This window comes from Cryptosporidium ubiquitum, assembly GCF_001865345.1.
Source record: "Cryptosporidium ubiquitum isolate 39726 chromosome Unknown contig_4, whole genome shotgun sequence".
In the NCBI taxonomy this organism is placed as follows: Eukaryota; Apicomplexa; class Conoidasida; order Eucoccidiorida; family Cryptosporidiidae; genus Cryptosporidium; species Cryptosporidium ubiquitum.
Window position 1 is genome coordinate 1 of NW_021639820.1, and position 142,191 is coordinate 142,191.

At 26.1% G+C, this 142,191-nt stretch overlaps 58 protein-coding genes across 58 annotated transcripts in view; 27 read left to right on the forward strand and 31 right to left on the reverse strand.

Annotated features, from left to right (window-relative positions):
• Positions 1–192: 192 nt before the first annotated feature.
• cubi_02137 (uncharacterized protein) lies at positions 193–1,491 on the reverse strand (the record flags this gene model as incomplete). Its single annotated transcript, XM_029019149.1, has 1 exon — positions 193–1,491. The coding sequence occupies one exon, from the start codon at positions 1,489–1,491 to the stop codon at positions 193–195; it is 1,299 nt and encodes a 432-aa protein (XP_028874270.1).
• Positions 1,492–1,815: 324 nt separating this feature from the next.
• cubi_02138 (RPD3 HD1 histone deacetylase) lies at positions 1,816–3,150 on the reverse strand (the record flags this gene model as incomplete). The annotated part of the gene is made up of 1 exon (XM_029019150.1): positions 1,816–3,150. The coding sequence occupies one exon, from the start codon at positions 3,148–3,150 to the stop codon at positions 1,816–1,818; it is 1,335 nt and encodes a 444-aa protein (XP_028874271.1).
• Positions 3,151–3,844: 694 nt separating this feature from the next.
• Positions 3,845–6,181, reverse strand: cubi_02139 (uncharacterized protein; the record flags this gene model as incomplete). Its single annotated transcript, XM_029019151.1, has 1 exon — positions 3,845–6,181. The coding sequence occupies one exon, from the start codon at positions 6,179–6,181 to the stop codon at positions 3,845–3,847; it is 2,337 nt and encodes a 778-aa protein (XP_028874272.1).
• A 546-nt stretch (positions 6,182–6,727) lies between these two features.
• cubi_02140 (leucine rich repeat-containing protein) lies at positions 6,728–7,657 on the forward strand (the record flags this gene model as incomplete). The annotated part of the gene is made up of 1 exon (XM_029019152.1): positions 6,728–7,657. The coding sequence occupies one exon, from the start codon at positions 6,728–6,730 to the stop codon at positions 7,655–7,657; it is 930 nt and encodes a 309-aa protein (XP_028874273.1).
• Positions 7,658–7,764: 107 nt separating this feature from the next.
• cubi_02141 (uncharacterized protein) lies at positions 7,765–8,622 on the reverse strand (the record flags this gene model as incomplete). The annotated part of the gene is made up of 1 exon (XM_029019153.1): positions 7,765–8,622. One exon carries the CDS (start codon positions 8,620–8,622, stop codon positions 7,765–7,767), a length of 858 nt encoding a protein of 285 aa, XP_028874274.1.
• Positions 8,623–9,383: 761 nt separating this feature from the next.
• On the forward strand, positions 9,384–10,829 carry cubi_02142 (uncharacterized protein; the record flags this gene model as incomplete). The annotated part of the gene is made up of 1 exon (XM_029019154.1): positions 9,384–10,829. The coding sequence occupies one exon, from the start codon at positions 9,384–9,386 to the stop codon at positions 10,827–10,829; it is 1,446 nt and encodes a 481-aa protein (XP_028874275.1).
• Positions 10,830–11,213: 384 nt separating this feature from the next.
• Positions 11,214–13,826, reverse strand: cubi_02143 (Na+ H+ and K+ H+ antiporter; the record flags this gene model as incomplete). The annotated part of the gene is made up of 1 exon (XM_029019155.1): positions 11,214–13,826. One exon carries the CDS (start codon positions 13,824–13,826, stop codon positions 11,214–11,216), a length of 2,613 nt encoding a protein of 870 aa, XP_028874276.1.
• Positions 13,827–14,836: 1,010 nt separating this feature from the next.
• Positions 14,837–17,626, forward strand: cubi_02144 (Na+ H+ and K+ H+ antiporter; the record flags this gene model as incomplete). The annotated part of the gene is made up of 1 exon (XM_029019156.1): positions 14,837–17,626. The coding sequence occupies one exon, from the start codon at positions 14,837–14,839 to the stop codon at positions 17,624–17,626; it is 2,790 nt and encodes a 929-aa protein (XP_028874277.1).
• Positions 17,627–18,361: 735 nt separating this feature from the next.
• Positions 18,362–19,246, forward strand: cubi_02145 (uncharacterized protein; the record flags this gene model as incomplete). The annotated part of the gene is made up of 1 exon (XM_029019157.1): positions 18,362–19,246. One exon carries the CDS (start codon positions 18,362–18,364, stop codon positions 19,244–19,246), a length of 885 nt encoding a protein of 294 aa, XP_028874278.1.
• A 606-nt stretch (positions 19,247–19,852) lies between these two features.
• cubi_02146 (uncharacterized protein) lies at positions 19,853–21,916 on the forward strand (the record flags this gene model as incomplete). Its single annotated transcript, XM_029019158.1, has 1 exon — positions 19,853–21,916. One exon carries the CDS (start codon positions 19,853–19,855, stop codon positions 21,914–21,916), a length of 2,064 nt encoding a protein of 687 aa, XP_028874279.1.
• Positions 21,917–22,050: 134 nt separating this feature from the next.
• Positions 22,051–22,715, reverse strand: cubi_02147 (synaptobrevin-like protein; the record flags this gene model as incomplete). The annotated part of the gene is made up of 2 exons (XM_029019159.1): positions 22,051–22,512; positions 22,569–22,715. The coding sequence occupies 2 exons, from the start codon at positions 22,713–22,715 to the stop codon at positions 22,051–22,053; spliced, it is 609 nt and encodes a 202-aa protein (XP_028874280.1).
• An 836-nt stretch (positions 22,716–23,551) lies between these two features.
• On the reverse strand, positions 23,552–24,571 carry cubi_02148 (uncharacterized protein; the record flags this gene model as incomplete). Its single annotated transcript, XM_029019160.1, has 1 exon — positions 23,552–24,571. The coding sequence occupies one exon, from the start codon at positions 24,569–24,571 to the stop codon at positions 23,552–23,554; it is 1,020 nt and encodes a 339-aa protein (XP_028874281.1).
• Positions 24,572–25,711: 1,140 nt separating this feature from the next.
• On the forward strand, positions 25,712–27,610 carry cubi_02149 (PH domain-containing protein; the record flags this gene model as incomplete). Its single annotated transcript, XM_029019161.1, has 1 exon — positions 25,712–27,610. The coding sequence occupies one exon, from the start codon at positions 25,712–25,714 to the stop codon at positions 27,608–27,610; it is 1,899 nt and encodes a 632-aa protein (XP_028874282.1).
• Positions 27,611–27,764: 154 nt separating this feature from the next.
• Positions 27,765–29,144, reverse strand: cubi_02150 (oocyst wall protein; the record flags this gene model as incomplete). Its single annotated transcript, XM_029019162.1, has 1 exon — positions 27,765–29,144. The coding sequence occupies one exon, from the start codon at positions 29,142–29,144 to the stop codon at positions 27,765–27,767; it is 1,380 nt and encodes a 459-aa protein (XP_028874283.1).
• Positions 29,145–29,725: 581 nt separating this feature from the next.
• On the reverse strand, positions 29,726–33,301 carry cubi_02151 (oocyst wall protein 9; the record flags this gene model as incomplete). The annotated part of the gene is made up of 1 exon (XM_029019163.1): positions 29,726–33,301. One exon carries the CDS (start codon positions 33,299–33,301, stop codon positions 29,726–29,728), a length of 3,576 nt encoding a protein of 1,191 aa, XP_028874284.1.
• Positions 33,302–33,677: 376 nt separating this feature from the next.
• On the reverse strand, positions 33,678–34,211 carry cubi_02152 (uncharacterized protein; the record flags this gene model as incomplete). The annotated part of the gene is made up of 1 exon (XM_029019164.1): positions 33,678–34,211. One exon carries the CDS (start codon positions 34,209–34,211, stop codon positions 33,678–33,680), a length of 534 nt encoding a protein of 177 aa, XP_028874285.1.
• A 456-nt stretch (positions 34,212–34,667) lies between these two features.
• Positions 34,668–36,026, forward strand: cubi_02153 (uncharacterized protein; the record flags this gene model as incomplete). Its single annotated transcript, XM_029019165.1, has 1 exon — positions 34,668–36,026. One exon carries the CDS (start codon positions 34,668–34,670, stop codon positions 36,024–36,026), a length of 1,359 nt encoding a protein of 452 aa, XP_028874286.1.
• Positions 36,027–36,202: 176 nt separating this feature from the next.
• cubi_02154 (DNA replication licensing factor MCM6-like AAA ATPase) lies at positions 36,203–39,301 on the reverse strand (the record flags this gene model as incomplete). The annotated part of the gene is made up of 1 exon (XM_029019166.1): positions 36,203–39,301. The coding sequence occupies one exon, from the start codon at positions 39,299–39,301 to the stop codon at positions 36,203–36,205; it is 3,099 nt and encodes a 1,032-aa protein (XP_028874287.1).
• A 662-nt stretch (positions 39,302–39,963) lies between these two features.
• cubi_02155 (uncharacterized protein) lies at positions 39,964–40,928 on the forward strand (the record flags this gene model as incomplete). The annotated part of the gene is made up of 3 exons (XM_029019167.1): positions 39,964–40,064; positions 40,171–40,315; positions 40,392–40,928. 3 exons carry the CDS (start codon positions 39,964–39,966, stop codon positions 40,926–40,928), a joined length of 783 nt encoding a protein of 260 aa, XP_028874288.1.
• An 889-nt stretch (positions 40,929–41,817) lies between these two features.
• Positions 41,818–42,969, forward strand: cubi_02156 (uncharacterized protein; the record flags this gene model as incomplete). Its single annotated transcript, XM_029019168.1, has 2 exons — positions 41,818–42,139; positions 42,200–42,969. 2 exons carry the CDS (start codon positions 41,818–41,820, stop codon positions 42,967–42,969), a joined length of 1,092 nt encoding a protein of 363 aa, XP_028874289.1.
• A 120-nt stretch (positions 42,970–43,089) lies between these two features.
• Positions 43,090–47,088, reverse strand: cubi_02157 (uncharacterized protein; the record flags this gene model as incomplete). The annotated part of the gene is made up of 1 exon (XM_029019169.1): positions 43,090–47,088. The coding sequence occupies one exon, from the start codon at positions 47,086–47,088 to the stop codon at positions 43,090–43,092; it is 3,999 nt and encodes a 1,332-aa protein (XP_028874290.1).
• Positions 47,089–47,685: 597 nt separating this feature from the next.
• On the reverse strand, positions 47,686–49,614 carry cubi_02158 (uncharacterized protein; the record flags this gene model as incomplete). The annotated part of the gene is made up of 1 exon (XM_029019170.1): positions 47,686–49,614. The coding sequence occupies one exon, from the start codon at positions 49,612–49,614 to the stop codon at positions 47,686–47,688; it is 1,929 nt and encodes a 642-aa protein (XP_028874291.1).
• A 503-nt stretch (positions 49,615–50,117) lies between these two features.
• cubi_02159 (uncharacterized protein) lies at positions 50,118–51,600 on the reverse strand (the record flags this gene model as incomplete). The annotated part of the gene is made up of 3 exons (XM_029019171.1): positions 50,118–50,866; positions 50,928–51,401; positions 51,459–51,600. 3 exons carry the CDS (start codon positions 51,598–51,600, stop codon positions 50,118–50,120), a joined length of 1,365 nt encoding a protein of 454 aa, XP_028874292.1.
• A 759-nt stretch (positions 51,601–52,359) lies between these two features.
• On the forward strand, positions 52,360–54,162 carry cubi_02160 (uncharacterized protein; the record flags this gene model as incomplete). The annotated part of the gene is made up of 1 exon (XM_029019172.1): positions 52,360–54,162. One exon carries the CDS (start codon positions 52,360–52,362, stop codon positions 54,160–54,162), a length of 1,803 nt encoding a protein of 600 aa, XP_028874293.1.
• Positions 54,163–54,636: 474 nt separating this feature from the next.
• Positions 54,637–55,682, forward strand: cubi_02161 (uncharacterized protein; the record flags this gene model as incomplete). The annotated part of the gene is made up of 5 exons (XM_029019173.1): positions 54,637–54,819; positions 54,892–55,062; positions 55,142–55,205; positions 55,290–55,423; positions 55,503–55,682. 5 exons carry the CDS (start codon positions 54,637–54,639, stop codon positions 55,680–55,682), a joined length of 732 nt encoding a protein of 243 aa, XP_028874294.1.
• A 990-nt stretch (positions 55,683–56,672) lies between these two features.
• Positions 56,673–59,123, forward strand: cubi_02162 (uncharacterized protein; the record flags this gene model as incomplete). The annotated part of the gene is made up of 1 exon (XM_029019174.1): positions 56,673–59,123. One exon carries the CDS (start codon positions 56,673–56,675, stop codon positions 59,121–59,123), a length of 2,451 nt encoding a protein of 816 aa, XP_028874295.1.
• A 77-nt stretch (positions 59,124–59,200) lies between these two features.
• Positions 59,201–59,860, reverse strand: cubi_02163 (uncharacterized protein; the record flags this gene model as incomplete). Its single annotated transcript, XM_029019175.1, has 3 exons — positions 59,201–59,277; positions 59,358–59,768; positions 59,821–59,860. The coding sequence occupies 3 exons, from the start codon at positions 59,858–59,860 to the stop codon at positions 59,201–59,203; spliced, it is 528 nt and encodes a 175-aa protein (XP_028874296.1).
• A 1,076-nt stretch (positions 59,861–60,936) lies between these two features.
• Positions 60,937–61,641, forward strand: cubi_02164 (uncharacterized protein; the record flags this gene model as incomplete). Its single annotated transcript, XM_029019176.1, has 3 exons — positions 60,937–61,123; positions 61,173–61,262; positions 61,328–61,641. The coding sequence occupies 3 exons, from the start codon at positions 60,937–60,939 to the stop codon at positions 61,639–61,641; spliced, it is 591 nt and encodes a 196-aa protein (XP_028874297.1).
• Positions 61,642–61,693: 52 nt separating this feature from the next.
• cubi_02165 (uncharacterized protein) lies at positions 61,694–63,597 on the reverse strand (the record flags this gene model as incomplete). The annotated part of the gene is made up of 3 exons (XM_029019177.1): positions 61,694–63,199; positions 63,250–63,395; positions 63,507–63,597. The coding sequence occupies 3 exons, from the start codon at positions 63,595–63,597 to the stop codon at positions 61,694–61,696; spliced, it is 1,743 nt and encodes a 580-aa protein (XP_028874298.1).
• Positions 63,598–63,757: 160 nt separating this feature from the next.
• On the reverse strand, positions 63,758–64,564 carry cubi_02166 (uncharacterized protein; the record flags this gene model as incomplete). Its single annotated transcript, XM_029019178.1, has 1 exon — positions 63,758–64,564. One exon carries the CDS (start codon positions 64,562–64,564, stop codon positions 63,758–63,760), a length of 807 nt encoding a protein of 268 aa, XP_028874299.1.
• A 214-nt stretch (positions 64,565–64,778) lies between these two features.
• On the reverse strand, positions 64,779–67,553 carry cubi_02167 (uncharacterized protein; the record flags this gene model as incomplete). The annotated part of the gene is made up of 1 exon (XM_029019179.1): positions 64,779–67,553. One exon carries the CDS (start codon positions 67,551–67,553, stop codon positions 64,779–64,781), a length of 2,775 nt encoding a protein of 924 aa, XP_028874300.1.
• Positions 67,554–68,463: 910 nt separating this feature from the next.
• cubi_02168 (CCAAT-box DNA binding protein subunit B) lies at positions 68,464–69,441 on the reverse strand (the record flags this gene model as incomplete). Its single annotated transcript, XM_029019180.1, has 1 exon — positions 68,464–69,441. The coding sequence occupies one exon, from the start codon at positions 69,439–69,441 to the stop codon at positions 68,464–68,466; it is 978 nt and encodes a 325-aa protein (XP_028874301.1).
• Positions 69,442–70,678: 1,237 nt separating this feature from the next.
• Positions 70,679–71,437, forward strand: cubi_02169 (Sgn1p-like RRM domain-containing protein; the record flags this gene model as incomplete). Its single annotated transcript, XM_029019181.1, has 1 exon — positions 70,679–71,437. One exon carries the CDS (start codon positions 70,679–70,681, stop codon positions 71,435–71,437), a length of 759 nt encoding a protein of 252 aa, XP_028874302.1.
• Positions 71,438–72,450: 1,013 nt separating this feature from the next.
• cubi_02170 (uncharacterized protein) lies at positions 72,451–73,584 on the reverse strand (the record flags this gene model as incomplete). The annotated part of the gene is made up of 1 exon (XM_029019182.1): positions 72,451–73,584. One exon carries the CDS (start codon positions 73,582–73,584, stop codon positions 72,451–72,453), a length of 1,134 nt encoding a protein of 377 aa, XP_028874303.1.
• An 846-nt stretch (positions 73,585–74,430) lies between these two features.
• Positions 74,431–74,940, forward strand: cubi_02171 (uncharacterized protein; the record flags this gene model as incomplete). Its single annotated transcript, XM_029019183.1, has 2 exons — positions 74,431–74,667; positions 74,728–74,940. The coding sequence occupies 2 exons, from the start codon at positions 74,431–74,433 to the stop codon at positions 74,938–74,940; spliced, it is 450 nt and encodes a 149-aa protein (XP_028874304.1).
• Positions 74,941–75,103: 163 nt separating this feature from the next.
• Positions 75,104–76,807, forward strand: cubi_02172 (PP2C like protein phosphatase; the record flags this gene model as incomplete). The annotated part of the gene is made up of 1 exon (XM_029019184.1): positions 75,104–76,807. One exon carries the CDS (start codon positions 75,104–75,106, stop codon positions 76,805–76,807), a length of 1,704 nt encoding a protein of 567 aa, XP_028874305.1.
• A 28-nt stretch (positions 76,808–76,835) lies between these two features.
• cubi_02173 (uncharacterized protein) lies at positions 76,836–78,893 on the reverse strand (the record flags this gene model as incomplete). The annotated part of the gene is made up of 1 exon (XM_029019185.1): positions 76,836–78,893. The coding sequence occupies one exon, from the start codon at positions 78,891–78,893 to the stop codon at positions 76,836–76,838; it is 2,058 nt and encodes a 685-aa protein (XP_028874306.1).
• Positions 78,894–79,216: 323 nt separating this feature from the next.
• cubi_02174 (uncharacterized protein) lies at positions 79,217–80,803 on the reverse strand (the record flags this gene model as incomplete). Its single annotated transcript, XM_029019186.1, has 1 exon — positions 79,217–80,803. One exon carries the CDS (start codon positions 80,801–80,803, stop codon positions 79,217–79,219), a length of 1,587 nt encoding a protein of 528 aa, XP_028874307.1.
• Positions 80,804–81,342: 539 nt separating this feature from the next.
• On the forward strand, positions 81,343–82,608 carry cubi_02175 (uncharacterized protein; the record flags this gene model as incomplete). Its single annotated transcript, XM_029019187.1, has 1 exon — positions 81,343–82,608. The coding sequence occupies one exon, from the start codon at positions 81,343–81,345 to the stop codon at positions 82,606–82,608; it is 1,266 nt and encodes a 421-aa protein (XP_028874308.1).
• A 231-nt stretch (positions 82,609–82,839) lies between these two features.
• cubi_02176 (zinc transporter protein) lies at positions 82,840–84,093 on the reverse strand (the record flags this gene model as incomplete). Its single annotated transcript, XM_029019188.1, has 1 exon — positions 82,840–84,093. The coding sequence occupies one exon, from the start codon at positions 84,091–84,093 to the stop codon at positions 82,840–82,842; it is 1,254 nt and encodes a 417-aa protein (XP_028874309.1).
• A 1,724-nt stretch (positions 84,094–85,817) lies between these two features.
• cubi_02177 (cyclic nucleotide phosphodiesterase domain-containing protein) lies at positions 85,818–91,802 on the forward strand (the record flags this gene model as incomplete). The annotated part of the gene is made up of 1 exon (XM_029019189.1): positions 85,818–91,802. The coding sequence occupies one exon, from the start codon at positions 85,818–85,820 to the stop codon at positions 91,800–91,802; it is 5,985 nt and encodes a 1,994-aa protein (XP_028874310.1).
• Positions 91,803–92,023: 221 nt separating this feature from the next.
• Positions 92,024–92,644, reverse strand: cubi_02178 (uncharacterized protein; the record flags this gene model as incomplete). The annotated part of the gene is made up of 1 exon (XM_029019190.1): positions 92,024–92,644. The coding sequence occupies one exon, from the start codon at positions 92,642–92,644 to the stop codon at positions 92,024–92,026; it is 621 nt and encodes a 206-aa protein (XP_028874311.1).
• A 1,650-nt stretch (positions 92,645–94,294) lies between these two features.
• cubi_02179 (protein kinase) lies at positions 94,295–97,771 on the forward strand (the record flags this gene model as incomplete). Its single annotated transcript, XM_029019191.1, has 1 exon — positions 94,295–97,771. One exon carries the CDS (start codon positions 94,295–94,297, stop codon positions 97,769–97,771), a length of 3,477 nt encoding a protein of 1,158 aa, XP_028874312.1.
• Positions 97,772–97,986: 215 nt separating this feature from the next.
• Positions 97,987–103,218, reverse strand: cubi_02180 (protein kinase; the record flags this gene model as incomplete). Its single annotated transcript, XM_029019192.1, has 1 exon — positions 97,987–103,218. The coding sequence occupies one exon, from the start codon at positions 103,216–103,218 to the stop codon at positions 97,987–97,989; it is 5,232 nt and encodes a 1,743-aa protein (XP_028874313.1).
• Positions 103,219–104,153: 935 nt separating this feature from the next.
• On the forward strand, positions 104,154–105,833 carry cubi_02181 (Pch2p like AAA ATPase; the record flags this gene model as incomplete). Its single annotated transcript, XM_029019193.1, has 1 exon — positions 104,154–105,833. One exon carries the CDS (start codon positions 104,154–104,156, stop codon positions 105,831–105,833), a length of 1,680 nt encoding a protein of 559 aa, XP_028874314.1.
• Positions 105,834–106,463: 630 nt separating this feature from the next.
• On the forward strand, positions 106,464–109,439 carry cubi_02182 (alanyl-tRNA synthetase; the record flags this gene model as incomplete). The annotated part of the gene is made up of 1 exon (XM_029019194.1): positions 106,464–109,439. The coding sequence occupies one exon, from the start codon at positions 106,464–106,466 to the stop codon at positions 109,437–109,439; it is 2,976 nt and encodes a 991-aa protein (XP_028874315.1).
• Positions 109,440–109,893: 454 nt separating this feature from the next.
• cubi_02183 (60s ribosomal protein L23) lies at positions 109,894–110,313 on the reverse strand (the record flags this gene model as incomplete). The annotated part of the gene is made up of 1 exon (XM_029019195.1): positions 109,894–110,313. One exon carries the CDS (start codon positions 110,311–110,313, stop codon positions 109,894–109,896), a length of 420 nt encoding a protein of 139 aa, XP_028874316.1.
• Positions 110,314–111,420: 1,107 nt separating this feature from the next.
• Positions 111,421–114,948, forward strand: cubi_02184 (inactive CPSFs Cft2p metallobeta-lactamase; the record flags this gene model as incomplete). Its single annotated transcript, XM_029019196.1, has 1 exon — positions 111,421–114,948. The coding sequence occupies one exon, from the start codon at positions 111,421–111,423 to the stop codon at positions 114,946–114,948; it is 3,528 nt and encodes a 1,175-aa protein (XP_028874317.1).
• Positions 114,949–115,255: 307 nt separating this feature from the next.
• cubi_02185 (uncharacterized protein) lies at positions 115,256–119,231 on the forward strand (the record flags this gene model as incomplete). Its single annotated transcript, XM_029019197.1, has 2 exons — positions 115,256–115,344; positions 115,445–119,231. 2 exons carry the CDS (start codon positions 115,256–115,258, stop codon positions 119,229–119,231), a joined length of 3,876 nt encoding a protein of 1,291 aa, XP_028874318.1.
• A 192-nt stretch (positions 119,232–119,423) lies between these two features.
• Positions 119,424–121,061, forward strand: cubi_02186 (uncharacterized protein; the record flags this gene model as incomplete). The annotated part of the gene is made up of 1 exon (XM_029019198.1): positions 119,424–121,061. One exon carries the CDS (start codon positions 119,424–119,426, stop codon positions 121,059–121,061), a length of 1,638 nt encoding a protein of 545 aa, XP_028874319.1.
• Positions 121,062–121,066: 5 nt separating this feature from the next.
• cubi_02187 (ATP synthase alpha chain) lies at positions 121,067–122,978 on the reverse strand (the record flags this gene model as incomplete). The annotated part of the gene is made up of 2 exons (XM_029019199.1): positions 121,067–121,926; positions 122,000–122,978. The coding sequence occupies 2 exons, from the start codon at positions 122,976–122,978 to the stop codon at positions 121,067–121,069; spliced, it is 1,839 nt and encodes a 612-aa protein (XP_028874320.1).
• Positions 122,979–123,487: 509 nt separating this feature from the next.
• cubi_02188 (casein kinase alpha subunit) lies at positions 123,488–124,507 on the reverse strand (the record flags this gene model as incomplete). The annotated part of the gene is made up of 1 exon (XM_029019200.1): positions 123,488–124,507. The coding sequence occupies one exon, from the start codon at positions 124,505–124,507 to the stop codon at positions 123,488–123,490; it is 1,020 nt and encodes a 339-aa protein (XP_028874321.1).
• Positions 124,508–126,172: 1,665 nt separating this feature from the next.
• cubi_02189 (uncharacterized protein) lies at positions 126,173–126,709 on the forward strand (the record flags this gene model as incomplete). Its single annotated transcript, XM_029019201.1, has 1 exon — positions 126,173–126,709. The coding sequence occupies one exon, from the start codon at positions 126,173–126,175 to the stop codon at positions 126,707–126,709; it is 537 nt and encodes a 178-aa protein (XP_028874322.1).
• Positions 126,710–126,863: 154 nt separating this feature from the next.
• cubi_02190 (uncharacterized protein) lies at positions 126,864–129,632 on the reverse strand (the record flags this gene model as incomplete). The annotated part of the gene is made up of 1 exon (XM_029019202.1): positions 126,864–129,632. The coding sequence occupies one exon, from the start codon at positions 129,630–129,632 to the stop codon at positions 126,864–126,866; it is 2,769 nt and encodes a 922-aa protein (XP_028874323.1).
• A 757-nt stretch (positions 129,633–130,389) lies between these two features.
• Positions 130,390–133,131, reverse strand: cubi_02191 (uncharacterized protein; the record flags this gene model as incomplete). The annotated part of the gene is made up of 1 exon (XM_029019203.1): positions 130,390–133,131. One exon carries the CDS (start codon positions 133,129–133,131, stop codon positions 130,390–130,392), a length of 2,742 nt encoding a protein of 913 aa, XP_028874324.1.
• A 969-nt stretch (positions 133,132–134,100) lies between these two features.
• cubi_02192 (secreted pepsinogen like aspartyl protease) lies at positions 134,101–135,852 on the forward strand (the record flags this gene model as incomplete). Its single annotated transcript, XM_029019204.1, has 1 exon — positions 134,101–135,852. The coding sequence occupies one exon, from the start codon at positions 134,101–134,103 to the stop codon at positions 135,850–135,852; it is 1,752 nt and encodes a 583-aa protein (XP_028874325.1).
• A 49-nt stretch (positions 135,853–135,901) lies between these two features.
• On the reverse strand, positions 135,902–140,944 carry cubi_02193 (uncharacterized protein; the record flags this gene model as incomplete). Its single annotated transcript, XM_029019205.1, has 1 exon — positions 135,902–140,944. The coding sequence occupies one exon, from the start codon at positions 140,942–140,944 to the stop codon at positions 135,902–135,904; it is 5,043 nt and encodes a 1,680-aa protein (XP_028874326.1).
• A 534-nt stretch (positions 140,945–141,478) lies between these two features.
• Positions 141,479–142,191, forward strand: part of cubi_02194 (uncharacterized protein) — a gene marked incomplete at both ends in the record, with an annotated part of 4,971 nt that continues 4,258 nt past the window's right edge. The window contains one exon of the mRNA XM_029019206.1: positions 141,479–142,191. This exon is cut by the window's right edge and continues 4,258 nt beyond it. Coding sequence (XP_028874327.1) covers positions 141,479–142,191 — 713 coding nt within the window.

Genomic DNA, 142,191 nt, shown 5'->3' on the forward strand with positions numbered 1-142,191 from the left:
CCACCTCCACCTCCACCTCCACCTCCACCTCCACCTCCACCTCCACCACCAAAATAATGAATTAGGGCCAAGAGGATTTGTAGAAAAGAAACAATTCAAATAATTAGAGTCTAGTAGCGACCTAGAATCTGGGTTATTTAGTTTTTAGTAGAAATTTATGAAATAGTAAGAAATATTAAGATATGAGTGTTGCTAGTTCTTTCTATCTTTCAATTTTTTTAGGTTGACTATTCTGTCGCAGACACTAGGATGAGATAGGTGAATAAAACTATAAATTGGGTCAAAAATCATGCAAGAACTTGATTTCTTTGAGAGTCTAAATAGTGAATTTGCAAGAAAGTCTCCAAACCCAAGATTGAATGAAAATTCATCAGCTTTGTACTCTGCATGTTGAGACATAATAGAATGGAGAATTTCAAAAATTGAGCTGAAAGGACTCAATACATAGGAGAATACAAGAAGAGATAGAATTAAATTTCTACCTCCGAGTTTTGGGTCTAAAGAAAATCCAAATGATAAGTAAAGTTCATCCCAAGAAAATGTTAGGTGGAAAATGAAAAGAGTTGCAAAAGTTTGGATGAAAGAGAAGAAAAGCAATTTGTAGTTATCCCAATTTTTCCAATGACCTATTTCATGTCCTATAATGGCAACAATTTCATCTTTAGGAAAATCGAGAATGGTGTCATACAAAATAATGGATTTTGACTTAAATGCTCCTGAAAAGAATGCATTTCCATGGTTAGATCTAAGCGAAGCATCCATTTGATATAAATTCTTCAGTGGAAACTTAACATCTTTGCAAAGAACGCCAATTTTTTCTGCAAGTTCTTTATCCTCAACGGGAGTAAGTTTATTAAAAATAGGGACAATAATAATCGGATATATTATTGAAATAATGAATATAAAAGCAAACTGTACGAGAGCTATATATACATAAAAGTATTTACCTGTATTGTTAGCAATATATATCAGTAGAGGAATCAGAACAACTCCAAATACAGTAATTAAAATTCCTGACTTTATTTGGTCCATTATATAGATTTTCAATGTAGAGTTATTAAAACCATACTTTTCTTCCAGAACAAAGGTGTAATAAAGGTGAAAGGCAAGACTGATCGGATAATCTAATAATATCACTGCTGCACAAAATAATAAAGATGAGAAATATTCATTTGAGGTAATTTTTGTGTAAATAAGTTCCCACATTAATGGGTATATGACATAAAATACGAATACCCAATTAATAAAAAAAGTGACAGCTCTGTTAATTATTCCAAATACCATTTTAGAATTGCTGTACGATTGGGATTTCTTAAATTCTTTATTGGAAAGTTCTCCACAATCTTTATAAGCCTCTAATATATATTTTGGAACCTCTTTGATTTCATAACATTTCTTTTGTCTGAAATCTACATACAAATAAAGTAAATACTTGATAAAATTAATCAGGAAAATTCCCTTAACAAGCTGATTTCCGAATATTGTTTGCATTTTAATAATAAGAAGTACAAATTTTTTTGATGCTGTTTACAAGTTAAATGACCGAATTTTCTGTTTTTTAATATAAAGAAACCCCCTCTTTATTGAGAAGAGTCTTAACTAATAGAATGATAACTATTGAAATAGCCTTTTAATTGTCACCTTCAACTTTCCACAGAAATTTCTATTTATCTGAGAATTGGATTATGTTGTTCCTATTGCCCCTCATAATAGTTTGACAGAAATTTGTACTAAAAAAACAATGACAGCCATAGCTTTGGCGCCAAAGTGACAAGAAGGTTTTAATTAAAAAAACACATGAAAGTAAAGAAAAAATTAATAAAATTCAGAAGGGTGTTCTTTTTGTAATTTTTTAGATGATTTAGGTTTTTCGTTATAGCTGCATTGATTATCCACGCTCCCCGCAGCCCTTCCTCCTCCTTGCCAGGATGAAAGTTCCTCTTCTCGCTCCTCTTCATCTTGTTTTTGGAGGTTTGAAGCTTCTCTATCAAAGAAATCCGACGGAACATAGGCAAATTCTACGCCTGGGGCGTGCTCTAGATATTTTAAGTTATCAATAACTTTTGCTTTGATTTTTTCTAGGTGTTCTTGAGAATTCATATTTTGTAGGTTAAGAGGAGGTATATGAAGCTTAAAATCTGGTCCAAAGTAGTCGTAATAATCATTCAATGGTATATCATCCGAAATTAGATCAGTTCTATCTAAAATTGTAGCAGTTTCATATGTCCATGTTCTTGCAACATTTCTTATTGTATAACCTCCACCACCAAGTATAAGCAGGGGGATATTGAATTTCTTGCAGAATTCTACACATTCTGCATGACCCTTAATTGATAGATTAAAACGACCAAGTCTGTCTCCTCTTACAGAATCAGCTCCACATTGAAGAACTATTGCACCTGGCCTGTATACTTCAACACACTTACTAATAATGGGTTTAAATAATGATAAAAATGAATGATCATCAATACCATCGTTTAGCGGTACATTAACACTGTAATATTTCCCTTGAGCAACTCCAATATCTGTGATATCACCAGTACCTGGGAAAAATTCTCCAAATTTGTGAAAGGAAACCGTAAGTACCCTATGCGAAAGGTAGAAAGCTTCTTCCACCCCGTCTCCGTGATGTACATCTATATCAATATACATAACCCTAGCATGATATTTAAGCAACTCCAAAATTCCCAAAACTATATCGTTGATGTAGCAGAATCCGCTAGCTTCAGATCTTTTTGCGTGGTGAAGTCCGCCACTCCAGTTAATACAAATGTCAGATTGTTCGTTATTTAATTTATAGGCTCCATCAATACTGCCACCGGCACAAATTTGTTGAAACTCAAAGAGACCATCAAAAACTGGGCAATCGGTTGTCTCTCCAAGATTAAATCTTTTTAGCTGAAGCCCGAAGTCTTTGGAGTTGTCAGGATTAATGCTAGAAAGAAAATTTACATAGTCTTCCTCGTGAAAATAGATCAACTCACTATGTGGAGACTTGTGCGGTTTGTAAATCTCCATATGCTTATATAGGTCGTATGAAAGGATTAGGTTGTGAGCCATTCTAATTCTTTGAGGTTTCATTGGGTGACCAGGACCATAATAATAACTTCCTATGTCTCCGTCATAAAAGTAAGAAACTCTCTTTGCCATCTTTCAAGATATTCCCACAATATTATTTGAAAGACCAATTATTTATTATTTATCAGTTTTAACACATAAATTACTATTTTTTAAATAGCAAATTCTAATTAGCATTAAGAGCAATTAGTGGGAATGCCACTTTTATAGCTTTGAAAATTTTTTATCGATAGATACTACACTCCTTGAATACAATATTACACTAATACTTTAATTCTTGTGTTTAAACCTAAGTGTTTCAGTTTTAAAGTTGGAATTTTAGTTAATTGTGACAAATTGTCAATTTTTAAGTTGGCGCCCTTTATTTTATTAAATGTAGATTACTATATAATTTTACTTTTTATAAAAAATCAATATTTTTGGAAAAAGTGACAACAAATTCATAATTGTTACATATTATTTTGTTTCCTATTTTTTTTGAAAATAACTTCAGTAGGTCCATTTTTTTTAACTAAAAATGTCGATTAGACTCAGAATGGTTTGTCTGTTCTAATTAAGTAGTGATATCTAAAAAAGTCGTAGCTACAAATATTAGAATTAGGCGAATAGAAAATAGAGAATTTCTAATAAAATGCCACTGAAAATTTAAATTTATTAAGTCATCCAAAGAAAATTGGATTTATTTCTCATGTGGATCGAATCATAAAAGCAATAATGTATATAATAAACTCTAATCTCCACATTGGGATTATGGAAATGTAGCAAACTAGTTGCTATTAGAAAGGTGATTATTGAAGTCATTTTCAATTCTGACCCTACTAACTGGTAGAGTATATTGAATCCCTAATTGTCTCAAAGTATGAAGAATAAAGAGTAGAAGTTTGCTTTTGCTTATTAAAAGCTTTCTTCTGTTATGAAACGGATCGGTATTAGTAATCCACATATAAACGGTAGCCGAATGCCCGGGCTGTATTGCATTGATACCACACCAAAAATTGGATGCAACAAATTCCGAAGGTCTAACGGATATATATTCCTGTACTGCTGAGGCTAGAGCTTCTATAGAAAATGGAGATGTAGTATCCGAAATTAAAAACTGGATTTCAGAAGAACAACATTTGCTTCTGCTCTCATTATATATCATTTGCGAAGATAACCAGGAGTGTGGAATAAGTACTGGTGCCTCAAATACAGTATGAAACTCCGTATAAAATGTTTCAATTTTTTTTACTATCATTGCACCTCCGTTATTTACTCTAATCCTGTCGCCAACATTATATGGATTAAGAAATATTACAAAAATTACTGCAGAGAAAAAATTTGAGTAAATATAAGAAAGACCAACGGAAAGGGATGATATAATAGCAGCTCCGGAAATAACCAATGTATTGACATTAATTCCAACCATAAGAAGAATAACGATTCCCGTGAAAAACCATGAAAAAATTGAAATCATTCTCCTGAATACTTGAACAATACCTTCCTGACTAGATGCAGCACGCAAGATCTTCTTTCTACTATCATAAATTCCAACGCAAAATCTAACCCATTCTTCTTCAGTAATTTGTCCACGCCTTGCTGTATCTATTTGTTTAATTAAATCTCCCAGAGGTTTGTCGTATAAAATATCAAGTACTGAATTCGGAAGAGTAGTAGGTAAAGACTGGTTTCTGTTCTTGTTATCACCTTGAGTCTGCGATCTTTCATTGCTAAAGTTATTATTAACACTGGAATGGTTGTCATAATTATGTTGCTCCTCCACATTCTTTGGTTGAATGTTATAGTTCTTATACTTTGAGCCCCTCCTACTTCCAAAAGCCCCAAAAGCACCTTTATTACTTGAATAATCTTCATTTTTGAAATCAGTACCTTTAACATCATGTCTCTCTTCGAAATCTATTAATGCATGACAAAATGTATCATCTCCTATAATTGAATAAGTATCTGATCTTAATTGGGGTTCTTTATGAGGCTTAACATGGTCAGTTCCTCCAATATAATGGTAAAGCATAATAGCATGTAAATGTTGTAGGATGTCGTAGAAGATAATCTTTGCAAAATCTCTTGCTTGTTGTTTAGTTCTAATTTCATATTTATCATCATCAATATAAATGGAAACATTGTATTGTTTAATAAACTGAAGAGCCAGCCAATTTTCAGATGAGCTTTTTGCTGTATGGTCAATGTTATTATCCAAAAGCATGGCTGGAACATTAGGTATATTATTTGTAGTGACTCTATTTGGTGATTTTGGATCATAAATTTGGGGAAAGTTGGATTTGTTAGGTAATTCCATCCCAGTTGAATATAAAAGAAAATCTTTTTTCTGAATGTAAGGTTTAATTAAGTAAAGCTTTGTATCTATCCTTCTCAAAAGTGAGTATTGCCTTAGGAATTGTGAGACTTGCGGATTTATGCTCATAATAAAATCTAACCTAAAGTAAAATGTTACAATTGCAAGTAAAAGTCTTCTTACTGTCATAATCAAAATTGCAATATGAGAACATTGAATTAAATCCCAAGGTACCTTTGGAATCTTTAGAGAAGGCAATACATTGTCAAACCATTTTAAAGTATATGTATGGACCGGTTCAATACCTAATGAAGTATCTATTATTGTATTCACTTCTCCCATTGTTAATACTAAACATAATGTCGACCAAATACAATATACTAGCTCTGGATCTAGAGATCCAGATAATGCTGCAAAAAATCTTCCTTCTCCAAATCTAGACAGAGTATATAAAGCAATAATATGCCTTGAGCACATTATCACAATGTAAGTAAACAAATCCAAAAAAAGGATAAAAAGGGGATAGGTAAATGGATTTTCATCACCAATCTTCTTCAAATATGTAATCGAAACTCCAACTGCAACAATTATTACAAAAAATCCGCCCAAAGGAGACCAATCTGGTAAAAATAGTCTTAGCCATATATTACGTGGATCTTCCTCTTCTTCTTCCTCCTCCTCTTCCTTCTTTATTTCTTGTCCAACCACTGAAGGAGATCTAAAGAACTCCTCTGAACCCTTGCTGGAAACAGAAGTCTTTTTACTTTCTTCATTACTTTCTGAATGCTTATTAGGAGCCTTTCTTAACATAAAATCTACTCTTCAACTCGAAATTAAGTTATTGCAATGTATATAATTTGAACACAACTTCTATATGAATTTGTTGTTTCTACGAGTCCTTCCTTTCCAGCCTTAATCCGTACAAAAGTTTGCACCTTTTTTCTAAAATACTCTTTTTTTTTATATCCTATTTTGCCTTATTGTCATCCTATACCCAAAAAATTCAAAGCTCGGCGTCTTGTCTACAGGTCTTTATGCATCGTAATTTGTAAGTAAAAAACGAGGTAATAAGGCAAGGATAGTAAAAATAAGGATACTTAAGGTTTGATTCTATTTCATGATTATTCAGGTTGTTTGTGTTTTTATTGGTGAGAAACCTGATACTTAAATTCTACAGAAATATTGGCATAGAGATAAAATCTAAGTATCATTGGATTTGATACTATCCCCTTTGGATACTTTTGACTAAACAAAGTAGGCATTCAGTTTAAATCTGATAGATAAAAAGGAGGGAATTTATTTAAGCAAACGTGAATATAAAGGATTTTAAAATTCGGTAATAATTTCTGTGAACTAATGAGCAAGTTCTTATCAATTATTGAGCTTTCAAAGTATGTCCCTAATGGGGATATTTTAGGTTCTCAGGAGTTAAAGTTGAGAGAACTTGAAATCACAGGTATTGAAGAACTTACACAAGCAAAGAATTTGAGGAAGATAGATGTTTCAAAAAATAATTTGGAATCGATTTCATTCCTTAAATATTGTTGGAACTTAACGGACATAAATCTGAGTAACAATAATTTAACTTCGGTAGATGATATTTGTAAACTTGAGAATGTAAGAATTTTAAATATAAGTAATAATGGTATTAAGTCTATAGAAAGTTTATGTAAGAGTCCAGGCCTTCAGAAATCTCTTAAAGTTTTAATTGCTAATCATAATAAAATTAGACATATTCCTGACCTTAGCTGTTTCAAAGAGCTTGAAACTGTAATTTTATCTCATAACGAGGCTAATGAAATTGAGGTTCCCAAGAATCACTGTCAAAAGCTCAAAAAGATGAGCCTTTCAAATAATTGTCTTAAACAATTCCCATTCAGCTTAAATTTTAATATGATTCAGGAGCTAAGACTTAATAATAACAAAATTCTTTCATTATCCCCAGACATAGCTTATATGGGTAATATAAAGATTCTTGAGCTTGGCCACAATTATATTACTGAAATAGAACCTTTATTAAGTTTAACAAAATTAAAATCATTAAATATTTCCAAAAATCCATGTATCACAACAGATGGTACCTGTGACAAGTCAAATTCATTAAATATTCTAAATTTGATTAAGGAAAAGTTGACATCTTTGGATTCATTGAATGGGAGTTTTATTGCGAAACCCAGTAAACAAAACAGAACAAATAACAAGAAAAGCAATAAGAATAAATATAGAAAAAACCCAAATAAAAGTAAATCCAATTCTTTAAACAAGACGATTAGTAAAAAAGTCTAAATATTAGATAAATATGAGTTTATATGGTTGGAGCTAGAATGCCTAACATATTTGTTTAATTTTAAATTTTAATCAGTCCATATTAGTGTTTGTTAACTTTAGAATTTTTAATCGTACAGATGGCTCGATAGTATCACACCTATTCTTAAAGTTGCCACTGAAATAATTAGAAAAATAATGATTCCAGGAATTGTTGATATTAAGTTATATAAAGAGTCAGAAATATTTAATTCTTTAACAGTGAAAAGAGGCTCGTCTATAAGGTATATGTGATTATTTGAAGCATCTGGGGTTTGACCATCTTTATTAATCTTTTGAAGAATGCTTTCTATTGAAATTTTGGCCTTTGGCCTTTGAATTTTTGGAATTTCATTTTGACCTCCTTTGTATACGACGATTGCATTAATTTTAGGATTATCTTCCTGTTTAAACATTGCCAAAATCAGTAGTTTCTCCTCTTTTGAGTATCCCTGAGTAACGTTCATTCCATGCACAGAAATATTTTCACCATCAAACATACACTCAATGTACTCCTCCATAGGTACGCCAAATCCTACTTCCTTATATATATCAAAATGTTGTTTGAATAGTACATTCCCAACAGCTATACTAAAGACTTTCATTCCTGCTTCTTTAAAGTGGACTTCACTGAACTTTAATACTATAGTAAATTTACCAGGAGTTAATTTGTCCAATTTAATCATGTATTGTAGGGTTTTCTCAGTACTATATCTTTCAGATTGATATACAAAGTCATCTTCCACATACGGAAATGGAGATAGCTGTTTCCCTGCATCTGTGCTGATGCCTCCATTATATCCATTGTCTTCTTCGTACAAAATATTCTCGGACTCTGAGAAGTGCCTTGGGCCCCCACAATTCACAGCATAAATTACTTCTGCATGTAATTTATCTAACTGATAAAAAAATAAACATAACAATAACACAAATGAAACTTGTTTCATTTGTATGAGAAAATATAAGGCTTAATTGTGACAAACCGAACTAGTACATTAATTTTATTTAAACAATTATCATAATTGTTTGCCGCCATTTAAATAATTTTTCAGAACAATAGGGGAAAAAATTGAGGGAAAGCAATTTTCTATTAAAAAAAAAATGTCCCAAATTGATTTCTTAAGCAACTTAATAAATAATGTGTATAATTTTCATATTTATTCAATGTTCTGAATCTATTTATTTTGTAGCACACACAAAAATACTAAAAACACCAAAAAGTGAGAAATAAATAGAGAATTCTACATACAACCTTACACTGATAGCAAATAGGAAATCTTATTTTAGACTCTAGTAGACTAGCTTATAAAAGAAATTCAATATACTTACAAGTAAAGATAACTTAAGAGTTGAATTTATCTTTCTAATATTGAACAAACGAGAGATATCGTTAACTTCTAATTGGTTAGAGTTTTTAGTTTAACAATTTGAAGAATTATGTATTGTCAGCCCGCCACAACAATATGCAGGGTTTTGCGGTAATATAATTACGTGGGGAAGTATTAGAGTGAGGGGGGAGCGATAAAGTGATTAAGGAGACAGAGAGACATAATAAGTTATTGATATTGATAAAATAAAAAGAAAATAATATATATCATTGGCAAGATATTAAGATTCAGGTCAAACTGTAAAGTGAGGGGAATCCATTTTTTTTAGAGGCATAAGCCCGTTGAGATATTAATTATTATTTGAATTATATAAACAAAAGATGATCGGAGTAAAAAGCTTAATTTCAGCAGCATTTTTAGGTTTTTCTTGTCTTTCTAAGGTAGTTTTGGGTGGGGATGAAGCTCACTTTATCTCAGAACACATCACTTCCTTAACTTCATCAAATTTTGAGGACTTCGTAAAGAGCAAGAGCCACGTACTTATCACTTTCTTCGCCCCATGGTGTGGCCACTGTACCGCTTTGGAGCCAGAATTCAAGGCAACTTGTGCTGAGATCTCAAAGCTATCTCCTCCAGTTTTCTGTGGTAGTGTTGATGCAACTGAGAATATGGAACTTGCACAACAACATGGTGTTAGCGGATACCCAACCATCAAGTTCTTCACCGGTATTGATAATGTTCAGAATTATTCAGGAGCAAGAAGCAAGGATGCATTTATCAAGTATATTAAGAAGTTGACTGGACCAGCAGTTCAGATTGCAGAGTCTGAAGATGCTATCAAGACTATTTTTGCCTCTTCTTCCTCAGCCTTTGTTGGAAGATTCACTTCTAAAGACTCAGCTGAGTATGCTGTATTCGAGAAGGTTGCCAATGGTCACCGTGAACACAACTATGCCTTCATTGCATTCTTCCAAGCTGGTGATCAAAAACTCGAGGTCTTACATAAGGATGAAGACCCAGTATCTCTCCCAATGCCAAAGACTGTTGAAGAGTTGGAAGCCAAGATTTCCATAATGAATGTCCCATTATTCTCTGCAATTAGCGCCGAGAACTACTCACTCTATATGTCAAGAGAAGGTTACACCGCCTGGTTCTGTGGTACCAATGAAGACTTCGCTAAATATGCTGCAAATATTAGAAAGGTTGCAGCTGATTACAGAGAGAAATATGCCTTCGTATTTCTTGATACTGAGCAGTTTGGTTCCCACGCCACTCAACATCTCTTGATTGAAAACTTCCCAGGTCTTGTTATTCAGAGCGTTAATGTTCCATCAATTAGATACATGTATGGCCCAGCTAAATTTGACTCGGTTGAACCATTGAAGGAATTTATGAAGCAAGTTTCTGAGGGTAAACATGAACTCAGCATTAAGTCTGAGCCAATCCCAGCTGAACAATCTGGTCCAGTTACCGTTGTTGTTGGAAAGACTTTCGAGGAAATCGTTTTTAGAAGTGACAAGGACGTTCTCTTGGAAATCTATGCCCAATGGTGTGGACACTGCAAAAACCTCGAGCCAATTTACAACCAGCTCGGAGAAGAGTACAAGGACAACGACAAGGTAGTGATTGCAAAGATCAACGGACCACAAAACGATATTCCATATGAAGGTTTCAGCCCAAGAGCTTTCCCGACTATCTTATTTGTCAAGGCCGGAACCAGAACTCCAATTCCTTATGACGGAAAAAGAACTGTTGAAGCCTTCAAGGAATTCATTAAGGAGCATTCCTCCTTCCCTCAGGAAAAAGAGTCTCGTGATGAGCTCTAAGTTTTTTTTTGTCCAAGTAGTTAGAAACTAGGAAGTACGAGTTATTGTCGTAATTACTATTAATTTACTTCAATTGCTATTTTCCCCTTTAATTCTAACAGTATAATTACTTCCTGTTATGCTTGAGATCTTTCAATTATCAGTTATAAGATACCTGACTTTCCTTAATTATTTAATTTTGACTATGTGGAAAATGACGTGTAAATTTGTGCCCCTTAGCATGCAAATATCTGTGCATGCCAATATAAAGACTAATGAATAAAATAATATTTATTTGTAAAAAGTCAATACATAATAAAACAAACATAAAAGAAAATTCCCCCATTTATCTACTGAAAAACTTAATTATATTTATTTCTAAATAGGTATAAAACTATGTATATATTAGTTTTCTGGAGTGTATTCATTAATAACTTCTCTTGAAAGAGAAAAACTGAAAATAAATCTTCTGTCTTCACAGAGAGCAAGAAGTTTTTCTTCATCTTCTTCTAGCAAAAGTCTGGATTTAACAAGTACCTTCATTGAGTCTCTAAGAGCATTAAAGAGCATATTAACTGAAATATGAGAAATAGCAACGTTATATTGTTCTTGAGAGTAACATAAAAGAAGATCGAGATACTGTTGTGCCTCAATTATTTGGTTCTGGAAAAGCTGAATGCTAGAAGAGCCAAGATATGATTGAAGTTCATGGAAATCATGCTCTAGTAAATCAACTCTTGCAGTAATAAAAGAAAAAAGAACTTCAATATCAAGGAAAAGATTCTTTGACTTTGCCTTATTTCTATAATAGTTAATGAAGGAAGGTAAACAAAGAGTACTTGAAATATTCTTCTGATTGTATTCGTTAAGTAACTCACTTGAAAGAGTAAGAGCCTTTCCATCAGTTAATAGATTTTCTTTGCAGATCCATAATTGATTTCTGATAGAATCCCACTCACTTGAAAATGCGAAATGAATTGGTAAATTAAGCTCCTCACAAGAATAAAAAACTTTTGAAATAGCTTTCTTAAGTATAACCAAAGCTGCACCAGAAATTACATGATTCTTAAAAAGAAGATCATATGATTGCCATACTGTGCTCAAAACCATTTGTCCAATGTATACATGCCTTCCTATTTTGCTCTTAGAAGTATCAGAAATAAGACTTTCTCTCTTTAAAGTTGATATGGAAGAACTGTCATTATTTGTATAATTTGAAATAGGAATTGAATTAATCAAAAGAATTGTTTGATTATCCTCAGTTTTAGCACCCAAGAAATTGTTTGAGCTAGTTTTGTAAGAATTACTTTCAAATTGATTATTATTAATATCCAATTCTTTGATAAACCTATCTTCAAACTCATCATCCTTAGTTAAACACGACAAAGTTCTTTGATTTAAATACTTATTTGAATCATAATCAATTGGACTTGTAGGATCCTGCATTACAAGTTGTATGGACACTGACTTAATGTTTTTAATAAATGTATGTTGAGAAAGTTGACTAGAAAGTATAATTTCTCCTGTTTCAGTCATTTTGGCATCTATTACATTGGGAATAAAAGTATCACAAAGCTCAAGAAGCCCTGGATGAGCATTAAAGAACCAATGTTTGCGGATCTGGTCATTTACTACCAATCTGTACTCCTCATTAATAGACTTCATTACTTTTTTAAAAAACATCCTATGAAATTTAGGAGTTGTATATAACTGGAGTTTTTTATATATAAACTCGACAGTTGTACCGTTAATTAATAATGTTAATAATACGGTACCTGCTACGTAAAATGCTATTTGTCCTTTTAGTTCTGAGTCAATGTAATCTTCAGACTCTAAGCTCATTGCAAGAGCCAGAGAAACTCCACCTCTAAGTCCACCCCAAATTAAAATGATCGCTTCTTTAATTGTTAGTCCATAGCCAATTCTAGTTAAAAGGGGGGATAACACAAACACCATAATTCCTCGAATTACACATAAAGCTGTGAATAGTAGGAAAAGATTTAAAAGCATATTTGTGTTTTCAATATAAGGCCTAAAAAGCCTTGCACTAACTATTCCAGCTAACAAGAAAATCATATGGTTTCCAAGCTTTCCGATAAAATGAATTATTGTATTATGTATTTCTTGTGCCTTAGGCTTAAATAATGCTGCTTTTCTTGAAGACATAAAAACTCCATAAGAGACTACTGCTAGAACTCCTGATGAGTGAATTAATTCACTAAGAAAGAACAAAGTGTAAACTATGGAAATTGCAATAAGAGCTTGAACATCATTAGTGGGTTGTGCAACCTTTAAGAATAAATATACTCCCCATCCAAAAAGAAAACCAAGTATTGGACCACCTAGTGCACATCTAATAAATATCCAGCCAGAAGTTAAAATTAATGAGGGTTCCATAATTCTGTTCAAAAGAATGTTTTTGCAAAGTTGAAAGAAAACAACGGCAGCTCCATCATTTAATAATGATTCACCATCCACCAATGATGCAAGTTTATCAGGTGCATTAAGCTGATGAAGAGATGCAATAACAGCTACAGGATCAGTAGCTGAAAGAATGGAACTGATTAAAAGTGAACATGTCCAATCAAAGATTCCTCCAACAAAATAGTACATGAAGAATGTAGTTAGAATCATTGAGACGACAACACCTGGAAGTGCTAACAGTACAGAAGAGATAAGATTACGTTTAAAAATGTGGTAATTCAGTTGTGAAGATGATTCATAAAGACATATTGGAAGTAAAATAGAGAATATAATATTAGGATGCATTGATTCCGCATGTTTTATTGCCATACTAAAAATGCCAAAATTAAAAGTTCGGAGTACATAATCCATGAGAATTCCATATCCAAATAATACAACACTAAGAGGAAGACGAATTTTCCCATTAAATATAGTTCTATGCCCAAAAAATGATTCCAAAAGTGCTGAAGACGGTGCACAAATTCCAAACAAGCAGACTATTGTCATAACTTGTTCTCCTGTAACTTCAGGAGGAAAAATACTTGTTTGCTCCATTTATTCAGGTTAAAGTGAGAATAAATATTATGGAGAAGGGAAATGAATAGGAAAAAAGTCTGGCCAAATAAAACAAAGGAAAGTTTGTAGGTATTAAGTATAAGGAACTTCTTCGTATTTGCTCTACTAATTTCTTTTAAAAAAATATACACACAAAATAGAGATTTTTTTTTCTACTATAAGGCCAAAGAATTTAATGATTTAATGTTGGATTCTTGCTACAATTATTTAACATATCAAATTTAACCAAAAAAAAAGGCAATTTTGTATAATCACAACATGCAAAGCCTTCTTCACAATTCCATTGAAGTAGCTTATATTTATCTTTGGTATTTTTGAAAGATTTATATTTCTGCCTTCAATTTTTACTTTTTTACAATCTAATTGTTCTTTTTAGACCAAAACTGAATTAATATGATTTTGGCGGGCTACTCTTTAAAACTTATAATTAATTTTTGATACTAAGAAAAGTAAACAGGGGAAGATGGGGGGGAGAAAAGAGTAAAGATGAAAGCAAGAAATGAGGTATTGAATTATAGAGATAACCACTAAACGGTGAGATTGTATTTTACAAATCCAAGCACATAAGAGGGGAATAGAAGAAAGGCTTATTTTTAGTGGTTTCAGAGTAACAACTTGAAGGCGGTCATAGTAGAAAAACAACTCTTTTAGAGGATAACCTAAGATTTTTTAAAGCTTGATTTCTATTCAAATTTGAACAAGGAGTTCTCAAAATACCAGTTACATGTAAATTTTTTATTGTGAAATATTATTATTTTTGCAAGAAATTGCGGTAACAACAAGTAAATCAGGACAGGACAAGTCTTGGCGGTGAAATGAGTACTAAAATCCCGCTATCCATTAATTGCGCGGTATTGTGTAGAATAGTTTATTAATGGAAATAAAGCAGATTTTTAGACAAAAAAAAGATTGGAACAAGTAAATTATAAGTTATAAATTACGAGAAGAATTATAAGAAGTACACATTGGTAATAGCTGATTAATTAAGAATGACGGTATTATCAGCTGTGGCAGAAGCAGTGATGTCGCATGAAGCAGGAGGAGTACCGATACTTGTTGGATTTGTGAGTACATGTTTACTTGGATCAGCATTATTGGAATGGATATTATCAGTAGTCTTTGTTCGACAGCCCCCGACAACTGTGGCTCTGTTCTGCTATGGAATGTTTTTGAGTTACATATGTGAATCATTTTCATTAGGTACATTGGCTGAAGGAGTACGTATTGTTGAGAGGACAGATCCGAACGTTATATTTTATATATTACTACCTATTTTTTTATATGAATCTTCAGCTACATTAAACTTTCATGTTTTTAGTAGAAATCTCCCATCAGCTTTACTTTTAGCTGGCCCAGGAGCGATTTTAACGATGGTATTACTGGCTTTTGCAGTTAAGTTTATCACAAGTATGAACTTTGTTTTATGTTTCCTAGTCAGTTCTGTGCTTTCAGCAACTGACCCTGTGGCAGTAATTGCTTCTCTTCATCAGCTGAATGCACCTGAAAAGCTAGCTTCCGTTGTAGATGGTGAGTCATTGCTAAATGATGGTGCGGCTGTAGTTTTCTTCGAAGTTTTTAGAGAAGTTATAATTTCTGGTATGTCGTCTTATAGTCATTATGTTTGGACATTTATTAGATTAGCAATCGGAGGACCTGCTGTTGGTGTTATATTTGGATTCCTAATTTCTGTTTGGTTAAGAGCTGCTCAAGCACTTGGTGGAGTACAGGTAATTGGCGTTACAGCTTCTGTATACTTTGTCTTCTTCATTGCTGATGAGCTCCGCACCTCTGGAGTACTTGCTACTGTAGTTTTTGGACTTTTTATGTCAGCTTGGGGTCCAACATGCTTCAGACCAAAGGCTCAAGAATCACACTTCCATTTTGTAAAAATTTTTGCTCATTTGGCAAACCATCTTATTTTTGTCTTATCAGGAGTTGTAAGTATGAGAATCTTCAGACCTTACTGGTCGGATGGAAGAATGTGGCTTAACTTAATATTGGTTTATATTGCTATGAACATTGTCAGAGGAATTATGGTTGCAACTTTATTACCTTTATTAAATAAGGTTGGATCAGATTTATCTTTTAAAGAAGCTGTGATTCTTATATATGGAGGTTTAAGAGGTGGAGTTTCTATGGCCTTAGCTATGGTTTTTGAAGGAGACTCCTCTGTAACAGACTCTATTAGATCTCAAGTAGCATTTTATGTCGCTGGCGCAGTTTCCTTATCTCTTTTAGTTAATGGGACTACTGTAGAGACACTTTATAAGAAGCTGAAGATCTATACCGTTCAGAATTTCAGAAGAGCCTTTTTGCTCAAAGTTATGGAGGGGATAGATGATGAATATATGAAAGCTTTTGAGGAGCTTAAATGTCATTGGCTTTTTGGTAATCACACAAATGCTTTAGATGCAGCAAATTTACTGGTTCCAAGACTTAAAGATGGTTATTTGGATTTTTATGGCGATTTACACATATTATTAACTCCCCCTCCGCATGTGTTTGCAAGATTGCATGTAAAAGGTATCGAGTCACAAGTGGAAGATTATTCAAAATATCGTAGTATGGCAGTAGATGATGTTGAACATGGGGATGATGAATTTAATCATTTGAATAGTATGGGTGGTAGCATAGGAAGAGAAAGGTCTAGATCAGCTTTGGTTGGTGTGGATGGTTTAGATATTGATGAGAGATGCTGGAACATTATTGCAACATCAGTAAAGATGGCAAAGAGTCAGCCATCTGTGGATTCTAGTGCAAGAGGAAGTCTTCTCCCTTCATTGGAAGAACATAACAATGCACTGGGCGAACCTGACGAAAATGCGTCCATTATTAGCTTTAAGAATAAGAGAAAGTTAGAAAGTAGCACAATTCAAGAGATTGAAAATTCTGGTTCAGGTAGTGGTGAATGTTCAGCCTTGCTTGGAGGTAGCAGTACAATTATTAAAGAGGAAAGATCGCTTTCTGAGTCTGCTCCTTTGGTCAAATCAGAACAGGAAGATGAAATTACACAGAATAAGAGACATACATACGATGACGCAACTCAAGTTAATGCAGTTCCAGAGAAAATATTGGGTTACACAGAAACTGATGAGAATAAAGGTAGAAGTCCCACATTTGCTCCTTTACTTATGGCCACAGGATCTTTACATACTTTTGCAGAACAGGAGCTTTTAGTGTGTAATATGGTTTTCAATACTTGCTGGCAAAGCTATGACTTAATGTTTCGTAAACATGTTATTTCTGGTACATCACTTTTAACTTTAAAAAAGGCAATAAACAAGGCAAATCATGCAAGTCCTGAAGAAAAGACTAGCCCATTTACTGTTGAGTGGGAATCAATTAGAAGCGACTTAAGGTCAACAAAGAGACCTAGTTTCATTTTTAACATGTGGCAGTCAGACTTTGAAAAGATTCTCCATGATATGGAGGTTTTGTTTGCTTTTATAAATGCTAACAAAGATCTTATGAAGGCAGGTGGATTTGAGGTAGAATGTCTTTTGGGTGCTTCTTTATTGGATTCATACAAAAGACGTATGATTCAGGCTAAACAGGAACTGCAAAGATTGCGCGACCAATTTACTAATTACTATGTTCTAGGTCTTGCAATTATTGCCACTAATATGCTTCTCAATGTCAAAGAACAGATTGTTTCGGTTGAAGTTTCTAGAGGTGTACTTTTAGAAGAAGACGAAGAGAAAATTACTGATATACTTGAACAACAAAGATTGGCTCTTGATGCATTTATTTCTCAAGGTGCTGAGACCCAATCAATTTAAGAGCACAATGAATGAGTAAATTATTATTATCAATAATTTTCCTAATGTTTTGTTCATGCGTTAGTTTAAATGTATACATATAGTACATTATATAATTAACAAAAATTTCAAACTAAATTTTTTAAAAATAAAATTACAACGGATTTCATCTTATTTTCTGTTTTTTTAAGCATGTGTATTTTTTTCAAAATTTTTTCTCAATATTACTTTTTAGGAGCTTGGCGCCAAAGGCGGTACCGAAAAGGCTATTAATAATGTTAATAGGCAGTCAGCGGGAAATGATACAAAATAAAAAAAGTTGATTAAAAATATATTAAATACAAAAAAAATATTAAAAAATTCGTAAATAAAAGGTAAGGTGATAAATAAAGACTGAAATAGGATCAAAGTAACAGGAGGCGAAAATTTATTGGATTAGCTTTGGCAGTGAGGTTAGAGAGACTTTGATACTTTTATCACCAAGGTTGAAAATAAATTAATATAATATTAAAGTTGTGATTGATTCTTGTGTGGGCAGTAATACTTGGATTTAAGAAGACTTTAATAGCAATCTTTGGGTATTTAATAAGGAGAGCTAGAAGTAACCGTAATTATATAATAACAAATCTGAAGTTTTAGCTGAGTAATATTTCAGAAAGTATTTTAAGTAATTAATATATATGTAAGGCAATATAAATATAAAATTATCTATGTATATTTATATGTAATATATTTAAGTAGAAGTTAAAACTATAAATGCCAATTCAATCTAATGAAGTAGAACAGGATGCACAACAATGCAATGTGTATAAGGAGTTGGAAGAATTTGAAAAGAAGCTAGCAGCAGCAAGAAAAAGGACAAGGGATGCTGATTATTTGGACAGAAAATTAGTAATTTCTGATTCCACAGAATTTGAGAGACACTTTGATAATTTGAGTGAAGCAATAGCCAGATTGCTTCCATATCACACATTTTATGTTGATGAGATAAAATCTAATAGAGTTTTGGAGGATTCTAACAAGATATTGGAAAGAAAGAGACGAATTAAGAATATTGAAGATTCTATTATGAGTATTAGTACCAATAGTCCTTCATTTATTTTTAATGCGTGCAGATATGGGTTCGTTAGGTTCATCCATTCTTCTATGTTAATGGAATTGGAAAGAAATAAAAAAGAGCTTGCTCAGCTACAAGCTTTGGAACTTACTTGGAGGTATCCAATGGAAAACAGTCCAAATTTTCCAAATGAAAAAAATATTATGAATAGTTCCTCAATATTACCAGGCTCAACATTAAGCAATTCAAACCATTTGGGTGCATCTCATTTTGATCATAGTAATGAACTATTATACCGAAATGTTATGCCTAAGAATCGATTTAACAACTCAGTACCCAACATGGTTGGAAATTATAGTATGAATAAGCACTACCTTGACACTAGTGACATTTTAGGATATGAGAAAGAGAAGGATATACTGCCGAACAACATTCCAAGCAATAACCATATTTCTCATAACTCAAACTTAGAAAGCATTCACTTACCAAAAATGAACAGTAGTGCCAACAAAAGCATGGAATTATATTCCCTGCCATCTGATATGCTAAAAAGCGAGAGGTTTTCTAATATTAACAATAACTAACCCTTCATTTCTATATTAAGGTTACATAAAGTTATTTTTTGTTACTTAAAGTCCCTTACACATCATTTTAAATCCCTCAACCTGTAGCTTTAAGTTATCAAATAGTTGTATTTATATAATTTAATTACTTGCTATAATAATACCAAAACCTTCTTTTCTCTTCAAACTATCTCTTGAATCCACTCCATCTTTTTTTCCAAAATTCTCAACCTTCTCTGAGAACTATTTTTTCATCCCCCACTCAAAAACACGTAATTTTCCTTCATAGATTAACCTCGTTCTAGATGATTTATTTTTAAAAATAAAGATGCACGCTGGCGCCGGCGCCACAACATTAAGGCAAGCCCGGACTAAGTACATCTGAAAATTCAAATTTTCCCAAAAAAGGAAAAGTAGAGAAAGGAGGAGAAAACAGGCAGGGATTGATATTAGTGGATTCAATATATACTAACTTAGTACTTAGTATCTAATTAAGTTTTTTTCTAAAGATAATAATCTATCAAAACAAACAATCTTTAATATTAATGACAATTTATGTGTGTATATAAAGAGAGAAATTGAGGTAAAAGAGGCAGGAAAAAAATACATTTTAGGACGGAAGAACATATGCCAGGTATTTCTTGTATTTTATATTCCGGAATTTACGAGGTATTGGTAGAATATCTAGATTGTGAGGATGTATATGAGTTAGCACTATTAAGTGTCGAGTGGGGTCATTATTTAGGAGGTTCTTTTATAAGATACTGGCAAAAAGCTTCTACTGATAAGTTTGGTTTTAGGTTTGATTTAGTTAAAGTATTGGTTGATGGTGTGGCAAAAAATAATGATGAGTTTGAAGATTTTGGTAATTCAAGAAGTATTAAAAGTTGGTTTGGTTATTTTGAGTTTCTAAATACTTCTGAGCTCGGAATGTTCTTATTTAATCAAAAAAAAATAAATGAAGTTTTGCAGGTACTACTCTATAAGTTGAAGTTTGAGTTAAATTCTGCGAATTCTTGTTTTTCGATACAAAACTCCTCAAATTTAGAAAGTGTTTTTGCTTTTAACAAATTTATCGAAAATAATACCAGTAGATCTAATAATCATGTTTCCGAAGCCTCTCCATTTACTTGTGAGTTTTGGAAAGAACACAAACTGAAGGATGTTTTTATTAATGGCAAAGATGAAATTTTTTTTGGACTCACAAGTTTTAGTAACATAGAATTGGATTTTGGAGGATTAGGGAAAGGATATATATGGGATATGGAAGTTAACTCAATAACATCTCAAAATATTGTGTTAAAATCGGAGTTCCAGATAGAAGATATACCATACTGGGATATAGGTAAGGTAATAATGGAATATATTGCAGTTTGGGGTCTATTCAATGAAAATGAACATGTTTTACTATATCATCATAAGAATCCATTTCATAAAATAGATAATGGCATTCAGCTAAGTAATAACTGTCATGCTTTACTACTTTCAAATGGTAATAAGATTTCAGATCTTAATGGAATTAATTACTTTCTATCAAGTTTGAGTAGTTTTGCTGGTATTGAAATGAGTATAAATGAGGCACTTTCTAAAATTACTATTTACATTACTTTACAAGTAGTATTTATTTTAGAAAATCTCAAAAATCACTTTTCTTCCAATTCAAAAAACCTATTAAACTCAAATAAGCCAATTAAAAGTATTCAGGATTCGGATAAATGTAATATAAATGTGGATTTTAAAGAAAATATTAATACAAATAACAATATAATCGAAGGTATACAGCAAGATAATATGTATTTAGGAGTTAATAATGATGTATTGGCTGAAAAGTATAAAACAAAGGAATATTCAAACTATGATTTTTTAGATTTTGAATATGAATATGATAATCTTTTAACTCAGAAATCTTTACTTTTATTAGAGGATGGTGATCATACTTTGGATGAGAATCATATAATACCATCATCATCATTAACATGCAGAGATAAGCTGGACTCAAATTTATTGAGAAATGAACATAGCCAACGCCATAAGCCTTCACTTTTAAGCTTTAGACCCAAATTAAAGTTGATACCTTTTAAATTAATGAATAATAGATATACAAAATCATATTATAATATTGAGTTGCAATTAATGGATACAAGGGCAAGCATTCCTTTATATTTATATGGTGACTTAGAACCAGCAGGTGGAAGTACAAATAAAAACTTTGCTGAATTAAGAGTTTATTTTGGCAGAAATTACCCAAATTCAAGCTATATTAAAACAAATTGTTTATATCAAGCAGGAATATCAGTTATAGATAAAGCTACTGGAGAAATAGTGTTTAGTTTGGTTTTCCCAAAATCCAAATCTTACTATGACAGGAGAACGATTTCCAAGTCCAGAAGATTACTGAAATTATGTTCTTATTCCAGAGTATATAGTACACAAGTTCCTGTAATTGATCCTCCTTCACAATTAACTAACATGCCAGAGTCAGTCTTTAGTAAGCTTGAAATACTTATCCATCCTCATAAAAGTAGTCTAGGTAAAGTATCAGAGCTAAGTGTGTCTTTGAATTTACAAGAATGTCTGGCTTTATTTCCAGTCAAAAAGTTTAAAAAGTTTCTTAGTCTACAAGGTTTTCAATCTCATGATCAATACAAAAGGAGAATTAATTCCCCTATTAAAAACATCCAGAAATACTAATTTATAGTAGAATCTAGTAGAAATAGATTTGTTTTTATTATATATTGTATATTTTATAGACAAGCCAAATATATAATTATATTGGCTTTTAAAAGTAGCATTTAGGTTAGTTATATATTATTATCTGTATTTGATTAGGGTATATTCTTTTTTAATTGATCTTCATTGGTATTTAATTCATTTATAAACTCATCTACTTGTTTAAGAACTTGTATATTGGGTTTTTCATCTTCATAGTTTCTAATAAAGGGCTCAGAGATATAGTTATTTGAAGATTTGTATAAACAATTAGTAAGAAATAGGCCTCCACAATTGAAAGCAAGAATAATATAAACATTTAATACAAAGATTCCAAAAAGAAATAACACAACAATCCTTTTTGCAGGAAAGCAATCTGTACTTCTTTGTAATCTATGTGATTGTCTTCTAAATGAATTAGATTCTATTGCTAGATTTTTTGCTTGAGAAACCAGTAAATCAATTTTTTCTCCTCTTTCTAGTAGAATGTCTATATTTTCAATAAGTACATTTTGAATTGTTGAAATTTGGCTTGCTAACATATCATAATCAGTGTGTTCTGAACTGTTCCAGTATATCTAAGATATATTTAATTGCTAATTAAGTAGAATAGCAAATGAGCAATTTGACTTACCATTCTTTCTTTGATTATTGGTGCAACAACCCCATTCAATATTAAAGTTATTGGAGATGTAAGCATTTCAACAAATGGTAAAGTCTTTGATCTAATATCTATTAAATACTCATAAGGTATTGTTAAACCAAATGATCTATCTGTCATCGCCATAAATAAAACTCCTGGTTCACAAATCAGAAAATGAAAACAATAAACATCGTATGTATAAGACTGCTTATTTAAGCTTTTGTTAATTTTTTTTAGGAGAAATCTTGCAATTGATGGAAAATTTCCTGTATTTTCTGTATATTCTGCTAGTACCACGTCATCTGTACACGTAATAAATTAAACAAAATATTAGGGTAGAGACTTAGGAGGTTTATTTCTTTCTTTCCATTGAACATACCTTTTGCTACCAAACTATATATAATTGACATGATTACCTAATTAAGAACTACTAATTTGTATGTTTAAATATTTTTAAATTTCTTAAAAAATATTTACACTACTAAATTACTTAATAAGTTAAAAATTCATTAATGCATTAAATCGAGTGATGGATTATTATAATATAATAAAAGAAAGAAAAGTAAAAATATATTAATTTATGAACAAAAGTGGCTAAAACTGATTCAATGGTTCTATTTTAATTGGAAATACAAACGGGATTCTGTACCATCTTAGAAGCTAATGCATATTAGAATTTTTTTATTGTCAATAAAAATTTCAAGTTGAGACCGCCTCATTTCTAATTTAATATATAAATGTAATATAAATTAAGGATTTTGCGAATCTATTCCATTGTATCGCTACCAAAGTCAGCAAAAAACAAATAATCTATAATCTAAACCCAAAAAGCTGTAATATATCTTCTTGTTTCCCAGCAATATCTGTTTTTTTTGAATACCCATTTAAAATTATTTTAATTTCAGTTTATAATACATGTAATTTTTCTCACATGAAAGCCCGCCAGAATAGTATGAAATAATATAAGAAAATGATTAAAACTCAAATTCTCCAATTAAAGTATCAAAGGGAATCTCTTGATTTGCAATTTGAGCAATTCCATTTCTCAGCTTAACTCTCCATTTACCTTTTTGGTTTTTCTTCCTTGTATACGGCCTAATGACTTTTTCAAAATGACCAATAATTACGTCACTACATTCAGGTTCTTCATCATCTAAGTCGGAAATATTGTCAAGATCTGAACCCTGTTCTGAAGATAAATCATCATCAAAATGACCATCATTTCCACCATTTTTCCCAGTAACTGTTCCATTGTAACTATCACTAGTAGACGTTTCATATTTATTTTGTTTTTGAAAATGGTCAGTTTGATCAACCTTTGAAGTTTCGCTTTCACCAGGAGCAACTACATCCCATGATGCATCTCCAAATTCGTCGTCCTCAAATTCATTATCATCTCCATTTCCGTTTTGGCTTTTTTCGTTATTAGAATTTTCAATAATTTCTTCTTTTTTTTCTATAGTATCGTGATTTTCCAAAAAAAAGCTTTTTTCTTTTTCATCATCATTATTACTATTTCCTGGATTTTCTAATTTTGGCTTCTTTGAAGCTATCTTACAAAAATCATACTCGGTATTTAACTCATTAACATTTCTCATTTCTTTTGAAGATAATATTGGAGTTGGAATGTTTTCAAGTGATCCCTCATTAGCTCTTTTATTTTTAATATCACTTTCAGTTATTATGGAGCCATTACCCTTATATTTACAACTACTATCGATATCATTACCGTTATTGACTCTATCATTATTGGATTTTTCTGAGTTTAATTGAATCTTAACAGGTAAAACCCCATCCAATTTAGGGGCAATTATTTCTAATTCTGTTGGTACCCATTCTTGAGTGTGATCAGATTTCTCATCTTTTGTAACACCTAAACATAAATCATTTAGCTTGGAAATCCACCTAAGCTTTAATTGTTCAAGCATCTCAGGAGTTTGTAATCCTCTTGATTTCTCAATGGTACCTATTATAGAAATAGCAAAATTATTCATTTCATTACATTGTTTAACACTAATCAGATTTAATATATGAAAAACTTACGATCTATTATCTTTAGGTATATATTTAGAGAGTCTACAGAGCTCATTTTTTCTTCTTCTCACACAAAAAAATAATTGACTTTCTTCTTTTAACTATGATAAATATACTTCTACCCAAAATATTATCTGCTTACCCCTTCCTTCCTACTCCAAACCTCTTTAAATTCCTTCTAAAGTAAAAACTTTAAAACAGCCTATGTTTGATTTATTCATTTAATTATTCTATACATTGCCTAAATAAAATTTTTCTCTTGGCGCCAAAACACAGAAAATTACGTGTTAACCCTATATAATATATAATCATGAAAAAAAAAATAACTTTTGTTGATTTTATAGTATACTACTTTTTTAAACTGAAGCAAATTTCAAGTCCTAATTATTATATATTAATAAGAAATGACTTATTAAAAAAAATTTTATCTTTTTTATTTTTGACTACTTTTCAACCTTTCACTTAATTTCCTGAACCTCTTATCTTTTTTTTCTATCATAAAAATTCAAAATTTTATATTTAAAGGCCAGAAATATATTTAGTATAAAAAACTCACAAAATTTGCATTTTTGCACTTTTTTGCTTACATCCAAATTCCCCTCAACATGTAACAAATAAAATAAACCACACAAATAATTTGCATGTATAGTATATATTTATAATATTTTAGTTTGATATGAAAATTAAGGAGATATAATCATTTCCAAGAACTTGGTGAATTTTCTTAATAGAAAGAAACTTTCTAATTTTTTAAATTGTACAAAAGTTTATAACCATATTTTCTTTGTTTTGTATTTAATTTAAACTGTGCTAATTGGAATTAAGACGATTTATTTATTAAAAGTAATATTAAGTACTGTTTAAGAAATAATTTTTACTTCTTGGGACCATAATTATAAATAGTGAAAATTAAAAGTTAAAATCTAGTTTTTTTTTCAAAAGTGTCAATATATCCAATAGATTCTACCAATTCATTAATAAAGATATTTTTAATTTAAAATCACCCCCTCTAAATAAACTGTTTTATTTACAGTTATAAAAAATATAATATTATAATGTAATAATATTATTTATATTTAACACTTAAGCTATTAATTTAAATGAAAATGGACCAACACAAATTCTCAAATTCGTTTGAAACAGTTAATTATAATACAGAAGAACCCAACAATTCTATTTCATTCAGTCAAAGTTGTAATACAATAGCAGAAGAACAGCTGGCAGTTTTAGACTCAAATCTTTCAAAATACTCAGATGTATTTAAAATTCAATCAAAAAGCCTTTCTCAGGCAGAAGGTGAACACAATGAGGATATATTACATAAAATGACCAATGATGAAAAAAATAAGAAATTTATAGAAATTAAACTTTGGGAAGAAACGAGAGTTGAAAAATATCAAAATTTTGTTAATGCCATTGACCCTATTTTTTCTGAACTCTCAAATTCAATTTCCCAAGCTATGCAAATAAATAAAGATTTAGCTTCTATATTACAACAAAAGAGCAAGTTTTGGAATATTTACTCCAAGAATTTGGAACTAATTTCACAATATAGTGTAAAAAATGGACACAGTAATAGCCATTTTCATAACTCAAATCATACCTGTTCTTTTTGTTCCTCTTCTGCCAAATCTTGTTCTTGTTCATACCCTTTTGTTACTTTTGGATTATCAAATAATTTCCCTCTTCAACTAAAACCAAGAGAATCAAAAAACCAACATATTCAAAATCAGGTTAATGAAGAAGATTTACACGATGATACTGTTAAACATGAATTTAAAGAATCCAATAAAAATAATTCAGAAATGAATTTTTCTGTATCTGATAATAATAATACAAATAATAGTTTGAACATTAATGGCATTTCTAATAAAAATACAAAATATGAAAACTCTGTTTCAAATAATTTATTGAGTTCAATTTCAAGCCAACAAATCTGGCCAATTTTACTTTTAAACTATGGAAGATATGAATCAACTTTTCTTAAAAAGCTTTCTCAAAGTGTTGAAACTGATGTAGTTAATGGACATCTTTCATGGATCTCGAAAAGATATCTTAATAATGCTCAGGGATATTTAAAAACTTTACGTATTGCTAGAAAAGAATTTGAAGCATTTATAAATAATGCACAACAATCTTGGAATAAGTATGATGATGCTTTTAAAAAGTCACAAAGACTTAACTTAGATGTAAATTATTCAGTTAAAACTAGTAAACCATGTGATACTTGGTATTTTGATCAAATATATAGACATAATATCAATAAATTTATCCAAGCTCAAACAAAATTTTTTGATACTTTATTGGTTACTATTGATAATCTTATGGAATTAGAGAGCTGGAGAGCAACTTCTGTTAAACTTACTTTTAATTACTTTTTAGTTAAACAGAATGAATTTTTTGAATTTCTTCAAAAACTTGGGAATTCTATAATAGATTTGATTAACAATCAAAGTAAACAAAACTCATTATTTCAAGACAATTATGCAAATTTTGATATTATTACATCCATACCTGGTCTTAGGCCACCTCCAATTCCAATAACTAATGAACTAAATTTTTCAAAAATTTCACAATCTCTTTCAAATTGTCCAATTCTACAAGAAATTTCAACACTGATGAACTATAACAATCTTCCAAAATCTTCTCTTATCATCTATCATGGACATGTTGAAATTTTTAAAAGAAAAATATTTCTTGGGCAATGGCAATCAGCCTATCTGATCCTCACCAAAGATAGATTTCTTTATCTACTTAATCCTAAAGATGATATCGAAATGGAGGAGCTTTTGAAACATGATGAAAAACCCATTTGGACTTACTTCATCGGATCGCCTGATATATCTATTGAACATAACGAGAAAAGAGGAAAAAGATGTCTTAGTATAAAATTTAAGAAACAGAAATTTTTAACCAAGAAAATTACCATTAGATGCTCAAATGAAGACGAATGTAATAAATGGATGAATCATCTTAACTCAGTAATTCCTCCATATTAATTCATTAAGAGGTTAAGATATCAAATAAGAAAATAAATCATCAGTAAATTATTATTAAGATTCAAGTAGAATATATATATATTTCAAATAAGATATATAATTATTTACTAGAATATATCTGAAATGATTATTTTGATAACATTATTTTACATTCTTAATGATGATGATGACGTCCACCAGTTATTGTAGTTTGGATGATTTCTTGCTGTTGTGAAGCCATTGTTGGTTGAACAACAATATTTCTTATACAAGCACCATTAGAGTTTAGAGTTGTTCCAGCTGGGCAATTCATTGAAGATGGCACAATAGATTTACATAATCCTTTTTCACCACCATCAACATATCCAATTGGGCATCCTAATTCACCTGGAACAGTTTGAGTCTCAAAGCATTTCTTTCTTGGAATTTCCTGGATAACAGGGATTGGCTGTTGTACATATGTTTGTTGTACATATGTTTGAATTGGATAATATGCATGATGATGATGATGTGAAACACCTCTCTTTCCTAATCTTCTAGTAATAATACCAGCTGGCTGATTGAAGTTTTGAGATCCTTGTTCATATACATATTGACTTCCATAACCAAGATTCTTAACAGATTGTTGTGATGAATTTCTGAGTGAATAGTATTTACCATCATAAAACTCATTTGTTGGCTTTGGTGTTGGGTTTGGACATTCTAACTCTGCTGGAACTGTTACAACTTCAACACATTCTCCATTTGCAACCATTGAACCATTAGCACATCCTAAAGTTGGTTCAGTTGTTGATGTATATAAACATCCATATCCTGTCAAACTTTTGACTGCTCCCTCTGGACACATCATTTGTGCTGGGGCTGACTCAGTTCTTGAACATGTTCTTGAAACAACAGCTTGGGGAACTACATAGCTTGTTTGATGATGATGATGTCCGTGACCATGTCCATGTCCATGATGTGAAGTTGTATATTGTATTGCTGTTGCTGCTGGAGTACAATCATACAAAACTTCTCTTACACATCTTTCATTACTAACTAAAGTATAATCAGATGATGGACAGTGGCTAATTGGAGACACACTCTTTTGCAAAATACATTCTGTTTGCATTTCATTCAAAACTCCCTGCATACACTTCTTGATTGGTGCAACAGTTTTTGAACCTGTACACATTTGGCCATCTGTTAAAGTGAATCCAGAAGGACATACTGCAACTGGATCAATCTCAATATTCTTTTGACACATATTCTCACCTACTAATGTATATTCAACTGGGCATTTCATAATTGGACTTGTTGTCTTCAAACAATTAAAGTCACTTGTTAGTTCACCTCCATTCAAACAAACTCTTTCTGGCATCACCTCCTCCCTAGCAACACATTGTCTATTTGAATCCAAAGTATATCCACTTGGACATACCATTGTTGGAACATTGACTACAGAAACGGTTGAAACTGCTTGTTGTTGATGATGATGATGATGGTCCCCTGCATAACAACTTAGTGGCAACATTGCCATCATAATAATTGTATTTATCTTTCTTAACGATATCATTTTTCTTTCTCAAAAAAAATTTTAAAAAATTTTCTTATTATTATGAACCTTTTCTTTATTAACTAGATTTTATTAACAAATTAATTTAATTAAGACTGTTTAATACTAGTCAAAATTAAATTTATTTATATTAAAAATAATTAAAAAAAAATTATTAGTATTTTTTTATTATTGATATTTTATTTGTTTAAGAAAATAACCAATAATAAAAAAAGTGACACTAATTTATTTTATAACAACCATATATCTGGTGTATTTCCTCTTATGAATAATATCACATCATTTTTTGTCCACATGACTGCATGCATGCAATATGCACATCAAAATTTACATACCGGTATTTTGTTTTTTTATATCATATTAATAATAATTATTAATTTATATGTGGACAAATTAATAATTATTATTGCTGTTTACATAAATAATTATTAATATAAATTAGTAAGATAAATTATTAATAAGAATGAAGAATATAATTATGTGTTAATTAGTAAAAAATTATTGTTTTTTTTTTAATGAAAAATAAATTAGAAATTTTAAAAAAAAAAAGTAAAAATACGCAACTAAATAATATATATATTTTATTTAGTATTTTTCTTTTCAAAACTATTATCTAAATTAATGTTATTTAAGAATATTCTTAGTAATAGTGGCATAGTCCATAAAGGTTTAATTAATTCCACTTCATGACACATTTTTTGTGAATAAGATGGCACCACAGTTCTTCCAAATGATTTCATTGAAAATATTCTAGTATTAGTAATATTATACCTTTCGATATTTTCGATTTTAAAATTACTAGTATTGAAATGATCAAAATTAGCATCTGAGCCATCTCCAATAGTATCGTTTATATTTAAATCTTCATTTTTTATACCAAACTTAACCGTTTCACCATTTATAGTAGTATCATTTCCATTATTTATAGATGTACCATAGAGATTATTTAATAATGTTGAATTATTTGGATATATCTCACCAGTTTGATTATTTTCTGGTTGAGTTTTATTTTCCATTTTTTCAATAATTAAAGAAAATAATTTGGTTATATTATACTCAAAAGGTCTGAATACATTTTCTGGGAATTTTGGAGGGCAATAGTAATGAGTGAAAACTGACTGCTTTGAAACACAACGTGGAGGAGCTTTTTTAAAATGTTCGGGAGGTAAAAGTAACAAAGCCTCTTCATCCAACTTATAACCTTTCGGACATTCAATGGTAAAATCTGTATAACCCTTCATTTTACACATGTTTGTTGGTACCAAAACTGTATTTTCAGGACAAGATAAATACGGTTTTGCAGTAACAACCTTCAAACAAATAATCTTAATTACATAATCAGTTTTTCCAATTATTGCATTATATAAACTTATTGGTTCTATTTGTAATTTCTTATTTTTATGATGATTTTCATCAATAAAATTAATTTTTTCAAAATCCTCGATTAGTTTACGCCCTATGACATTTTCACCATTTTCACTCTTTGAATCATTACTCGTAATTGAAGGTTCTATTTTTGAAAATTGATTTAGAGCAATAAATTCTGTTATTAAATCCTTTTTTGTATTTCCAAACGAAGGAGTAATTGTTTCATTCTTCTCTATATTAAGTTCTGTTTCATTTAAAATGTCACTGTCAATATTTTCCAATTCCATTTCCTCAACAGAATCGGGAAACAATCTATCTGGGTTGGGTAGTGAATTATCAATTACCTCACTTGGATTATACAAAGATTCTTTATCAATATTTTCTATGTCTTCCTTTGTAACAATATGAATTCCAGTTTTTTCAAAATAATTTAATGGTTCTCTTAATGATATAAACGGAATTTCTTCTTTTGTTGTACATTTTGGTTGTATTGGAACTTTCATTATTTGTATACAAGTATCAAAAGGATTAACAAATTCCTGCCTATATACTATTGGAGGATCATTACCATTTGAAATATAAGAATCATAAGAAATTGTACCTTTTGGGCATTTGTAATCTACCATTATAATATCCTGATATTTACAATAAGGTCTTGGGCCTTTTTCAAACATCCATGAGTTATTATAATCATATCTAAGACTAAATGTACTATTTTGGCAATATGGAGCACCAATACCATTATACTTAACTTCATCTATTTCTTTTTTAAAGCATTTCACTTTTTTTTTAAAGTTTTGAAATTTTCTTGTGATGGATTTGCTTTGTATTCCTGATTCTGAATCGTTCACCTTCCTTGTCAATATTGGATCTTCTTGGATATTTGGATGATAATACTTTTTGAAGTTTTCACTTGCTTCATTTAATATTTCCTTTCTATAATCAACATCAGAAATATCTTTTTTAAAAAAGTCTACCTCTAAATCAGCTGTGTATCCTTCTGGACATTCATATTCTTTCATTACTTGATAAGCCATAATACATGTTTGTAAGTCATAGTATACACTTCCCTCAACACATCCTGGAAATCCAGGTGCAAAAGTTTCAATTACACAGGTTTCTCTTGGTTTATTATATACAAATGGAGGGTCACATTTTGGTATTGATGGTAAATATTTTCTTTGTTTAACATGGCATCCGCCTCCACCTCTATGTGAGCCCCATAGCTTTGAATGAACATAATTTAATGGACAAAATGCAACAGAATCTGTATATGTAATTGAAATACAACTTTTTGTTTCATAATCATATACTGAATTCAAACCATTTGATGGACAAATTCCAATTATATCAAGTTCTGCTCCTGTTGGTCTACTACAATATGTTAAATTGTATGGCTGAATATTTAATAATGAAAATGTAGGTAACATATACTCTTCTCTTGAAATATTTAAGTTCTTAATTAATTCATCTATTAGCATCAACTCTAGATCATCTCTTTCATTTTTACAGAGATTATATGTATTCTCATCCTTAATATTTAAATTAGATAATACCTTTTTAGGTATTAAACTAATCAAGTCCCAAAATCCTTCAATTGAAAATTTTGTTTTGTTTTTTAAATTAATATTCTCATCATCCCTGATTCTGCTATGGTTTCCACTAAAATCTACTTCTTTCCATATATCTGAATTTAATGCAGTATAATTAAACCAATAATCACTATTATTTGATAATTTCTCAAGATCATATTTTGGATTTGACTTCCTCCAAGGAGTAAAATCCACTGGAATTCTATAAATACATTGCAATAAACCATTTAAAGATGTTATCACCACACTGCTTAATGTGGGAGGTGCATTTTCCAACAATACACCATCATCCACAATTTCTTTAGTGTAATTTGATAATTGTGTTTCATTTAAACTGTTAGTTATATTAATCAAATTCTCACTCTCACTCTTATCATCATTTCTTATACTTTCTTCATACTCATTTTTTTTATTTTCTGATTCATTATAATTGTCCACATGAAATTCTTTTAATGCATGCATATTGAGTTGGGGGTTAAGATTCAAATTTTCCAGGTTATTATTAGAATTTGAATCATTTGAAAAAATTGAATTATTATTGAATGCATAGTTTTCTGTGTTATTAATATTAATATTATTATTGGTTTCATTTACAAGATTATTACCAAACAATTTGTCAAGTATTTCTCTGGTAGAATCTGACCATGAACAGTTTGGTGGTAAATCAGGGACGTTGAAATCTGAATAATAAATAAATTCGTATAAGTCATCTTTATTAGTTGAATCCTTTGAATTGTTTTTTTCCATATATTTTTTTTTAATTTTTTCAAAATCAATTCTGCATTGGCAAGAACTTATATCACTGTATTCAATTTCAAAAGGATATAAAATTGGGTTACTTTGAATTATTTTATTTGCTAGAATTAACTTTAGAGTATGGGTAATTGAAAATGGAACGTCTTGAAATGAATCTTTTGATTTCTGAATAATATTTCCATTGTTTTCAATTAAATTTGAAAGATTATCAGTGCTTTGTTGGTTTTTCTTTGATTTACCAAAAGATGATGGAAGCTTTTGTGCTGAATATATGTTTGAATTGGAAATTGGTCTAAAGGAAGGTATTGATCCTCCATCTGTATATGATGTACCCCCAACTTGAATTGAAAGTTTGCGTAAATGACTACTTGAGTTACATTGGGAAGTATTTATGGAATTTAAGGCTATTAATAATACAATAATAAGTTCAAATTGAAACATAAAAATTTATCTAATTCTTGAAATAATTCCGATAAGAACCTAAAACCCTAAACATAATAAATTAAATAAATAAATCTTTTGATTCTCAAATATTTGGAAATTATTATATTGATTTTTTAAATAAATTGATTTCCATAGTTTTTTTTGCATATATTTATAATATAGTAATTATTTTTTAACAATTACATTTTTTTTTTTAATTAAATATTTACCCTTATTTCACATTAAAGATAACATAGAATTACATTATGATTAAATATTTTCATTAAAGCTTTTTTATATTCCAATTCTAAATTGAATTATTTCGATTATTCTAATTACATATATAGTCAGGAATACTATTTGTGCTCGGATTATAGTCGAATTAACTGAAAGTTTATTTTTTGGAAATACTTTCAATTTCTTTATCAGCTCCAAGTCCTGATTGATTATAGCTCCTTTTTTTAAATATTTTTGGTTTTGTAGTGTGTATTTCTGGGTTATATCCCATACCTCTTAGCATAGCAATACCAAACTTATCTACAGGAATACGGAAACTATCTTTATTAATTGAGGAATCTAAATTATCTTCATTTCTATTTTTTAAAGATTTTTTCTTATTTAAAAGTATTTCGATATTGTTAATAGGTTTTGACGATTTTAGTGAGTTTTTGCATTCTATAATAAGTTCTTCATCCTCATCACCATTTTGTTGCTCAATACCTGATTTAGCATTTGAGAAAGAAGTAATTTGAGTTCTTTTTCCTGGAATTGAGTTTTTCCCATAAACACCTTTATTATTACTTTCAGTTTTTATTCCAAAATTACGATCATTTTCTTCATAACCCATAAATAAGGAATTACTTTTTGCCATTGAGACATTTTTTCCAGATGATTTTTTTATCGAAAAACTAAACTTTGAACTTTCCATATTGCATTTTATTTTAAGAAATTTCCTGCTTTTCTGTTTATATCTTCTTTTATCTATTTCTAATATATATTTTAAACAGTTTCAAGAACTAATAATTATTATAAAACCCTTTGGTTTTTCTGTAACATAAAAAAATCAGATAGAATTCAAAATGATAGATTTTTGTTAAATATAGTTTTATCTACCTTTTTTCACATTAAACTCCACAAATTTAATTATATGCACATTTTTTTGTACATTAATTAAATCACAAAATTTTCCCTATTAATTTTGAATTCATGAAATAAATTTGAGATGGCGCCAAAACACGTATTTATTTTAAAGGTAGTGGTGCAGATGTGAGTACTATTATTAAATAAAAAAAACAGACATACATGGATTTGAACAAAAGTTTTGACTAATATTATGGGGAAAGGAAGGCCTTAATTAGAAAGTTTGATTTTACTGTAATTTGAAATGTTTTTGTTAGGATTGGGAAGCAAGAAGATTCAGGACAAGCTGGAAGAGGGCCAGAAACTGAAAGAAAATGTAATTAGATCTTGCTCCAAGTGTGGGAATTTTTTCGAGGTGGTTTATGATTCTGAGAATCATTTAGAACCTTCCGAAATTGTGACCACTGTTGAGTCAACTGAATCAGTGCACGATATGTTTTTAGACTACTTAAGTTTAGAAGAAAGAAATCCGGATAATTTTGAAGACTTTATTTTACAATTTATGGAAGTTTCTATAGAAAAGGATAATAGAACTCTGAGTAACAAAACAAATGTGGAGGAATCACTTTGTATTGATTGTATGAATTACTTAATATCCCAATTTTCAATGGCCTTGAACAAGGAGATAAATATTATGGACAAATACAGAGACATTTCAAACATAATACTTTCTTCTGAAAATTATGATGATAATATAGATTTTAGAAATAAAGGATCCGAACAAGAAGTCACAAATTTTTCTGAGAGCTTTGACATGTCTAGCAAAGAACATTCTGATATTTTGGACATTTATAATGAATTCTTAAAGATGCAACGATATTTTCAATATAAGAGTATTGAGAATAATGATAATGATAATAAAGAGATAAAAAAAGAGGGAAAAGAAGGAAATGGTGAATGCAAATTTCAAGTATTTAATACCATAGAAATGGAAGATATTGTAGAGCTTAAAGAAAACCAAAACCTGGAACTAAATTTAAAGCAAGAATTAAATCAGTATGAAACAAAAAAAGAAGGAATGGAAAACCATCTTGCTTTTTTGAGAGGGTACCTGGAAAGGCTAAAAAGAACAGATTTCCTGAACTTATCTTTTTATATTCAAGTTAAAGATGGCATTTCAAGTATAAATGGACTTCGTCCTGCATTATTTGAGGCAGATTTTGAGAATTGGAATGAGCTAAATGCAGCTCTCGGTGCTTCAGCTCTGCTTTTACATACTATTTTGGAACGTCACAAACTTCCTTTGAGTATTAATCCGAGTGGAAGTTATTCTACTATCAAAGATTCAACTTGTTCAATTTGGCCTCTTCATGGCAACACTCTTTGTAATTCAGATTATAACGAATGTACTAACTTTGATAAGGGAATATCTTTATTTGTTTTTCTTATAGATTCTGTTTATAATGCAATTCCTGGAACAGAAGAAAGTCTACCTTATCCTGTTGACCAAATAAACGGCACTATAGGAGGTATCCGCCCTAATTTGCTCTTCAACGAAAGAGAATCCTGGAATAGAGCTATGAGCATGAATCTAATCAACCTAAAATGGCTATTAGTTAAATCTTGTGAAAGCATTCAAAAAAAATTAAATAGTCCCTCCTAACTTACTACTATATTAAATAATACAATAAGAAATAGTAGACAAGTTTTTATTAAATTTTTCTTTTTTTTCCATTTTCCCTTAAGTACATAATACAATTAATAATATTAATCCTAATAAATCTTCAAATAGAAAAGTAATCGCCTGAAAGTTTGAAATCTAATTAATTCAGTCTAAGCTTAGATTCTATTCGATGCTCCGTCATCTACTTCCTCGTCTTCTTCATCATCGTCATCATCATCATCATCATCGTTCTCTTCTAGTCTTCTATCAATTTGATACTCTTTGAGCTGGGAATCTTTTATTTCTGGTAAAAAGTCTTCAGGCTCCAAATTCCCATCCAAGTTCAAAATATCATCCTCAACTTTTTGTGAATCTCTAGATAATTCATTAGCCTCTTCCGTATTTTGGAATGTACGGTACCCAAAGTCTGCATGTCTCGTAAGAGGTTTATTTCCTGACGATGGCTGAGGTAATGTAATGGTATCATTTACATTGTAGTTAGGGTGTACCTTAACATAGGCCATTAAGATAGCCTCGTTTTCTTCTTCCTGAGTATTATCTTGGTCATTCCTCTGACTAGATATCTCCTCTTGGAAAGATATATACAAAATCATATCCCTGTGAATCATTCTTTGGATTGCTCTATGGTACTTTTCTTCTAATTCACCAAGTTCCTCCTCGCTCTCTGGATGGTCATACTCTGAAATATGCCATGCTATTAAATCTGTTATTGAGATTTCGGAATTCTCACAGTTCTGAAGCTTGTCCACAAATCTCCTAGCTATTTGGAAGTATTCATTATATCCTATTGTTACATTTGCCTTCTTTTTATTCTTAGATGAAGACTTTTCATTCTTTGATTCTTGTATCATTTCAATATCTTCTGTCTCAGAGTTTTCGTCATGTTCATTTTTTCCTATCTTGGTTTTGCGAATCTTTCCATCCTTTTCTGTTTGTTTTATATCTTCCAAATCATTTTCTTCTTCTTCATCATAATCATCCATCTCACCTAAATCTATATCATTGTATCTGATCTTGCTTAATGAACTCTTAAAAATTTGACAAGCTTCTTCTACATGCTCTGGAGTAACTAAGTAAGAAAATCTAAGTTTTGCAACAGCTTCAGAAAGTCGAATCAGACTCTCAAGTTGTCTAACAGTAATTCTCATTGCTTTAGCTCCAGAAGTAGCATCACCCATTCTGAGAGCTTTGTAAGTTCTCACAAGGATGGTCTTTGCAGCTGGAGTTATGCAAGGCTTAAAGGTTTTTGCATAAGCTATGTACTGGTTAAGCTCGCTCTTGGTAAGTTGAAGGTTATTTGAATCCGAGAAATTGAGATGATCAGCAAACTGTTTTTGATTAAATGTATTCTCACTATTATAATCAGATTGATTATCATGAATAGTTTCTTTTCCTGTTTTTTCTGTTGCTTTGGAATGTAATCCAACAATAAATGATGCTAATACCTCGTCATAAACGTCTTCTGGATCATCAATCATTACAAAGAAGAGATCAAATCTGGACAAAATAGGAGCAGAGATCTTAACATTCTGAGAAAGAGTCTTAGAAGGATTATATCTACCTCCTACTGGACTACAAGCTGCCAGAACTGAAGCTCTTGCATTTAGTGTTGCTAAAACTCCTGCTTTAGTAATTGATATAGTTTGCTGTTCCATAGCTTCATGAATAGCTACAACATCTTTTTCATCCATTTTATCAAATTCATCAATACAACAAATACCTTTATCAGCAAGCATTAAAGCTCCAGCTTCAATAACAAAGTCACCTTGATCAGGATCTCTATGAATAGATGCAGTCAAACCTGCAGCTGTTGAGCTTTTACCAGATGTATAAACAGTTCTTGTTGAGAATTCATTAACAAATCTTAAAATCTGACTTTTTGCAGTTGATGGATCTCCTACAATACAAACATTGATGTCTCCTCTTAACTTAATATTATCTTTAGTTCTTTTCTCTACTCCACCAACCAATAAAAGTAAGATTCCTTTCTTTAATTGAGAATAACCATATACATGTGGTGCAACATATGTGGCAAGCATATTAATACCATTAGGATGTTGAGAAATTTCGAGAAACTTTCTTAGTGAAGTTTCCTGAACATTCAAAACCTTTAAATGATCAATAATCTCGTTTGTATTTGTTTCCAAATCTTCATTCAATCTCATTTCACCATCATTCAATTCATTATTATTTTCTATACTTTGATTTTGATGCTGGTGATTAATTTGTTCAATAATACGTCCATCATCGCTAGAAGCAATAGCATTAACAACTTCAATGTGACAAGCTAGGAAACAGAGACGGTAGGCTAAGTCCCTTACTCCCAAAGACTTAAGTCCACTAACCCCTGAGTTATAAGATTCGTTTTGACCTCTGCTTTTGTCCTTATATACACTTGAAGGTATTTCTCCAGGTTTCATTAGAGAAGGTACATCAGGAGCAACAATTAACATTCCAGTCAAGATAACTTTATCTCCTGGTTTACACTTATCAACAAAATCTCCTCTTAAAATTACATTCATAGACCTTGGCATTGACCCTGGAGGAATTTCAGTTGCATGTTCCTGAATTCTAAGCTTTTGCCAGTCACCAAAATCAGAATTCTCCAATCTAAGCTGCCAAGCAGTTCTATTTCCGCATCCTTTAGTAGGACAAATTGAAGGTAAAGAATAAACAAATTGTTGTACCACATTATCTACAATACATCCACATATTTCACATTCAAAACAAGCTTTAAGTAACTCAGGACGCACATCAGATGTTCTTGTTATAGTTCCTCTTAAGCTAGAAAGCTTTCCAAGCTTCTCACATCTTAATGTTCTTAAACTTTCTATCCATCTTAAACCATAAAAAGAAGCAGTATAACCTCCAACACCTGGATCTAATCTCCCACCTCCTCTTTCATCTCCTATAGTAAAACTTTTACAAAAGCTAGTTACTAAGTTATCTATTGATTGTTTATATTCGCCATATTGTTCAGTTAATGCAAGTAACATAGTTGGCCCACTAATGAATCCATTATTATTTCTTTCTTCTAGATTAGAATCATTTCTTGATTTGTCACCTTCAATAGAAAAATTTAAAATATCATTTACATCAATGTAAACAGTTTTTGTTAATCTGGATGATAATAATTGTTCAACTTGTCTCACATATTTAGGCACACCTTCTTCAGTTTTAAATGTTCTTAAAAAATGTAGAAATGTCCGTTCTAAAGCAGGAGGAAACGAATTAAAGGTTACATTATTAGACATTTTCTCTATTTATTTTTAGTTGAAAAGAAACAAAAAAAACAAGAATTATATAATTATAAATCTTTTCTTAGCAAGATTAGATTCCACGCTTCTATTAGTTTTAATTCGGACCCTTATATTTCTCTGTTCTTTAAATATGAGTTTCTATCACTGAATTTATTTCCAATTGATTTCTCACACTATCCTTAATATTATACCTATATGCACTAATACTTGCTTTTGCAAATATTTATTTCAGCATTAATTTAAATTTATCTTATTTTACCGATACCTTTCCCCACATTTTGGCGCCAAACAAGTAATTAAAGATTCTATTTATTATGTTGTATAAAGATTAAGTATAAATATTATAATATATATATATATATATATTTTTTTTTGTTTAAATTAAAACTAGAAATAAATTGTGTGATTTTATTTGAATTTTTGAATTATTTTTATATTATTTTGAGTTTTCAAAAGTTTTTATTGTGTTTTTTGGTTCATTGTATTTATATTGAATGATTTATTCTTGATTTTTAAAAATTTCTAGTTTAGTATTTAACCGGGATATAAATAAAAGGTAATTATAATATTAATTTTTTTAATTGTAATTTAAATAAAAAATTATTATTATAAATATATTTGAATGAATAAGTAGCATTTTTCTGAGTATTAAATTAATGGAGAAGTTAAAATTTATAGATATTGGGTCAAATTTAACTGACTTGATGTTTCAAGGTATTTATAATGGCAAGAAACAACATGAATCTGATTTAGAAATGTAAGTATAATAGATTTTTGCTTTTTATTATTTTAAAAAATATCTAACTTAATAATTCTTGATATTAAATAAATTACTATGTATACTTTCATAGTGTTATTAATAGAGCAATTAAAGGAGGGTTGGATAAAATTTTAATAACTGCAGGGAGTTACCAAGAAACTGTAGATGCATTAGAGATCTGTGAGAGACTGGATCCTAAATGTGAGTTATTATTCACAACAATTGGAGTACATCCAACGAGAACAAAAGTAAGTTAAATTGTCTAAAATATATATATATTTTAATAAATTGGAATGATTTCTAACAATTATTTAAATTTGAAAGGAATTTTTATGTAGAGAATGTAAGAAAAAGAAAGATGAAGAATTAGAAATGGATTGTAAAGATTGTTTAATATATTCTGATAATTATTTAAAAAAAATGAAAGATTTAGTGAAAATGAATCTTTGTAGAATTAAGGCAATAGGAGAATTTGGGTTAGATTCTGATAGATTACATTTTTCAAGTATGAAAATTCAAGAAAAATACTTTGAAAAACAATTTGAATTGCTTGAAGAATTCAATTTGCCAATGTTTGTTCATATTAGAGGTGACCAAGATTGTTATTCAAAATTTGTTAGAATAATTAATAAGAAAAAGAATCTTTGGATTAAAAGAGGTGGAGTAGCACATTCATTTACTGGTAATTTAGACCAACTTAAGATGATTTTAGATACAAATCTTGAAATTGGAGTAAATGGATGTTCTTTAAAAACTGAAGATAATTTAAATGTGGTAAAATATATTCCTATAAATAAATTACACATTGAAACAGGTAATGTTTTAAATTTTGATAATTGTTACATATTACCAATAATATGAACAAAAATAATTTATTTTTCTTTTGTTTCAATTAATTAATTTAATTAACAGACTCTCCTTGGTGTGATATAAAGCCAACACATTCCAGTTACAAATTGATTGAAACAAACTTTCCTCAAGTAAATAGACCTTCAAAATGGGAAAAAGACAAACTTGTAAAGGGAAGAAATGAACCTGTAAAAATTATTCAAGTTTGTGAAATTTTATTTAAGATTTATTCCAAAAATTCGAAAATATCATTTACTCAATTTATTAATCAAATATATAATAACACTCATAATATGTACTTTAAAGTGCTATAAAGATTTAATTTTATATTCCGATATTCATCTTTTTCTGTCTATATCTTTTATTTTCTTCTAAATATTCTAATCATATAATTATTCAAACTTTATTTGATTAATAAAAAACTAATAAAACCTTTATAATTGCATCCTTAATTTACCAAATATTCAATTTTATGCTCTTTTTTATACTAAATTCAAAATAATTTATTACTGATATTATTATTATTATTATTATTATGCATTTCTCTAGTTAATAACTTATTATTAATTAAATGTATTCATGTAAAATAATTGTTATCCACATGAAATAATATATATATACCGGTCAAAAATTTACACGTAATATAATTTGTTTTATGAAATTTCTATACCGGCAATTCGTAATATGAGTTAAATTTGTATAAAAAAAAACAAATTACGTAAAATATATTTATAATTATATAATATTTAAAATTAATTATAAGTATAAAAGTTTAAAAACTTAATAAATTGGTTTATTTTTTTGGTAAATATTTATGTGTGAAAGTAAATTTGTATGCTATCAAAAGTATTTTTGTATAGTATAGATTAAAAGAAACGTATTAATTGTGATAATAGTTAATATGGAAAATGCAAAAAATAAAGCTTTAATTAATGAATCTGAATCTAAGATAAGAATTGTGGATATTCCAGTTAATTATAATGAGGGAGGAATTAGACCAATTTTAGGTTGTATTTCATATACAATATTAATTCTAACTTGGGGGTTTTCAATATTTATACCAGTTGGATTAGTTTATTGGTTATTTATTGGAAATTGGAACATGGTATTGTTTCTTTTAACCATTATTTTTATTCCAATAACATTTAATTGGCACGATAATGTGCCTGATGTAATTAAATATTTAAGTAATTTACTAACAAGAGATGTTCATCATTGGACTGGTAAGTTAATAAAAATAATCTTCTAATAAAAAACAAAATTAAAATAATAATCTATTTTAGGCCCTGGAAAAATTATTATTGAGGACCCAGATTTTGAAATTAATTCAAAACAGTTATTATGTTTACATCCGCATGGTATATTAGGAATAGGATCTATGTATATAATAATCAGTGGAATTTTTTCAAATCTACATTTAATAGTCACAGAATCACTAGTATGGTTACAACCAATAATTAGTGTAATATTAAATTCAACAGTCAAATTAAGAGGAGCTTCACATATTTCTTTTAAACAAACAATGAAAAGGCAAGAAGGACCATTAATCATGTTTCCTGGAGGATTTCATGAAACTATACTTTTAAATTGGGGTAAAGATAGTATATTTATTGAAAAAAGATTTGGATTTATAAAATATTGCTTAAAATATAATTATTCAATACGTCCAGTATATGTTTTTGGTGAATGTTTATCTTTTCATCAATTTCAATATTTTAAAAAAATTAGATGGTTACTTAATGATTTTAGTTTACCAAGTGTCATTTTTTGTGGGGAAACTTGGTGGAATCCTTTATTACCAGTTAGAGGTGTACCTTACTTGATAGTTATTGGAAAACCTATTAATAGTGATATTATTAATAATTCTTCAAATTTCACAACAAACAATAATAATCCATCCAGAGAGATTGTTAAAAAGTATCACTCTATTTATGTTCAAAATCTCAAAAGGATTTACAATCATTATTCTCCTTTTTATCAGTCATTTTTTAAAGATAATCCTTTACTTGAAAGGTACATAAAAGTTAAATCAAAAGAACTTAATATTGAATGATTTAATTTTTTTTTTTCATCTATCTCTTTTTATTTATTCTCAAAATCAACAAATAGTAAAAAAAAACAAAAAAAGTAATAAAAATTGATTATAAAAATAATATTATTTTATCTAAGAGTTTTAATAAATCTCACCAAAATCTATATTCAACAAACGAGAATGCCTACCATAACTGTTTTCATTTTCAATTACGAACTTTTCTTTTCCTCCCATTTTTCCCGCCTTCTTTGCCACATAAATTTTTCTGTTCTCATCATCATTGTAATTATCATTATCATTATTATTAGTGTTATTGAAATTTTTTATATCTTCATCGTTTGGTATTTTTCTTTGAAGAGAAACTATGTGATCACCCAAAGATAAAGCAATACCTTGTGTTCTACTTCTTATACGAACTGTTCCAGATATCATCATTTTTGCTTCCTTTTCTCTACCATGTTTTTGATTATTAGATGATAATTGCTTTTCTAAACTTATATTAACAAGAGCATCCTCTCCAAAAATACTTCTTGCATATAAATTTGCAGCAAAGAAGCTCGATTTTTCATTCATCATTGTTAGATTATTTGTACTTTCATTATTATTATTAATATTATCATTATCATTATTATTATTATTATTCATTTTATTCTTATTATTACTACTATTAGTAATAATTTTTTCTCCATTAATATTTTCAATATTATTACATCCTACTAATGACAATTTTGTTTCTTTAATCAAATATTTCAAAAATTGTATAAAAGAATCACAACTTGTATGTATTGGAATCTTATTCTCCCATTCAAATTCTGACCATAATTGTCTGAATAAAGGAGGAGGAATATTTGAATTAGTTATAAAATCAATCAATTCTATATTTATCTCATTTAATACCACAATATCATTCAAACCTAATAATTGTGAGGAAGAAATAGATAAAGAAGAAGAAGAAGAAAAAGATGATCCTCCTCCTCCTGACATTCCTGTTGTAATTCCTCCATCATTTTGTGAATTTTTTGTTTGAAATGTAACAAAACCAAACAATATTCCTGTTTCAATAGATTTTACTTGTGCAATAGAATAAACATGTATAGTATTACCAGGATCTAAATGATTAATATTTTGAGGTTTCTCTATTACTCTTAAATTTCCATAAGGATATAATTCTATTTGTACATTCTGAACTGCTTTATAACTTTGATTTGTTACTATAAGTTCTAATAAAACATCTTGATGTTGTACTTGAAGTATTGCTTCTATATATATTGGATCACTTAAACCTGTTATTGGATATATTCTTTTTGATGCTGATTGATCCATTTTTGTTGATTTTTCTACTTTTAATTTTCCATTTCTAATTTTCAAGTTATCCATATTACTATCAAGACATTCAAATTCATCATCATCATCATTTATTTGTGTTATATCCATATTATTTGAAAATACTTTTTCTCTAAGTTGTCTAAAATTAACCAAATTATAGGGATATTTTTTGAAAATATTATTATTAGAATTATGTCTATTTTCAATACAAAAATCTCTTAATTTCATTTCTCTTACAAATTCATCTTCATTTTTTTTAATTTTTTGTAATTTTGGAAATAATTTTTTTCTTAATAGTAATGTATTTTCACTTAATCTAATATAATTCTGAGATTTAAAATTTTCTCTTTCTTCCCCTATTTCTCCTTGATTTTTTTTTAATTGTTCTAAATCACCATATATTGATTTGAGTAAAAGATAACAATGACTTAATCTATGAGTTGTATCATTTTGAATACCTCCACTTTTTTGATCATTTATACAATATCTTAAAAAACATACAATTATATGAAATACTTTATTATAAACAGTTATTCCCAAATTTAATATATTGTTTTCTTCATTATTAGATTTAATTATAGAAGAAAAACATATTAATTTCACTAAAGAAACACCAATACTTGCAATTAAAAGTAAATCTTCATCTCTAATAATAATATTTCTTAAATTATTAGTTATTTCATGATTAGAAGATGAAGAAATTAAATTGTTTATATTAGAATGATCATGACTAAATCCATTAGTATTATATTCTACATCTTGTGTTGCATATGTTCCATCTTCTAATATTACTGTTTTTGTTATAACATTTGAAGAATAAGTAGTATTTCCTACTCCTGTTATTAAATTATTATTATTATTATTATTATTATTATTATTATTATTATCATCATCATCAATAACTTTATTATAATTTCCATCAGAGAAATCATTATGATCAAATTCAATATCATCATTATTAGGATTTTCTATTAAAGTTTGAATATTTCTTCTATTAGTATTTCCAGGATTATTCTTACTTAAAGGTAAAGGTTTTAAAGAATTATAAATAACATTAATAATCTCAATAATCTTTTTCTGATCATTTTCATATTCACATTCACTTAAAATCCATAAACATGTTCTTAATGGTTTACTAAATTGTATAAAAGGTAAATGTAATATTAATTTACTAACAATTAAATTTTGATAATCTGAATAATTAATAACCATTTCTCTTAGAAATTGAGTAATTTCATTTACTATTATAGGATTTGAATTTGATAAAAATGTCATCATTGCATTAATCATAGGTTTAAGAGTAATTTTATGATATTTTCTAGTAATTTCATGTAATGCTTTAATTAATATTAACTGATAGTTTTGAAATTGTTGAAAATCTGATATTTTTCCTCCTCCATAATTCATTTTCCTTAATCCACCAAAAACTTCTCCAGTTCCACCAATACTAAAACTAACATCATTATAAAAATTAAAATCAATATCTGAAGTAAAATTATATGTATGATTAAAATCATGACCGTATCCATTATCATTAAATCCAACCATATGATGATGAATGATATTATTATTGATATTATTATTATCATTGTTAATACTATTAGTGCTATCATTATTATTATTATTATTAATATTATTATTATTGTTATTTTTATTATTAATATTACTATTAAATTTATTATGACTTTGTATTGAAATATCCTGTAAATGTTTTAATAGAAACTGAAAAATATCCAAACAGTTATTCTTAGTCAATAATGATGTTAACATTATTTGAATCACTTTAATTTGTAAAGAATAACAATTTGAACATAATAATACCCTTAAAATATCTTTAACAAAACATTTCTGTAGAATATATAAAGCTGAAGTAATACAAGTTATTTTAGAAATCTTATTTAATACAATATAACGAACATTATTATCTGAATGAGTTAATAATAAATTGATATAAGCTTGTAAAGCAATCTTAATAGTACTATTTGGTGTAGAATTTCCAATTTTAATTAATGTATTAGCTCCTTCAAAAGATACTGCTGAAGATCCTGATTGAGTAATATTAATAATAATTTGAACAAGATTATTCCTATAATTTGGATGATCTTTATAATTTTTTCCTAATAATTCTAATAATACCATTTGAATAACATCTCCCATATATGTTACATTCTCTTGAATAGATAAAATATATCTTAAAGATCTTTCAACATCACAATATGTTAAAACAAGAAATGCATTTCTTTTTGTTGAAATATCTCCTTCTATTAATAATAATTTCTCAACTTCATCAGCAGCATTAGGAATAATATCAATTCCAAATGTTTTAATAATAGAATATATACACATTACAGCATTTCTCCTTACATAAGAGTGTCTATGTTGTAAATTTTCCAATATTGATTCTATTAATGGTTGAATTAATTTAATAAATCTTAAATTACATAATAGACGTAAAGTAGACCCTCTAATGTATTCATTTGGATGTTGTAGATCATTTCTTAACGCATTACAAACAAGTATCATCTCTTCTTTAAGTGATCCATCACTATTACATTTTTCCACAATTTCCCAATAAAGTTGCAAATATTTTTTAACCTTATGATTTGTACTTTGTACAACATATCTTATAACTGTCATTAACAATCTATTATAGGACTCTCCATGAGTCATCCATATTATTAATTCTCTTAAAGCTTTACACTTTTCATGATCACTTGGATCTTCCAATCTTTTCTGTAATTCTGAACTGGTTGGTGCATTTGAACCAACAATTGCTGGGACTAATAATGTACAATTTTTTTCATACTCGAACATTATTACAATATATATATATTTTTCTAAATTATTACTCCACTTACTTCCTTTTAAGCTTTACTTAAATTCAAGAATTTTATTCAAAAATAACTGGAACTAGGCAAAAGCTTATGAAATTAGGAATAACCAATAATATTTTCTTATTTATATTTTGAAATATATATATACATATATATATATTATATACATATATATATATATATTATATATCTATTTATCTTTATGAATTTTTTTGCTAACTTTAAATCACTGAATATTATAACTTCTTTATTTCGTTTATATATTTAAAAAAGATGAATTCTTGAAATAATTTAATTCAATTAAATTGAATTAATAATTATGATTAAAAAAAAAAAAAAAGAAAAAAGCTTCACACCCCTCTTTATTCTTAATAAATACGGTTTATTTTAATAACCTTATTCTTGCATTTTAACTTGGATTAATATTTGTTAACTTTATATTATGATTACTAATTTTTACCTTTTCCTTTTTTAATCACTATTTATTAATAACATATAATGAATATACATATAATAAAATAAGTGATTAAAATGAGGCGGGCAATTTGTGGCGCCTGAAAGGGATTGTGGGGAACAATTAATTCCATTTTTCTTGGTTTTTTTTAAAATTCAAGTGATTTAATTTAGTTTCAAATATTAATGACTCGATAACATTTTCTTCTTGTACAATTAAGACCTTATCTTTTTTTTTAATTTTAGTTTTTTTTTCTTCAATTTCTTCTTTTCCATTCTTTTCAATAATTTGATTATGATCATCTGACCTTGACTGAGATTTTGATTCGGATTCAGATTTTGATTCGAATTTTGATTTTGATTTTGATTTTGATTCTGATTCTGATTTTGATTTTGATTCTGATTCTGATTCTGATTCTGATTCCGATTCCGATTCCGATTCCGACTCTTCAGATTCTGACTCATAGTCTTCATCTTCATCAGAGTCATACAAGGAATCGTCATTAGATTGATCAATATTGTTTAAAGAAATATTTTTGTCAAAAAAAGATTCATTTGAAATTTGAGAATTATCATTTATTACTTGATATTCTTCATTATTTATAGATTGCGATGATATTATTGGTGGTAATAATGTTTGTAATTGAGAATTATTTAAATTCAATACTTGATTTTTTTCATGACTAGATGATTCTATTGAAATTGAATTTTTTTTATTATTCAAATTATTTAGTAAATCATTTGAAAATGTTAAGGGTAACAAATAATCAAAAACAATATGAATATTATCAGGAAATGATTTATTTAATATAAAAACTTTATTGATTGGATTTCCTGTTAAATTAATCTTCAGTTCTATTATATTATTATTATTATTATTATTATTACTTAATTCCAAAATCAATTTTTCAATATTATTTAAGAAATTATCTTGAATAAAATTATTAGAAAAATCAAAATAAATTTTATACTTGGTAAAATTTGTATTAATATTTTGATTATTATATAAAATCATTTTAATAAAATAATTTAATATAAATAATGCTTCTTCATCAATTAAATGATTACCATGAAATGATAAAATTCTTAAATTAACTAAATTTGAACTTATTTGATTAAAATTCATATATTTTAATATATTACTTAAATATATTTGATTTTTATTTAATTGATTTGTTTTAAATATTAATAATTGACTTATGTTTAACTCTGACAAATTAAGTTTAATATCATTTAATATTAAATTTAATATATTTTTTAATTGAACTTCATCAATTACAATATTAACCAAATTAAAACTTAATAATTTCTCCTTTATATGATTTTTATATTGATAATTATTCAAATTTATAAAATTATGATCTTCTTTATTATCTGATTTTTCTCTTTTTTGTTGATAATCTCTTATTTTTATTAATAATGTATACATAAATGATTCATTTTCTTTCATATTAATAGTTTCTTTTAAATCATTATTATTATTTATATCTAAAATTCTTCTTCTCTTATTATCAATTTTTAAATTTGAAAATTTTGATTTAATATAAAATCTACAATCTTTAAAATATAATTCTATTCCAGGATTTCCTTTTAAAGTTATATTATCAAATAACCAATCTAACCAATAATTCATTTCAAAATTATTTAATATTATATTATTATTTATAAATTTTATTTTATTAATATTTTTAAATGTAATTATTCCAATATTTTCATTTTTATCTTTAAATAATAATTCCAATAATTTATTCCATTCCTCATTTTCATTTGAATCTAATATTACCAATTCTTGTATATTATCACAATATTGAGAAACTTTGTCACTTTTATCATAATTCAATCTTAAATTTTGTATTATATTAAATAACCCAATAATACTAGTTCTTATAATATTACCTTTTATATCTTTCTTGATTTTTTCCCAAATTTCATCCTTTAGTAAATCAAATTCTTCTAATTTTAATTTATTTCTAATTTGAATTCTATCATTTATTGGTAAATTCTCCAATAATATTTCCTTGATTAAATCTTTTTCATAACATTTATTTTCCATTTTCTGTTTACTAAAATAAATTACTTAATAATTTATTCTTTTATTATTTTGAATATGAATGTTTCTTTTATTACTTTATTCATTGAATTTTAGTTCTCTAAACAACTTTTGCTCTTTCTTTTGTTTTTGTTTTTGTTTTTTATTTCTTGTTTATTTTTATTTTTCCTTTCTCAATTTATTAATGTAATTTTTTAAACTTTGAAATTTTGTTTAATTTGAATAATATTATTAAATATGAGAAAATGATTTTTTTTTTTCATATAAATAATATTTATTTAAATTATACAAACCCAAAATAAAAATATTTATCAGTAATACATGTACTTGAATTTCCCATATATATTTACTTGTAATGAATATAAAAATTTTAAAAATATTGTTTATTTATATTTTTGTATTTATAGCTTAAATTATATATATATATATATAGTTAAATAATTTGATTTCAATAATAAAAATTCCACGTCATTTCTTTTATTGAAAAAAATTTTTATTTTTATATTTTAATTAAATAATAAATTTCTTCTAATATAATTATTTTCCGCGTCAATATTTTCAAAATCATATTTAAAATAATTACTTTGATTTTGATAATTTTGAAAATTATTTGGTTCTTTAAGAATTTTTGAAGTATGATTACTAATTCTATCCGTATTAAATTTTGTTCCTGTAATATTCATTTGATTAGTAGTAATATTCTCAACTAAACCCATTCCATTGAATATAACTTGTTCATTATCATAATAATTATAATCATTAGGATTTCCATAATAATTATAATCATCAACATAATACCCACCTTGATTTTGACCATAATATGCGTGTTTTATATTTGTATTAGTTTTATATGAATCACTTTCTGGTATAATAACAGATCCCAAACTAAATGGTACATATGGTGGTAAATTGATACCTACTTTTCTTAATGATAATATTTGATATCCATTTGAAGGAGAATATATATCAATTCTATTAGAACCAAATCTTAATGCACCAAAGAAACCAAGTTGAACAAATCTTGCTGATGTTGACATAGAGTTTTTTTCATCTTTATAAGTTTTATCCATAAATAATGTTGTACATAATCTTATTGGAGATATTAATGATGCATCATCAAACCAATAAGCTCTTAACCATTTATATATAGTTGATTTTACTGGCCAATTGATTGGTTTTGTTATATACATAATATGTACTTTAACTCCATCAGGTCTTAACCAATCACCACTTAAATCATGTTTATCAAACAACCCTAAAAAATTAAGAATTAAAATAGATTTTGAATATAATTTGATTAAGAATTTAAAACTTACATGATTGATTTGCTTTTGATAAAGTTGTATCTGCCCATCTTGTTCTTAATGTTATTGTTCTACCATGTTGATCCACAAAACCTTCAGCATTTTCAAGTAAAACTGCAGTATTATCATTTGCATCCAAAAAGAGTCTTGAAAATAACCCATTAGCAGCTTGAGTAACACCATTAACTGTAAATATTGAACCAGTAATATATTTTGTAGCTAGTACTGCATCTGTTCTATCAAATCTAAACAAAAATTCTTCATTTGTTAGTGGACTTAGTATTGGTTGTACTCTTGATGACTCTTCTCCAGTATATAACTGCCAGTTTCCAGATAAATCCCATGTACAACCTCTATATGGATTTCCTGATAATGAAATTCCAGTTGCAACATCAACAGCACAATGACATGTTGGTTGTTTTCCTATTATAAAACAGTTTGCTCCTGGACCACATTTTGCATTTTGGCCTTCCTGTTCACTACATGCTAAAATTAGTTTGAGAGTTAAATATAATAATCATTTGAATGCTTTATTAAACTTACTTTGATATATTTCTGTTACATACTGAGAATTTACTTTATTTATTCCAAATAATAACCAATTTATTAATATTATAAATATACAAAATGTTTTTCTGGTTTTTTCAAAAGCAATAAATATTTTAATTTGAAGAATTCTCTTCATTTTTTTTTCTTTATTTTATTATTATTTAACTATTTTTTTCTTTTTTATTAATCAATCTTACATTTCTTCATATTATATAATTTTGGTAAAATTGAACTTTTTATAGTCATCCAAATTTATTTTCTACATAAAGTTTAGTATATATTATATAAATTTGACCATTTTACTATTTTACGATATTTCATTGTTGAATTTTTATTATTATATTAAAATTTTTATTTATTGGAAATCAATGTTAAATTATTCCATTATATAAATCTAAAAAAAAAAAATTCATCAGGATCTTTTCTTTCTTCCGATTATATCAATTAATAATTTGTTAATATATAATATTTAATATATATAATATATATTACATATTATATATGTATTTTTTAATGGACTCCAAGCTTAAACATGCAATGCATTTTTTTAAAATAAATTCCCCCCTCATAAATAACTCCTAAATATATTTAATATATAATTATTTTACCAAAATTTTGGCGGGCTGACTATTAATATTATTATGTTTGAAAGTAATATAATATTTCAAGTTGATAAAAAAATACAGTAAAATTGACATTTTTTTTGAATATTAGAAGATATCCACACTGAGAAGATAAATTGTGTGTTTAAATTAATTAGGTTTAGATATTCAAATAATGAAAATTAAGAAATAATTCATTCATATTTTTTTCCATGAATTCTTAATGTAATTAAGACCATTGAATTAGAGAAATTATAGGAATAATACCCAAAAAGTAATAATAAAAAGCTAGAATGATAGAAATAGCTGACTCAAATATTAAAAATTCTCCAGAATTGTCAGCTTCAGATATTTTTGGTATGGAATGTATCTTTCTCACAGAAAACGATGAAATTAATTTAAAATATAGTTTGGATAAAATAAGTAAGGATGATAAATTATTGGAGGAGTATTTAAATAATCAAAAAAATATATTTGTTAATGAAAAGATGTTGAATATATATCAAGGTGGGCGAATACTTGTTGGCATTATTTTAAAGAAAGAATTTAAATTGTGTGATGTAATTTTTGACCTATCAAACTCCGAAAAACAGTCAGTTTTGAGCAATTTTACATGGGAAGGTCAATACCAAGTATTAGTTACCAAGGAAAATAATTACCTGGAGATTTATAATGAGGGAAAAGAACAAAATAGTTTGATGAATTTAGATGATGGATCATATATTAATTTAATAGGGATTTATAATTTGAATAGTTTAAAATCAAAAGTTTATATTTTTCAATGTTCCATTATTATTAAACCACAGTATTGGAATGATTTACTAAACTTTGACATTTTGATAAAATACCATCAAAATAGCATTCTTGATTGTTCAATAATAAAAGATGAAAATGATGAGATTAGTGATAACTGTGAATCAGACAAAAATTTTAAGTATGGTAGTCCTCTTGGTGATTTGCTAATAGTTAATGAAATTTCAGATTCAAAGATATTTTCGTACTCACTTTCTAAACCAATATTTATTAAGTTACCACTTACAATTTCAAATTATTATCTTCAAGAAAGTTCTCAAATTCTATTCATTGAGATTTTAAATATTGGTGAATCATCTGATTCAATAATGATTCATGATATTTTCAGTCATAATTTAAAGCTAAATGGTAATAGTCCACTTAATCTTCCTTTTACTTTAGGTAATAATCAATCATTAGGATGTTCTTTAATTAGAGTAAACGACAAAAAGGTTTACAAATCCAATAAAAATATAGACGAAAATAATGGTGATGTTTCTTTGATACCCATAATTATCCCAATTTTTATTAAATGGAAATCCACAAAATTTAATTCAAAATTAATTCTTACCCAATTTGCTTTACAAATCAATTATGATCAAAAAGTTAACATTATTCGTTCAAAAGAAGAAAACTATTCCAATATGATTGGTATGATTAAACATGACAATAGTAATGAAAAAAATAATATGAATATCTCGTTATCATCTTCATCTTCTTCAGCAATTTCCTCATATTTATTTAGTCCAAGTTCTCCTCAAGCTTCTGCTCAATCAATTTGTTCACCGTTTACTCAAGAGATTTCTTTCTCTTCAAAATCGAATTTGGATGAAAACTCGAGCAATTATAATAATAATTTTGAAGTTGAAAAAAATAATACTAATACAACTCCCAGTAATGATAATGATTTAGAGATTGAACCAAGTTTTAACTTTAAAGCAACATGTACCTTTGATCGCATTTCAAAATATCCTGGTGAAACAGTTTATTTACTTATTGAAGTATTTCCAAATGAAAAAGATAAATCTTTAAATTTACTTGTAACTGTGGAATATAATGAAGCTTCACCAATTATTCCATTATACGTTTCAATGCCAATTAATTATTTTCCAGAATCTTCTTCTTCATCATATTCATCAAATATTTATGAGCATCCAATTTTACTATATCCACTTAAAATATGTTATCCTGGTATTTATAAATGCCCAAATATAACCATTTATGATTTTTCTACGAAATCTAATTATTCTATTAAAAAGCTACCTTTATTGGTTTGCGAATATCCAACAAACAGTAATAGTTAACTTTGACAAATTACATGTTACATGCCAAAAATTAAATTATTTTAAATTTATATTCCCATAATTAATTTCAATTTCTGTTATTTTTAATTCTCTTCAAAATATAATCAATCTTATTTTTTTATTATATCTATAAAACAATAATAACTCATATTCTATCCTTTTTAATCAATTATCCCCTAATTTAACATAATTTTAATTATTTTCCCTATTTAATTTTACATGTAAAAAACAAATGTTTTTTGCATGTAATTACTCATTTTTATATATTCATGTGGACAAATAATTACATTATACCAGTGCATGCAAATAAAATGCAAAAATGCAAATGAGTGATATGTAAGGAAAAAAATCAAATAAAAAAAAAAATAACTCAAAACTCTTTTTTCTTAATATTGAAAGAGGAAAATAATAAAATTTTAATTTAGATTGAACTGGATAATTTTTTATTAAAGATATTTCAAGTAGACCAGGAAAATGAAGCTCAAATATATTTCAAGTGGAATTTTAATAATAACCAGTTTATTTGGAAATTCTTATCAAGTGCAATTAGCTTCAGGTACTAAATTTGAATCTCCCATTGAAAGTGCAAAAGGAGTACTTAGTGGAGTTGTTGAATCCATTAAAAATGGGCCAATTGGAGGTGCACTTATGATTCCTGTAAGTTAGGTAAAAAAAAAAAAAAAAAAAGTTAAGCTGATATTTAATAATAAATTTTTAAAAAATTTGTAGAAAGATAGATTACAAGGACCTTATGATGATTTATCTGAAGACTTAAATACAGCAACAACTGATATTAAATTAGAATATGAATCAGCAAAAAGGAGAATTTCCAAGTTTAGAGATGAGTTAATGGGCCCTGTTAACGAGGTATTAGAAACTAAGACAGCCAGTAAGACTCAAGTAAGTTATAATCATTCAAATTTAAAATAATTATATTATAAAAAATTTAAAACAATTAACTATTATTTATCATTAATAGTTAATGAGCAGATTGGAGTATGTTGGAAAATTACTTAGAGCAGCCTATGACCAAGCTCATCCAGGTAAGTTATTAATAAAACTACAGATGAATAACAATAAAATTCTAATTAACTAATTTTGATATATATATTTGTATTTATATATAGATAAGGCTGGTTTACCAATTGTATTGGTACAAAAGACATCAGCTGATGAAATGTTATATCCACCAGAAGGATCAGAGCTATCGGATTGTGCAGCATCTGTTTTAGAAGATGCTGATGAAGAAATTGAATTATTGGTAAGTTTAAAATTAATAATTATCTAAATAAATAATAAACTATTACCTTCTAATCTTTTTTTTCTCAAAATATCAACAGAGCTCACCAGATGTTACAAACCAAAATGATATTCTTGATCAAATGGATGATCAAGAAAGATATGCTTATAGTTCAAAAATGGCAGAATTCTTTGATCAAAAAGCTACTGCTCTTAAAGAAGAACTTTCTAATTCCTTAAATGTTTGGGTTAACAATCAACTTATTCCAAAAAATACATAATTACAATTAATCACTTTAATATTACTAATTAATTTCAGTATTAAAGAATCATTAATTTGAATAAAAATGGAGATATTTCATATTTCTTTTTTTTGATTATCATCATTTTTACATTATAAATTTGTATTACTAGTAATATTATTCATTAAAAATTATATTCTTTAAATTTGCCGTATAAAAAAAAAACTTCTTAACAAATTATATTTAGATTAATAAATGGAAGTAAGAGATTAAATCAACCTAAGTCCAAGAAAATAGCAAAACCAATAACTCATCAATTCAACTTTATTATTCTTAATATTCTTATATTATAATGTGTACATATGTCGGCGCCTAATTACTATTTTGTTTTTTTAATTAAATTTGTGTGAAATGCTGGTAATTAGTAAACACATTTATATAATTAAATTAAATGTGGCGCGTAAACTACATTAAGTATTTCCATGTAATACTCAATAGAAGGTTTATGCGGGAGACTTGCTGATTACTGTTAAAGTCAAGAAAAATTCAAAGAAATAAAACTAAATAAATAAAAATTTAGCAGAAAAAAAATTCTTAATTGTATTATTTATGTTATTAATTAATACAAGTATTGCTGAATATATTCAGAAAAGAGGAAGGAGAGGAGGAGAACTGGAAAAGGTTTAGAACCGTGTTGTATTGAAAACAATATTTGTATTTTTAATTATTTAAATAGTTATTTAACAATTAAATTACATATTTGCTTACTTTGGCAATGAATTAAATTTGAAAAAGTGAGATAGAGACTAATTAATTTTATTGAGATTGGGCTTTGTGGTCTCTAATTTTTATTATAAATATATTCATATTAGTAAGAAAATCATTGGGAGGCTTAATTCAAATAAAAAAAAAACTAATTTATTGAATTTGTGGAATATTCATATTGAAATATATCAAATATATATTAATCGAATTTTTTTTTGTAAAAAAGATCAATTAAATTAACTGAATTTGAGTTAAATAAATAAAATGTGGTATTTTGGAATATTTACAGCTTTATTATCATCAATATTAGGTGGATTAGGTGATAATTTGATAAGGTTAAGTTTCATTCTAGAAGAGGAGTTATGTCCTAAAAAAAAAAGACCAATTGTTTTAAGACCAATTTGGTTATTAGGAGTTTTTTTTTCATGTATATTGAATGCAATATTAATAATAATAAGTCTGAATTTTGCATCTGCTATGATAGTAACTCCATTTTCTGGTTTACATATATTTTGGAGTATTATATTTAGTAAATATATGTTAAATGAAGAAATTAAATCAAGACATTATAAAGGTACTGGTTTGGTAATTGCTGGATTATTAATTATAATACTTTTTGGTATTAAAGATGTACCGGTTTATAGTGTAGAAGAGCTCAGTATTTTATATACTAAACCAAAGTTTATTTTATACTGTCTTTCAAACATTTCATTTATTTTAGTTTGTACATATTTATCATTTTTTGGATTGGATGGGAATGAAGAAATTAAGTACAAAAATGAGTTAGGTTTAAGCAATACTAATAATTGTGGTAATATTAAAAATGATAATCGTAATTTTTTTAATAATACTGAGAAAGATAATAATAGCAATAATGTTAATAGAAAATCCAGTCAAGATATTATTATTTTAAATAAAAATACCTTGCATTTAAAAATTTCTAATATAAAGGATTATCTGACTAAAAATAAATATTTTAAGTATGATAAAAGTATCCCAGATATGGATAATTCTGATAATAACATAATTGAAACATTGAATATTCCAAGTAATCATATTGTGAATGAAACATGTATGAATAGTAATTCTAACATTAAATATGGATTTGGGAGAGAAGACAATACTACAGAAGATTTTAAGGAAGGGTTATATAATAAAATGGTTAATTATATAAATATAATAGAAAAAAGGTTTGAAGTAATTAATTCAATATTTTTTGAATTAACAAAGAAATTTCCAAGAATTGAAATTTCTACAGCAATAAAAAGATTTTGTATTTGTTCTGTATCAGGACTTGTTGGAGGATATACAAACGTTTTAGTACAGAATTTAATCCAAATTATACTAATTGATGGAATATATGTTCTTTTTCATAGATTAACTTATCAACTTTTATTTATAATATTTATTACAGGATCAATACAATGGGCATTTTGGAATACTGCATTATCCAAATTTCAAGCTATTTTTGTGGTTCCAATAGTTAATTCAGTATTAATAGCATCTAGTGGATTTTGTAATTTAATGCTTTATTATGATAAACAATATATATCAAATTCTATATTGGGACTCTTTTTCCAAATCAACTTTTTATTTGGACAATTTCTTATTGTATTGGGAATTTATATTATAAGCAGAGCAAATAGAAATGTAACAAATGAAAATAATGAATTAAATAATGTAAATGAATCGGCTAATTCATTTAATGAAGATGATATTTTTGACTTCACTGAAACTTCTCAAAAACCTGATCCCAATAATAACAAACTCTCTTTATATTTACAATCCAAATTTTCTTATTTTTCAGAAATTACTCATTTCTTCAAAGTTAAAAAAGAAAAAATAAACTCTTCATTAGAAAGTCTTCTTGGATTATCTAGAAACCAAAATTTATCCAATAATTACTCAAATCCTTCGCTTCCAAACACTAAATATCTAAACAATATTAGTCAATTTCATATTGACAATACTATCATTCTTCCTCAAGAAGAATATAATGATAATCAACTTGCATGCATTCATGTGGATAATAATCAGGCGGCAATAACTAATACCGGTATTGAAGAAGAAAAATGCCATATTGATATGGAAGATAATTACACGTCATTTAATGACAGTATTTTGAATAATCAGTTAATTGAAGGAAATCGTCAAGAAGATATGGATTTTGTCAGCCAGCAGATACTTGTATCAGCTAATACTGAATATTCATCGAGTATTTTAAATCAACTGGAAGATGTGACAGGTAATGAATATCACAAAAGGTGCGGAATTGAGTTAGAATCATATGTTTTGGATGAGTATGATATTGATGATTTTGAGATACCTTTTTCAAACCAGGATTATACATCAAAAGGAGCATTAATGGTACAACAAACAACCCAATATCAAGATTATGTTAATGAACAAATGAATAATCACTCAATTTTGAGTTTTGGCGATGATATATTGGAGGAAAATAATACAAAAAACTATTATCAAGGTGATTTAATGAATACTGGAGAAATTGAATACACTGAAGATTTTAATAATAATAATAATTATTATAATGATGTAAATAGTAACAATATTAATAACAATTCCGATTTTACTTATAATTTAAATAATGAAAATCATTCTGTAGCTCATGATTCAAAATTTGATTGTAATCCAAGTCTTTCAACATGTTCAACTAATTCTACAATGTTGAATTCCATTATTACTAATGTTTTATGAATTACTTTTATTATATTATTTTTAAGAAGAATAAAAAGAGAATGTTTTAATAATAAATCAGTTCATTCTTTCAATTATTATTCTTGAATATATATAACAGTAGGGTCAGTCTTATCAATGTAAGCAATATTACTATCACTTTTATTTTGTTTGTCTATATCAGAATCATTTTTTAATAATAAATATTTCAAATATATTATTTATATAATTAAAATTTTTAAATACAACACTTACCTTCAGAATCTTCTTCATATATCGCTTCCTTTGTAGCTCTTAAGTAAATCTTATAAAATGACCTCACAAAAGTTGCGCATCCTCCTTTGTGAAATGAAATCCACCATTTTGAGTCACTTGATAAAGGATATATTGAATTATTACATGGTTTAACAAATCCTTCCAAATAACTTGCTAATAATACAGGTTGTTTAAATTCTAGATCATATATATTTTTAAGTGGAATACATAAAGATACAAAATTACTTAATCCAACTGTTGCAGCTTTGCTTTTTATTAATATAATTCTTTTATTAGTAACAAAAACATCACCATGTCCTCTAAATTTTTCATTTGCATCATCTAATCCAAATTTCACTGATTTTCTTGACATTATCATATACTCATCTCCTGATAGTGATGGTATTAATTCTCCTAAATTAAAATGAGTATTTCTTAAAATTAATTCATTTATTCAAATTACCTGTTTCTCTTAGATTGAAAAGTTCTGGATTTACAGCCATAACTTCACTTTTTACTATTAATTCCTAACTTAAGTATTTAATTATGTTACTTATCTCAATTTTTGAAAAATATTGATAAATTCTGAATATTTTTGAGCACTTTTAAATTTTATCTAATTCATATATTTCTGTTTCAAGTTGAATTATTTAAAAAAAACTTCTTTAGTGTACTTATATTTGGTTAATACTTAAAAAAAAAAAAAAGAAAAGTAAAAAAAAAGTCAAAGTTCTTGTTTGTATTCTGGATAATTATTAGTGGAAACGGTAGAAATATTGTCAGTATTATTGATGATAATGATTATTCATAAAATAATTCAGCTTAATAATAGTGGTAGAAATAGCAGCAGTAGTAATAATAATAATAATAGTAGTGACTTTAGTTGTATTAGTTACTGTTTTAATAATAGTTGTAATATTATTGAAGGTATTAGTATTAAAAGCGAAAAAAAAAAAAATTAGATTTATTATAGTAATAATATTTCCAATTATCTTTTAATTAGTCTTTTTTTTCACTTTCTATGAAAGTTTTGAATTTACACGAATTTTTTTTTGCATTCAATTTTTCAAAAAATTATCACTGAAATGACAATATTAATAATTACAATAATAAAGTTTGTATAACACTGTAGTTAAAAATAATAGCTATTGATGTAAATTTAAGTATTGTACTCCAAAACCTTTCTTTATTACTTTATTCATCAACAAACTAGAACTTATTCAATTTACTACACTGCATTAATCAAACTTAAAAAAAAAAAAAAATTCTTAATATTTATTCTTCTTTCTCCCCTTTATATTTTTTTTATTAAATACAATAAAACCACGTAATAATTACTAATATAATTTTTTCTGATCCAATTTCCCGCTCAAATTTTTATTTATTATAAATAATAAAAATTTATTTTTTTTGCAAACTTGAATAAAATTTTTATGTACAATTGAATTGTTTTTAGCATTATTATTATTATTATAATATTTTTTTTTAGAAGAAATAACTGTGTGATTATTATTATTTTTTTAATTAATTAATTTTGAGAAGTTAAATTCAGAAAAAAGATTTATTTACATGAATTATAATGAATACAAATTTTTGCACAGAAAATTGTAATTCAAATTCAATCTCAATTATTATTCCAGGAAGAAATCCTGAAATTGTTGTTAATGAAGGCAATGGAATAATTTCAACAATTGTTCAAAATCCACAGACTGCATCAAATGTTGTTGTTGCTGTTAATGGCGAAATATTTACTGCAGATTCTGGTGGTAAGTTTTATACAATATATTATTATTATTATTATATAAATTTGATTAGCTGGAGTTTACTTCAGTTTTTTTCCATATCAATCTTGGGAGTTTCTTGGTGTACTTACTAATTTAAGAAGAAGTGATATGTTTACTACTGGTAAGTTAATTTTATATTTAAATTAAGTTTATAATATATTAGTTAAAAATATTAATACATAATAGGATGGCCATTTATGGAAGGTATTTCATCTATTCCAAGTGTTAAAATTATAGTAGTAATTGAACCTGCAAATGTATTATTACAGAAATTAGAGACTAAACCACCAATTGATTATAATAAAGAAATTGCAAGAAAGATTGCATTAAATTTATTCAGATTTATAGAAAGTTATAATAATAATAATAATAGTAATAATACCAATAGTCCCTCCAATCAAATCCCATTAAATCTTCCGCAATATATTCTTGATAGATGGATATCTAGATTTGATGAAAAATATAAATTAGATCCATACTTTTATATGAAAACAAATTAAATATTTAATTAATTTGCAATTATTCAATTATTACTATTTAAATTAAAAATTTTCATATTGGCCTAATAAATTTAACAAATAAAGGAAAATCCATAATATATTTATCTTCTTGCTCTTTTATTTGACTATTATTATGATAATAATTATTAGTGTTAGTAATAATAGGATTAATTATAGAAGATTTTTCTTTTAATTTGATACCATCAATAAAATATTTTCCATGAAAAATAAGAGAATTATTAGATATTATATCATCTAAATCATCATCTTCTTGGTCATTTGTATTAATATTGTTACTTTGAATAAACCTTGTAATGTTATATTCAGTACATGCTATAAATTCTGTCCCCTTAATATCCCAAGATATACAATTTGTTGGGTAAATTGTTTGATTTATTATTGAATAAATTAATATCAATTTACCCCTATTTTTCTCATATAGCTCCCATTTCCATATACCTATCCATGGTATTCCATTTATTTCATTAAATACTTGATTAATATCTTCTTCATTTTCATTAATTTTGGTAATATGATGATGATTATTAATATTAATAATTGTATTAATATCATTATCGTAATTATTATTGATATTATTATTATTATTAGTGTTATTATTATTATTATTATTATTACAATTATTGTTATTATTATTACTATTACTATTAAAATAAATATAAGAATCATGACTTGTAGCAAGTATTTCAAATTTTCGAGAATAATTTGGACACCATTTAACATCCAATACATCATTTTTTAACAATCCTGCTAATACATCATCTTCATCTTTATTATTATTTTTTGTATTAATATCCTTTGTATCATATAAACAATCCCAAGAAGCAAATTCATGACTCTTTTTATCAATATTACCAGTTAAAACATTATTATTATTATTATTATTATTATTATTATTATTATTTTTATTGTTAATATCATTATTATTAAATTTATTCTCCATTATAGAATCCAATTTAACAAATATACTTATAATACCATTATTAGAACCTATTGCTATCATGTTAACATTATATATTTCGTTCTCAATAATGTTTAAATTTTTTATAAATGAAAATGATGTCATTTTATAACTATCTATGACTACATTACATGTAAATTGCTCTACTATTGACCAATTATGAAATAATGGAGAATCTTGACATGAGTATATTCTAAAATGGCCATCTTTTGAGAATACTATCAATGATATATTTCTTGTTGATATATTCAATGATAATTTATTATTATCTTCATAATTTAATATAAAACTTGAATTTATTATTTTGTTTCTTGAATCTCTTAATCTTGCTGTCATATTACATACTCCACCAAATTTATTCATATTATTGTCATTACTAAAACTATTATCAGTATTATTATTATTATTATTATTATTATTATTATCAGCATTATTATTTATAACAACATTTTCAGTATCAATATTCAATAATGAAAATGAATTTGTATTCTCCATCGATAATTTTAATAAATCTCTGCTTTTATTCAATAACCATATTCCTATTGTATTATCATCGCTTATTGTTGCAAATAATGAATACTAAACATTAATTATTAATTTAATAAAGTTATTTGGTTATATTTATTTACCTTTTCAGATATTACTGGGCATATTATGCATTTTGTGATTGCATTTTCATGTGGTGATTTTATTATTGTCAGTAAACTCAAATCATTATCTCTTTCACATTTATAAATTTTTAATGAATTTGTACAAACAACATATATGTATTCACCTAAATTACCGAATTAGTTTTTTTTATTCACATATATATACATGATTAATATCCACTATTTTCTTTTTTTTTTTAATTTTAATAATATATGAATTATATTATATTACTTACCATTTTCGTCACATGCTATATCATGTATATATTCATAATCCCTTTGAAAATGTATATTCAAACATGCTGAAGTTACCATATTATTCTGCATTTTTTACTCTATAAAATCTCTTCATATATTTTTCATACATTATTCAATCTAAATTATCATTAATATAATTTTTATTATTAATTAATTAATGTTGGCGCCAATCATCATGATTAATAAATAATATTGCATGTACCACATAATTTTACCTTGAATATTCCAATTATTCCAAATTAATAATTTCTTTTTGTTCTTGATGATTATTACTAGATTCGTGTTTAATGTGACTTTTATGATTATTGTGTTTATGCTTAGAATTTTGATGATGATGTTCTTCTTGATTACCATCATAATATTTATGGTGTTGATGGTGACTACGGTGATGGTTATGATCATGATTATGGCTATGACTATGACTATGACTATGACTATGATTGTGATTATAATTATTATTCTTATGATGATTATGATGAATAATTTCGGATTTATTGTTTAATATAGAGTCATTCTGAACATGCCTTCTTCTATTAGAATTACTATGCCCTTTAGTTGCTTCAGAAGAGTAAGTAGTAATATTTGAATTATCATTAATAAAATATACTAATGCATTCAAATTTAACTCATGTTTTAATGAATTATTAAATAATGGCTTATTAATTCCTCCAAATATTACTGATATTAATAAATATATTATTGAATTAAAAAATAATATGGAACTAATTATTAATGAATATAAATTGTCATTCAAATTTAAAGATGATAATACAACCATAAACAATCCACGGCCTATTGGAGTATAGATAAATAATATATATGAATAAAATTTAAAGCAATATGCTTCTGCTAATAAACTTATTATTCCACTTAATAGTATAAATACATTTAACACCATTCTTTTTATATCATAATATAATATTAAATCTGATAATCCACCCAATATTAATATTATAAAGAATCCTATCCATAGTAATTGCAATATAAATATCTTCAATGATGTCTTTCTACCTCCAGAAGAACTTCTTTTAGGCATGATTTATTTACATATAATTCAAAATAATTTTATTTCCAATCAATACCAATTTTCCAACTTTTCATTTTTTGTATTTACTTTTTCATCTTTATAATTTATACTTAAATTGTAAATTTGGTGTGGTAAAAGTTGAAATTGACTTTTATTTAAGTAAATACAGCATTGCCATAGTTTTAAATATTATTATGTACACCATACATATTCAATCACTGGATTAATAAATTGGAGTATCATCCTTAATCATATTATTATTTTTATCACGGCTAATATCACTACTTTCTTCATAATTATTGCTTTTATTACCTAGATTCTTAAAACTTCCCTCCTGATTGCTACTTGTTTTTTCTTCACCTAAATGACCGTTTTGATCCATACTGTTATTAATACGATTTTGATTATTTCCAGAATCCCCATTATCATCTTGATTTTGATCATTTTTCTTAGCTTTTTGTTCTTCTTCCTCTTCTTCTTCTTCTTCTTTTTCTTTTTCCTCTTCTTCTTTTTCTTTTTCCCCTTCTTCTTTTTCTTTTTCCTCTTTTTCTTTTTCTTTTTCCTCTTTTTCTTTTTCCTCTTTTTTTTTTTCTTCTTCTTCCTCTTCTTCTTCTTCTTCCTCTTCTTCTTCCTCTTCTTCTTCTCCTTCTTCTCTTTCTTTTTCTTTGTCATCCAATTTTTTCTTCTGTTTGGCATTTTGTAATGCTGCTCTTCTTTTTAATATCTTCAATCCAAGCTTATAATTATGAATATACATTGAATTGTATAACTTCGAAAGTCTAGAATCAAAATTGCATATTCTTTTACATATTAATAAAGCATGCGATGATCTTCCACCGGGTACTAAAGCAATACTTGATTTTTCCCAGTTTTCAGTACATTTTGGATCCAAATATTCCGGCTCACATACACACCAATGGCTTAACATACCTAAAGAATTAATTAGAATACTTTGTAATTTCTCCAAACCACTCAATTCTTCCTCCAATTTCTTCAAATAATTTTGTATATATGCATTTTTATCTGCATATTCGTCATTTAAATAATTAATTTCTTTTTCTGCTTTCTCAATTGAATAATTTAACTGAGCATTTCTTTCTATCATAAACTTTAATTTATATGATAAATTAAACTTTTCACTCTTTTCATGTTCATAACTCTTTTTTCTCTCACTAATTTGATTATCCATTTTTTTTATAAAGGACTCCAACATTACTGGATTATTATAAAATAGTTCTAATGAATATTCTCTTTCGTTTTTTTTTTCCCTCAATACTTTACTTCTTAAATTTATTCTAAGTTTTTTTTTCTTCTCATAATATTCTTCCAAACTTTCTGTATATTCTTTATTTTCAATATTGCCAGTTTTATTAAGTGTTTTAGGCATTCTCAATCTTCCCAAATTCTGTTCCTCTTTTCTTTCCTCCTTTATTATTTTTTCCTCATCTTCATCAATTTCAGCACCAGCCTTTAATAACATATTTAACATTCTATTAAAACATGAATTATCTATTATATTCTTACTCTGTTCTCGTTTATTTGAATTTTTACCATAATTCGTTAAGAGAATACCACTCAATTTTTTTCTATTTTCTTCAAACTCATATTTTTTTTCTTTTTCAATTTCTTCTTTCTCGTCATCATCATCGTCATCGTCATCATCATCATCATCATCATCGTCATCATCATCATCATCATCATCATCATCATCATCATCATCATCATCATCACCTTCTACATCCTTATTAATTTTAGAAACATTATCTATCTGGAATTTTTCTTTTAATTGAGTATTTTTAATCTGTTCTTTTTCAACTAATTGATTGCCTTTATCCTCTTTTCTTTTTGATTTCTCAATTTCTATAATCCCATCTAAAACATTATCCGTTTCGTCATAATCACAATATCCAAATAAATTAGAATCTAATAATATATCAAATCTTCTATAATCATTTCTTGTATGTAAATCTCTGGCTTCGTCATCTTCATCGTTATTTCCACCAACCGAACCAAAAATATGACTTTTATTTAAATTTAAATAATTATCATCAGAAACTATTTCTCTTTTCTTTAATTTCAATTTATTCTTTTTTAACCATTTCTTAAACTTCTTATAGTTATTCTTTTCCTTAACAAAATCAATAATATTTGTATCATGCTTAATTTCATCTAAATATTGTTTCAAATATATATTATCTTCTTCCTCAAATCTTTCTTTTAACTCATGTTCTGTAATTAGTTCTCCTATCACAGGAATTTCGTAGTATGAATTATTTCTATCACTTTCTGATTCACTATCATCATAAACACTACTCTCACTATTTTCATCTTCTCTAGTATGATCACTAGTTTTAACTAGCTCACCCTTTCTTAAAACTCTTAATTTTCTAGAAAAATCTCGTTCGTTTATTACATTATTAAATGGTGGAGGATTCCATTTTTTAACAGTTTCTTCAATATTATTATATTGAAAATTCAAAAAAGGAAACCCTTTTTCTGATTTGATATGAATATTACTTACTTCATTATTGCTAATATTTTCTCCTTTTATATATTCCTGGACTTCTTTAGTATTACTTATTTCATTATTAATATAACCTTGATTCGTATTTTCACCAATATTTTTACCAAAACTTATTTTTCTTTCTATTTCGGTTTTACATTCTGGAGGAGGATCTTCATCTACCATTTTTTTAAACCAATTCTTTTGTTTATCAATATTATGAAGATTTACTCTTTCATCTATACATTCTTTTAACTTATAATCAAGCTCTCTCCATAATTTTTTTTCATTTTTTTTTTTTAATTCCTCCAAATCCATTCTTTCAATTTCCTCCTTTTGTTTGTTAATCAAATCTTTTCTTACATTTTCATTAAGTATTGTTACTGTTGGCTTTTCAAAATAATGTGAAACTTGAATATATCTTAATAAACTTTTTCCCAGTGTAGTTCTTTCATTTCTTGTTAAACTATACCTTCTTGGTATTTTATTACTCATTGGATTAAAATTTTTCATCTTTATTTTAATCAATTTTTTTTTTCTTTGAATTAAAATATATTTTTGGTTAAAACTTTAATTCCACGTTTTAAAATTAATATTTAATAACTTATTTATTCAATAATTCATCATAATTGCATTATCTAAGGCTTGTTTTGTATTTAGTAAACTTTAAATTCAAATTATATTAAAATAATAAAAATAAACTTTTGTAAATATAATTTTTTTTTCTTTTAAAAATTATATTCCTCTAAATACTATTACATGGAAGTTTTTCCAATTAATTTGGATTTTTTGAGTTGCACACACATTAAAATGTGTTTATGCTAAACCATTCCTTTTTGTTAAAATTTTGATATTAATATTATTATTATTATTATTTATTAAAAATAGTATAGATTCATTATCATTTTTTTTTTTTTCAATTTAATTCATATTTATCGCAAGAATAACTTCAAATTATTAAATATTTTTCTGACACGTGTCATTTTTTACATGCATGTAATTATATTTCCACATTAAAAAGGTGATAATGAAATTTAGATTATCCCGGTATATAAAATATACCTATAATTAAAAATATAAAAACATGTGTGAAAACATCATATTTAGTTGGTGAATAAAGTGACATTTTTACATATAAGAACAACATAGAATTTAGAAACCCAATAAAAAAACACATATATTTTGGTTTAGGGAATCGGAGATTTAATGTGTAATTCATCTAAAATGTAATCCAAAAACAAAAGTCTAAATTAGACTTTTATGTTCTCTAATATATAATAAATATATATTATATGCAAGAAGAGTAAACCAGTTAAGAAATTTGGTTATATTTACAGTTAAATAATCAAAAAAACTTAACCATCAGAAATATATAAAACTTTTACTTAAAATTTTGAATTTATTATCATTCCGGAGGTCTTTTTTTGCCCCTTGTATTAAATACAATATTGGCGCCCGGATTCATATTATTTGGCGGTAATCCAGGGTGGTGCATAATTTGGTGAGAGGAAATTGGTGGAGGTAGGTGTGAATGATGAGGAATATGATGAGGGAAGTTGTTGAACATGTGTTGTTGATGGTAGATATTTGGGTGACCAGGAATTGGTGGATTTAGGTGTGGAGGAGGTGGAGGTGGAAAATACATCATATTTGAAGGAAAACCAGTTATAGGTGGAGGTGGTAAGTTGCCCATAATTTTGATATTAGAATTTGGCATGCCTGGACTCGAATTATTTATATTCATATTCAAATTTGCATTCACATTATTAGAGTTTGAAATTGTCGGTGCGATTACACTCTTGTTAAGTAGGTCATCGCTTGTTTCAATGTTTTGTTTTTTAATGCGTTCCCATCTAATACCCAATTGTCTAATTATATATTCTTTAAACGTTTTTTCTGTAAAACCATAGTTAAACCATGGAGAGACATCCAGTAATCTGCTCCAAGGTCTTAATTCTGGATTATTATCCCAAACCATCTGTAAATCTTTGCATGGATTCTCCTCAGTAGCAGTGTCTTCATTATCAATATATATTGTATTAGATACATTTAAAGCATGTAAGCCTTGTTCAACAGCATTCATTTTTTGATCATTTATATTTTGATAATTTCCATTATTTGTTCCTGTAATTCCTGGCCTATAATCTACTAATCCTTTTTTCAAAATATCTGAAGACAAGTTGATTGAATTGTCGACTTCTGCTGAATTATTTTTATCACTCAGTTTTGAAAAGTCTTTCAAGCCACCTTCTTCATTTCCTCCACATATTAAAAACGTCACATCTTCGTCATCATCATTATCTTCATTATCATTCTCATCATAATCTTCATTTTTTATTACATTATTCTTCAAAATGGGATTTTCTAAGCTATCACCAGTCATTTAATTACTTATTTATTAAATCTCAATATAATCAAATTATCTTATTCTTAAGAAATTTATAAATTATACATATCAGTTTTTAAAATTAATTTCACCTATTAACTTTCCTAAATGACATTCAAATTTAGTTGATAAATGTATAGTTAATATTATTTATTAATTATACTCTTTTTGTCCATATAAACACATTTGCAAGTAACCAATGACTCTTAAATATAGATTTGATCAATATTTAAAATACATATATTTTGGATGCTACTAGTACATGATTTTTTTTCTCAATTAACCTAATCAATTTCTAATTATATATATTAATTATTCTATATATACTGAATATATGTACTTAATATTATTGTGTATATAATGAAAATATATTAATTATAATTAAAATGTTATTTATATATTAGTGTACATAATATTAACAATTACTATTATTATTGTTATTTATTATTATTATTATTATTATTATTATTATTATTATTATTATTATTATTATTATTATTTATATTATTAATAAAAATAAGCATGGTATACATTATTATTATTGAACAAATGTTTTAATATATTTAATATTTAATAATTACTTTGATATTTCATATACCTACTATTTAAATATTTATATAATATATATTATTTAAATATTTTAAATAATCTTATCTTACCACTTTTTATTTATATATGTTATATATAAATAGTAATATTTAGACTTTGTATAGTCAAAATGATATTATTAAATGTAAAATCTGCGCGGGCTTTTTCTTTATTAGACTTTGATAGCAATTTAAGCTAAAAAATAATTTTGGGCTTGTAATAATTAAGGTAAAGAGAGGAAAAAGGAAATAAAAAAAAGATAAAATATATATATATATTTATATAAATTTAGAAAAATTTAAAAAAAGTCGAATAGTAGACAAATAGAAAAAAAATAGTTGGAATTAGAAATATAAAATATATATATTATATATAAATATTACACATAATACAAATCTGAAATATTGCTACGTTTTCTGGTGAATAGGTTGAAATTTTGTTTGAAAAAAATAGACTAATTACCAGATAGGTGGGAAATCATTGTAAATTAGCAAGAAGGATAGATAGAAGCAAACTAGAAAAATACATTCAGAATCTATTTAAGTCAGAATTAACCACAAGAGATTAGCATTACATACAATTATCGAGAAATTCCAAATTATTAAGTAATATCATTATCAAAGGGTTTCTGAGGCTTATCAGTAAGATGGATTCAGTTAACCAAATTAAGCTGGAGGAATCATTTAATAATGAATTAAAAGATACTAAGATGACAAATAATCCTAATTTATCAAGAAGCGATATTATCCCTGGATCTAATACAGGAACTAATAATACAATTGGCGCTTCTAATTCTTCTTCTGGTGTTACTGGAACACCTAGTGCTATTGGAACTAATCTTTTTGATTTAACTGAGAACAAGACCTTAAATGATGATTCAAATAAAAATACAGGAGAAAGCATGATGGATACTGATTTACCTGGATCAGTAGATGATGAGGAGATGAAGAGATCGATTTATATTGGAAATGTTGATTATGGCACCAAACTTACAGAATTACAAGATCTTTTTAAAAGTTGTGGAAGTATTAACAGAATTACAATTATGAATGACAAAAGAACTGGAATGCCAAAAGGGTTTGCTTACTTGGAATTTTGTGAACCTGAAGCTGTTGAAACTGCTTTGAAATTTGATGGAGCTATGTTTAGAGGCAGACAAATCAAAGTCTCCACAAAAAGAAAGAATATACCCGGATATAATAGAGGAAGAGGAATGGGACCAGGAGGCGGATTTAGAGGGGGTATGGGAAGAGGAGGATTCAGAGGTTATTCTAGAGGAGGAATGATGTCTGGCGGTCCGGGACCTAATATGCGTGGCTATTATGGTAATCCTTATAAATCTTATAAGGGAGGGGGGGGAGTTGGTGGTTATTCAGGTAATAGACATATTGTAAATCCTTATTGATTATTATTTATGGTTATTATCAATTGTTTCTTTTTCTTACAGAGAAATTGCTTTTACTTATGTTGTTTTTCTTTATTATTGAGTTAAAACTTTATAATCAAAAAGGACGATATAATTGGTCAAAATTACTCAATGAATATATTATTGATTTATATGTGGAATTGTTAATATGTGAATATAAAGAATTTTTTTGTATGTTAAGCAATAGGAAAATCAAAGAATTAATTATCATGTAAAGAAATGGAAGAATATATATATAGTAATATAATTTGAACAATTTACTGAATATGTAATATTATTATAATGAATATAAATAATTAAATAAAAATGACTTGGAAATTTTTCTTTTAATTTACTACGGAAATGTAGTTACCCGAACATTTATTATATTATTCCAACTACTACCACCAATATATTTCTGGAAATAGTGAAGTTATTTCTCACTTTATTAATATTACTATTAATAATTATATTATTATAATTATCACTAATTTTGTGATTTGATGTAATACTTGGTATTATCTTTTTTTTCTTCCCTTCCTCTTCTACCTATATTATATTCCTAATCCTCTTCATCCACTTATTCCTCAACATAGAGTCTTGGCAATAAGTACCTCATCTTGATTCAAGAAATATTTCATCACTCCTTCTTTACCTCATTACCTTTCAATCAATCAATAAAGCAATCAATACCGTAATTCCTATCCTTTACTTGTTGTCCTTAATAGTAGATATGCGAATGTATTGATAAGAAACCACTTAAAAATCAACCAACCAACCATTAAACACAGATATTAAATCAAAGTTTTTTTTTGTCCGAGGTAGGTAGACAATATAATATGATGGAGTATAATTAAATTTTTTATGAGAATATATATATTATATATGTAAAGGATCTATTGAGATTTTGAATTGATTAATCAAACAATATAAATCGTTGGATAAATTATTCTTCAGATTCTTTTAACTATATTCTTTCTTATTTTGAAATTAATAGTAATATATGGTTTTCATTACAATTCTTGTACTTTCCAGTGATCAGAAATAAGTGATTTAACAAATTTGGGCTGATAAGAATCTCTGTTTGAAATTTTGGTTCTAAATAGGAATACAGATACAGTCAAAGATATCCATACTGCAAGAAGAACTGAAGTTGAATAATAATTAAAATGAAGCTGAGAAGGAATGTAAAAGAAACTGAGCATATCAAATGGAGATGTGGAGAATATTCCAAATACATATAAGATTTGGCTGATAAATGATACAATTGGAAATGTTAATATAAATGAAGATATACTTTGTGTATATTTTTGTAGACTTGAAATTTCTTCATCAGTTTGTTTTTCATTACCTGTTACTTTTTTTAGACTTGATGGTAAAATAAAATAGATCAAAGAGGCCATGCAAAGAACAATAGTAATGTAAAAGAATTTGAGTGCCATAATAAATAATGTGAGATTTTGGAATTTGTAACCAAACATAATGGATATTCTCATTAATAATGCACCGCTTAGCCCTGTATATAATGGATTTATAGAATAGTTTGGAATTCCTGCTAATAATTGATAGATTAAATTTGAAAGCAGGAAACAAAAGAACAAAATCGATACAAATGGCATTTCTCTAACTTTCGTTAGTTTTAAAGTGCTATAAATATTTGCAAAACCAATAATAATTGAAAATATGATTGCTATTATATCTGAAGCAAATCCTCCGAAAACCATCATTCCCATAGTAAAGCCAAATATACCACTAATACATCCAAATTGTGCAAAAATTAAATCTCCAGTATCTCCGAATAATGATAGCAGTGAAAATGGTATAACTAATAATGAAAGAATGATAGTCATAAATCTACTCATTGTTGATGATAAATATTGATAATTTAATTCCGGGATTTTCATCATTGGATTTAGATATTTTTGGGATAATTCTTCTAATTTCGAATGGCTCGTTCTCATTTTTTGAGCTGGAAATCTTGGATATCTTATTGGAATCTTTGTTTCTGTTACAACTGGAACTTGAGGGCCATCACTATTAACCAATATATACTCATTTTTTTGATTCAATTCATTTCTTCTTAATTCTCCTTTCACACACGCAATTAATACCAATATCTGTATTAAGAAGAATATTTTTATTCTCATACTTTATTTTTTTTCCTATTAACTCTTATTTTTTATTCTTTATTTACTATTACTAATATTATATTATTGAATTAATATTTTTTGTTATTTTCTTTTCTTTTTTTTTTTTTTTTTAAAATATCAATTCTATAAAAATTAATACGTCATGTGGATAACTTTTTTTTTGAGAATTTAATTAACTGCAAGGCTTCTCATATACCGGTGTTTACATGCACTTGTAGTCAGTTTTGCCATACCGGCCTGGCATAGTGGGGGGAGGGGGGATAGAAATCCAATTTTTTTTTTGCATGCAAATACAAATTAATTTGTTTATTTCATTGTAATTAAAAGGTATTTCTCTATTAACATTTTTCTAGTTCATTATTAATATAAAAATAGGTTATAAACATTTTATTATATAAACTTTATTTTTTTTTTATTTAATTCTAGTAATTATTCCTTTATTTTTTTTTTTTAATTCCCACTCTTAAGGTCAATATAATACTAACATAAATTATTAAAATAATTATTTAAAATTTGATACATGCACATTTTGGCGCCACATTTTAAAAAAAAATTTTTAATGCAAATAAATACCGGTATTTAAAAATTATACGTAACAAAAAATAAATAAAAAACGTAATGACTAAAAATAGTAAAAAAAAAAAGAGTTAGACATGTAAATTATTTATCATCCTTGTTTTTTGGAGATTATGAAAATTACTTTTGTGATCTAAATAATAGCATATATTTATTTTAATATTATTATTTTTCATATTCAATTATTTAGTAATAAAAATGAAAAGAAAAAATGCTTTGTTATTAAATTTTTATATAACTATCATTTTCTATTTTTCAGTAATACAAATGATTCTTGGAAGCAAAGTAAATATTTTTATAGATAATATGGGGACAATCTATAAACAAAATTCGGTGAATATTAGTAATGATAATAAAAGTAATGTTGATAAAATAGAATTAAAAATACCTAATAACCATGATAATTTGAATATAAATGTATTAAATATAAAGGATACATCAAGTAGTCTAGACAATAATGAAAAAGATCAAATTAATAGTTCTATATGTGAATGTAAAATAGTGGTAAGTGAATTATATTAATTAATATTGAATTTACTTGGACGACTAAATATCTTTTTATAGAATAAGTGTATTCCATATGAAGATTGTTATGGATTAGCAGGAATCACTACTACTTTGATATTGATTATTATAGCAACAATCGGATATATTGTCCAATATTTGTCACTAATCCCACATGAATATCTTTCAGAGAGAAATTTAAGGGAGAATAAGTTTTGTGGATTTGTATTACCAAATTCAGAAATAGTAGAGCCTTCACATCCAAATAGTTAATATTAAGTTATTACTTATTATAAGCTTTATTTATTAACTTTTATTTATATAATTCTCCACACTTTTTTGAAAATATATGTTATGCATGTATATATATAGCTGTAGCAAATGAACTATAATTAACATTTTAGATAATTTATTCTCTTAATTTAGTTTATTCATAATGAAATTTAAGATATTTACCAAAAGTAGATCAAATTCAAGAATTCATACACCAAAACTTATTGAAGAAGGTTTTTTTGATATATATAAAAAAGATTTATTTAAAAATCAAATAATAACAATCAATGCAGTTTTAGAGTCCGATGATTATGACTTAGAAGAAGATGATTATGATGAAGAACAAATTTATAATAATAATAATGATAGTGACTGGGAAGAAGGATCTCCAGAGTTATGGAATAAATCTAATGAATTAAAAATAGAAGAATGTAGTGATAATGATTGCATTGAAAATGGATTAACTTCTGAAGAGCAAAGTAATGAATTGATCAATTTAAAATGTACTGACAAAATTCTTGAGACAAGAATTAATAAAGAACCAAATATCCAAAGTAAGAAAAAAGAAGATAATCATAAAATAGAATGTGAAGAAAATGGTTTAAAAAATGAATTTTCAGAATATAAGGATTTACTCAATAAAATGGATTTAGGGCTTGAAGCAGATACAATTAAAGTAAGTAAAGAGGATGAAATTGATCAATTAAGAAATTCCATATTCAAAAAACTGGACAAATTAGAGAATGAGGTAACGAAAATAAGAAACCAAAATATTCTCTCGGTAATAGACCAGAAATTAGATAAAAGTAATAAAGAAATAAATGTTCAAGATATCTTAAGTAATATAGGGAAACATTTTATTGAGGGGGTAAACAATATAATCGAGACTGGCCATTCAACCATATTTAAGAAATACTCTTTAGAATTGAATGATATAAAGAATATTATCCAAGAATATAATAAAGATGAAATGAATAGAATAATTAATATAATCGAAAATCAACCAGAATTTGAAATTAATGGTAATATTAGTTATGAAACATTAAATAATGTATTTCAATTTGATACTCCAATTAAAGGTATAGGATATTGGTTTGAACAAGGAATGAATAATACAATGGATGATCGTTGGTTTATTTCAAAATTATCTAGTGGATCTTTTTTTGGTATTTTAGATTCATATAATGGTGACAAAATTACATCACAACTTGAAAATCTTTTAGTTTCAGAATTTGATGTAAATATTGATAATGAAAGTTGTTTAAATAAATACAATCTAGCCAAGATTTTCCTAAAAACCATTTTATCTATTGATAAAAAGGTACTCACAAATTCAACTAAGGACTCCTTGAATGTTGGATCAGGTTTAATATCATGTTTTATTTTTCATTCGAAATTGGATAATAATTATGTGTTATTTTCTTGTAACTTAGGTAGGTGTAAAGGATTTCTTTCAAGAAATAATGAGATATTAAAATTTCAAAATGAAGATTATCACAATAATATGATATCTGAAATGAATTTTATCCAAAATGAAAATATTGCAAATAGTGCCATAGGATTCGGATTTTATAAGCCTCCATTCAAAAATAAGTTTGAAGTTGATAATGTACCACAAGTAATTAGTATTGATCTTATTTCAGAGTATGATAGATTCATTGTAATTGCAACAGATAGTATTTGGCAGGTCTTTCAAGAAGAGGAGTTAAATGAAATGATTTTAAGTATCTTGAATGAGATATATAGTAAATATCCAACACTTAATAAACAAATTATTTCAACAATTATTTCTCATTCTATTGTAACTGAATCTTTACTTAGAGGTGTAACTGATAATCAAGTTTGTATGGTAGTATTATTAAATTAAATTAAATATGAAGAATAATTTTAGACTTTTACTTATTAATTGATAGTGAATTAATTATTTCTTCTAATTTAATATGGAAATTACGTGCTGATTTAATTGTTTCCAAAATAGGCAAACATATACTTCTTATGGTATTTGAAGACTGCCCAAATGTACTTAATGAAGATGCTGAGATGTTTTTATTATCATGCACAAGTAATTCAATATTATGAGTAATTTTATTTAGAGATTCGATTGTTTTTCTTCTTTCATCATTGTCTTTTGGAGACAATGATAATCCCCAAAAATACTTTAATAATTCAATAACTTGTATGTGCTCATGATGTATTTGTTGCATCCAAATCGGTTTTTCTTCTTTAATTTTATTAATGTCATTGGATTCAGAATTCTTTTGAAATAGAAGACTCAGATTTTCTGAATCGAACTCACTACTCTTTTGTTGTATTAAATTATGTTTATTAAACAACCCAAGTTGATTAATTTGCTCATATTGTATCTGTTTTGTACAATTAATTAATATATTCCTCGAAATTTGGTTATTAAATAAAGAACTATAGTCTTGGGTATTTTTGTTTCTTTTTTTTGAATTAAATTTGACACCTTTAATATTATTATCCTTTTCTTTTTTTATTTCATTATCAAATTTATTTCTAGATGATGAGAAGAAATTAACAGGATTAATATCCAAAAGCTGGCTATTATTTGCAATAGTTGTTTTTGGTTCAGTTTGTAAATAATCTTGAGAATATTCTAAATCAATTTCATTTTGCCTGTTAAATATTTCATTATTACCAGTTGTAAATTCAAGAATTTTAGCTCCATGACAATTAAATCTTTCAAAAAATCCAGTATTAATATTTGCACTTTTTTCAGATGCAATATTTAAATCATTATTAATTAATGTACCATATCCTGTTTTATTATAAGTATCATTATTTAAGAGATTAATTTCAGAACTAACATAATTCCCAAGTAATTCACTTATTCCATTCGAATATTTGTTATCATTAAGTGTATTTAACTCACATAATAATTCTTCTCCTTTGGGAATCTCACCAATCATTAATGTATCGCTATTATTTACCAGAATATTTTTTTGACCAAGTAAATCAAAAAATAGTGGAGATTGTATAATACGATTCCAAAATTCTTCTTCTGTTAAGCGGTGGGGAACATATTCTTTAATTTTTGTTTTTATTGATGGCATTTCCTCAAGAATTGATTTTAGATCATCAGCAGTAATTGTTACATCAATACCTCCAGAATTTGTAATAGTAACTTTTGGTGGTTTTTTCAAAAAAAAATCTGAATTTTCGACTCCTTTTTCTTGTGTTTTTGATAGAAGTATATCTTGACGATGTATTTCAATAAAAGATTCTAATGAAATACTTCCTGTTAGTACTAGGCTCTTATAGATATTATCCAATTCAGGTTTATATTGTAATAATTGTTTCAGATCATCATATATTGAATGATGTTCTTTCGGTTTAACTTTTCTTTCTATGACTATTCTTTTATTGTCATTTTTGTCAACTTTACTAAATTCTAATATCTTATTTTCAATTGAGGTAAATTTTTCGGATTTTTTTTTTTCTAAAAGTTCTTGAAGTTGTTTACATCTTTCAATAGCCTTGTTGTGGCATTCTGTCATTAATTTTAAAAAATTATTAAAGTCATCATTGGAATTCAATGTAAGATTAACATCAATAAATATAACTGGTTTAGGCTTGTTTTTAACTTCTTTATTCTCAAACCTTAATCCAACTAAACGTTTATCTTCTCTCTTTCTATGTGCATACAGATTTTTCCATAATTCTACAACAAAATCATTTTCTAGATTTACACTATTTTTATTTATAGAAACTTCATCATTGTAATTTAAATTATTTTCAGTGGGTGAGATAATTTTTGAATAATTTTCTTTTAATGCACTAATATTTTCGAATGGCTGGGAATTAATTTTGTCTGAAATCCATATTAAATTGTTCCTCGTTACATACAAAAAACCTGATTCTTTTTTAAATATAACATTTAAAAACCTTGATAATATGTCGTCTTCTTTTGAAGAATATTCCAGTTTTTCCATGAAACTCAAAATAACAAGGAATTTTTTTAATAAATATTTCTAAATTTATTATTATTATTTTATGTGGAAATTTTTTTGTTATACCGGTATAGAAATTTTTTTTAATAAAATTTGACACGTAATTATTACGTCATAATTAACAAATTTTGAAAGCAGCATATGCACAAAAAATTAGCAACAATAAAATAATAACTACATGCAAAATAAAATATTAATTGATAAAATAATTTCATAATAGAAAGTAAATCAAAAATCAATTAGATAAGAGTATTCAGATTAATTATATAATATGATATCAAGATTGAAGAAATCCTTAAAATATTTTATTTATTCTTCTTTTCAATTAAAGATTCTGATGTGTTCATATTTTTAACTTTCCAATCATTCAAATTAAATTTCTCAATTCTGTAAATAATTGATGGGAAAATGAATAAAATTGCAATTATTCCGAAAATAAAAGCAAATGTAAATTGTATAAAGAAGGAATCAATTTTGCATGGATTCCCAATTAGTAAAAGAAAATAATTTGAAAATTTACTATATTCAACTTGATTTTTATTTAATTCACAATAGTTAAAATTTGTATAATCCAAAAGCCATAAACTAAGACTTGTTGGCCACTTATATCCTAAATTATTTATTGTATTAAACAAAGTAATATAAGTTCCAGCAAACCTGACATCTGAAATTAAATTGAAGAGGGTCATAAATATTAGTGATTGCGAATCACATAAAATGGAGGAAAAAATTGACAAAGCCAAATAACTATAGTAAAATAAAGGTGGTGTTTCAATGAGTTCTTGTTTATCAATCCATGGTTTATAGATCATTCTGGACCAAATCAAAAACATACAAGAAAGCAGTGAGAGTAAAACTTTCAATGGTAATATTATATTTAGCAATTTTAGTGGCATTTTCCCTTTAGAAACAAATTTTGTCATAATAAATGGTGTGATAAAACTAAACGGAATCAAAATTGGTCCAATAAGCATAATATCACTCTTTTTCATGCCAAACTCCATTAATTTAAATTCCAGAGATGATTCAGTTACTGCTGATGGTACTCTAATAATGAATAACAGAATTATTAGTAAAATTACTGGTTTCAATATTAAAATTTTATATAAAAGAAAATAAGCTTGTTTAATAGTTAACTCGCTTTTTTGATTCTCTTGAGTATGATCATCATCTTTTTTATTATCAATTGTTTTTATGTAAGAATCATCTTCTTTTTTTATGATTCCAGTAATTATAGTAACTAATAATATAACTATACCCCAGAAATAAATAAATTGACTCATCTCACATATTGGCTTATCCTCAACAATTTCTAATCCAAATAAAGGACGAACATATTTATTGCATATTTTTGCATCATTTAGGAATAAAAATCCTAAATATGATGTAATATAACCGAAAGATTGCCCAATAATGTTACAAGTTGATGCTAAACTCCTATGTTGAGGGGAAAGTAGACTTATTGCCCAAGCGTCCACTGCAATATCTTGGGTAGCCATTAAAAAGTACAAAATTGAAAAGTAAATTGTCAGTAAAATAACGTTTGGCGTAGATTTACCAGTTAAATTTGAGATATCTACTCTTTCACATAACCAAGTTGGAAGAAACGGACTATAACTACCAATAATCATGAGAATACTACATATAAGTTGAGTTGGAATAATCCATGTTTTTCGCTTTCCCATCTTTTCAATATATACTGAATCTACTAGAGGTGCCCAAAGTAACTTAATCGAGAATGGAATAACAACCATTCCAAACATACTTTGTTCTGTATAAGATACTTTACCTTGTATGAGGAATGGAATGGAATGACTAATACCCATGGGAAGACCTTGAATTGTGTACAATGTTAAAAGGTAAAAAATATTCATGTACTCAAAAAAATCCATTGTTGATTAAATTTTATAAATTAATAGTATAATTAATTAAGTAATAATATTAACAATAATAATTTTAAAATTATGGTGATACCAATTTTAATTGCTAAAGTTCAAAACAAAATAAATATTAGTATTACAGTAAAATGGTAAAAATAAACATTTAATCCAACCAAATACAAGAATCAATGTTCCCAATATTTATCACAGAAAGTGCAATATTTGTAATTTTATTAATTAACTTAAAAAAATAATAATTTAATAAAATACAATTATAGCATTTAATTCTACAAAATTAAATAAACAAAATTTGGCGGTAAAGTTGCCCACATAAGTAGTTATCAACTGGAGTGTGAGATTAAAGGGAGTGAAAAACAATATATATAATCTTTCTTATCAAACAATGATAAATAGACAAAATTTAAATACGAAATTTGGTTTATGAATGATATATTATATAGTTAAGAGGAAATCAACGCATAGTTCATCTAATATACAGAAAGTTGAAGTAAAGTAAATACGACAGATTTATTTTTTGATAGAAATTAAAAATGTACAGAGAGCAATTTCATATTTTGGAAGATCTTTTAAAAAGTTCTCAAACACAACAGATTTGGTCAATTTATAGTTTATGCAACCATAGTCCTAAATTTGAGAATTTGGAAATATGTAGAGATATTTTGAAGTTATTTGTCAAATACCTACTTGATGAGAAAAAAGATTTAGGAGCAGAGATAGTATATTTATTAATGGGTGATGTATTATCTGATAAAATTACATACAAGTTAGTTTATGATTCAGATTTGCCATTAAATGGATTAAAAGTTGATAATTCGAATATATATGGAATAGTTTCAAGAAAAAGCCATGAAAAATTGCAACAAGAAAGTAATTTAAGATTAAATTTATCACAATTTCAAATAGAATGTGATGATATTTATAAGTCAATAAAAGCAAAGAATTCTTTATCAGATAAATTATGGATTTCAAGATTTTCAAATATAAGTAACACAAAGTCTTATCTATCTAGAGAATCTATTACTAGTTCCAATTTCACTAACTTGGAGCATTCAGAAGTAAAATGTAAAACTGAGCCATATCCTTTATTATTTAATAATGGTAAAGGATCTCAGGATAGAATTAAGTCATCTATAAGGGAGAATATAAGCGTTGAAAATGAAAAGAAAAAGGAGAATGATCATTCCATGGATATTGAAAACAATACTGATCCTTATCCTATGAAACATGAATTTAAGAATGAGAATAAAGTTATTAATATTAAAGATAACAAAGTTGATGTATCGGAATTAGGTACAAAAAAAGAACATAACAAGGTTGATGAAAATGAAGATGTGATTAACTTATTTAAAGATGAAGAAAATGAAAACATAAGTATTACTGATGAATTTGTCCAAAATGAAGATAATAAATTGAAACCAGTGAAAAGAAGAAAAACTACTAAATTAAAAATATGTAGTGATAATAATGAAGATAACAAAGATGATAAAGATAAGATAGAATTTGATCCTTTAGAAGTTGAACCAATTATACAAAGCAAGGTAAGAAAAGAGAGAATGTATAAGGATGCGAAGACAGGTTATCTAGTTGTTGAAGACGATGTAGATTTTGTAATGGAGAAAGAAAATAAAATCTCAAAATTGGGAGAGAAAAATCTTGGAAATAATGATAATGCTACATTAAAAAAACCAAACAAAGGAAAGAAGTCTCATTCTTTGAGTTCAAATACGAATTCTGGTACAAGTAAACAACAAACACTAAACTCCTTTTTCAAAATAACAAAGACAACAAATAAATAAAAATAATGAAACTAGTAAATAATATTATAATTTATTGATAATTGAATATACTATATTAAATAGAAAAGGCTGGAATTATTTATATATTTATCAATTGAACAAAATTTTGAATTATAGAGAAGGTGATGAAATTTATGAATAAAGTATAATATATATTTATCCATATAAAAAAATGAATAATTGTTCGATTTTTGAATGATATTAAAAAATATTTGGAAAAAATTCATAAAATTAGTGTGTATGTATATGCGAGTTATGGTGGTGGTGATGATGATGATGGTGATGATGATGGTTATAGTGTAATGTACATCCTCCAAGTTTGTGTTGAATAATATTAATTACAGAAACAAGGAAGATGCCAAAAAGAAAAAGAATAAACTTTTGCTTTCTGTTTTCACCACAATTAAACTCATCAAGTACCATTTCTCCAAGAGCAACATATAATAAAGCACCTGATGATATACATGTAAGGAATACATTAATTATAGGACTATTCATAAATGAGAATAATTGTCCAATAATTATGCCTAATGGAGACATGAGTATAAAAGATACCAAGAGTTGATTAATTATAGCTTTGGAAATCTCTGGATGTTTCTTAATACCTGCAGAGACAGCAATTCCTTCAACCCATTTATGTGCAATAATTACTAGAGTAATCGTCATAACAGAAATATGGTTTTTGGAAATTCCAACAAGCATTCCCTCAAAAATGGCGTGAACTGATAATGCAGAAACAAGAAAGTAAACATTTAACGTTGAACTAGGGTTAGACTTTTGAATATCTGAATCTTGACTAGAAATATCTGAGGAAGAAACGTCATGATGTTGGTTATTAATAGATTCTTCATCATGAGAATCTGATGAATCAATTAAGGGTAATTTTATTCCAAGGTTTCTGGAATCAGACTCTTCAAAAGACATATTAAAATTATTAGTTTCACAAGTTTGTGAATTAATTGGAATAATTGCGTTTGAACCAGATCTACCATTTGAAGGATATGTAGAATTGAAGTTATTGTTATGATTGCGATTATTTTTATTTTTATCACTATTAGTTGTTGATTGCCTATTACTATTATTCATTCCAACACATCCAGGATCCTTATGATGGTGATGATGATGGTCTCTATTGTGTGGGAATGAATGATCATGCATGTGAAATTGAGCAACAGTTTGCGGTGAAAAAAGTGCTTTTTCAAAGAATAGAATAATTGTAAGTCCAAATAAAGTAAGATAAGCAACGATAGGAATTTCGACTCCAATAAATTTCAAACTAATGTTATTTGCTCTAACAATTTCTTCAGCCTCTGGTATAAGGTGACAAAGAGACAAAGTTAAAAGTGTTCCTCCTGCAAAAACATTAATGTATTGCAAAAAAATAGGATTCAAATATCCTATATATATTGGGATATATACTCCAATACCACCAACAAAAATAACAGAAATAAAAGACAAAATCTTACTCAATATCAATTTATTCATTTTCTCTTATAATAATAATTATTATTATTTCCTTATAAAATTGTTCTGGATATAATATGTATTTATATTTGAATTTGTTAGTAATGTAACTCCGTCAATTATTCTCTAAAAGTACTTGAACTGAAGTGACTGATCAATTAATCTGATAGATTAATAATATGTTAAATGATCATATTACTGTTTTAAATAAACATTTAACAAATATTGAATTTGATAATAATAATATAGTTGTGATTATTATCTATTATCTTTATGTTTCTCTTTTTTTTTCTGTTCTAAATACAGATATCTATTCTTCACCATTGAGGCACTAGTATATATATAAGTATTTGGACATTGGCGCCAAAAATGAAATTTAATATTTTCGAGACAATTAAATTAATAATTGAAATAATAAGATAAATATATAGCTAATAAATATTACATTTTTTTTAAATATATTTGGATAAATTTCTCTTTATTTTGTAGATTAATTGTAAATTAAATAAAAACAAAGTTTACACAATAATTTGGAAACAATTAGACAATTTCTTAATTTACCATGAATTCAATTAATAATAAAAACAATCTATATAAAGATACAAGAACTTATTCTATTTTTTATATACTATATTTATGTTCATTTTTTTAAACAAGCCAATTAATGCATATTAATTAAATTTTAGCTTCTTGCTTGACAAAATTAATATTATTATTGTTACTAACAAATCATAAATTACATTATACAATTATTTAAAATCGCCGGTATATATTTCATTACACTATTATACACGTAGTCGTGTTTTTTTTTTGTCCACATAATTGCATGCAGTACATGCAGATGAAAAAAAAAGAAGTTAATATAATTAAAATAAATCTTTTAATAAAAATAAAATGATAAATAAGGTTAATCATTTTTTTTTGATTAAATTTAATTAAAAAATAAACATTGATTGGAACAAGTTTCATGCCATATGGTTCTTATGTAATGATATACCTAATATAAAATCAATAATTTATTTATCGGGATTAAAGGTTTTTTTTCCCGAAATAATAAAATAATCTCAATGTTCTTTTGTATATAAATTCTATTAAAAAAGAGGAAAAGTCATCAAGTAAAATTTATCTCAAAAAAAAAAATTTAGAGTAAAACTAATCAAGTTTTTTTTATTAATAAAAAATTAATAAAAAGATTAAGGCGCTCTAGAATTTTTTATTAAAAATAAAATTTAATTGAGGCGGGTATATTTTAATTAACAAATGGGTTATTTACAAGGTAATTTTAAGTAGACTTGAGAAAAAAAAAAAAAAAAAACATGTATAAGTAAATAATATTGTGGGCATAGAACAAAGATTCAAATTAATAATTAAAAAGAAAAAAAAGTTGTAAATATATTATATGAATAATTTTTACATTATTTATGTGTGATATTAAAAAAATAATAATAAATGGTAATCCAATGAAACCTGAATATTGTTAAAAATTACATTTAGAAGTTAGATCTCTATAAAAAGTGATTCCATAATAAAATCATTACTATTGATTGAAGAGTAATGTTATTATTCTAATTTAATAAATCAACTAATAATTCATGTGATAATATAATTAAAAATATAATTAAAAGAATATTTCATTAAAAAGAAATCCAAAATATTATACCAAAAAATAAATATTCTTGATTTTTTTTAATAAAAATTTATGGTAATTATTAATTGAATAAAATAATTTAAATAATAAATGAAAAATGGAGTATAAGAATAACTTTTCATTAAATGGACGCTGTTCCCAAGATTCAATAAAATTATCTTCTACAGGAGGAAGTAAAGAAAAATTTATGGATTCAGTGCCAATATTACAAAATCCATCATCTTCTTCCTCTTCATCAACTAATTCATCTTTTGGTTTTTTTACAAGTACATCTAATTCTCTTTTTTCATTAGAATCTCGATCATTATCGTCTACAGTATCACCAATATTACAAAAGTCAGATTTTGGTCATTTCAAAAAGATATCATTGTTACCATTGCTATTTGGTGAAACAAATAATTATCAACAGTGTACAAATCATAATTTGCATGAATTATTTGATGAATTAAAACAAATAGAAAGATATGGAGGTAATTTATCATTTATAAGTAATAATTTCAACAATAACAGTGTATCTCAATCATTATCAGTATGCCACAGAGGAAGTAGTTTTGGATGTATACAAAATCATTCACTTTCAAATATTGCAGAAAGTTCAAATTTATATTGTAGCCCAGAAGCTAATAATCATCATAATAATGATGGAAATTTACTACTAAGTACAATGAGGAGAAGATTAACTCCGACGTCTATTAATTCTTCTTTATCTTCAAATAATATTGCGGATGATAACAATGATGAATTCCTATGTGAAAGAAAATGTAATGCAGTTAGAAGACATTTTGAAAAATATTTAACACCACAAATGGATGGTTATGAGTTATGTAAATTATTAAGTATATATTCTTCAATATTATTTCAAACACCTTTGTCTATAGTATTATTATATGATGATGAAACTGATGAATTAATCGGTTCATTTCCATCTAAAGGAACATGGAGTTCATATATACCGAAGAGTTTAACAAATAAATGGGTTGATTATAAAACTACATGTGTACATAATGAACATAAATGTTCTCATTTTAAACTTAAGACAATGGGAGAACCTGGACAATCTAAGAGTATAATTAATAATTACCATAATCATCTTAATGTGGATGGTCCAATTCAAAAAAGTGATAATAATCTTTATTCAAATTTTACATCTAATTCTTCTTCAATGTTAAATTTTCAAGAAAAAAGAAAATCTGAAATTATATCATCTTTAATAAAAAATCCTGTAAATAATACTAACAAATTTCAAAGATTAACTTTTTCTACTGGGTCTAAAGATAATATAATCAATAGAAGAGCAACATTTCCACCATTATCAATAGCTAATAGAGAAAATAATCATTCAAATCAAGATATTTACAATAATACGTTTTGTATAGACAATAATATAACTACATATAATGAAAAGGTTGAAATTGATTGTAAAAATACTGGAACTGAGTATGATTTGTTAAGATTTTCTATGAAAAATGAAAACATGATTGAAAATGAATATTTTGGAAAGAATAAGAATAATATTGTATCATCAGTATCATTATCATCTCATCAAGATAATCAAAAGAAGAGTTTTTTAAATCAATTATTATCACAAAGCCAAAAACAGAACTTTTTCTATTTTAATTATTCTTCAAATATATGTGATTATATAATAAAATCGAATTATATTAAAGAAGATGAAATAAATATTAATTACAATAATAATAAGAATAATAATAATAATAATAATAATAATAATAATAATAATAATAATAAAGACAGGAATAAGAATAAGGAAAATGAATTATCAAATAATTCTATTCAAAATGTTGATATATCATTTGGTTTATACTTTTATAATAAGTTAAAAGATGCTGAACAATTACCATGTGACATTGCAACAGCTACTCAATGTCCGATCTGTCTTCAAAACATGAAATTAGCCTCGTCATCATCATCCAATTCTTCAAATTTATCGTCATCACTTTCTTCATTAAATGATTCTGGTTTTGGTTTTGGAGGAGTTAATGGTAATTATGGAAATGGACACATATATTATGATAATAAAACTAGTGAAGATTTAATATTTAAAAAAAGTAAAATGGAAATAATTAAAAATGAATTTTCTACAAATAGTAATATGGATTCTTGTCATTTTCATGTATATAATAATAAATATATTACAAAATCAGAATTTAAAAATTCAGAAACCAATGAACCATTAAATTATGATACAATTAATCATCATAATCAAAATCAAAATATTTCGAGAAGAAATTCAGGAATTGAAATAATTCAAAATAATAAATTAAATGAAGAAATATCTGATAAAATGAGTGATTGTCCTGTAATATTGGTTTCTCCTCCATCCATTAATGATGGAATAATTAATAGGTGTTGTATATGTGATAAAAATAAAAATGTCAATTTTAATAATGGAAAAAATAATGATATAGTTTTAAATTCAGAATTTTCTGATATTGAAATTGGTATTTCTAATCATTATCAAAGATATAGTAACTTTAAAATTCCTGTTATTACTTGTCCAATCATTGATACAAGAGTTCAAAAAGATAAAGATAAGGATCCAAATCAAAAATCAAAAATTATTGGGATAGTGATTTGCTTGCAACCACAAAATCCAAACATAATATTATTAAGAAGTTTGATCACAGAAATACAAGCAATTGTTTGCTTATTTTTAGATTATAAAAGATTATTATTCAATACAATACAGTTAAATTTAAATTATGAGTTATATAGATGGGTATTTAAACCGTTATTATTAAATAGAAGGCATGCAGAAAACTGGGATTGGACAGTATCTATGGAAGTTATTTCAAGATTATGTTTATTAATTAATAAATTTACTCCAGTTCAATGTACACTAGTTTATGTAATGGAATCTAGTCATGAATATGTTTGTATTTACGGCCCAAAACAATTTATAGGATTACGTCTTTGTTCAAGAAATTATTTAATTTTTAAATTGATCAAAAATAAATGTGTAAGTATATGCAATGAAGTAAATGATTTTTCAAATATGTTTATAAATTCTGAAAAGAGATTTACAAATTACCATATTAATTTAAAAAATACCACATTTATACCTATTTATAATAAAAATGAGAATATTAGTATAATAATTCAATTAATTAATAGAACTAAAGATGGTTATTCTTTCAGTAATAATGAACAGAAGAAATTTAATTTTACTATAACTGAGAAGAATTTATGGGCCGATAAGTCATCTGTTATGAGCACTCATTCTAATATTTTACCAGGGAAAAAATCTTGTAGAAGAGTAATGGGTACTTTTGATAGTTATTCTAGTGGTAGTGGAAGCGGTAGTGGCAACTCAATTATTAGAAGAGCAAATACAGTTTCATCAAATGGAGCAATACGTGAAGATAATTCAATATCCTCAGATGATTATGTTAATTCATTAATTAACTTAAAGACTTCAAACAGTGATTTAGCAAAATCTTCAAATTCTTCGTTAAATTCCATAAGTTTTGCTCGTAAAAGGAATCATAGGCAATCTATTAATTCATCACAATCACTCAAGCCATCACTCACTTCTTCTTCTTTCTCTTCCTCCTCTTCCTCCTCTTCCTCTTCATCATCATCATCATCATCATCATCATCATCCTCCTCCTCCTCCTCCTCTTCATCATCCCTACTAATGAAACGTGTAAACACTATAGATTATTTAAGACCGAGTACTGGTGATAATATTCAATTGAAAGAAAAAGAAAGGGATTTATGTGAAACAGAAAATGGAACAATTTCAAACACGAGTATTATTGACTTTTCACAGAAAGATTTGTATATATACGGAATGTTAGTCAATCAAATAATGAAAGATTTTCATCAACAATTATTGACATTAAACATTCATTTATACTATAAATCTATTTGGGATCCAAACTTTAACCAGTTATATACAAATAATTCAAATACATTTATTTCATTAAACAATTTATTTGGAATGAATTTTGATGAGCAGAAATACAAAAATCATAATTGTAATCCTCATCATTATATTAATAAAATTATTTTAAATGAAAATAGAAATTCAAGAGAATCTTCTTTTTCACCAATAGATATTTCAAGTATTAAAAAGAATATAATTAATGAAGAAATTAATAGTGAAAAAATTCTGGTGACTCAAAATTCACAAGAAAATGCAAATGAAGTTAATACAAATATATCTAGTGATTTTTTGAATTTAAATCATCATTTTATAAAAGATATAGAAGAAGAAGAAGATAAAGAAAAGGAAGAGGAGGAGGAGGAGGAAGAAGAAGAAGAAGAAGAAGAAGAAGAAGAGAAAGAAGAAGGAAAAGAACAAAAACAAAAACAAAAACAAAAACAAGAAAAAGAAAAAGAAGAGAAAAAAAAAGGGAGAAAAAAGAAAAAAGTAAAAGATAATGAAAAATATCGTCAAAGTGTAAGTTATTATGAAGATGAGTATTTTAAACAATACGAAGATGATCGTTTTTATAAAAATGATAATATCTTATTCAGTGATAACTTAAATGAAAATCATTATATTAATAATTACAGAGAAAAAGATGATGAAGAAAATATTAACTTTGATCATAATGAAATTAACAAAGAATTATCAATCAGAGAACCTTTAAGATATAATTCTGAAAAATATGAAATTAATCAATATGATGATAATCATCAAAAAATATTTTGTAGAATGAGTTCTGTTGATGAATATAAAAAAGAAATCAAATTATATCATAATAATGATAAATTAAAAATTGATTCATTATTAACTTTATATAGAGAATGGGGACTTCCTATATGGGCACATGGTTGGTCAATACATAGAGAATTTTTATTAAATCTATTTAAATATTTTGGATTTGATAATAAATGGAATTGGAATCATAAACAATTATTAACATTATTTGATGTAATACATGATTCTTATAATTCTAATACATCTTATCATAATATATTTCATGCAATACAAGTTGTACAAGCATGTTATATTATATTAAGAAATTTTGGTATTATGTTGGTATTAAATGATTTAAATAAATTTATATTATTATTTGCAGCATTATGTCATGATATTGATCATCCTGGTGTAAATAATTATTTTTTAACAATTTCTAATTCAAAATTGGCATTAAAATATAATGATAATTCAATACTTGAAAATCATCATTGCAGTTATTTATTTTCATTATTAGATCAATGTAAAGATATAGATATAAGAAATAATTTTAATGAAATTGAAAAGAAGAGTTTTAGAAGAATATTTATTAAATCAATTTTATCAACTGATATGAATTGTCATAATCATTTACTATCAACTTTGGAAGAATTTATTTCATCTAATGATAGAATAAGTAATAATCAAAATATTATTTTAGATGAATATGAATTATATAATGATAATATTAATATAAAAATGTTGGGAGAATTAGACGAAAATGCATTATTGATTAAAATAGATAAAGAATTTTTAATACAAATTATATTACATGCAGCAGATATTTCTAATCCATTAACTCCATTTCCAATATGTAAAAAATGGGCATCATTAATATTAGAAGAATTTTCTAATCAAACAAAATTAGAATCACAATTTGGTCTTCCTATAACACCTTTTATGGATTTAAAAGATGATGTTTTAAAAATAGAAGCACAAATAGGATTTTTAGAATTCATTGTAATACCACAATGGAGATTATTATCTAGAATAATACCTAAAAGTACAATATTACTTGATCAGGCTGAGAAGAATAGAGAATTATGGTTAAAACATAGTAAGAATTTAATTGATAACAACAATCATAATCAGAGTAATAATATTAGTAAATTATTTGAATTTGATTTAAATTATTTAAAAAACAATACAATAGGAGGAAAAGATGTTTTGGAGAAATCAATATTAAAAAAAGTTGTTAATAATAATAAATATATCAATATTATTAATCGAATTAAATGTGAGAAATACCTATTATTGGATAATAACAGCAATAATCATAATCATATAGTTAAAGACAAAGTCAATTTAAAATATATTAAGAATAATTGCTTAATGAGTATGTTTGCTTTAACTTTAAGCGATGTATTTGATTAGTTTAAATTGAAATGGGATGAAATGGAATGGAATGGGATGGAATGGAATTCAATGGAATTCAATGGGATTCAATAAAATTCAATAGGATTCACTGGAATTCAATAAACTTCAATAGGATTCAATAGGATTCACTGGAATTCAATAAACTTCCATAGAATTCAATAAAATTTAATAGAATGGGATGGAATGAATACATTAATAAATAAATGTAAATACTAATTTTAATATAATTGACAACATTGGTTATTTTTTTTAGCAGTTCTATAAAATTGATAAGAAGCAGCACTTAGATCTGAACTTTTTTGCATAAGAGTATCCAAGGTTTCACCACGATGAAGTAAATCTTCAATATTTTTAAGCATAACATCTCTAACTTCATCTAAATCTTTTTGTACTTTAAAAATTTTATCATTATTTAAAGGATCTTGGTATTTTTTAAATATTTCATTACATTCTGGAATTGATTCATTTTGATCTTGAACAATATTATTCAAATCTAAAGAAATCAATGTGTCATGATTTTTAGAATCCATATATGCTTTTAGATATTCATTTAATAAGGAAAAAGCACATCTAACAGGATAGTCAGGGCTTGTAATACAGCATATACCAAGACCACTATTTGATATATATATATGACAATTACCAATATCTTGTGGAAAAGTTACTGTAACTCTATTACCTTCTTGTACTCTTGAACATAATAATCTACTATGAAAAGCTATATGTTCTTGAATAGTTTTTCTTTGAAAAAAATTATAATCAACTAAATTATAATTGCTTGTTAATAAGATAGGATGTTCTTTATCCCATTTATAAAGTAAAATACTTAGTAATTTCATTTCACTTGAATCCAAAATGTGATTAAAAATTAATGTTTTTTTTTTTTTTTTCTTAAATATTTAAATATATATTATAAATTTTATATGTAAAAATTTTATTTCAAAAGCGATATTTTTAATGCTAATCCAGTTTAAGTACCACCACTTATTTACTTATTGTTTATTTTCTATTCTTAATATTCTTATTCTTTATTTCTCCTTGTAAAAGAAAAAAAAAATTAAATAAATAATAATACCAACTCTTTTCTCCCCTCTGAAAATAATAAATTATTTCAATAATAACTTTTTTTTTTCTTTTTTCTTGACAAACTTATTTAGTTCAATTTTAAGATGTATACCTAAAGCCATTATTTAATTATTTATCTAAACAAATATTAAATATAGTGCACATTACCCGCCTAAAAATGGCGCCAAAAGGCAGCATACGGTACATGCGTAATTATTAAGTATAATTATTATAAATAAAGGTATCGTAAATAATTAAAAAAAAAAAAAAAGGTAACGTCTAATTAAATAGTCAGATCTGATTATTAGATTATGTCAATGAATAATTTTAGTAATAAATAATACACAAAGGGAATGTGTTAATATTTTTTTTAAAAAAAAGTAAAAAAAACTTTAAATATGTAGAATTTTCCTTATTAAATGTGTAATAATAATTAATCAAAACAAAAAAAAAAATATAGACAAATATATTACTACATATATTTAATTCAATTAATATTTAGATTACATGTAATAAATAATTAATAAAATTTTTTAAAAAAAGTTTTTATAAATAGAAATAATTAATTTTGGATTAAGACAGAAAAGGCAAAGATTAAGAAAGAATTAATATTTCTAATTAAATATAAAACAATAATAATAATAATAATAATATTGACTATTAATATATTAAATAAAGTAACCTATTTCTAAGTTACTCAAGTAATTAATATATAAAGCAATCAAAAATAAAAATTAAACTAAAATTGAAAAAAAGAAAAGACCATTAATATCAATCAATTTTATTATTTATAGATTCATTAAGATTGCCAGATAAAACTAGTTTATTAAGAAATTTTGGATTATATTAAATTACATTATATTAAATTATATATACTATTATCAGTATTTATAATATAAATTGCATATTCATTATAAATAGATTTATATTATCAATTTCTTTTACTTTAGTTAAAACTGCAAATTAAATCAACAAAAACTTAATTTAAAGAAGGAAAAAGCTGACTAAGCTGAGCTGAACTGAGCAAAGCTAAGCTGAGCTGAGCTGAGCCGAGTCAAGCCGAGCCGAGCCGAGCCGAGCCGAGCCGAGCCGAGCCAAGCTAAGCCAAGCCAAGTCAAGCCAAGTCAAGACAGGCCAAGACATTCCAATTCAAGCCAAACAAATCCAATTTAATCAAATCTAATTCAATTCAACAACCAAATCCAAGCCAAACTCTGAGCTGAAAAATGAAAATTTAATTTATATTGGAAATTATTAATATTTGTGTTAAATTAAATAAATGTATATATAAAGCTTACAACTTGAACTAAGGAAACTTCTTTTTTTTTCTTTTTGTAATAATATTAAGTTAAAGGATTAAAAATAAATATATATTGAATTTAAGATCAATTATTGAGTAAGAAAAAGAAGAAGAAAATTCTCTGATGATATGCGAAATTGGAGAAACCAAAGAAGGGAATTATGTGATTAAAGGAGTGGAATCTTATAAAAAATCAAATTTAGCTGATAAAAAATCCACGAAAATTTCATCATCACCTTCTTCTTCATCTTTAAAAAAAATACAACACCAAAATGGAATACTTATAGATAAATCCATACATTTAAAAGGTGTTACTGATAATCATAATTATCAAAATAATGAATGTTTTCATCATGAATATGATCATTACAATTTACATGATCATAATCATAGATCTGGATATAATAGTAATATTAATGATTCAATACTTAAACAAAAATATAAATCTTCAAATTATACATCCAATTTAAAAAATAATAAACAAAAATTACATAATCAATATCCTGAAGTATTTTCATCATCTTCAAGTATAAATAATAATCATATTAATCATCATTCTGCAAATATTGGTGAGTATTCCAAAATTGTTAATGGAATAGAAAAAATTAATATCGGTACCAAAATATCTAAAAATAGTTCTTCAAATTCAGGTAATTATGAAACAAAATCCAAAAAGTATAATTTAGTTAATGTCGCAACAACTGGTTCTAATCAATCTTCTTCATCCTCTAATTCATCTTCATCTCGTATAAATAATAATATTAGTAATAATAATAATAATAATAATAATGATAATAATAATAAAAAGATTGAAATTAGAAGAAAATATTATGTGAAAGTAACTCCAATTAATACAAAATATATAGCCATAGTAAAGACCATAACTAATAATACACCATTATTATTATGTTTTGAACATGGAAAAGATCGTCATCCAAAAGAAATTATTAATCTTAAAAATAGTAATATATATAAAGGAGTAACAGAAAAAGGACCATGTATATGTATTAGACCTAAAAATGAATCCAAATATAAAACCATTGAAATTGTTGGAGAAAGTAAAAATGATCAAAAAAATAATACAAAAATGATTAATAATAGTATTGTTACTGGTTGTAAAGATATTGAATCACATAATAATGAAGAAAATCCATCAAAAATATCATCAAATTCAGTTAATATGTATGAAGTTGAATGCCATATAGATTTTGATATTTGGTGTAATTTTTTTACAAGTATTGGAATTTCTTTATGTAGTTTTAGAAGTCTTTTCCATACCACTAAATTAATAGGAGAAGGAAGTTTTGCAAAAGTATATAAAGGTAAAAATGTAATAACTGGAGAAGATGTTGTTTTAAAAGCTGTTGATAAGAAAAAAGTTAAAGAATCCAATGTATATACAGAAATTGAAGTATTAAGAAAAGTACATCATCCACATATTGTTCATTTTATTGCTTCATTTGAAGAAGAAGATCATGTTTGTTTAGTTTTAGAATTTCTTGGTGGTGGTGAACTTTTTGAATGGATTGCTCAAAAAGGTGCATATTCTGAAGATCAAGCAAAAATTGCTATGAAAAGAGTTCTTTTAGCTCTTCAATGGCTTCATGCTAATAATGTTGTACATAGAGATTTAAAAACAGAAAATTTGATTTTGGAAAATAGAAATTGTCCAGAATCACTTAAAATTATTGATTTTGGATTAGCAGCTTCTCTTGGATCTCCAGCAATGAAAATGAGATGTGGTTCTCCTGGATATGTTGCTCCAGAAATTTTAGAAGATAAAATATATAGTACAAAAGTTGATGTATTTTCTATTGGTGTTGTTTTATATACTCTTTTAGGTGGATCTCCTCCTTTTCCTGGAAATAATATGAAAGAAATTCTTAAAAAGAATATTCAAGGTAATGTTCAATTTACTAGTTCTAGATGGAAGAATATATCATCTTCTGTTAAAGATTTAATTAAATGGATGATGGCAAAAGATCCAGAATCCAGATGTACTGCTGCTCAAGCTATATATCATCCTTGGTTTGAAAAGATTGAACTTTCTCCTGGACTAATGATAACTTGCAATGACAATAATATGTTGGTGAATAACCAATCTAATTACAATTCTTCATCATCTTCTTCGTCATCCTCTTCTTCGTCATCGTCATCATCATCATCATCATCATCTTCTTCTTCTTCTTCTTCTTCTTCTTCTTCATCTTCATCTTCATCTCAATCTAAGCCAAATTCCTCACCTCAACCTCTAAATAGTGATAATAATAATAATAATAATAATAATAATAATAGTAATAATAATAAAAATGATCATTCCAATCAAATAGTCAAATCAAATGGAAATATAAATGTTAATATTACTCTATCAACTTGCTCACCTCATGATCAATATTTATTTAATGGACAAAATGATCATATCATTCTCCAAGATGATTATTCATCATGCTTAACTAATTTTCCAAGAAATTCACCAATTAAGAAATGCTCCAATAATAATTATGCTAATGGAAAATTTTATTCTTCCCATTCTTCAAATAATCAAAATACAAATAATAAATCATCAGTTTCAATTTCTTCCCTTGAATATACAGATTCTCAATTTTCCTCATCAATAAATTCCATGAAAATTTCTCCAAGATCAGCAATTATTCCATCTTCAAATCAATCCAATAAAAAGAATTCCTCCATACAACAAAGTAGTGGTAGTAATAGTAGTAATAATAATAAACTTGGAAGTAATATAAATAACCAACACTATAATCTTAGTAAAAATCCCAGCAAAATCAGAAGTTATTGTAATAGTAGTAATAACAATAGTGTTAGTGAAAAGTTAACAGAAGTTGAAGATGAAGATGAAGAACAAAAATTGATTCAAAAAAATAATATTAACCATATTAATTACCATATCATTAATCACCATATTAATAATAAAGGAATAAATTGTGAATTAGAGGAAAGTATTAGTAAACTTGAAGAAAAAGAAACCAATTGTTATGATTTTTCCTCTAATAATAAAAATAAAGATTCATTTTTAATTAAAGAAAAAAATAATTACCATAATTCTCCAAAAATAATTAATGAATTTGGAAATTACTATACTGGTAAAATGAATCATACCATGTTAAATAGTCATGATCCAATAAAACAAACAGAATCTTTATTAGAAAGTATTGGAAATAGTCCAGATCTTAATTCCATTTATTATGCTGCTACAATTAATGAAGATAGTTTTTCATTTGAAAGACAAATACCTGTTATAGGGAATATTATTACAAGCAGTAGCTGCTTAAATAGTGGTAATAATAATATAAATAGCCATAGAAAAAGTAATTGCAATTACAATAGCAACCAAAATGGTATTATTAATAATCAAAACAAATTACAAACCAGTAAAAGCTCTCATAAAACCAATAAAAGTAGTTCAATCAAAGCTGTTTTGCAAAATGTATTTAGTAGATTCTCAAGTAATAGTAATAATAATAGTAATAATAATAATAACAATAATATTAACAGCAACAACAACAGTAATAGTAGTAACAACAATAATAATAACCAATCTGGTGCATTAAATGTTGGAAAAAAGTATGAAATTAACTAATTTTCTTGATATTAGATATGGGATAATTTATATTATTTATACACCATACTTATGTTTAATATTTATTACCAAATATTCAAAATCTTATTTTAGGTATATATTGAACTTTTGATAGAAATATCAACTTTTTTTTTTTTATTACCAAATTAGACTTGAAATAAATTATTATTAGAGAGTTAATATTATTAGGATTATGTTAATTATTGGGTAATTAATTAATTAATTATTTGTTTTTTCCTTTTTGTTAGTACATAATTTACCACACTTTCTTCATTATCCATAATAACTTTAATATTATTGAATGCATTTGTTTCATAATAAAAGCCAGAAATTGGTTCTATCCTAAAGATAACATTCTTATTTTTAGTACATTCAGAAACAGTTGAATTTGAGGATCCTAATGCATATGTTCCAGTTCCAATTGCAGTTCCTGATAGAGATGTTGCTGGTACTATTCCTGTTCCTCCTACTGCTATTGCCATTGTTGTTGTTGTTGTTGTTCCTGCTAATAATGATGCAGTTGTTGTTACTGTTGGTGTAGTAGTAGTAGTAGTAGTTCCTGACGCAGATGTTCCAACTCCTGTTACAGCTCCTAATGTAGATGAAGATCCAATAATATTCCCAAGATAAGCTCCACTATAACCATCTTGATTAATCATGTTTGAACTACTATAAGATTGACTTGGGCTCTCATCAACCATAGAAGAAGAAATTCCTGAAAGTGCTGAGACTCCTGCTCCAGAAGTTGTTCCTATTGTTCCTGCTGCTCCTGTTGCTGCTCCTACTGTTGCTCCTGCTGCTGCTCCTGATACTGTTGCTATTCCACCAATTGGTATAGTTACTCCTCCATTTGCAAAAGTTGGTGCTCCTAATACTCCTGGTGCTCCTCCAAATCCCATTGTTCCTATTCCTATTGATGTTGAATTACACAATGATGAATGAAAATAATTTACACTATTAGAACCAATATTACTGTTTTGAAACATTACAACAATTAATAACTCAACCAAAGTATCTCTTTTAAGCTTTTCCAAAAAAATTGCTAAAGAACGTACTGGTGACAATCTATATTCACTTCTTACACCATTCTGCCATAATCTCCTTGTTAGACTTAAAACTTTTGGTTGTAATCTTGTAGTTTGTGTCATTACGATGACTCTTGGATAACAAGATTTTAATAAAGATATTGGCCTTAAAAGTAACTCTTTAGATAAATCAGTTATTTCTTCATAATCATATATTCCCAAAGATAATTCACTTTGGTGATTAAATTGTTTTAAAGTTGAAATATTGAAATTTTTTTCTTTGTTTCCAAAGTTAGGAATGGAACTGGTATCAATATTAGTTTTAATATTATTATTGAATCCAGCCCATGAACTTCTTCTCGACTTACTACCAATAGTTTTTTCAAAAGAAGAAATATTCAAATTAATTCCTCCATTCATCATAGAAAGATCATTAATTGAAATACCATTAATATATCCACCAGTATTAACAAATTCTGCTCTGTATCTTTTAGCTTTCTCACATACCTGATTTATTATCAATTCTATAGAAACTTCTCCCATAATACAATTTAAAAAATTTGGAAACTTAGAAATACCTAATCCTCCCATATTATTAATACAATTTTCATTACTGTTATTATAAAAATTGGTAAATGTATTTTTATTATCAAAGCCATATCCAGTAGTTAAAGAGGCAATATTAACAGTATTAAATCCTCCAGATATATTAGAATTTTGTTTAAACAAACTATTTATAATCCCATTAATCTTATATGAATAAGAACCTCCCATTCCATAGATCATATTAATTCCTTTTTTTTCTGAAGTTATTGAATATACCAAAGTTGTTTGATCATATAAATTAACGTCATAATCCATAATTGGATCTAAATAAAATTTAACCTTTTTGTCTTTATATATCAGTAATTCTGTTGATTCTGATAATAAATTTAAAACCTCATTCAATACTTGAACATAAAGCTTTATTATTTGGTTGTCACGAATAAATTCATAGGTTTTCATTATGAAATTATTTTCATATACACTTTTCAGTCTGTAATTCCCAATATTGCTTTCATACTTCCACTCAAAAGCATGCATTCTCAAAAACAGTTCTCTTATAAATGTTTTTTCCTTTTCTCCCTCTTTCTCTTCTTCTTCTTCTTCTTCTTCTTCATCTTCTCTTTGTTTGTCTTTTCTATTTTCCTTTATATTAATATTATAAATTTCTTTAAAAATCGACTTTTGAGTAAATAAATCTAATTCCTTTCTTTTATTAATATCATCCTCTTCTAATTTTCCACTTAGCATTTTCTCAAGTAATTCCAAATAAATTATCTTTGACATTAAAGGAAATGTCAGCCTAACAATAGGAACATCCTCCAAATAATCTAACCAAGGTAAGATAAGCTTTAAAGATAATAATAACCCTTCAACTTCCAAAATAATATTATCCATACTAATTGTTTGTCCACTATCATTTGATTGATATATTCTCTTTAAATCATCACATAATAAGTTACCACAAGTTTGGTTAATTATTAATCTTTGATTATTTTGATTTAAATTAATCATATTTAAATCATTGTAATTACCACCAGATGAACTAATTCCTGTACTGAAATCAGATTCATTTAATTTGTATATCATATCAAAAGCCAAAGATAATTTTGTTCTTGGTGAACCAAAAACATGATTATCCAGGCCATTATTTATACTATTATTAGGCTGTTCATATATAGGAAATAAAACGTATCTCTGAATTGGAGAATCCTCAAGAATATCCATACTTAAATCTCTGCAATATAATCCTGGTAAAATATTCGAATTATTAGATGATATGATATTAGTATGTAAATCATCTATTTTTAAAACATTTTTAAATCCATTATTTGTACCACTAATTCCATCAATACCAATACCTGAACTTTTTTTGGATTTATTTTCAAAATCTGAAAAATAACTACTAGATACTGTGTTTTGATTAAAATGATCACCAAATAACAAAGAAATTAAAGAAGATATCATAGAAAATGGAGCTGATTTTGGCAAACATAATAAATTGTTTGAAATATCCAATAAAAAATGAGGATCACTTGTTCTATATCCACAATCATATAATACTTGTTCAAAATCTTTACTATTATTTACTGTATCTATTCTCTTATCAGTTAAAAATTGTGTTGGATATAATATAGGAAGTTTCCATAAAACGAAGTTATGATCATCAAATATTTTTGTAATACTTGTTTTAACAATATCACTAAAAGTTAAATCAATCATATTTACTTTCTCATCACTTTTTATATCCATTAAAAATGCTGTATAACTTATCTTATCTACATTTCTTCCAAATAATGTGTTTAAAGTTATATGACTCTCATAAGTATTTGGATTACATATTCTTGATAAATAATACTGAAACTCATTCTTATTTATTGAACTAGGTAATAAATCACTTTTGAGTAAATCATCAATACTATTATTATTTTTAAAATTTGTTTCATACTTTAATTTTCTCATAATTATTAATGCAGTTTTTGGTATATATTTAAATTCCAACGGTATATCAATATTAAAAACAAATAATTCATCAATATTTTTTGAAATTTCCAATGATAATTGATTCATTTCTTTAAATGATACATTTTCATTAACAATTTTTAATTTACTTAACCAATCAAGTAAATTTTCATTAAATTTTTCATATTCCAATCCTTTGTATTTTATTTTTAACCACATTTCCAAAAAAATCTGGCAAGTACAACTAATATCTACTAATAATATTTCATCATTAAATTTCTTAATTTCTGTAAATAGTATATTTGGTAATGAAAATTCTTCATTATTATTATCAAAATTCAAGTCCAAATGAGATCCAAAAATAAAATTAGATAATTTCACTGAGTATCCATATATATCTTCTTCTATATATATACAATTTGAAGATAAATTCAAATGAAAAACCTCATTTCTATGACAATATGACATTATTTCCAGTATCTGCCTAAATAAAGACCATATTAAATGATTATCTCTAGTTGTTATTTTTCCTTTTTCAAAAAATTCAAATAATGTAATATTTTCTTCCATAAACTCTGATTGAATATACAATAATAAAAAATCTTCTTGATCATTTCTTTCATCCTTTTTATTATCACATTTTTCAACCCAACATTGGTAGTATCTTACCATATACCTATGTTGAAGCATTACTAATGAAGATACTTTTTTTTGAATCTGATTAAATTTACTTGATGGTATTCTATATATAGAAACTTGATAATTATTTTGGTCAATTAGATGTAATGACTTTGTTATGATTACGTTTCTACCAGAATAAAGTACTTCCAATACTCTAAAATCTTGAGTAAATCTTTTTGATGAAAATAATGAATAATTTATATTGTGCTCAAAAATCTCTTTTCGAATATAAGATAAATCCAAATTTAATATAATATTAGAAGTGTCATTTTCTTCAACAATTTCACTTGTGTTTACAGGATAATCAAGAATTGTATCATCTAAAAATCCAGACACCATCTCTGATGCTGTTTTATCATTCAATTTTTCATCTTTATCGTTAATTCCTTTAGTTGAATAATTTATTCCTGAAATCTTCAAATCAATTAATTTTTCTAAATCTTCATTATTCATATAATTATTTCCATCATCTTCATATATAACACTATTATCCAAATGTTTTTCAAATTCTCTCTGATTGTTTTGCCGTCTCATTTGTTCCCATAAGTCCTCAGAAATTTGTAGATAATCACATAAATTTTCCAAAATCATTTCCAAACAATTTATAACCTGAAAAATGCATTCCTGATCTCCACTTCTATTTAATAAAATCTCTTGAATTTCTTCTATTAACTTAACTTCAATGCTTTCTGGTAGTTCTAAAGAAAACTCGAATAATAATCCTGGGTTAATTATTGGATATTTTTCTCCATAATATACTGTTAGACGGGCATATAGATGAGTTCTTCTCCAATAACGCCTATTTTTAAAAGGCATTGTTTCACTTAAACTTCTGGATAAAATTAAGCTATAAACTGTAAAAATATTTCCTTCATAATTTGAATCAACCAGATACTTTGATTTTTCGAATTCTTTATTAATAATTTCATCCTTTCCTGGAATAAATAACACCTTTATCTCTGTGCTATCCCTATTATTAAATCCATTATAAATCTCTGCTGAAAAACTTATCAAGTTTTCCTGATCATCAATTAATCTCTTAATTAATCCACTATTATCATTATGAATTGTTATTGAGCCATATATTGCATTTATTGCTATTATTTCATTCAACTGTATGCTTGTAAAATCTTGTATTTCAAAGACTTCTGGTCTTGATGGAGATCTCGGAATCCATATCACATTAGTTTTTATGTATTCCTGAACAATTTCATCATTTTCATCCCCTTTTTCCATTATTAAAGAACTTCAAACATTTTTTAAGACACTTTTTTATTTAGTTGAATATATTCAATTTTCTTTTAACTTTATTTGTAATTGTCTGCCGCTTGCTTGCAACTATATTAATAATTAACAAAAATTTTAATATCTTTATTAATTTAATTTTTTAATTAAACTGGTTAAATACGAATTACAAATTATCATTTATAGTTTATAAGATTACTTGATTTTACTTTGGTTTTTTTCTCAATCTATTTTTTTAATTAATCCCTTTTAATTATACACATATACTTAACTAATGTACAAATGTCTTATTTTACCACTATAAAATGAATTTCAAATATCTTTTATAAACACTTTATTTTATCAATACTTTTCCATATGTTTGAAAATAGCAAAAAATTATATTTATCTTCTATAGTCTTACTAAAAATTCGTTCATTTTCTTTTCTTTTTTTTAAATTTTTTGTCCACATATTTTCCCGCTTTTGCATGTAGCATGCATTCAATATGAAAATGCAAAATTTTTTACTATACCGGTATTTTTATGTGGAAATTATATCAGTCAAAAAAAAAATTAATAATAATATTTGGATTGGTATAATAACCAAAAAAAAAAGAATCCATAAAAAAAATTGAAGAATAAATTATTGAATGGATTAATAGTAAATGAAAGTTTTCTGTAGATCACAATTCAATGTAAATATAACTAAAAAAACTTAATTATATATATATATATATATATATGTATGTGTGTATGCATATGTGTAATATATCATATATTATTATAATATAATATATTTGTAATATATTAATCGCATATTAAATAACTTTGAAAAAAAAGAAATTGGAGCATTTTATTAAAGTTGAGTCGTTAAATAAACGAAAAAATATTAGAATACCAGAGCAAATATTTTGATATAAAATAAATATATTTTAATTAATAAATTATGAAACAAGATAATAATTATGGAAGAGTCAGTATTCCTGAAAGCATTTCCAAAACCACAAAGATAACAACTCCAGTATATGATTATAATTCAAATAAATACAGGAAAACAGAAACCATTACTGAAGAAAGTAGTAAAGAAGCGAATTTTTACCCTTTAAAATCTCAATTAAAATCAAAAGAATTTGGTAATCTTAATAAGATAGATAATATTTATAAGGAAAAGAAACAAAAGAGTATTTATAAAGTTCCACTTTCTGTTGAAGTTTGCATTAGATCAAATATTAATTTGACTCAAGATGAAGCTAATTCGAATGAATCACAGCTAAGCAGGAAATATTTAACTCAAAGAATAAAAAAGTATTTTTCATTGCAAGCAAATGTTGGATTAGGAAAAGTCGATATTGATCAAATTGGAGATTCAATGTTAAGAAAAGTTTGTACTGACATTAATCTATCATTAAACTATCCTATTCACTCAATTGAGGAAAAGCACAATGATAGTAATAATAATAATAACTGTAAATCCAATTCTATAAATCAAAGAGAAGATCACGAAAATATCCCAATTTATCAAGCTGAGTTTAATATATATATTTACCAGCTTAATGATATGTCTGAGGAAGAATATTATATGGAAAGTAATACATCTGGAGAAAAAAGTACAGATCCACCAATTTGGAGATATTGGTCTCTTCCAAATATAGAATTCCATGGTTTATGGGATGTACTGCATTATGAAAATAATTTAAAACAACAACTATTGGATTACACATCAACCAGTCTCATTTTAAGTGATTGTCAAATTGATTTTAATGTAATTAATTGGAATCATTTGATTCTACTTTATGGATCTCCAGGAACTGGTAAAACTTCAATTTCTAGAGCCATTTCACAAAAAATTGGAATGAGATATTGTAATAGATACAAAAATATATATTTAATAGAAATCAGTGCACATTCGCTTTTTTCAAAATGGTTTTCAGAAAGTGGAAAAACTGTTGTAAAACTATTCTCCAAAATCAAAAGCTTACTAGAAGAACCTGACTCTTTTGTGAATATTGTAATTGACGAAATTGAAAGTATTTCAACAGCCAGAAAACAAAGCTTAGGAAGAAATGAACCATCCGATAGCATTCGTGTTGTAAATGCTTTGCTAACTCAAATAGATGCTCTAAAAAAATATTCTAATACATTAATTATGACAACTACCAATATTCCAGATTCTATTGATGAAGCATTTTTGGATAGAGCTGATTTAAAATTGCATATACCTCTTCCTTCACTTTATACTAGGTATACCATATTACTTGAGTGTATTGAAGAACTTATTTTTAAGCAAGTCATTTATTCCAGGCATGATGATTATATTAAAATTTTAACCTTTAAAGAAATAATAAAACATTCAAACGTTAATATTAACAAAAATGATCATGTAAATTACACAGAAATCACTCAAAATAAGAACCAAAATAATTATGATCATTTCCAATTAAATATATCCAAAGACTTACTCTACATATCTAAAGTTACTGATGGCTTTTCTGGTAGAAATTTAAGGAAGCTACCATTTGTTTCCTTACTTTCTTCATATCATCATGGTATTCCTCTAGAAATTGAGATTTTTCTTGAAAAAATGAAGTACATTGTTAATGAAAAACCCGAAATGGTAAAAAGCTGACTTCACTTAATACTCATTTTTTTTTTTTTGCAGCAATATTAAACTCCGAATTTAATTATCACATTGTTTTAATCCAATAATACAAAATCAAATAATTTATTGGAAATCAAAATCAGATTTAATTCTCTTATTGTTTATTTTTCATATAAATTACTACTTCCACTATCATTTAAACTAATTCATGAAAGACCCGCTCAGTTTACCTGCATGCTGAATTACAATAAGATCATTATTCAGTTTTACCGCCAAATAAATGGTCATAAATTACTATAATAAATAGTAAAAGGGGGTATCGAGAATAAATATATACATTATTTAAGACTAAATTAATATTAAAATAAATTAATTCAGTGATAATTGTCTAAATTGCATAAATTTTATTATTAATAAAAATTAATATATAGTTGAAGGGTTGAACAAAAAGCGGAAAAGTATTAATAATATAAGTAGACCAGAAGTATTTTAAAAAGCTTCTATGTCTGATTAAGGTTCAAGAAATCAATAAAATCTAAACTAAACTAGCCAGAAATTATTATAACGAACAATTTGGTTAGAAATACAACATATTCATAAAATTTTCAAGATTTTAATTTTTTGATCTATAGATATAGGCAATAATCTTTAGAAAAGATGAATTCGGAAACAAATAAAGTATGGACAGGGGATGAGGTTAGAAGACAATTCGTGGAATACTTTAAAGAATTGGATCACACATTTTACAGATCATCTCCGGTAATTCCCTTGAATGACCCAACAATATTATTTATTAATGCTGGAATGAATCAGTTTAAGTCAATATTCTTGGGAACTGTTGAACCAAATTCAGAACTAAGTAAATTAGTAAGAGTTGTAAATTCTCAGAAATGTATTAGAGCTGGAGGGAAACATAATGATTTAGACGATGTAGGAAAGGATGTTTATCATCATACATTTTTTGAAATGTTGGGATCATGGTCTTTTGGCGATTACTTTAAAGAAGAAGCAATAGGTTGGGCATTCAAATTGTTGACCCAAGTATATGGTATTTCAAAGGATAGATTATACGCAACATATTTTGGAGGTGATCCTAAGTTACCACTTTGTCCTCCTGATGAAGAGGCTAAAAGAATATGGCTAAAATATTTACCAGAAGGAAGAATATTATCGTGTGGTAGCAAAGAAAATTTCTGGGAAATGGCTGATACCGGCCCATGTGGTCCTTGTTCTGAAATACATTATGATAGAATTGGAGGAAGAGATGCATCATCACTGGTTAATAAAGATGATCCTGACGTTATTGAGATATGGAATCTTGTATTTATGCAATATTATAGAGAAATTGATACTACATTAACACCTTTGCCCAGGAAATGTGTAGATACAGGTATGGGGCTTGAAAGATTGGTTTCTATATTACAAAATAAAACAAGTAATTATGATATTGATCTATTTAAACCAATATTTGACCAAATTTATCAAGTCATTTCTTCTTCAGGAGTTCAAATTCCACCTTACTCTGGAAAAGTTGGTGAGATTCAAGATCCTAATATGATTGATATGTCATATAGAGTTATTGCTGATCATATTCGAACTTTAACTATTGCAATTGCAGATGGTTGTATCCCAAGTAACGAGGGAAGAGGATATGTATTAAGGAGAATCTTAAGAAGAGCTATTAGATATGGATCTCAGTATTTAAAAGCTGGCAATAATGGTGAACCTTGGTTTTATAAATTAGTTGACAGTGTTTCAAATATTATGGGTGGTTATTATAAAGAAATACCTGAAAATATCCAGACTATTAAAGAAGTCATTCTAGATGAGGAAAAGCAGTTCTCTAAAACATTATTTAAAGGAACTGAGAGATTTAACAAGGTCATTAATAAATTAAAGTCTTGTGAAAAAAATCAGGAAAATGGAAATAATAATAGAATATTCCCACCAAGTGAGGCTTTCCAATTATATTCTACTTATGGATTCCCAATGGATTTGACAGAATTAATGGCTAAAGAACAAAACTTTGATTTTGACCGTCAAGGATTCCAAATCTGTATGGAAAACCATCATTTAGCTTCTGAAGGGAAAAATAATAAGTCTTTTGATGATTTAATTCTCAAACCTGATATACAAAATGCCTTACTTTTCGATTTTGGATTAAAAGAAACTGATGACCAATACAAATACCACTCCCAGTTTCAAACTAAAAACTTTTATTCTAACTTGATTGCTATTTTTGATGGAAATCAATTATTAAACAGCATTGAAATACAAAGTAAAATTATTGGATTGATATTTGATAAAACTACATTCTATTCAGAGTCTGGTGGACAAGTTGCTGATACTGGTTTTATTGATTTTCTATACAATGATTGTGAAACCAGTAAATTTCAAGTAATTGATTGCAAAAAATTTGGTAAATATGTGTTACATATAGGTATATTATTAGAAGGGAAGATTGAAATTAATACAGAATTAAAGTCTTTAATGTCTGTGGACTATTGTAGAAGAAATCTGATCAAAAAAAATCATACAGGAACTCATATTTTGAATTTTGCATTAAGACAAATACTTGGAAGTACCTGTGATCAAAAAGGTTCTGTTGTTGATCCCAATAGATTAAGATTTGACTTCTCATCTCAAAAACCACTTAGTTTGGAACAGATTGAAGAAATTGAGAAGATGATTAATAATATTGTACAAGAAAAGCAAAATGTTTATTGTCAGATTCTTGAATTATCTATAGCTAAACAAATACCTAATATTAGAGCTATATTTGGTGAAACTTATCCAGATCCTGTACGTGTATTATCTGTTGGTAAACCTATTGAATCTCTAGTCAATTCACAAGATGATTCTAATAATCAAGAAAAGGTATCTATAGAGTTTTGTGGAGGTACTCATATTGAAAATACCGGTGAAATTATTTCATTTTCTATTTTAAGTGAAGAGGGTATTGCCAAAGGTATTAGGAGAATTGTAGCAGTAACTGATAATCAATCTGAAACTGCTATAGAAAATGCTAAGAAGCTTCAACAAGAATTTAATAAACTTAATGAATTAAATGGTAAAGAACTTGAAACTTTATTAAATTCTCTTAAGGCTAAATTAGATGAAACTAAATTATTACCTTTGGTATATAGAAGAAAATTTTCTCAAGTAATTGAAGAACATTATAAAAAAATAATTGCAGATGCTAAAAAGAGACAAAAAGAAAGATTAAATATGGCTAAAGAATTAGCTACAAAAATTGGACAGGATTATTCTCAACATTTACCTTCAAAAGATGAATTTCCAAGTCTTATTTTGAACCTTAAACAAATTGAAGGAGATTCAAAGTCAATGGATGTAATTGGACAAGATCTTTCTAAGAAATATCCAGAAACTCCAATCATGCTTTTCACATCTGGTGAGTTTAATGATAATGGAGTTTCTGTAATTTCTATCATGCCTAAATCTAAATCTGATAAACTATCTTCATCTAATTGGCTTAAATCAACTATTGAATTATGCAATGGTAAATGTGGAGGAACGGATCTCAGATCTGTTGGATCTTCTAAGAATGGTGCTGAATTGATTGACTCAATGGTTAAGCTTGCTTTAGATCTTTTAAAGCAACATAATATTTGAATCATTTATATAAGAAAGATTAACTTTTGTTTTGATAGAAAGTTCTATGTTCTGAATATAGACTTTAGATTATTTTAACCTTCTTTTCTAGAATTTTTCTAATGACAAAAATCTAACTTTAGACTAATATTGAATCTCAAATTGAAATCAGTATGTCATTCTTTCTTTAGGTCTAACTAATTCAATACTTGAAACAAATTCAGAGATTAAAAAGATAAAGAGAAAAAAAATAATGGTTATAGCTGCTTAATCTAATAATCCCATGTCTATTATTGAATATTTAACTATATCTAATACATTGAAGGAATACTGTACTTTCAGTAAAGTTAAGTGGAAAAGATCACAAATTACTTCATAATAAGACCTCAATATATTAGTAATATAGAAGTTCCATATCCCATTAATATAAGAAATGGAAACCGTGAAAAAAGTCATAATGTCTTTTTAATTAAATTTAAACAATAGAAGGAGCAGCAGCAGAGATCTTTGGCCATAATTCTGCACATTCCTTACCAACTGGACCAGTAATTGCAGAACCTTTCATTTCTCCTTTTGGATTAACAATTACACCTGCATTATCCTCAAAATAAAGGAAGGTACCTTCAGGTCTTCTAAAAGCTTTACGTTGACGTACAATAACTGCTGGCCATACCTTCTTTCTCAATTCTGGCTTACCCTTTTTAACAGTTGCCAATACCATATCACCAATAGAAGCGGATGGTAAACGATTTAAGCATGAACCGGTACCTTTAACTGCTATGATGTATAAGTTTTTACCACCACTATTGTCACAACAATTTATAAGAGCACCAACATTCAAACCAAGAGTAATTCTCATTTTAGCACCACCTGCAGCACCTCTTCCTCTCTTCATCTTCTCTCAGATATAAATTATATTAATGAAGCCGGAAATAAGTTAAGTTTTAGATTAAATTAGGGTAATCTTATTTTTTGGGATTACTTGTAGCTAATCTCCAAAAAAACTATTATAGTTATTATAAGATTATTTATATTGTCTTATAAATTAATAATAACAATAGCGCTGAATTTGACTATTATTGTAAATTCAATTCTATTTTTGAGACAACTTTTTTGAGCGCCATTTTTTAATAAACAATTTTATTTAAATAAATACTATTTAAAATAATAGAATAAATTAATTTAGGTTATAAACTTCATTAAAGAAATATAATGTAATATTTATTTATTATTTTTGAGACATTTTTGAATTATTTTCAATCAAATTTTTAATATAGTTTGTGGAGACATATACGTGACGGTACCCGCTTGATGTGTCTTATTTTTGAACAATTTTTGGGGAGAGGGGTGGTTGTTATTTTAGATGGGCGATATATTGGCGGTAAAAAAAAGATAGCATTGGCGCCAAGTTGGGAAATATGAGCAGGAAGTTTGGAGTAAATTTCTTTAAAAGCGATACATTGTATATTTGTATATTTCAAATATTATTTCAATTTAGTAATATTGCTTTGATGATATGTACTAGATAACTAATTTTTGAGAAAATGCTGACAAAAATTGTAATTTCTCCGGTATTATAAAAGTATATTTATATGTTTTATGAATTGCACATTTGTGCACACATTTTTTTTAAAACAAAATTTATTTTTTGACAAAAACAATAATGAATAGAACGGCGGGCTCTGATTGAATTTTAATATACTAATTTAATCATGATCATGTAAAAAAGCAAATTATTAAATTAACTAATTAAAATTGAAATATATTTATTTTAATTAGTTGTTATTTCTATATTTGACAAGAAAATAACCCAAATATTACAAAAAATAAAGATTTTTTATTTAAAATACTTAAATTCATCAAAGTAACTAAATAATAATAAAAGGTACCGATATTCTAAATCAGTTAATATACTTACAGTCGTTTAAATATATTTGAGTAATAATTATTAATAATTATTGCTCAAATATAATTTTATTAAGTATTTATTATAATATATGTTATGATTAATTTATCTTTAAAACCAATATGTAGTGGTGTTATTAAAGGTAACGCCTTACGTATTAATAATTGTTTAATTTGGTTTGATTTTGGTATAGAAAATGAGTCAAATTTTGATAGATCGATTTTATTGGACTTGGAATTACCACATTTAATATTATTAACAAATTTTCCAAAAACATTTATTGGTGGTTTACCTATTTTACATAAATTATTAACAGAAAAAGGTATATCATGTAAGATTCCAGTAATATGCACTGAACCAGTATTTAGATTTGGAAATAATATATTAAGTGATATTATTCAAAGTATGAGTATTAAAGATCAAGAAAGAGGATTACAATATACTTGCGATAAAGAAGATAATAAAGGATTCAAACAATTGCCTTTTACAAATGAAGATATTGAGGGAATTCTTGGCGAAAATGTTTGTAGATTGAGATATTACCAATCATTTAATATTCAACTTTTACATAATGATAATAATATGACTGATAACGATTCATCAGATTCTTGTTTGACAAGTATTAACTTAAAAGCATTACCAAGTGGGCTTGAACTTGGTTCTACTATTTGGAATATGACGATTAATTCAAATTCTGATAGCTGGGAATTTGTTTATGTAAGCGAGTCAGCTTCACATCCATATTGGCATGTTACTCCTTCAGATTTAGGTAGACTAAATAAACCAGACTTATTAATGTTCGGAGTTAACACAAAAATATCAACAATACCAGATAATTTATCTTTATCGTTAAGCTCAGAGTTTGGTAATGATTTAAAGAAATGCAATAATCGTTTAATTTCAATTAAAAAATTTGTTAATACAATTTTAGATTGTATTAGAAAAAACAAAACTGGTACGATATTAATACCAATACAATTAGATAGTTTATTATTAGAAATATTATGTTATTTGGATGCTATTTGGAATAAGGGAAAGATTTTATATCCAATTTTTGTCACTTCACCATTAATAAAATCATTCTTATTATCTGTAAAAACTTTAATTGAATGGATGAGTTTAGAAATAAGATCAGAATTTTGTGATTCCAGATTTAATCCATTTCATGATTTAAAGAATATAATACTTGAAACAAATCTTAAGACTATTAGAAGTGAAAATTTATCAAAAGTACCAAAAATAATATTTGCTTTTCCTGAATCTATGGATTACGGCTATTCCAGAGAATTATTTACTGAACTGGCAACTAATGAAAATAATACTATTATGTTTATCAGAGAACCAAAAGAAAATACATTTGCTCATTATATTTGGAATAAAGAACTAGAGCTTCGTAGATCTGATCAATCTTGTATACATTCTTTAATTCATTCTGATAATTATAATATGCAAATTCCAACAAACATTCTTGAGAATAATCATGAGTTATCTTACTATATTGAACTTCCAATGATTAGATTTACTCCATATAGACAAGATGAGCTTTATGCAATGTATCTTTCACATAAAGAATCCAATGTTAGTCATAGTTTGAATCAAAATTCTGAAGATATTAATCAAAAATCTGATGAAAAAAAGATTAATCCTGCAAATTTGGAATCTGATAATGGTAATCATGAATTGGATGATATTAATGATAATAAAAAAGATATTGAAATGAATATTGAGAACGATACCACTGCTATGCTTAGTAATTGTGATGATAAAAGTAAGAATAATAATAATGATGATTTTGGTGAAAATAATGAATTAAATAACACCACATATTCTATGCTATTATCTTCAAATAATAATAATAATAATAATAGTTCTGATAATTGCAGTAAAATTGATCAAATTAATAAGATTAGTAATGGGATTGATTATGTTAATGACCATAGTATTAGTTCTTCAATTCAAACAAAAATTGAAGCTCTAAGATCAAAATTAGTGCCTGTAAATGTTGACGATGAGTTATTGAATTTAAATTCACTCTCATCATCATCATCATCTTCTTCTTCCTCTTTAAAAGATCACAATTCGAATCAAAACTCAATAACAAAGCAAACTAAAGATGATTATGGATGTTTATTAGATGAACAGACATTGAAATCCATTATTGATTCTTGGAAAGATGCATCTAGTGATCTCGATATTTCGTCATATAATTTGAAATTAAATGAAGACAGTGGAAATGATGATAACAAATCCTCCGAATTAGAAACTGTTGATCAATCAATTACATCCAATTTTGATAGTTCCAACAATAATGATGGGAATAATAACAATAAAATACATATTTTGGCTCCAAGAAGAAGAAGAAATATCATGGGCATGTCAAATGTTAAGGATGATCTATCATCAGAAACTAAAGAAGAAGTAACTTTAGATTCCAATGGAAATTCTGATACCATTTTGAACAGAAATACAAAACATGGTGCGCGATTGTTAAGTATGTTAAGTATTGATAGCAATAATGCAGTTCCTACCAGTAATATTCCAGAATGGAGGATTCATTTTAGACAAATCTTGGGTGGCACTGAACCTTTTAGAATTTCTCATGAAATGAGTAAAATCGAAATTAGATCAAGAGTAATATTAACCGATGGATTAGAACTTAAGAATGAAATACCATCATTATTACCATTATTAAATTGTTCAAATCCAAAAACAATTATATTACTTTCTGATTGCAAAGATTCAAAAGAGGAGAATATTTTAAGATATTATAAATCTTTATTAATGTCACTTCCAAATTCTCCAAAAAACATTGTTTCATCGAAAATTAGTGATAATAACTTGATTGAGTTTACTTTGGACAAAAGTGTTAAAATTGTTTCGTTTGATAATTCAGTATGGGATGACGTTTCTACAGGTGGTTTTCAGCTTGTTCAAAATGGGTCAGCTCCTTCAGCTGCATTACAGGAGTCCTCATTGAATAATAACAACTCAATTTCAAGTTATTATGCCTTTGCAAGAATTGATAATATTTCAGCAAAGTTATTAAAGAATAATGAAGTAATTTTTGTTAAGAATAATAAGTTGGAAAATAATACAGAATGTAACCATGATAAAGAAAAAGTTATGAATGTTTCTGACTCATTAATAAATAGTGCTGAATGCCAAGATTTTATTGATGAATCATTAGTTTCCAAAAATTACCAATCTCCATACTCTGTTTTAAATAATTTAATTGATAGAGTAAAAAAGAAAGAATGTTACAATCCTTCAAGAAAGAAATTTCATAAAGAAATATTGCTTTCAAAGTCACGTGGTATACGTCATATTGTTTCTGAAATGAGAAAACAAAATCCTCTTCCAATTATTAATATATCCCCAAATGGAGGAATTGTGTCTGTTAATAATGCTATTGCATTTTCATCAAATCATTTAAATAAAAATTTTCAAATTTCCCGAATTAATTGCGATGACCAAAATAATTCTTCTTTTAATGTTCAAAGAGGTGATCATTTAACTAGCAATTCCAATACGGATGATATGAATATTTGGAATTTACATGCTACACTTCACCCTTATTATTATATTGCGAGGGGAATACTTCGTAATCAGTTTGCTATTTTATAATTTCTATAAATATTAGCATTAAATAAAAAATTTCCAAAATTTATTATATTTTAAATTAATTAAATAATACACGTGTTATTGATTTTTTTTTATTCTGAATTATTTTTCCACATGAAAAATTTTTGTTTAAACTTGTATACCGGTATTTGCATGCATTATTGCGCAATTTCAAATATGCAATTTTTAAAATATTTATTGTCCACATAAGGCGGACAATAAATATAATTAAAATAATGGTATTATGAAGTCAATATATATATATATATTTAATTAAAAAAATTAAAAATATATGAATAAGCTGTAATTAATGAAAAAAAGTAATGAGATATATAAAGAAAAGGATATGGATGGGAAGATTTTAGTTCCATTGTCATTCCACAATTCAAAGAAAAACAGGTAAGTTACGTATAAAAATATGTATATTTATACATTTAAAAAAAAAAATCAAGAATAATTGATCATTTTTATTAATAATATTATTTTAATTATTTTTTAGCTTTCCAATATTAATATCTCATGAGTTATCAGAAAGATTGATTAAAAAGTATGGTAGTGAAGATAATTACTTTGAAATTGTTAGTAGTTTGAATCCAGAAAATGATATTATACATTTCCAGTTAAATTGTAAAAGTATTACAGAAAATTTAAATGTAGGAGTAATATCAGTTTTAGATTATCTGGTTAAAAGTTCAGGAATACCATTAATTAGGCAAGAAGTGGAAATAAGAAAAGTTAATTCAAAAAAAGATATGAAATTAAAAATAGTTGAATTATCTTTACCAGAAATACATATATCGCCAAGAGACTTGTGGTATTATGAGAAATCATTAATTGATAAAATACTTTATAATGGTATTTCACCACAAATTAGTTTTGAAATTAACCAATATTTACCAATTAGTATTACAAGAATGGGAAATGAAAATGATGACAATAACAATAAAAAAACGATTATTTCAGGATTGGTTACAGATGATACAAAATTCATTATAAGACCAAGATCTGTAAGAATTATAATGGTTGTAGTAATTTCAAAAGAATTCTTTTGTTTTTCTAGTAATGGTTTTCCATGGTGGAGAGGAATCATTTCATTTTTTAAAGAATATTTGACATCAAATAAACAATTAATAGAACATCATTATATTACAATACTTTTGACATGGAAAGCTGTAAAAGAAAAAAAATCTATGGATTATTACCAAGTTTTTTGGGAAGGGGTTCTTTCTCAAATTACACTTAGTCAGACAAATATAAATAAGTTGATTGAGAAATTAAGAAGAATAATTATTTCATTCCAAAAGGATCAAAACTTTATTAAAACTTTAGTATCATATTATGAATCAAATATATTGGAGTCTATAAATTTTGCATTAACACAATTACAAAATGATTTAATTGATGGATCCCTTGTTTGGACAGGGAGAAACATTAAGGTACTTAGCTCAGGCCCACCAATAATAATTGGTGACTTGCAAAACTATCAAAGATTACTCAATTTATCAAAAATTACAGAAGTTAGATTTTTAAAGACATCAATTACTTGTGATTTTATATCTTTTTCTGAACTTAATTGGTATCATTCTTTAAATATATATATAGTAAAAATAAAGAACAACCTCTATCAAGAAACACTTAAAGTAATTAATTTAAGGCTTTCTATGAACATTTTATATTATAAAATTAAAAACAAATTTTATAATGATTATAATGGTAAATTTAACTTATCATCTACTATAACTTTGTTAGATGAATATATAAATGATCAAATCAATTCTATAGAAGATAAAAACCAAGAGAAAGAAGAAGAAGATGATGACCAAGGTGACATTGATCTAATTATTAGTGGTAAAGATATGGTTGTAAGAAACATATCCGGTTTGGTGGATAAAAGAGAAAGTTTAGAATGTAATGTGTATGATTCTGATAATATTTCAAGAAATCTTTCAATAAATAAAAAGTCTAAGGAATTTCATTATATTAATGAAAACGAGTCATTTAACTGTTTACTTGGAACTTTTTTATTACCTTTGACTACAATTAATTTAAACAAAATTGATATTAAAAATAATATTTCTAATTCAAAAGATTTAACAATAAATGAAATACAAAGAACATCAAATTGGACTTTAACTCCTAGAAAAGAGTTATTTCTGGCATATATTTGGAAGAATTATCAAGTAAATAATCCAAGATTAATTAAACACGATTTTAATGAGCTTTCAGTATATATTGATAAATCTGAATATAAAGACATCAATATTGAGATATTGAGATTAATATATTACGATTTAATTGTACACAGAATGTCAATGTCTTTTCAAATTTCAACCCTAAAGTCAAATAACATTACAACTCATTACAATTCAGAAAACATACAAATGTTAAAATATTACAATAGCTCAAGCAATAATATTACTCTCAATTATAATTGTATTCACCAATTAAATTTACTTAAAGATGATAATAACATCTTGGTTGAAGTTATTGATGCAATTATACAAGATAATAGTAATACTAACAGTAATACTACTGGTTTAAATACAAACACTAGTAGTTGTTTTAGAAACGATAATTTGAGTTCAAGTTTTAATTCAAATACTAACAATAATGATACAGAAGTTAAAAATATAGATGAAAATAAAATTTCTATTTCCTTGAATGAAGAAAATGATTCCGTCAATTTTTATACATTCTTACCAAAATCCATGAATTCTTCAGAAATTATGGAAATTGATGCAAACAAATTAAAAAATGTAATTATCAACTACAAATATGAGTATTTTCTCTATAGAAGTAAATATGATAATTGTTGTGAAATTTCTCCAAAATCAACAAAAGGTGAATATATTAAATATTATACAATTTTTAATAATTTATCAAATGTTAACTTTAGTACTTTGGATGAAATATTGGTTTGGCAAAGAGAAGTTCCTTTTATTAATGAACTAATTAATGAATCTTTTAATGAATTACTTAACTATTACTTTGAAAAAAATAATTTGGATTATTATTACCTTTTAACATCATATATATCTGGTTTATCAATCAGTTACATTCACTTTGCATTCATTCCTTATGTCAAAATCAGTGATAGCAGTACAAATAGTAATACTATTTATACTAATAAAATAGAAGAAACTAGAAATGTAACAGATGATTTTTTAAAGTTTGATGAAATTGATAAATTTGATTATTTGGATTGTTATTCAAACTATTATAAAGATTGCTGTTTGGAAAGTATACTTAATAATTGGATTAAAATTAATTCAGTAAATAATAATCAATTAAAAGAAATGGTTGATTATAATATTGGAAACATAAGTGATGAATGCTTGAATATGAAGAATTTAAAAAGGATTTCAGAAATGAATATTAAAAGTCTAATTAAATCATTACAATCCTTCTTCTTTAAGAATGCACCTTCAGAGATTAATCATTCATTTGATATTGAAATTATGAATGATCATAATTATTACAAGAACGAAAGAAAATCTGTTAAAATTTTATATTCTTGGTGTGAATCTTTTGAGTTTATTAAAGAAGAATATGAATCTGAATTAAAAGAAAAATACAAAATTAATTTTAACAGTAATTCTTGTAACTTAAATAATAACAGTAATCATCGTAATAATACTAACACAACTATAAATACATATAATCATATTAAAAATTCCAATAAATTTGAACCAATCAATTGGTTTGTAATATACTATGATTCTATATGGTATCCCCTTTTACCTTTCAAATTTTCTATTGGATGGTTAACTTGTCCTTCATTGGTAATTTCAAGAATTGTAAGAAAACTTAAATCAATTTTACTCAATTATTATTTTACATTAATTCAATTAAGATCATCTGATGTTTATTCATCATATGAAATTTCTCCAGATAATTCAATTCTATCGTCATATACTCCATTAAATCCACCATATCTAATTAAGTTCAAGGCTTCAATTTCAAATTCAATCATAAAATTATTACTTAAACATTTTATATCCTCTCCACTTTCTCTTCAACTTTTATTTTTTGATCAAAGTAACTCCATATCCAGATTTTTTCTTGTGGAACCTCATAGTATATACACTCTTGAGTTAAACGAAAATGCATTACTTTTAAGAATCAACTATTATCAGTATTTTTGGAAGAATCAATTTCAGTACGACTCATTTCCCATATTTAAATGTCCTTGCTCAAGTTTAATGTTTGATTATAAATGGAGAAATAATATCTTTTATTTTCACATTAACTATATTAAAAAAATTGTTAAAACCATGCAAATTTAATAGTCTAATTAAAATTGCATGCATTTTTTATTTTACAAAAGCCCGCCTTGTCTTGGAAAATTTCTATAATAAAAGAAATCAAATCAAACAAAAATAACCAATAAAAAATAAAAATATTAATATTGTTAAATATTATTGATTTTTTTTTCTGTGGGGATGAAAGTAAAATAAAACTTTCGGTTTATCCAATCAATGAGGAAGGAAATTGTGACATTAGGTGGAATAAAAAGCATTAAGTTAAAGTTTGGGAAGGATATTTTTGAGAAATTAAGAGAAATTGGCCAAGAAAAAGTAAATGTTGAATTTAGAATAATTTTTGAGTCAAAAGATGATAAGATATTTAAATTAATTACAGATTATATTCACTTAATGAATAGAAGAATTTGTGAAAGAAATATAAATCAAAATGGAAATGATAACATTCATTCTTGTATACTGTGTGAAACAATCATACAAGAATGTGAAACAAAAAATGGCAAGAAGAAGTTTACTATATTATTATCAAAGAGTGATGATTTAGAGATCTTATCTGATGAAATTTCTCAACAAAATGGTGATATTTCTTTTCATATTAAATGGAATGTTAGGGATAAACAAAAACATTATGAATTAGTGGGTTTATTATCTCAATCCATTATTTCCGAGTTTGTTTTTCCAACATCAATATTACAGTATTCAAATTCTAGGTTATTCTTAACTTTAACATCCTCAGTTACCCAGAAATTTATTTGGAGTTCTAATACATTTTTAATGAGTAATTTTGTTAAATACAAAAACATTGATTCTGATTATAATCATAATAATCAAGATACATTAATTTATTTAACAACTTTGCAAAATGAAAATGTTTTATATATATATAATGAATCAAAGAATAGAGTTATTAATAAAAATCAGATTAACCTTGAAGGAATTAAAAAGTTTAAAGTTAAAGAAATGATTGAAAGAAGTATTAAATTACATAGAGTTTTAGTCAAGTATAGGAGACAGTTGGAAAATTATCATTCTATTAAAGTCAAGTGTGGTCATCCAAATCCAGATAAATTGATTATTATTAATCATGATTCTTTTCAACTTAGTAATATCAATAATCATCATAATCATAGTAATAATAACAACAATATTAATCATGATCATGCAATTCAAAGTTATATTAACGAGAATTATGATATTAATCATCCCAAAATGTTAGAAGATGATGATTCAGATTTAATTAGATTAAAGAAGCTGGAAAAGGTACGTGAACAAGAAAATATTAAGGAATATATTAAAGTTTTAAAAAATAAACATAATGAATATAATGAGTTAATTCAACAAAGTAAAATAGAAATGGAAAAAAGTATAGTTCAAATTAATGAATTAAATCAAGAAATTGACTTATATAGAAATGACTTGATCAATAAAGTATCCTATTGTATATATCCAATTACTTATGAAAAAAAAACTTCTAATATGAAAATTAGAAACATCTTACTCCCTTTAATTAATGTAATCCAGAATTTAGATAATAAACAAGATTTGGAAATATCTACATCACTTGGATTTTCACTACATTATTTGGAAATTATTTCAAATATATTGGAGATACCATCACCAAATAAAATTATTGTAAAAGGATCATTTTCAGTAATTAATGATAATCCATTGTATTTTTATCCAAATATGAATAAAAAACAAATAATTAAAGCATTAAAATTTTATAAGTCAATCATTTATAACATTTTAAATTATTTTAATGTTAATCATCTCAAGTCAAAAAAGATTTTATCATCAAATAATATATTACTTATGCTTTTAATAATAAAAAAATATATAACAAATTATCATTAATTTATTTATATATTATTATATATACAAAAAAACTCATGAATTGCTTTATTTATCTTGGATTTCATTAAATCATTAAATTCTAAAGAAACTTTGATGGTATTAAGTATATCTTTATATTCTTGTTTAGAATGAAGAAAATCATAAAATAATCTCTCAAATAACTTAAAATCTTTAATTATAATTTGATCTTTATTTTGATTAATGGCATAAATAAGACAAGTAAGAAATTCTGGCTCAAAGAATTGGAATTGATTTTGTTGAAATAATTCTTCAAGTAATTTATATTTATCATTAATATATAAATTATTTTGGTTTGAATTTGAAGAGAATTTTTGAAATTCTTTATATTGCAATAAATCTAATTTAATATTTTGAGAAACTTTTTTAATTGTTTTATTTTGGGTAGAAGATCCAATTCTACTAATTGATAATCCAAGATTAAATGCAGGTCTATTTCCTTTAAAGAATAAATCACTATCAAGTACAATTTGGCCATCAGTTATTGAAGTTATATTAGTTGGAATAAATGATGAGAAATTATTAGATTGTGTTTCAACAATGGGTAAAGCTGTTAAAGATCCACCGCCTTTTTCATCAGATAATTTGGATGATCTTTCTAATAATCTACTATGTATATAAAATATATCTCCTGGATAAGATTCTCTTCCAGGAGGTCTTCTTAAAAGTAAACTAATTTGTCTATAAGCATTGGCTTGTTTTGATAAATCATCATATACAATAATACAATGTTGTCCATTATCTCTAAACCATTCTCCCATTGTACAACCAGTAAATGGAGCTAAAAATTGAAGAGATGCAGCATTAGAAGCTGTAGCTGCTATAATGATGGTATATTTTAAAGCATCTAAATAATAATGAATAATTTAAAATAAAGATGAATTTATATAAGATAAAAGAAATGATATTGTTAAACTTACCATATTTTTCAAGTATTTTAACAATTTGAGCAACACTAGATCTTTTTTGACCAATAGCAACATATATACAATACTTTCTGGTTTTAATATCATCATAAAACTTTCTTTGATTAAGTATAATATCTAAGGCAAGAGAAGTTTTACCAGTTTGTCTATCACCAACAATAGCTTCTCTTTGTCCTAATCCAATAGGTATAAGAGCATCAATAAATTTGATACCAGTAATAAGTTGTTCATTAATAGATTTTCTATCCATAATTCCGGGAGCCTTAACATCAATTTCTCTTTTTTCTAAAGAAGTAATAGGTGGTTTAGCATCAATTGGATTTCCTAAAGCATCAACTACTCTTCCAAGAAGTTCTTTACCAACAGGACAATTAACAATAGTATTAGTGGAGATAACTTTGTCCCCTTTTCTAATATTTCTATCCTCACCTAATATAACAACACCAACATGATCACTTTCAAGATTTAATGCCATACCTTTTTCTCCTGATGAAAATTCAACTAATTCTCCATATTTGACTGATCTAATACCGTTAACTTGAGCAATTCCATCTGCAACAGAGATTACTTGACCAATTCTTTGATTATGATGGTCAGTAATAGATGAATAATAGGATAAAGAACGAGTATTAATTAGTGATTTTTTTAGATGAAGAGAATGAGGTAATGGTAGTGATAAAGTTGAAGAAGAATTGATATTAATGGTATTAAAAGGTATATATGTGGAAGATTTATGGAAAAAGTAGAAAATATTTCTGTTATACAGTGGAAATGAGTAATTTGAACTTTTGTAATAATTTGGAGATATTTTCTTTATGTTATTATATAATATAATTTTATTAATAAGATATCCAAAAAGACCACAATTTTTTGAAATATTATGACCAATTCCATAAATAATATTTGGAATAATATTACAAGAAGAATTATGATTGAATTTTTTTAAAATATTGATTGAATTTGTGTTAATCATTTTTTCTTTTTGTAAATTCAAAATATAAGAGCAATTCTTCAATATAGATATATTTTTAGTCTTATTTTTAGTAATTATTTACATTTTGTTGATTAAATTTATAAAAAGTTATTTTTGTGAAGATTAAATTTTTGTTATTGACATTTTCATTAATTTTGTTCTTTTTGCTGAGAAAAAAAAAAAAATGTTAATAAAAATGTACCGGGGTACCCGTATTTTTAAAATAAGGGTACGGTACCGGTAAAAAAAAAATCTTAAAATAATTTTAAGATTAAGAATAAAAAAACAAAAAAAAAAATTGAGGGTATATATCTAGTAATAATGTTCCACTAGATAAAAATTGTTGGAATTAGTTTAAAAAAAAAACTTATAGTAACATTAGGCTTAAGGAGAAAAATAATAAATAATAAAAGTAAATTAATAAAAGTAGTATAATTAATTATTACTTGGAAATTTATTAATATTTTAAGGTTTATTTAAAGTAATTATTTTATAAACAGTATAAATTTTCATTTTTTTTGTTCTTCTTGATGAATTTTCTCAAAATAAGGATGAGCCAAGGCTTCTTTAGGAAGAATTCTTTCAGCATGATCATAAACTAACATTTTATCAAGTAAATCCAAAACAAGAGGATTGACTAGATGTTGATTGTCAGCATTGATAAATTTACTCCAAGGTTTTCTAGTATGTCTACCAAGTAAATCATCAAAATAAGGTTCCAATTGTTTTTTATATTTAGCTAGATATTCAAATAAACCATCAGTGCCTAAAACTCTTGCAATTTTAACAAGTTGATCATTATTATCAACTCCGCAAAAGAATGGATCTCTTTTAAAAATTAATCCAGCAAGTACGCATCCTAGACTCCAAATATCTAAAGAATAATCATAGTATTGAAAATCAATAAGTAATTCTGGTCCTTTATAATATCTACTAGCAACTCTTACATTGTAATCTTGTCTAGGATGATAGAATTCTGCTAAACCCCAATCAATTAATCTTAATTCTTTCTTTGTTGGATCAATAATTACATTATGTGGTTTAACATCACGGTGCATAATACCTTGTGAATGAGAAAAATCTAATGCTTTTAGTATTTGATAAATATAAAATTTTATATCATAATCAGTAAATGTTGGAAATAGGCTTTTAAAATCAACGTTATCAATGCACTCAAATACAAGACTTATTGTACCACTGCTTGGATCTTTTATTATGTCCAACAATTTTACAATATTTGGGCCACCATGTAAATTATATAATATTTTTATTTCACGTTTAATCTTTTTTCTTTTAACTGGCCTAAGTACTTTGATAATTACCCTTTCATTTGTTACTATATTTATTCCTTCAAATACTTCACTGTATTTTCCTCTACCAACTTTCCTGATAATTTCATAATTATTCGGACTACTATATTCAATCTGAAAGTTTTCATAATCCCAATATTCTCGAGGTTTATAAATATTAATATCTGAATAAAATCTTGGAAGTGGCCACTTATTGGCTGAATTATTATTGTTGCTCATTTTTTTAATTATTGAAATATTTTCTAATGACTAGAAAAATAAATATACATATATACATATATATATATATAAAGTTAAATAAAAATGATAAAATATTCTCTTCAATATTATATCTATCTTATCTTACTTTTAAAACTTGAAAATTAACTTACAATCTCTTACATTTACTAGAGTAAATTTTTTCTCACTTTTGTTTCTTTAAAAAACTTTTAATTTTCAAATTTTATTTTTTGAAAAAAAATATTTTTCAGGTTAATTTGCCCAATTTCTTTTTAAAGCTGATATCAGGTCTCATAGTTTGGCGCCAAATAAAAAAGCGGGTTTGGTTGTTATTGAAGAAAAATTAATTTTTGATTATTTGTAAGATTTACAAGAAAATTTTGAAATTATTATTATTATTATTATTTTTAACTGATGGTAATTATTCAAAATTATTTTAGATAGTAATATCTTTAATTTAACAATTATTTATTTTTATTTAATTAATGAATTTATTACACTTAAGATCATCATTTTAATCCTTGACAATTTTTTTTTTTTCCTGTATAATTACAATATAATTACAATATAATTAAACCAAGTAATACCATGAATAAATTAAATTTCATGTTTAATGTTCTAATTTCTTTTTTAAATTTAATGTAAATTATTTTTCATATCTTTGCTTCTCTTCATAATATTAGCAATAATATACTGTAAATCAAAGGAAGAAGTATAATACCAAGTTATACATTTTATTTTGTAAATATCATCTTAAACAAAAATTAATTTAATCCATTATTATTAGACATTATTAAATTTTATGCAACATTGATACATGTGATAATTTTTTGTGTGCAAACATGTAAATAATTTTTTTATGTGGACATACCGGTATATAAAAATTAAAATTGCATTACGTGTACAATGTATGCAGATAAATTATTTGAAGAAGAAACAGTAATCATTGCAATAATTATAATGCCAAATTAAAATTGCCTAATTAAGAAAATCAACTCGATTTTTTTTTTTTTTTTTATTTTTTAAAAATACGAATTATACTTCATTCAAACTAAAACTATAACAGACACATTGCAAGTACATAATTCACAGAATCCTAGAAACAAAGAAGAGCATTAAATTTTTGTATGGAAATGAATTGAAAACATTGATAATATTATAAATATTGCATAAATAAATTGATAAACTTATATTACATTATATTTATATATATTAAAACAAATTTAATATATACAAAAAAAAATTATTAAATATTGTATTGATCATTTATATTATTTATACAAATATTTATTAATATTATACATTAAACGGCGGGCAAACCATTTTTTTTATTCCAGGCGGGTGACATTTAATTATTTATTTTAAAAAAAAACCAATAATTAGAAATATTCAAGATAAATAATAAAAGTGAAAAGAAAAGTAAATGAATTATTAGATTTATATATATAAATATACATATATATATATATATACATACATACATACATACATAAATTCATTCATTCATTTATATTCATTATAGGATTAACGTTTTAATCCTTCAATTGGATGGAAATACATTTAATAGCAGTTTTTGTGAATTATTTAGCAAAAAACATAGAGTAAAAGTATATTACTAGAAGCAGAAGATTACTTAAGTAAAAATTTGAAGCATATTAATTAAAGATGATGCTAGCAAAAATAACAACAGAATCAGCTAAGAATGTGATTTATAAAGCACAACAAAAAGTTCAAGATACAACAGAAACTTTGAATCCACAAAAAATACTAACATTTTTGTTATGCATGGGAACGTCAATATTGTTCTTGTCTCTATCATTTATGTTTTTGCCAATAATTGTGGTTTCACCTCATAAATTTGCAATCCTGTTTACATTTGGTTCATTTTTTTTTATGGCAGGTTTTGCAGTATTAAAAGGACTTGGTGGGTTTTCTAAATATATGGTTGAAAAAGAAAGGTTACCTTTTTCATTTGTTTATGTTTCAAGTTTATCACTAACATTATATGCAACATTATTCTTGAAGAGTTACTTATTGACATTATTGTTTTCATTGGTACAAATTATTGCATTAATCTCATTTCTAATTACAAATTTTCCTGGTGGATATAGTGCATTGAATTATATAAGTAACAATCTATATTCAGGTCTAACAAGCAAGTTATCATTTTCATCCAATAAGAACACTCCATTACCGATTTGAATTTAAATAATAATATATTTACACACAATTCAATAATTATTGTCAAGTAAAAATAATTCTTACTTTTGAAATATTCATTTAACTCATCATTCTAATATTACTTTAATTTTCATTTCTAATTTAAAATAATTATTACTATGGCTATTAATCATACTTATTCATAACTATTAAAGCTAGAAGACGAATCAGAAGTGTAAGATGAAGAGTCAGATGAATTTTTGATATATATACTAGAAAGTGATAGAAATCCTGGTTCATGATGTAAAAGTGGTGATTTTCCATTATTATTATTATTTATAAAATCACTATCAGAAATACTTTTCAATGTATCTTCATTACAGCTACTATTGTTTTGTTTTTCATCATTATCAGCAATGATAAATGCTTCATTTGATTCAGTTGCTGATATATATATTGATTCAAACGTTGAATAATTGGCATTATTATTTGAGTTATTCTTTTCAACTTCACAATCAGAAATTGTTGTATTTTCATCATCATTTTCATTCAAATCTTTTAAATTAATCAGTTCTGGAAGCCAAATATTACATTTATCTATTTTGGGTTTTCCAACAATAGAAAAATTGTATTTTTCAATACTATTGGAATCTGTTCTATTATTTAAAATGACTTCATTAATTTTATTTACTTGATCAAAATATTCGTTTATCCAATTTTGGATTTCTTTAATAATATCTCCAAGAAGACTTTGGTCATTTTTTTGATATTCAATATCATTTCCTAATGTATATAATATATTATAAATTGGATATTTGCAAGCTTGATTATTTTTTGATAATGTTAAAATTATCTTCTTTATGGATATTTCTTTATTATTGATATTAACAATAACTTTCTGTTCACATTTTTCCCTTAATATTTTAATGGCCCTTCTGTATTCTTTTCTGTAAATAAGAATATCAACCAAGATCTTAATATTATTCATTCTATAAGCAGTATCTAAGCAAATTTGTTCTAACCAAGATATATTCTTTATTTTGAAGTATTTAGAAGTATAATTACAATGATGATGGACATTATTATTATCATGCTCATCCAATACTTTGCTGTTAAATCTAACATGACCTCTATTTGTTTCATTTGGTAATTTCTCTTCATCTTTATTGAACAAGTACATATTATAAAGTTCTTTTAATATCTTATTTGAATCTTCAATTATATGATATTGAAGTACATATTGTAAAAGGGATTCTCTCTTAATAAGTAAAATTATCTCAAGAAGAATACTATAATATTCTTGACTAATCTTAATTTTCAAATCAATTTTAACTTTTATTATTTCCATCAATAATGTTAAGATTTTTGGATAAGTAATGGTATAATTATTATGGTCATTTTCTTTATTCATTATATGTTCCTTTTCTTTATTGAAAAGTAATTTTATTTTTTCTAAAAGGACATTATCCCATGAAAGACTTCTATTCGAAATAAAAGGTAAGATATCCATCTTTTCAATGTTAACTATATCATCATAACCATTATTTTTATCATTACTAACACCAGTATTGATATTATTTTTGGTAATAATTATGTTATCAATTAATAATTTACTACAAAGACCCAGTCTTGAGTATTGGATTTTATTAAGGTCTAATTTAATTACTAAATTACAAGATGAGTTTATAAGAATTATATAATAATTATTCAAATGGTAACTTTTAATCTTTTTCAAAGATTTCATGTATATTTCATTCTTATTATTTTCATATAAACATATTATTGTATTATCATTAAACTCATCACTAAATAATGTTGGTACAATATAATAATGACATAAATTACTACTATTACCATTTTCAGATTGATTTTGGGAAGAATTTAATTTATTTTTTTTTGAAGAGTTATTATTATCCTTAACAAGTTTAATATCAAAAAGTCCAAATATTTTCTTTCCATGAAGATTAACTACAACAATTATATTATCAATTACCATTAAAGTAAATTCTTGAAAAGTGTCTCCAATATCCAAAACAAGATCAGAAGAATCTTGATTAAATAAATCTCTAAGTGAAATTCTTTTATTACTATAATCAATATGAACACAATAAAGATTTTGATAAACATTCAAAAGAAATATATCTTGTTGTCTGATTTCCGAATTTAAAATTAATTCCAGAGGTTGAAGTTTAATTGGTTTTTGTTTAGGATTCATTCCAATATTAATAAAAGGAGTAAGTATATTAGTACCAGTTTGAAGTAATAAACACTGAAATTCCATATTATACCAAAGTTGAAGATTATTCTCATTAATTTGCCATATTGGATGAATCCCATGTTCTTTTAAAGAGAAAAGTATTAATTTATGGTTTGTAATCATCAAAATTGAAGGATAACATTCCCCATTAAAAGAATTTTTTTGTTGATTACTATTTAATACTCGATATTGATCTTTAAATTCTTCATCATTAGGTGAATCCTCCCACCAAATAATTCCTCTTAAAATTTGGTTATTTTCAATATGAATTTTAGTTTCAATATAATCAATCTCATTCCATTTATAATGATTACCATTATCTTCATCTTTCTCTACATTAATTTCTCTGAAAACTAATAATTTTTGACTATTAATATCATCTTGTTGAATATAAGCTAAAAAGATTATATAATTATTAGTTTCTTCTTTAGTATTAATATACATAATTAGATATAATGGTTTACAAGAAAATTCTGTCTCATATAATTTTGGTAATTGATATTCAAAAATTTCATTAGAATTTAATCTGAATAATACATTACTTAGTTTATTATATATAAGTATATCTCCTTCATTTGTTGAATTAAAATATATATATTGAGATTCCACAAGTAATTCCTGTTTTATATCAAGTTTTTCTTCTTTTTCATATTTATTTAAAGTCTCTTCGTCCACTTCTAAATACCCTAATTTTGATACTTGGCTCATTTTAAGTTAAATTAATATAATTAAATGAATGAAAGAAATTAAAAATAATGAACTAATTAAATAACTTGAATATATTGATTTACTTTGTGGTATTTCTTGTATTTGGATAATCTATCAAACAATTTTAACTGGAATTTTATGTTGTTTAACTTTTAAATTAACATTGTCATTTTATTATCATCTTATATATTTACATATTTAATATTCTTTTGAGTTACCGCCAAAATAGTTCTTCCCACATATTGCCTTTAACTCCCCTCTCTTTAATTAACATTAGTTATACCTATTAACCTGATTAATTATTGACTTACTTTTTTATGACTTTTATCTAACTAGTTTTGTTTTTCTTAGTCTCTTTCTTTCTGATTTAGTCATTACTAGAATTTTGTTCTTTTTTCTCTCCAGTTCTTTTTAACTCATATATTTGGGGAAGAAAAATCTGTATTTAATATTGTTATATCTACTCATTTATTTACTACTATATATACATATATATATATATGCTATTTTACAATCTAAAATATATATTTATTTAATTTATTTAGTTTCTCCTGTGTGCCAAGTATAACTTTGACCACATGCTTTTTTGCATTATAAATTGAGTTACCGCGCGCGGGAACTCTACATTTAATAAATTAAAAGAATTTTAGCAATGATTTTATGACACATAAAGTTATTTATTTGAAAATGGTTGCATATTTACATAAATACCAGGAATTATAAATCTATCAATATCAAAAAGTACTAAGCTTAAAGTCTAGAAAATATTAATATAAAAATTATTTGTAAGATTATAGTATATGTGGCTTGTTAGTTTAAATGCTTGAAAAGTATTTGTAATTAAAGGTCCATCATAAATTTGTATATCAATGAGATATTTGAATGGATTAATTTTAAATAGTTGTACAGTGATAACATTATCAGCAGGAATATTTTCTACATTTATATTATTTATGTTGAATTTTGATGGGTAATTATTGTGTAAATCATTGTTATTTTCATGTTGATCAAAATTAATTTTTGAACTAAATAAATGATTGTTTCTATTATTGGAATTAGTTATTGATGGAAAAGCTTTTGGTCTGCATCTTAACTTATGTGATGAAATGAATTTCCATTCATAATTTGAAGACTTTAATGTGAATAGGACTATTTTGATAATTCTTGCTAAGTTTCCAGAAACTTCAAATCCTAAGAGCCATCTATTTGCTCCATTATTTGTGTTTACTGAGCTTTGGCATACAGAAGAGGAAGAAGAGGAGGAGGAGGACGAGGAGGACGAGGATGAGGATGAGGACGAGGATGAGGAGGACGAAGAAGAAGAGGTATTAATTGGAATTGATGAAATTTTAATGCTAATTGGTATAATATTACCACTGCTTTTGTTATTACTACCACTCCTGCTGTCACTATAACTCCCATTATTACTTTTACTGTTAATACCACTACAATTGCTTTCACTATTTATATTTTCTATATTTTTAAATCCATCGTTACTTTCTCTTCTCACTTTTTGGTTATTCTCCTCACTTTCCTCAAGCTTTTCAGAACGGTAAGAAGTTTGTTGTTTTTCATCTACCATTTTGGATTCTGTAGGTATACTTTGATATTCTGTATAATTTCCAAGAGACCTCCCACTCTTATAATTATCATTATCACTACCATTTAATCTGACCTGCTTAATTTCATCTGAAAGATGGGTATTAACAAGTTCTTCATGTTTCTCTAATTTCTTTAACTCTTTCTTTTTCTCATACTCTCCCTTTTCCTGCTTTTTTTTGACCTCATTCTTCTCTTCCATTCTAAAATTAACCAAGATGTTACCGTAGTTATCATCACTATTATTAGTACCTATACTAGTGTAATTACCATTATGATCACAATTATTAATACTAACATTTCTGTTCCCATTAAACAAATTTTTATTGTTTTTGGTTTCCTCCTTGTCAAGGAATCCTTTCTCGTACTTTATAACATTTAATTCACTTCTACCTTTTTCCACATCCACTAAAGTTTTGTTTATTTTTAAATATAACATTTTAAAAATGCTTTGTCTTGCTCCAGCATTATTATTATTATTATTATTATTATTATTACTATTACTTCTTTTTATTACATTAGTATTATAAGTGTTATTGGTCATATTAAAAGATGATTTCTGAATATTAATCATAGTAGAAGCTGAAGTTGAAACAGTTGAATTACTTACTGCAGTAGATACTGGATGATATCTTGATTTATCTAATCTGTTAAAATTCATATTAGACTTTCCATTATCTTGTACAGCCTTATAACGTGAAAAAGAAGAATTAGAAGTAAATAAAAATGATGATTTTTTTGAAGAGTCCCGAATAGAAGCATTTGAAAATATTTGAGATAAAACACCAATCTTTTTCTGTAATTGCCTTGAAAAAATTGAGTGTAATTTGTTATGCCTTCTCTGCTTTTGAGCCCATAATGCTCCTTCTTGAGTAATATTATCTGAAAGTACCTTACTTATCATTATCTTATTATTATTAGTATTTTGATTACTATCTAAACATTTATTTTCTTGATTTTTGATTAAATTAAATTCTTTTTTTTTACTTGATTTCTCTTGAATTTTAGGTGATAATTTATATAATAGTAAATGATAATACTGAGGCTCTAAGTAAAATGGTAAATTATATCTAAACCATGTATTATATCTTATTTCCTTATATGTAATTCTTAAAGATGGATCCACTGTTAACATTTTAGCAATTAAAACTTTTGCTAAATCAGAAATATGACCAGGTAAATTAAATGCTCCATGTCTAATCTTTCTAAATAAATTACCAACATTTTCATCATCAAATGGTAATGATCCACATAATAATGCATATAATATTACTCCACAAGACCATACATCTATTTCTGGTCCTGTATATGCTTTACCTGATACTACTTCTGGTGCAGCATAATTTGGTGATCCACAAGATGTATTTAAAAAATCCCCATCATAAATATAACTAGATAAACCAAAATCACCAATCTTAATATTATTATTCTCATCTAATAATATATTTTCTGGTTTTAAATCACGATGACATATTCTATTAATATAACAATATTCCATTCCTGAAATAATTTGTTGAAACAATCTTCTTGATTCATCTTCTGATATCCTTCCTTTTTGTATTATATAATCAAATAGTTCTCCTCCTGTTACATATTCCATTATAATATAAATATCTGAAGGAGTATCAATTACCTCATATAATCTTATAATATGAGGATGTATTATACTTTTTAAAATACTTATTTCTTTAATAGATTTCTCATACATATTAATTGCTTTCATTTTTGCTTTGCTCATTATTTTAACTGCAACTTTTTTTTCAGTTGGCTCATGAATTGCCAACTTTACTTTCCCAAATGATCCTATACCTAAAGTTTGACCAATTCTATAATCTTTAATTTTGTATGATAAATAACCACATTTTTTAGTACTTTTATTAGCATTATTCATGGTTAACATCTTTTTTCTTAATAATTATAATTATCGGTACCTATTATATATATATATATAATAGGTACCGATATTATAATTTTATTAAATATTATTTTAAGTAATATTATTGTAATCAAAACTTGGAAAAATTGAATTTTTTTTTAATCTTTTTTCTATTTTATTTTATTTATATATTAATATATATAAATAATGATTAGTTCTTGAGTATAATTTCTTCATCTCGTAAATAATATAGTCTTAAATATAACGTGGAAAATCCCAGTTAAAATTCTCTTTTCTTTCTTATTTTAAATTGTAAATTTCATTATTCTTTGATATTTTGTTCCCAAATTTTAATTTTAATATAATATATCTCTTTTTTTTATTTTTATACTTAATAAAATTAAATATTAATTTATTAAACTCCCGGTACCCTCGATTTTATTTATTATTATTTTTTTTTTAGTTTGTCTATTATCATTATTTTATTAATAAGAAAAATACAATTTTTGGTAATATATAATTTATATTATTAATTTAAGCTTTATTATTATTATCATCTTTAAATATTTATCTGGAACCTTATGTAATAAAGATTTTTACAAGTTTTTTTTAATCATTTATAGTAATATAATATGGTATATTAAAATTATTCATTTGAAAGTAACCCCACTTTGATATATTTCTCATATTTATTAACAAATAAAGAAAGAGAATTAAAGCTAGAAAAAGAGAGATAAGTAGAGAGCAATTCCCCACCACTTACTCACTCACTCTCTCTCTATTTTTCTATTTCTTATTCTCAAATTCTTTATTTCCCTTTTTAAAGCATTACATAAATCCTTATTCACTGCTTCCAATTCTTTTTTTTTGTTTAATAATATGGGTACCATTACCTTAATAATTAATTATTTATTGCTATTGACTATTTTTAATATAAAAAAATGTGGAATCCCTTCAACATATTATTCAAATAATATTAAACATACAAGTTTTATGGAAAATAATGAACTTTTTGATATTTCTGGCAATTTTACAAATGAAGATGTATATAAATGGTCATCATCATACCGTGACTATGATTACCAAGATACTGAAATTGATAATGAACACAATTCTGATTCTGATTACGATTCATATTCTGATTCAAATATAAATTATCATCAAGATGAAAACCATTACCAAGAGTATAATGATGATTACCAAAATACTCATAACTCAAATAGTTCAAAACTTGTTTACTCTGATTCAGAATCTTTTCTTATAAACCCAAAACTGAAAGAAATATATAATTTTTCAAATAATAAACAAATTTATAAAACCATTAATGTATTGAATGTTAATGGAGAAATAATACCATATGATATTTATCTTACAAATGTAACAATACCATTATTTGAAATTAAAAATTCTCTTTTTGTATGTAGAATTCGTATTGGAGAGCCTGAACAAGAATTTTGGCCTATTATTGATACAGGAAGTAGTAATCTTTGGGTTATTGGAGATGAATGTAACCAGTCAAGCTGTCAAAAAGTTAAAAGATATTCCAAATATATTTCAAAGTCATTTAAAAGAATATCTAAATATGATAATATTTCAGTAATTTTTGGTACTGGTAAGATTTATGGTAAATTAATTTTAGAAACACTTAAATTTGATAATTTTCAGCTTAATCAACATGTAATTGGAATTATTGAAGAAGTTGAAAATACTGATAATAGTAAAATTGATATATTTGATGCTATTGAACTTGAAGGAGTTCTTGGTCTTGGATTCACTGAAATGTCTTCATCAAAAAAATTACAACTTCCTTTAATTGAAAGACTAAAAAATCATAATCTTATTCAAGATAATGTTTTTTCTATATATATTAATGATTATCGTATTAAACCAATTAATAATAATGATAGACTCTCAAAGCCTTCTGCTATTTTATTACTTGGTGGAATTGACCAAAATCTATTTTATGATGATCTTCATATTCTTCCAGTTATTAGAGAACATTACTGGCAAGTTGAACTTGAATCACTTTATATTGGAGACACTAAATATTGTTGTGATTATGGATCACTTGCTTATGAATGGGAAAATCTTGAAAATGAACATTTACATAATAAATTTGGACCTTATGAAGATCCTCCTATGGATATATATATTTACAGAACTTTTAATAAGAGTATTGATAAAACAAATAGAACTCCTGGATATGTTATTTTTGATTCTGGCACTTCTTTCTATACTTTACCAAATTTTGAATATAAACATTTTATTCAAGAATATAAACCTTTTGGTGATTGTTCACAAATACATTTAGATTCAAAAAAGATTGATCCCAAAATAACTGAACATTTTCCCAATTTTACTTATACATTCAAAGATGGATTCCAACTTATAATCCCACCAGAACTTTATTTAACACCAAATGAAGAAGGTAAATGTAAACCAGGGATTATGATGATTGATGTTCCAGGAGAATATGGACATTCTTATCTACTTGGATCATTATTTATGAGATCTTATTATACAGTTTATGCTAAAAATATTCCCAAAATTGGTTCTGTTGTTGGAATTGCAAAAGCTAAACATAATAAAGATACCAGAAAATATATTTATAACAAACTTTCTTCCATTAATGAATCTTTTGTACCTCCTAATGATGATGAAGCAGAATTTTACTGGACTAAACTTAATGGAAAATTATCTGAAAATTGGAAATTCCCACCAATATTAAGTAATCTCTTTTTCTAATAAATAGATATATTTATTTTAATTAATTAAATTTTACTTTTATTTTTATTTATGAAATTCCTCTTTCTTCAGATAATTCTATCTTTTCTTTTTTTTCCAATTTAAATGTATTAATCTTATTCACACTTGAATTATTCAAATCAAGATCTTCCATCTCAAGATCATTGTTTTTCTCATATTTCTTTTCTAAAGAAGAGCTCAACATGATTTTTTTTCTTTTATTATCATTAATAATTTTGAAAAATAATATTATTCCCAGCAATCCCAAAGTTAACCAAATAATTATTGTAATTAATATTAAAATCATAATAATCTTTCCAAATGGAGAAGAATTAATAAATATGTAAAATTTATCTGGTATTAGAGTGTTCATTAACCTATTTATTGTACCTTTACCCTCCATTAATTCTCTTTTATCCACTTTTCTCATTTCAATTTTATTGGGATTAACCATATCTCCAAAACTGATTCCCAAATAAGTCTTTTTATACCAATCCGAAGTATTATTTCTTAATTTACTTGCAAATTCATCTGCTTTTTTTAAATTAAAAAACTCATTCTCGTCTTTATCTTCTTTTATTTCTTCTTCTCTTTCTTTTAATATTCGATTACTTCTTGTTTCCTGACTAATTCTCATTTCACTTTTAAAGTGAGTTACAACTTGTATTATTCCCAATGAATGATCCAAACTCACATTTACTATCTCAATTCCATCTTCATTTATTCCCAAAACTTGAATTATTGACTGTTTAAATGAATTAATAAAGTTATTATAACCCATTAACATGATTCTTTCAAAAAATCCAGATAATTCCACCTTTAAGGCAATATCTCTTTTTTCTCCTTTAGGAATACATATATAACCATTTCCAAACCAACCAATAGGGCATGAACATATATATGATCCAATTGTATTTGTACATATTGAATCTTCACCGCAATCATTCAATAAGTTTCCATTATTTCTCTCCTCACATTCATCCACGTCTACGCATCCTAAATCTCCATATGATGAAAGTTTGTAACCTTTTTTACATCCACAATAGTGATTGTAACTATTTTTCAATTCTGTTGAAATTAAAGACAATAGTGAATTTGTTTGATTATTATTAAAATTATATTGATTTTGGTAGTAGTCCTTATTTTTATCATTAATTCTGCTTTGATAAATTTCAAAGCCTTTATTATTTACTCCCATGTCTTGAACCAGACATTGTAATCCCTTCGGACAAGAGATACTTTTCACTCCACTCGATTCTCCATCTTTTTCTTTCTCATTTGCTTTTCTTGGTGTTTTTTTCTCATTTAACTTTCCCAGTGTTTCTTCTTTATTTTCTCTTCCTGGCTTTGTTTCTTCTCCCCCATCGCTTATCTCATCTTCTCTCTCTGGCCTTCCAAAAAAATTCATTAAACCATCCGAATTTACATCATTTTCAAAAAAATTGTTTAAACAAACATTTTCCTGGATACAAGTCTTTTTACCATCACCATAATATCCAGGCTTGCAAACACAGTCAAAACTTCCCAGTTTATTTATACATAAAGCAAGAGGATGGCACGGTCTTTTTAACCCAGAAGGAGTCACTACATGTCTTCTTATTGATGAAAATGGAGAATTCAAAATATTAGTAATCTCCCTTGTTCTTTCTAAGGTTGGATATATTGCATTGTTTGTATTGTAACCCATATAAATATCCCCTTGGCTCTGCTCTTTTTCCTCTATTTTAAATTGTCTATTATGTTCTTCACATTCATTAATATCTTCACAACTATGCCTAAAAAATATGGTTCCTGTCTTACTATCTATTAATCTTATTACCTGATGTTGAAATCCTTCATCACAAATACAATAATTTTTCACTGTATTTGTAAATAGAGTATGATAATTTTTTAGCTTTTCATTATCTTTTTCAGATAATATACTTCTCATAAAATATGAAGAAGAGGGAAAACTACCCATATTAGTAATTTTGGACTTTAAACATTTCGAATTCTTCCAACATGTTTTTCCATCCATATTATCACATTCAACATGCATTGAATAACTTTCTAAAAAGTTTGGTATTACTTTTTTATGTTGCTTTTTAATTTCATCATTCCCTTTTTTACTTTGAATCCCTGTTTCCAATATTTTCTCACAATCATTACTATCATTAATACAAAATATATCACATATATCATCATCCAACCAATCCTCATGGCATACTTTTCCAGTGTTTATTTGTCCCAAATCTTGATCAAAGTAATAATTTTTCAATATATTTCCAATATCTATTTTAATACCTAATATAGATAACTCATCATATCCATCAGATGTTATTGAGTATCTACTTATAAGTACTCTCTTTTCCGTATCCTCTAAATTATGACTCATTCCATAATTCTTTTCTCTTAACTCTATTTCACCATTCCAGTGAAAAACTTTCTCTTTTTGTATTAAAGTAATTAATTGAATTCTTTTTGATTTTATTGAGATTTCATCATATTTTGGTAATATATTTATACCTATTAATGGATAACTTAATCCATTCAAGTAATTTGAAAATTTTGAATATAAATTACACATCTGCTGATAAATCTCGTCAAAATATTTATTTCTTCTTAAATCCATTTTTAAGTAATATATAATAGGTACCAAAAACCCTCCCTCTTCTTTTTTCTTTTCTACCATACCTTCAGAAGATGATATTAATAACTTTGATCCATTTAAAGTTTTATTAAATACTAAATATGCAATATTAGCTCCACTATCATCGTTATCTAATTCTTCTTTTTTATTATAATATAGAAAATAGCCAGTAAAATGGTTCTTCTCCATATCAGTTATTAAAGTTATATTAGAAAATATTTCATTGATCTTATTTTCTTCTTTTCTCTTTTGAAATATTTCATATCCAACATGTTTATAATTTATCATAATTTTACCATTTGATTTAATTCTTGTTGGAAAAATAAGTGAGATCGGTACCATGTTATTAATATTTTGATTTATTGGATATGTAATTAAAGTCTGTGATGATATTATTTGATGATCAATTCTTGAAGTAAACAAAATTTCATTAGTTGAGTTCTCTCCAGTAATAACACTTATTAAAGTTTTGTTTACTTTTATTTCAGAATCAAAATCTTCTTTAGCTTCTCCAATATTATATTTACCAAAGTAATCATTATCTTTATATTCCAAGCCTAAATTGCATACTTGACCTGGTTTATTAATCAATATATCACTAATTATTTGAACCCATTTATTATTAGTTTGTTTTATATATTTCTTTGCTAGTGTTTTTGCAGCAGCTTCATTTCTACATAATACTTGTTGATCAGGATCTGGGTAATATATAGATATTCCTGTTAGAGTTGATTCAAAGGAACTATCATTTTCATTTAAAATATTGATACCATACTTTTTGTTTAAATCTCTACTATTATGTAATTTCCCGTCACAATTACCGTAAAACTCACTTTCAGGATCTTTACATTCTTGAATATTTACACTTGCAATTTGCATACTATAATATGAATCCAAAGTTAATGCCAATAATTCTTGAATAGAATTGTCTAAAGAAAATTCCTGAGATAAGTAACTTCTTAGTAATTCAAGCATATCTCCCATATCATAACAACTACATAAGTTTGACATGTCACAATTCTCAATTTTTTTTGAATTTAATATTGTTTTCTTGAGTATATCACTGATTTTCTCTCCTCCACATTTATATAATATAGTAAATAGATTATAAAGATTAAACCTAAAAACCCTGTAAAGCTCAGTATTTACAAGTGATAAAGTTAATGGATAACTTTGTGAATGAAGAGTATATCCATAAACTATTCTTGAAGCATATTCCAAGGGAGTTGCAATTCTATACTCTTGAACCTTGTTAGATTCAAAAATTTGAACTTCATCCTCTGATGATCCTCTTTTTGTTACTGGATTTAAAGATCTAAAATTCCAACCATGACCTGGTTCATTATCCTCACTTGCTAATATATAACTTGCCAGTGAATTCATGACTTCTAATACATCAAATTGCATCATCAAGCATGCATCAAATCCAAGAACATCAAATTTAAATTCAAATGAGAAATTTTCTCCACCTTTTCCTCCAACCTTACTATTTATGATTCCTTCTTTTATACCTCTATACATTTCATTCAAAGACATTCCATTACCATCTGCATTATCATGATCATCACCAAAGCCAGACCATGCTGAACCATGATTCCATAGAGTTAAAGCTGAATATATCGAAGGAAATTTATCTAAACTTGTTGAAATGAAACTTGAAAGTATTTCTGAAGAATTCGAATCCACCTCTCCCAAATCTTCTAATATAATCCATACAAATTTTTTCCTAAATTGTACCCTTAACTCTTGAGTTAATCTCCATCTATATAAGATATAAGCACCAGTAAAGTTTTGTAGAACTTGTTCTTGTTTTATTCTGGGATTTGTTAATCCACTTTCTGGACATGATATTATCGGAGCTGATACATCTTTGTTCGTATAATCTTTACACCTATCAATATATACTACCAAATGAAGATGGTCAGCTGACTGAGTTTGTAATGGGCTAGTCATTTCACCTAAATCCACCAAAGACATTGACTCCAAGTTATTGTCTGCATGAATAAAAATCAAATGTGTCCAATACCTTTTCTCATTGATTTTTTCTTTATTTATAGTTGAACATATTTTCCAATATTCAGATACCAATTTTTTATTTTTATTTTTCGATGATTCTATTGCTTTTTCTCTTATATTTAAATTTCTTTTTTCTAAAACATTCTCAGTCCTTTTTTCGGACCTAATATTACTTACTTTTTCAATATTAATTTCCTCTTTCAAGATCTTTTGATCTCCCCTTATTTGTTCTTTTCTACTATTTTCCTCATTAATATTATTATCATTACTATTTTCACCTGTTTCCGTAGCATTAGCATTACTACTTTTTACTTTGAACCTTTCCAAACCGTAGTAGTTGTCCACTTGAGCATAATTTTCGGATAAATACAAAAAACTTGAAATTTGTTGAATAAATAAACTTAACTTAATAGTAACCAGAAATACAAAAATTATTTTTTTTTTCATTATTTTACATAATTAAATTTGTTGTTTGTAAACTTGGCCAGAACTCTAATCTTACTTGATAACGAATATTATTATTAATTAGCATTATATTTTATATGATTCATTAAATAATTTTCTTTCATTTAAAATTTTAGGTTTGAAAATGATTTTACTATCTAAGAATACCAAATTCATTTTAATAAATTCACCCCCAAATATTTTCTATTACTTAAAAATTGTTATTTTTTTTCTTTCTTGCATGTGGTGTCAATTATATACCGGTCTGCATGCGAAAGGCGCTGGAATGCAAAAGGCGCCAAGCCACTTACGTGGCAAGAAATAAAAATATACAGATTATAGGTAAACATGAATCAAATTAAAAAAAAATATAATTAGACTAAAAAGAAAAATTTTTTCATTTTTTTTAAATTGTTAATTAAATACATATATTTATGAATAAACGTGGCGATTATGAATATATCTTGAGAAATCTTTACATTCGCATACCCCTCGTAAACTTAAGAGAGTTTAAAAAAAATTATAACAAAAATAAAGATGAATCCTGTGGGAGCAATGAAATCAATGATGGGAATGGTTGGATCTAACCTGGTTAGTTCAGCAAAGCATGCAACTAAGCAAATGGTGAGCAAGATCCGTGAAAAAACCGATCCTAGATCTTATAGTAGCTCTAAGAGGAATAGAGGTAAAGCTAACAATAATCGTCATAGAGAAAGTTCTGATATAAACGATAGTGATGATCTGGATGATTCTATGTTACCAAAAAAAGTGGATGATGATAAGGGAGTAAAAATGAAAAATTTAAATGAAGAAAATCAGGAAACAAATAGTGATTTGAGTCAAATATCATCAGACGATGAGTCAATTTTAGATTTTAGAGATCGGGTTGTAACAGAGCAAGAATTTAAGAGATTAACAGAACTACTTAGTAGAGATATAAAAGTAACCAATAGGGGGAACTCCGAAATGGAAAAACAGATATGGTTAACTCCGAGAAGATTTAGGACTACAATACGATCAGTACAGATTGAAAACTTAACAAAAGTTGAACAGAAAAACGTATTTTTGGAATTTTCATTTGGAGGAACATTGACAGAAGTTAGATTATTGAACAAAAGTACTGGCCAAGAGGTCCCAAGATTATTAGGATACCCACCTTGTAAAGAGTTTTTTACGCATACTGTTGATATTAAGCCATTTTATCTTGAAAATAATGATGAATTACTTATTGACATACCAGATGATGAAGG